General features: G+C 42.0%; 8 protein-coding genes and 1 pseudogene across 16 annotated transcripts; 6 read left to right on the top strand and 3 right to left on the bottom strand.

Annotated features, from left to right (window-relative positions):
- Nucleotides 1–22,168: 22,168 nt before the first annotated feature.
- Nucleotides 22,169–23,863, bottom strand: htr1ab (5-hydroxytryptamine (serotonin) receptor 1A b). The gene has a single exon (XM_014136231.2). The coding sequence runs from the start codon at nucleotides 23,742–23,744 to the stop codon at nucleotides 22,467–22,469; it is 1,278 nt and encodes a 425-aa protein (XP_013991706.2). The 5' UTR covers nucleotides 23,745–23,863; the 3' UTR covers nucleotides 22,169–22,466.
- A 540-nt stretch (nucleotides 23,864–24,403) lies between these two features.
- rnf180b (ring finger protein 180b) lies at nucleotides 24,404–30,526 on the top strand. The gene is made up of 7 exons (XM_014134734.2): nucleotides 24,404–24,506; nucleotides 25,237–25,342; nucleotides 26,697–26,795; nucleotides 26,913–27,761; nucleotides 29,005–29,218; nucleotides 29,364–29,489; nucleotides 29,785–30,526. The coding sequence occupies exons 2-7, from the start codon at nucleotides 25,262–25,264 to the stop codon at nucleotides 29,976–29,978; spliced, it is 1,563 nt and encodes a 520-aa protein (XP_013990209.1). The 5' UTR covers nucleotides 24,404–24,506; nucleotides 25,237–25,261; the 3' UTR covers nucleotides 29,979–30,526.
- A 929-nt stretch (nucleotides 30,527–31,455) lies between these two features.
- Nucleotides 31,456–35,644, top strand: rgs7bpb (regulator of G protein signaling 7 binding protein b). Its single transcript, XM_014134748.2, has 6 exons — nucleotides 31,456–32,596; nucleotides 33,111–33,283; nucleotides 34,018–34,148; nucleotides 34,300–34,444; nucleotides 34,657–34,727; nucleotides 34,828–35,644. The coding sequence occupies exons 1-6, from the start codon at nucleotides 32,447–32,449 to the stop codon at nucleotides 34,917–34,919; spliced, it is 762 nt and encodes a 253-aa protein (XP_013990223.1). The 5' UTR covers nucleotides 31,456–32,446; the 3' UTR covers nucleotides 34,920–35,644.
- Nucleotides 35,645–39,990: 4,346 nt separating this feature from the next.
- On the bottom strand, nucleotides 39,991–45,678 carry c7b (complement component 7b). Its single transcript, XM_014134762.2, has 17 exons — nucleotides 45,452–45,678; nucleotides 45,305–45,366; nucleotides 45,137–45,212; nucleotides 44,885–45,026; nucleotides 44,555–44,702; nucleotides 44,227–44,365; nucleotides 43,996–44,124; nucleotides 43,648–43,891; nucleotides 43,423–43,536; nucleotides 43,041–43,207; nucleotides 42,703–42,931; nucleotides 42,353–42,524; nucleotides 42,119–42,206; nucleotides 41,868–42,000; nucleotides 41,178–41,366; nucleotides 40,945–41,041; nucleotides 39,991–40,823 (listed from the first exon to the last, which is right to left on the bottom strand). Exons 1-17 carry the CDS (start codon nucleotides 45,455–45,457, stop codon nucleotides 40,520–40,522), a joined length of 2,439 nt encoding a protein of 812 aa, XP_013990237.1. The 5' UTR covers nucleotides 45,458–45,678; the 3' UTR covers nucleotides 39,991–40,519.
- Nucleotides 45,679–49,332: 3,654 nt separating this feature from the next.
- Nucleotides 49,333–75,193, top strand: ghrb (growth hormone receptor b). Of its 6 annotated transcripts, XM_045696416.1 has the most exons (11): nucleotides 49,333–49,608; nucleotides 61,556–61,648; nucleotides 61,982–62,074; nucleotides 63,080–63,129; nucleotides 66,414–66,555; nucleotides 66,770–66,936; nucleotides 67,614–67,792; nucleotides 72,749–72,893; nucleotides 73,008–73,098; nucleotides 73,214–73,283; nucleotides 73,453–75,193. In XM_045696416.1, the coding sequence occupies exons 5-11, from the start codon at nucleotides 66,461–66,463 to the stop codon at nucleotides 74,359–74,361; spliced, it is 1,656 nt and encodes a 551-aa protein (XP_045552372.1). In that variant the 5' UTR covers nucleotides 49,333–49,608; nucleotides 61,556–61,648; nucleotides 61,982–62,074; nucleotides 63,080–63,129; nucleotides 66,414–66,460; the 3' UTR covers nucleotides 74,362–75,193.
- Nucleotides 75,194–75,345: 152 nt separating this feature from the next.
- Nucleotides 75,346–79,055, top strand: ccdc152 (coiled-coil domain containing 152). 4 transcript variants are annotated; one of them, XM_014134783.2, is made up of 8 exons: nucleotides 75,346–75,560; nucleotides 75,882–75,987; nucleotides 76,445–76,513; nucleotides 76,648–76,712; nucleotides 76,855–76,990; nucleotides 77,335–77,431; nucleotides 77,757–77,852; nucleotides 78,015–79,055. In XM_014134783.2, exons 1-8 carry the CDS (start codon nucleotides 75,498–75,500, stop codon nucleotides 78,121–78,123), a joined length of 741 nt encoding a protein of 246 aa, XP_013990258.1. In that variant the 5' UTR covers nucleotides 75,346–75,497; the 3' UTR covers nucleotides 78,124–79,055. The 4 variants fall into 4 exon arrangements, with proteins under 4 accessions (XP_013990258.1, XP_013990248.1, XP_013990266.1 ...); XM_014134773.2 differs by having other exon boundaries at nucleotides 75,375–75,560; nucleotides 77,335–77,462; XM_014134779.2 differs by lacking the exon at nucleotides 75,346–75,560 and adding an exon at nucleotides 75,571–75,770 and having other exon boundaries at nucleotides 77,335–77,462.
- A 6,421-nt stretch (nucleotides 79,056–85,476) lies between these two features.
- On the top strand, nucleotides 85,477–87,116 carry LOC106566178 (serine/threonine-protein kinase NIM1-like; annotated as a pseudogene).
- Nucleotides 87,117–88,625: 1,509 nt separating this feature from the next.
- Nucleotides 88,626–90,200, bottom strand: gadd45gb.1 (growth arrest and DNA-damage-inducible, gamma b, tandem duplicate 1). Its single transcript, XM_014134805.2, has 3 exons — nucleotides 89,950–90,200; nucleotides 89,630–89,837; nucleotides 88,626–89,514 (listed from the first exon to the last, which is right to left on the bottom strand). The coding sequence occupies exons 1-3, from the start codon at nucleotides 90,090–90,092 to the stop codon at nucleotides 89,401–89,403; spliced, it is 465 nt and encodes a 154-aa protein (XP_013990280.1). The 5' UTR covers nucleotides 90,093–90,200; the 3' UTR covers nucleotides 88,626–89,400.
- A 3,350-nt stretch (nucleotides 90,201–93,550) lies between these two features.
- On the top strand, nucleotides 93,551–95,204 carry LOC106567216 (growth arrest and DNA damage-inducible protein GADD45 gamma). Its single transcript, XM_014136244.2, has 3 exons — nucleotides 93,551–93,791; nucleotides 93,921–94,128; nucleotides 94,244–95,204. The coding sequence occupies exons 1-3, from the start codon at nucleotides 93,691–93,693 to the stop codon at nucleotides 94,355–94,357; spliced, it is 423 nt and encodes a 140-aa protein (XP_013991719.1). The 5' UTR covers nucleotides 93,551–93,690; the 3' UTR covers nucleotides 94,358–95,204.
- The last annotated feature ends 26,692 nt before the right edge of the window (nucleotides 95,205–121,896 follow it).

Here is a 121,896-nt window from a genome sequence, read left to right as displayed (position 1 = left end):
ATATAAACATCAAGACTACCAATAAATACTCACTTTCATTTTACTCACCTTGTCCTGGTCTGCTTCTGGGTTCTGTCTTAGAATCGTGACATGTATGTCAAATTAAGCAACAGTCTCTTTGCTAAATATGAAAAACAAAAAGGCTTGTAATTGGCAAAACCAAATCAGGCCATTCTAGCTCAATAATTAAGTGGATGGCACATTAAAGAATTCAACCAAACATTGACATGTAGTTTCCTTGAAATGTGCACATAAAAGTAGCGTGTTTGTTTCAATGCAAAACAAAATAGGCTAAACACATTTTTACATCTTAGTCATTTAGCAGACGCTCTTATCCAGAGCGTCTTACAGTAGTGAATTCATACATTTCATACATTTTTTTCTCCATACTGGTCCCCCGTGGGAATCGAATCCACAACCCTGGGGTTGCAAACACCATGCTCTATCAACTGTGCCACACTGGACCACACAGGACACCAAAGGCTGTAGTAAAACTGAGTTTTGTAATATATGGTTTTAACAGGGCATTACACAGATAAATTAGAAAAGAACTCTATCAGGTATGAAGGTAAGACCCAGATGCAGACCACTTTGAATAAACAATAGTTTAATAATTCAACAGGGGCAGGTGATAGACAGGTCAAGGCAGGCAATGTGGTCAGTAAACCAGAGGTGGGGCAAAAATAGAGGTCGGCAGACAGGCTCAGGGGCAGGCGGGCTCGGAGTCAGGACAGGCAAGGGTCAAAAACCAGGAGGGCGAGAAAAGAGAGACTGGAAAAAGCAGGAGCTGAGACACAAAATGCTGGTTGACTCGAACAAACAAGACGAACTGGCAACAGACAAACGGAGAACACAGGTATAAATACACAGCGGATAATGGGGAAGATGGGCGACACCTGGAGGGGGATGGAGACAATCACAAAGACAGGTGAAACAGAACAGGGTGTGACAAACTCTTGTCTGGATGGCCTTTTCTGTAAAGGCAGGCCTATCATTTGTTTGTCCTCTGAATGTAGACTCCATCAGATAGGAGTTTCAGAAGGGAAATCTAATTTTCTATGTGTTGGCCCTGCTGTGCAGTTCTGAATGTGGCAGGTGTGATAGCCTTTTCCTATTTGATAGATTTTTCCACGTTTCCATCCACAGGTTTAATACGAGTAAAGTCATACCATATAAAAAAATGTAGACAACTGTGGTGGATACAGGAAGTTTAGGTACCATTTTATAAATGAAGACAGATCATTTGTTTGTTCAACATAGTTGAATATTTTTGTGTCTGTAAAATGTATATGCGAGAAATGGCAGTCTATCACGGATCCCCCCGGAGCTTTCATTTCGCACCCCTGGCCCCTATTCCCAGTGTTTAGTAATTGTATAAGTGTGTCCTTGGTCGACCATTGTCCTGTCACCGTAATTTGGGTGAAATAAAAAACACTATTACGCATTCCTGTGGCTGTCTCTCGAATCATTCATACCAGCGTGACACAGGCGAAATGTCTTTATGCGCACATATTGATATAATAATCATCATATCGAAGTAAACATGGAGTCACAAGATGACAAGTCACAAAACCATGCAGTTTATTAGGCTACAGGTGAAATAACTTCACACAGTGGTGAAAGTACAAGGTGATGAGCTTGATGCTCCTTTCCAATAAATGTTGAGGGTCTTATTCTGGTGACAGGATGATCAATGCTTGACTGCCGTAATATTCTCGCTCTTATCCATAGTAATCTCATTATGTATTGTAGATTAATTTACCCGCAGAGCCTACCCCTACTGTATCTGTGAGCTGTTGGCTCTTTCTTTCTTTCTTTCTTTCTTTCTTTCTTTCTTTCTTTCTTTCTTTCTTTCTTTCTTTCTTTCTTTCTTTCTTTCTTTCTTTCTTTCTTTCTCTGTCTCGGAGGACCTGAGCCCTAGGATCATGTCTCAGGACTACCTGGCCTGATGACTCCTTGCTGTCCCCAGTCCACCTGGCCGTGCTGCTGCTCCAGTTTCCACTGTTCTGCCTGCGGCTATGGAACCCTGACCTGTTCACGTACTACCTGTCCCGGACGTACTACCTGTCCCGGACGTACTACCTGTCCCGGACGTACTACCTGTCCCGGACGTACTACCTGTCCTAGACCTGCTGTTTTCAAGTCTCTAGAGACAGCAGGAACGGTAGAGATACTCTGAATGATCGGCTATGAAAAACCAACTGACATTTACTCCTGAGGTGCTGACCTGTTGCACCCTCGACAACCATTGTGATTATTATTATTTGACCCTGCTGGTCATCTATGAACATTTGAACATCTTGAACATGTTCTGTTATAATCTCCACCCGGCACAGCCAGAAGAGGACTGGCCACCCTTCATAGCCTGTTTTTTTCTAGGTTTCTTCCTAGGTTCTGGCCTTTCTAGGGAGTTTTTCCTAGCCACCGTGCTTCTACACCTGCGTTGCTTGCTGTTTGGGGTTTTAGGCTGGGTTTCTGTACAGCACTTTGTGACATCAGCTGATGTAAGAAGGGCTTTATAAATCAATTTGATTGATTGATTGATACATTTCTATCTTCAAAAAGTCAGTTTAGTGTAAATATACCACAGCAGGGGAAAATGTGCATATTTTATTCATGCATATTTTTTAATAATCGCATGAAAATCTATCACCAATTGGATGGAAACCTAATGTGGAGACCTGTTGCAGATCCAGTCTTTGAGCGCAAGCCCATTTTTTGTGTGTGTTGCACAATATTATTTCTTATGCTTACCCCCCAGGCTCCTCTTACCATTCTCCACTTGACTTGTCTCTGTCTCTCTGAGGAGCTTTTGACTTTCCTCACAATAACCACTACTGATAAGAGGCTTCATTATTTTTCATCCAGAGTGTGTAAATTAATTAAATACGTGGCATTAGTGTTGGCTTGAAGGGTCCACCAAACAAATAGATAATTACTTGTTACACTCAATGAAGGTCTCTGCTAAGCTATTAAGCTGTGTTTGTGAGTGTGTGACTGTGAGAGAGAGAGAGAGAGAGAGAGAGAGAGAGAGAGAGAGAGAGAGAGAGAGAGAGAGAGAGAGAGAGAGAGAGAGAGAGAGAGAGAGAGAGAGAGAGACTCGAGTGCTCTGACTACTCCACTCACACATTTCCTTAAAAAACCAAAGACTCCCAGTGACATCCTTTACCTGTTTCCTGTGTCCATGGCAACGTGGATTGTTGTCCAATCAACTGCTGGTGTTGTGTGGTGGGGAAATGCAGTGTTTCCTGCTTTTCCTATTGGCTTAACCCATTGGTGAAGGGTGGAATTCTTCATTTGTGTCCTGGAAAGCAACAGAGGGTTCTGACGGTCTATGGTGTATCTCTGGCCAGAACCTTCAATAAGAAGTCATTAACAAATGCCCTGCTAATCAAAGATTTTAACGCTGCACAGTGACTCCATTCAGCTGAATGTTATAGTTTTGTTTTCTCCTTTAAAGCAAGATTACAGATTTTCTGACCCTTCTAAGGAAGTACTGTATGTGGAATTAGACAGTTGACGCTCTGAATAAATTGGTCAGTTTTATGCAATGTATCCTTTTTTTATTTTGATATTTGAAATGCAGGCTTTTTCACGTAAGAATTGCTAAATCCAGTAATCCATTTTGATTGCATCATCTCTGTGTTTTAGAGCTTGAGATGAGATGAAGCCTTTACAGTGGTGCCTCTGTCCGTCACTACCAACAGCTCTTGAGTAACAGATAGTACACGATCCCCCCTACAGATCCCACCACTGCCTGTACCCAAAAACAGGCACCCTATCTTTGTGGACACCATCCAACCCTTACTGAGGGAGAAAGTTATCAGTAAGGAGAGCCAGCCCCAGTCTCTCCCCCAGACTTGTGGCTCTCGGTGTCCAGGCCAGAGCTTCTGGAGCCTGCATGTGAGAGTGGCCATGCTTCTGGTGACTGGGCCAGCCTCAGACTGAAGCTCTGATACTGCTCCTGCTCTACAGACTCCTTTAGCTGGAGCACAAGCTGAGGCTGGCACAGACCCGGCACGCATTGGAGTACAACCAGTTTCTACCATGCCACCACCTACACCATCAAGGACCCCAGGCTGCCCCAGATACTGCCCATGAGTGGAGATGCTACTGAGGTCACCCCTGTGGACAGCCCCTATTGTTGTCGACCTTCTATCACCTACACCATTCTCCCCACCAACCACTCTACCCCTCCCTCCACCCCCATCCACCCTCACCTGCCTCCCCCTCCTCTACTGCCTACACACCTCCTCTCGCTCTCTCCCTCTACCCCTGCCCATCATCCACACCACCTCACCAAGCCCTCACCTGTTGTGGGTTGCCAGCTCGGATGCAGACGTGTACTCTTGGATCGGAGCCTTCCGACCATCAAGGCTGTCCAGCCTCAGCCACTAACAAGTCATTGTTTGAACATTCCTCTCTCTGCTGTCTTCTCTGGGTATTCCATATTAAGAGCATTCCACTTTATGGCTGCTTCTATCGCTTCTGTGAGAATTCTTTGACCTTTTGAATGTTTTTAAAGACAGATTTGTGAGTTCACTGCTCTATTATCCACTCACTGTCGAGAGGCTTTGAGATTTAGTGTAGCTGAATTGCAATTGTCCATTTTCTGGTTAAATTTTGAATTCAAAATGGTTGCCCTAATCCATTTATTTTTGTTTTAAATTATGCTCTAAAAACATAACAAATTTATAGGTCTACCTTTACTTGTTCCTTCTGTGAACTTTCTTTATCCTCCCTCGTCTTAAGAGAGAGAGACATTTAAAAATATCTTAAAGATATGTGGGGTTTTAGTAACGGAATTTTAAGGCACAAGGCTATGTTTCTTAAACTTACAGAAGGCAGAAAAATTATCCAGAACTAAATATACAATCAGTTTCCAGTTTATTAGGTACACCCATCAAGTACCGGGTCGGACCTCCCTTAGCCTCCAGAACAACGTGAATTCTCCATGGCATGGAAACGTTGCTCATTTGGTATCACGGAACATAATGTAGCCTTCCCTGTAGCTCAGTTGGTAGAGCATGGTGTTTGCAATGCCAGGGTTGTGGGTTCGTTTCCCATGGGGGGCCAGTACAAAACAACAAAAATAATATATTAAATGAAATGTATACATTCACTACTGTAAGTCACTCTGGATAAGAGTGTCTGCTAAATGACAAAAAATGTGTGCTAGGAAACATTCCCCACACCATTACACCAGCCTGTACTGTTGACACCAGAAAGGATGGGGCCATGGACTCATGCTGCTTACACCAAATCCTGACTCTGCCATCAGCATGACACAACAGGAACCAGGATTTGTCAAACCAGGTGATATTTTCCACTCCTCAATTGTCCAGTGTTGGAGATCGCGTGCCAACTGGAGCCACTTCTTCTTGTTTTTAGCTGATAGGAGTGAAACCTGGTGTGGTCATCTGCTGCAATAGCCCATCCGTGACAAGGACAGATGTGTTGTGTGTTCCGAGATGCCGTTCTGCACACCACATTTGTACTGCACCATTATTTGCGTGTTTGTGGACCGCCTGTTAGCTTGCATGATTCTTGTCCCTCTGCTTCGACCTCTCATCAATGAGCTGTTTTCGCCCACAGGACTGCTGCTGACTGGATGTTTTTGTTTGTCGCACCATTCTCAGTAAACTCTAGACACTGTAGTTCGTGAAAATCTTAGTAGGCCGGCCGTTTCTGAGATAATGGAACAGTGGCAGGGCTTGCAAACCATTATAGACTACAAAGGGAAGCACAGCCGAGAGCTGCCCAGTGACACGAGGCTACCAGACGAGCTAAACTACTTCTATGCTCGCTTCGAGGCAAATAACACTGAAACATGCATGAGAGCACCAGCTGTTCTGGAAAACTGTGTGATCACGCTCTCTGCAGCCGATGTGAGTAAGACCTTTAAACAGGTCAACATTCACAAGGCCACAGGGCCAGACGGACTACCAGGATGTATACTGCGAGCATGCGCTGACCAACTGGCAAGTGTCTTCCATGACATTTTCCTCCTGTCCCTGTCCAAGTCCGTAATACCAACATGTTTTAAGCAGACCACCATAGTGCCTGTACCCAAGAACACTAAGGTAACCTGCCTAAATGACTACCGACCCTTAGCACTCATGTCTGTAGCCATGAAGTGCTTTGAAAGGCTGGTCATGGCTCACATCAACATCATCATCCCAGAAACCCTGGACCCACTCCAATTTGCGTACTGCCCCAACAGCTCCACAGATGATGCAATCTCTATTGCACTCCACATGGATAGGTAGATCATTCCATAAAAATTGAGCTCTATAGGAGAAAGCCCTGCCTCCAGCTGTTTGCTTAGAAATTCTAGGGACAATTAGGAGGCCTGCGTCTTGTGACCGTAGCGTACATGTAGGTATGTATGGCAGGACCAAATCGGAAAGATAGGTAGGAGCAAGCCCATTTAATGCTTTATAGGTTAGCAGTAAAACCTTGAAATCAGCCCTTGTCTTAACAGGAAGCCAGTGTAGGGAGGCTAGCACTGAAGTAATATGATCACATTTTTGGGGTTCTAGTCAAGATTCTAGCAGCCGTGTTTAGCACTAACTGAAGTTTATTTAGTGCTTTATCCGGGTAGCCGGAAAGTAGAGCATTGCAGTAGTCTAACTTAGAAGTGACAAAAGCATGGATTAATTTTTCTGCATAATTTTTGGACAGAAAATTTATAATTTTTGCAATGTTACGTAGATGGAAAAAATCTGTCCTTGAAACAGTCTTGATATGTTCGTCAAAAGAGAGATCAGGGTCCAGAGTAACGCCGAGGTCCTTCACAGTTTTATTTGAGACGACTGTATAACCATCAAGATTAATTGTCAGATTCAACAGAAGATCTCTTTGTTTCTTGGGACCTAGAACAAGCATCTCTGTTTTGTCCGAGTTTAAAAGTAGAACATTTGCAGCCATCCACTTCCTTATGTCTGAAACACAGGCTTCTAGCGAGGGCAATTTTGGGGCTTCACCATGTTTCATCGAAATGTACAGCTGTGTGTCATCCGCATAGCAGTGAAAGTTAACATTATGTTTCCGAATGACATCACCAAGAAGTAAAATATATAGTGAAAACAATAGTGGTCCTAAAACGGAACCTTGAGGAACACCGAAATTTACAGTTGATTTGTCAGAGGACAAATCATCCACAGAGACATATCTTTCTGACAGATAAGATCTAAACCAGGCCAGAAGTTGTCCATGTAGACCAATTTGAGTTTCCAATCTTTCCAAAAGAATGTGGTGATCGATGGTATCAAAAGCAGCACTAAGGTCTAGGAGCACGAGAACAGATGCAGAGCCTCGGTCTGACGCCATTAAAAGGTCATTTACCACCATCACAAGTGCAGCCTCAGTGCTATGATGGGGTCTAAAACCAGGCAGAGTTGTGCAGACTCAGGACAACTGAGCTATGGAGGAATACGCAGATTTAAAGAGGAGTCCGTAATTTGCTTTCTAATGATCATGATCTTTTCTTTAAAGAAGTTCATTAATTTATTACTGCTGAAGTGAAAGCCATCCTCTCTTGGGGAATGCTGCTTTTTAGTTAGCTTTGCGACAGTATCAAAAATAAATGTTGGATTGTTCTTACTTTCCTCAATTAAGTTGGAAAAATAATGCGAAACGTTGGAGTAAAAGACTGGTAAAAGAATAGAATGAAAATGTCTGTGAAAACACTTGCCAGCTGGTCTGCGCATGCTTTGAGAACGCACCCTGGTATTCCATCTGGCCCGGCGCCCTTGTGATTGTTAACCTGTTTAAACATTTTGCTCACATTAGCCACGGAGAGCGAGATCCCACAGTCGTCCGGAAACCGGTGCTATCACGCAAGGCACAGTGTTATATTCCTTGATGAGAGTATAAAAGTAATTTAGCTCGTTTGGGAGTTATGCATCGCTGAGCAACTCACGGCTCGGTTTCCCATTGTAATCCGTTATTGTCTGCAAGCCCTGCCACACATGACGAGCACCGGTGCCGGTGTAATAAGATTCCACCTTCCTCCTCCAGTATATTGTTCTTCTGCATGTTTGATATCTTGTCAAAGGTTGTAGCAGGCTTTCTTTTATGCGTCCATGTACAGTTGAAGTCGGAAGATTACATATACTAAGTTTGGAGTCATTAAAACTCATTTTTCAACCGCTCCACAAATTTCGTGTTAACAAACTATAGTTTTGGCTAGTCGGTTAGGACATCTACTGTGTGCATGAAACAAGTAATTTTTCCAACAATTGTTTACAGACAGATTATTTTACTTATAATTCACTGTATCACAATTTAAGTTTACATACACTAAGTTGATTGTGCCTTTAAACAGCTTGGAAAAATCCAGAAAATGATGTCATGGCTTTAGAAGCTTCTGATAGGCTAATTGACATAATTTGAGTCAATTGGAGGTGTACCTGTCGATGTATTTCAAGGCCTACCTTCAAACTCAGTGCCTCTTTGCTTGACATCATGGGAAAATCCAAAGAAATCAGACAAGACCTCACAAAAATAATGTAGACCTCCACAAGTCTGGTTCATCCTTGGGAGCAATTTCCAAACTCCTGAAGGTACTACGTTCATCAATAGTACGCAAGTATAAACACCATGGGACCACTCAGCTGTCATACAACTCAGGAAGGAGACGCGTTCTGTTTCCTAGAGATGAACGTACTTTGGTGCGAAAAGTGCAACTCAATCCCAGAACAACAGCAAAGGACCTTGTGAAGATGCTGGAGGAAACGAGTCCTATATCTACATAACCTGAAAGACCGCTCAGCAAGAAAGAAGCCACTGCTCCAAAACCACCATAAAAAAAGCCAGACTACGGTTTGCAACTGCACATGGGGACAAAGATCGTACTTTTTGGAGAAATGTCCTCTAGTCTGATGAAACAAAAATAGAACGGTTTGGCCATAATGACCGTTGTTATGTTTGGAGGAAAAAGGGGGAGGATTGCAAGCCGAAGAACACCATCCCAACCGTGAAGCACGGGGTGGCAGCATCATGTTGTGGGGGTGCTTTGCTGCAGGAGGGCCTGGGGATCTTCACAAAATAGATGGCATCATGAGGCAGGAAAATTTTGTGGATATATGGAAGCAACATCTGAAGACATCAGTCAGGAAGTTAAAGCTTGGTCGCAAAGGGGTCTTCCAAATGAACAATGACTCCCAGCATACTTCCAAAGTTGTTGCAAAATGGCTTAAGGACAACAAAGTCAAGGTATTGGAGTGGACATCACAAAGCCCTGACCTCAATCCCATAGAACATTTGTGGGCAGAACTGAAAAAGCGTGTGCGAGCAAGGAGGCCTACAAACCTGACTCAGTTGCACCAGCTCTGTCAGGAGGAATGGGCCAAAATTCACCCAACTTATTGTGGGAAGCTTGTGGAAGGCTACCCAAAATGTTTGACTCAAGTACAACAATTTTAAAGGCAATGCTACCAAATAGTAATTGAGTGTATGTAAACTTCTGACCCACTGGGAATATGATGAAATAAATAAATCATTCTCTCTACTATTATTCTGACATTTCACATTCTTAAAATAAAGTGGTGATCCTAACTGACATGGAATTTTTATTAGAATGAAATGTCAGGAATTGTGAAAAACTGAGTTTAAATGTATTTGGCTAAGGTGTATGTAAACATCTGACTTCAACTGTATTTGTCCCTTTCCTTGTGAGTGGTAGCTTTAGCATTTAGCCCAGCACATATATTTCCTGTATTCGAGGGTTTTTGGTTTGAAAGCGTTCTTATATTCACTGTGGGGACGACATTGTCTATGCACTTATTGATGAAGCCTGTGACTGTTGTGGTAAACTCCTCAATGCTATTTGATGAATCCCAGAACATATCCCAGTCTGTACTAGCAAAACAGTCTTGTAACCTCGCATCTGCTTCATCTGACCACTTCCGTATTGAGTGCATCACTGGTGCTTCCTGTTTGAGCTTTTGTTTGTAAATAGGAAGCAGGAGAATGGAGTCATGGTTAGATTTGCCGAAGGGATGGCGATGCAGGGTCTTGTATGCACATCTGTGGGTAGAATTAAAGTGGTCTAGAGTTTTTGCGCCCCTAGTGGCACAGGAAAGGTGTTTGTGTTTGTATTTGTATTCATTATGGATCCCCATTAGCTGCTGCCAAAGTAGCAGCTACTCTTCCTTGGGTCTAGCAATATTAAGGCAGTTTATACAATTTTAAAACATTACAATACATTCAGAGATTTCACAACACTTTGTGACCTCAGGCCCCTACTCCACCACTACCACATATCTACAGTACTAAATCCATGCGTATGTATAATGCGTATGTTATCGGTGTGTGTGTGTGTGTGTGTGTGTGTGTGTGTGTGTGTGTGTGTGTGTGTGTGTGTGTGTGCTAATGTTTGTGTTGCTTCACAGTCCCCGCTGTTCCATAAGGTGTTTTTTTTATCCGTTTCTTTTATCTAATTTTACTGCTTGCATCAGTTACTTGATGTGGAATAGAGTTCCATGTAGTCATGGCTCTATGTAGTACTGTGTGCCTCCCATAGTCTGTTCTGGACTTGGGGACTGTTAAGAGACCTCTTGTGGCATGTCTTGTGGGGTATGCATGGGTGTCCGAGCTGTATGCCAGACAGCTCGGTGCATTCAACATGTCAATACCTCTCATAAATAAAAGTAGTGATGAAGTCAATCTCTCCTCCACTTTCAGCCAGGAGAGATTGACATGCATATTATTAATATTACTTCTCTGTGTACATCCAAGGGCCAGCCGTTCTGCCCTGTTCTGAGCCAATTGCAATTTTCCTAAGTCCTTTTTTGTGACACCTGACCACACGACTGAATAGTAGTCAAGGTGCGACAAAACTAGGGCCTGTAGGACCTGCCTTGTTGATAGTGTTGTTAAGAAGAAAGAGCATCGCTTTATTGTAGACAGACTTCTCCCCATCTTGGCTACTACTGCATCAATATGTTTTGACCATGACAGTTTACAATCTAGTGTTACTCCAAGCAGTTTAGTCATCTCAACTTGCTCAATTTCCACATTATTTATTACAAGATTTAGTTGAGGTTTAGGGTTTAGTGAGTGTTTGGTTCCAAATACAATGCTTTAGGTTTTAGAAATATTTAGGGCTAACTTATTCCTTGCCACCCACTCTGAAACTAACTGCAGCTCTTTGTTGAGTGTCGCAGTCATGTCAGTCGCTGTAATAGCTGATGTGTATAGTGTTGAGTCATCCGCATACATAGAAACTCTGGCTTTCCTCAAAGTCAGTGGCATGTTGTTAGTAAAAGTTGAAAAAAGCAATTGGTAATGTTGGTAGAGGTGAGGTAGGAAGGTTTTAAGTCTCCCCAAGTTAAAATATCCGCCCTCCAGAAATGCTACCTCAGGGTGTGCGGTTTCTTATTTGTTTATGGCCCCATACAGTTGGCTGAGGGCCAGAGTGGTGTTGGCTTGGGGTGGAATGTAGACAGCCAGGATGATTACGGATGAGAACTATCTTGGTAGATTAAAGGGTCTGCAGTTTACCACGAGGTACTCTATATCAGGTGAACAAAAGCTCCATAAGGCACTGTTAACACTGATCCCAGAAGAAAGACACTCACTTAAATCCTGCAAGACATTTCACTCTGCACCTTATGTTAAAAAAAATACCCTGATTTATTTGACAACCTGGGTTCCCAAGGTGACAGGCTTTTCCATGGCTTGGGGACATATATGAGCACTTTAAGAGGAATTTCCTGGGAGACCGAATTAACTCAGACCTTTGCTGCTGCCATGCATTTCATTGCTGGAGTCACATTAATTAAGACTGTTGGATCTTTGTTCCAGAGGGTCTGCTGGAGGAGCTGAAATATTTAAGTGACCAAAAAAAGTCATTTAGAAAGGAGACGACAGAGCCAGAAACCATCTGGTTAGTCAGTGGGTGTGTCTATGTGCTTATGTGCTGGCATGTATTCCTAGTACAGTATGTGCTCAGCATTATCTGTAATGAGATACACAGCAATTTACCTTAATTACATTTGTTAAAAAAAAGGATTTGCGTATGTAGGTTCGTTGATGTTTTGATTAGGCTCTCTGACTGAATGATTATGGCAATTCAGTTGGTCCCTGCACTTACTATACTTTATACTAATTACCATACTGTAGCGTATCCTTAGTTTTAAGTTATAGTATGTACAGTCTGTACTAAAACTTAAATGAAAGGTAAGCTACAGATAGCTTACCCCCTCATGTATTGCAACACATGAAAGAGTGACAGTACGCCTTTCTTAATACCTGGGAGACATTGGGTTAGTGTTTGTACTCCACTGTATGTGGGCAGAATTCCCTCAGTGCTGTTCAAATGTGATCATCTTTTCAACTCTTCTTTTTCATCGAGAGGAACCAAGGCTTTTTCATCTTTCATCTGCTAGCCACAGGAGAGCCTCTCTGCTCTGCTTTCTGCTTAGATAATGACTGGAGCTCCACTAATTTGTGACACATCAGAGTTGATCTCCACCTCCCCTTATTCAAATACTCTTGAATTTCTGTTATTGTCTTGTGTTCTTGTAGAACGTTTTCACCTTATTGGTAAATATGCTGCCACTGTGGAGTCAGATTTGGACTAATTTGTGCTAGTTTGGTTTAAAACTTCTTAGGGCTAGGCCCCTTTTCCCCTCAATTTCCGCCTGAATGACATGCCCAACGTAAACTGCTTGTTGCTCAGGACCTGAAGCCAGGATATGCATATAATTGGTACCATTGGAAAGAAAACACGTTGAAGTTTGTATAAATGTTAAAATAATGTAGGAAAATATAAAACAATAGATAGGGTAGGAGAAGATCCAAAGAAGAACCAACCAGAATTTTTTTTGAGCGAGACCATCCTCTTAGAATGGCAAGTACAGTGCCTTGCGAAAGTATTCGGCCCCCTTGAACTTTTCGACCTTTTGCCACATTTCAGGCTTCAAACATAAAGATATAAAACTATAATTTTTTGTGAAGAATAAACAACAAGTGGGACACAATTATGAAGTGGAACGAAATTTATTGGATATTTCAAACTTTTTTAACAAATAAAAAACTGAAAAATTGGCCGTGCAAAATTATTCAGCCCCCTTAAGTTAATACTTTGTAGCGCCACCTTTTGCTGCTTGTTGTTGATTCTTCACAAAAAATTACAGTTTTATATCTTTATGTTTGAAGCCTGAAATGTGGCAAAAGGTCGAAAAGTTCAAGGGGGCCGAATACTTTCGCAAGGCACTGTATAAGGTCATATTGAAAATTAGCTCCCTGGATGCAATTCCTATGGCTTCCACAGGGTGTCAGCAGTCTGTGCAAGGTTTCAGGCTTGTAACTTCAAAAACGAATAAGAAATATCAGGGAAATTCGTGTTTGCGCACGCCATGAAGACAGGAAGCACCTGCTAAAATCGGTTTCCTATTGAACATACTTCTTTCCATAAGAAATATTATAGTTTGATTACATTTTAGGGTATCTGAAGAGTAAATAGAAACGTATTTTGACTTGTTGAAACAAAGTTTGGGGGTAGATTTTCTGATTCCTTTCTCTGCATGTTGAATGAGTGGATTACTAAACTCAATGGCGCCAACTAAACAGACTTTTTGGGATAAAATCCTTCTTTAAATCTAACAAAACGACACTACATGTTATAGCTGGGACCCTTTGGATGACAAATCAGAGGAAGATTTTCAAAAAGTAAGTGAATATTTAATCACTATTTGTGAATTTATGAAACCTGTGCCGGTGGAAAAATATTTTGATGTGGGGCGCCATCCTCAAACAATCGCATGGCATGTTTTCGCAGTAATAGCTACTGTAAATCAGACAGTGCAATTAGATTAACAAGAATTTAAGCTTTCAACCGATATATAAGACACTTATATGTACCTAAAAGTTTAATATCCCACATTTTTATGATTATTTATTTAAATTGCGTGCCCTCCAGTTTCACCGGAAGTTGTCCCACCAGCGGGACGCCTAGCCCTAAATTAACATCAAGCAATCTTTGTTTAGTGTCATATGGCGCACCACCTGTTGCCAACAGCTTAGATTAAAGTGTTTGTCTGTGTATTTCCCTTCATTACAGTTGGTCTTATTAGTTGGTTTATCCACATTGAGGAAATGTTTGCTTATGATTCAATGAGTCCAGACTGTATGTTTTGAACGGGAGGCACAGAATGTCACCGACTGACATACAGTGAGGGAAAAAAGTATTTGATCCCCTGCTGATTTTGTACGTTTGCACACTTACAAAGAAATGATCAGTCTATAATTTGAATGGTAGGCTTATTTGAACAGTGAGAGACAGAATAACAACAAAAAAATCCAGAAAAACGCATGTCAAAAATGTTATATATAAATTTGCATTTTAATGAGGGAAATAAGTATTTGACCCCCTCTCAATCAGAAAGATTTCTGGCTCCCAGGTGTCTTTTATACAGGTAACAAGGTGAGATTAGGAGCACAGGGAGTGCTCCTAATCTCAGTTTGTTACCTGTATAAAAGACACCTATCCACAGAAGCAATCAATCAGATTCCAAACTCTCCACCATGGCCAAGACCAAAGAGCTCTCCAAGGATGTCAGGGACAAGATTGTAGACCTACACAAGGCTGGAATGGGCTACAAGACCATCGCCAAGCAGCTTGGTGAGAAGGTGACAACAGTTGGTGCGATTATTCGCAAATGGAAGAAACACAAAAGAACTGTCAATCTCCCTCGGCCTGGGGCTCCATGCAAGATCTCACCTTGTGGAGTTGCAATGATCATGAGAACGGTGAGTAATCAGCCAAGAACTACACGGGAGGATCTTGTCAATGATCTCAAGGCAGCTGGGAACATAGTCACCAAGAAAACAATTGGTAACACACTACGCCGTGAAGGACTGAAATCCTGCAGCGCCCGCAAGGTCCCCCTTCTCAAGAAAGCACATATACATGCCCGTCTGAAGTTTGCCAATGAACATCTGAATGATTCAGAGGACAATTGGGTGAAAGTGTTGTGGTCAGATGAGACCAAAATGGAGCTCTTTGCATCAACTCAACTCGCCGTGTTTGGAGGAGGAGGAATGCTGCCTATGACCCCAAGAACACCATCCCCACCGTCAAACATGGAGGTGGAAACATTATGCTTTGGGGGTGTTTTTCTGCTAAAGGGACAGGACAACTTCACCACATCAAAGGGACGATGGACGGGGCCATGTAACGTCAAATCTTGGGTGAGAACCTCCTTCCCTCAGCCAGGGCATTGAAAATGGGTCGTGGATGGGTATTCCAGCATGACAATGACCCAAAACACACGGCCAAGGCAACAAAGGAGTGGCTCAAGAAGAAGCACATTAAGGTCCTGGAGTGGCCTAGCCAGTCTCCAGACCTTAATCCCATAGAAAATCTGTGGAGGGAGCTGAAGGTTCGAGTTGCCAAATGTCAGCCTCGAAACCTTAATGACTTGGAGAAGATCTGCAAAGAGGAGTGGGACAAAATCCCTCCTGAGATGTGTGCAAACCGGGTGGCCAACTACAAGAAACGTCTGACCTCTGTGATTGCCAACAAGGGTTTTGCCACCAAGTACAAAGTCATGTTTTGCAGAGAGGTCAAATACTTATTTCCCTCATTAAAATGCAAATCAATTTATAACATTTTTGACATGCGTTTTTCTGGATTGTTGTGTTGTTATTCTGTCTCTCACTGTTCATATAAACCTACCATTGAAATTATAGACTGATCATTTCTTTGTCAGTGGGCAAACGTACAAAATCAGCAGGGGATCAAATACTTTTTTCCCCCACTGTACTAGAGTCCTCTATAACAACAGCTTTAGGAGAATCTTTTATTTTATTAACTAGGCAAGTCAGTTAAGAACAAATTCTTATTTACAATGACAGTCTACACCGGCCAAACCCTAACGATGCTGGGCCAATGTGCGCCGTCCTATTGGACTCCCAATCACGGCCAGTTGTGATACAGCCTGGAATCGAACCAGGTTCTGTAGTGACACCTCTAGCACTGAGATGCAGTGCCTTAGCCCACTGCACCACTCAGGAGCCAACAACTGCACACGTATCCTTCCTTTATATCTCCATGTAATATAGGCTTAGCCATATCTGTATGTGTATTATATATATATATATATATATAGTCCATGAGCCAGACTATTAGTTTCTTATGAAAGGGCAAGGCCAGAGTTCAGGAAGTTAACTTGTTTGCAGTGGCAGGGTAAAATCACTGGGGAAGCTAAGCCAAGCCAGTAAAAAAGCCATTTTACACGGCACCATGATATAAAATAAGGCCGTGACAACAAAAAGACAACAATCACACAGTGGCAGAATAAATGTAACTACACATACAGTACATTTGATTCATCACAAAACTGGAGAGAAACTTATGTCCAGTGAAGTCCACAAAGTAAATATTGCATGTAACAAACAGTTATATTATGTGCAGTAAGGTCAAGCAAGTTAATATTTTCTACAGTTTACTAAACAACTAGTAATTTAGAACCAGAGAGTTACCACACAGTCAGCACAAACACAACAGGAGCACTGCCTCCACTATTCCAGCACCATTTAAACTTAAACATTTAAACATCATCAAATCAACAAGCCTATATATGCTTAGTTTAATGCACTGAAAACAAACTTAAAGATACCAAAAACAATTTATTCCAATCAATGTTGCTAAATATCATGTGGCTGTCAATGGTACTGATTTACGCGTGTGTCCGCAAGTAAAAAAAAGAACGTTGACTCACCTTACTTGTAGACTAGTTGAACGCCAATGCCATCCTCCTCTTTTTCATAGGAAAAAACAGTCTATGGCTCTGTCATACAGTATGCTTTTAGTTTTTGTTGTCATGGGTTACCTAGCTAAAATGCTTGCTAGCCTAACTTCCTTGCATGGGCAAAAATTAACCAGCTAAGTTAGCTAGCTAGTTAACATGAGCCTACTAGGCTACATCTAGGCTACATATTGAACTTCAATCGTCTCAGACCAGTGGCACAATATATACATTTATGGTTAGATTAGAATCGCCGTCATAATCATTGGCCTGTAAAGAGAATTAAGTCAAAACCACAAGTCTAAATCCACATCTCCATCCATGGCTTAGGAATGGGCCGATTAACAAAATATGCAGTGTGTTGGCACGTTACATATCCATCTGATAGAGAGATAGATAGATGGAGAGCCCACCTACAGGTATGTGCCCATCCATCTGTTCATCTTCTGTCCCCTCATTCTGCACCTGCACCTTTTTCCTTTCTCTCCACTCTTTTGTGCTTTCTCCTTTTGCCCACCCCTTTCACGTTGTCCCCACCTTATCGTCCCTTTCCCAGTACTCTTCGTTCTTATTTTCCCCCCTGGCTGGTTCACTTGCTCCCCATCCCTCATGTGGCTCAGAAGGAGAGATGGGAAGAGAAATGGAAAGAACAAGATGTGCACTTTGTTTGACCTCTTGTTCAACACCCACGGCTGGGAGATAGTGACTGTTTTGTGTGCTAATACAGTCATTTCTCTCATTTAATTCCTCCGTTTTTTAATGAGAGGACAAACAACTTGAGAATAGTTCTCAAAACCATACAATGCCAATGTGAATTATCTTAAGACCTGTATTGAAAATAAATCAAACACCCTTTTTCCACACGTGTTGTGTGTGTGTGTGTGTGTGTCCTCTTCTTCTCTTTCACTCTCTCTGATGTAATATATCTGTAGTCATCTTTAATCTTCCTGTCCCATTGTACTCTATAGATCACAGGTGAGTGGGAGCAGCCCCTGCAGAATGACAGCAACTGCCGAAGGTACAAACAGCAACACTACAAACAATGAGCCTCTGTTTGATGTCAAGCATTCATCTGGTTCCTGCTCCTACAAATTGTAGCACTTTTGTGGGCTGAGAGAGAGTGAGAGAGAGAGAGAGAGAGAGAGAGAGAGAGAGAGAGAGAGAGAGAGAGAGAGAGAGAGAGAGAGAGAGAGAGAGACGTTGTATCTCTCTTTTCCATCTATTCGTATGATGAGTAGCTCATGAGTGGTTAATTTCATCACATACTTATATGTTTTCATATACTGTAAAGAAAGGTGCTGTGTAAGGACTAGCAAGAAGAGAACAAAATGGAAACCAATTATTCCATGGGTTTATAGGTCTACTTGAAGGACTGTAAACTTAATGGTACTGACAGAAGAACACCAGGGGCTGTTCTTCACTTCCACAGAGGGAGCATGACTTTGCCACCAGTGCCCTCCTCATGTTCTCCAATCCACACAGTGATTTAGTGAGGAGTCCACTCTGTATCCACTCACAGACCCAACAAGTGGCTCAACTGGAGATTGCATAGGAATCTGAAGGGCAGCCTCATGATTAATTCTCCATCATGGTTCTGTCTGTGTGAAACGATCTCCCGGCTATTTACAACAGAAAGAGACCATTGTACAACCAACAAACACTGCTCTTTGTTGGAAAATAAGAGGAGAATGAGTGAGATGTGACATGTTGATGGATGGTTGTGGGGAGGAGTGGGCCTTGGATATGGTTATATGGCCAGGAGATTTTCGATTCTTCTGATCAGAGCAGGAACAATGTGGGCCCTCTGTTCCTCTTTATTCCTGTAATCTAGATGCCCTTTGATCAGATAATTGCCCCTCAGACCCGGAGTTTGAAGGCCCTGAGGGACGCTGTGGCAACGTGGCTCGCCGTCCTATGTTCCATTGAGTGGTCTTTAGTGGGCCCAGCTTGTGTGGGAAGGGGTGCTGTGTGCTGAAAGAAACAGGGTGACATGCTCCATGGGGCACACTGGTCAGTTTAAATAGGTGGTTGCTTACAAACTCAGCAAAAAAAGAAACGTCCTCTCACTGTCAACTGAGTTTATTTTCAGCAAACTTAACATGTGTAAATATTTGTATGAACATGACAAGAGTCAACAACTGAGACATAAACTGAACAAGTTCCACAGACATGTGACTAACAGAAATGGAATAATGTCTCCCTGAACAAGGGGGGGGGTCAAAATCGAAAGTAACAGTCAGTGTCTGGTGTGGCCACCAGCTGCATTAAGTACTGCAGTGCATCTCCTCCTCATGGACTGCACCAGATTTGCCAGTTCTTGCTGTGAGATGTTACCCCACTCTTCCACCAAGGCACCTGCAAGTTCTCTGACATTTCTGGGGGGAATGGCCCTAGCCCTCACCCTCCGATCCAACAGGTCCCAGACGTGCTCAATGGGATTGAGATCCAGGCTCTTCGGTGGCCATGGCAGAACACTGACATTCCTGTCTTGCAGGAAATCACACACAGAACGAGCAGTATGGCTGGTGGCATTGTCATGCTGGAGTGTCATGTCAGGATAAGCCTGCAGGAAGGGTACCATATGAGGGAGGAGAATGTCTTCCCTGTAACGCACAGCGTTGAGATTGCCTGCAATCACCACAAGCTCAGTACGATGATTCTGTGACACACCGCCTCAGACCATGATGGACCCTCCACCTCCAAATCGATCCCGCACCAGAGTACAGGCCTCGGTGTAACGCTCATTCCTTCCACGATTAACGCGAATCCGACCATCACCCCTGGTGAGCCAAAACCGCGACTCGTCAGTGAAGAGCACTTTTTGCCAGTCCTGTCTGGTCCAGCGACGGTGGGTTTGTGCCCAAAGGTAACGTTGTTGCTGGTGTGTCTGGTGAGGACCTGCCTTACAACAGGCCTACAAGCCCTCAGTCCAGACTCTCAGCCTATTGCGGACAGTCTAAGCACTGATGGAGGGATTGTTCGTTCCTGGTGTAACTCGGGCAGTTGTTGTTGCTATCCTGTACCTGTCCCGCAGGTGTGATGTTCAGATGTACCGATCCTGTGCAGGTGTTGTTACACGTGGTCTGCCACTGCGAGGATGATCAGCTGTCCATCCTGTCTCCCTGTAGCGCTGTCTTAGGCATCTCACAGTACGGACATTGCAATTTATTGCCCTGGCCACATCTGCAGTCCTCATGCCTCCTTGCAGCATGCCTAAGGCACGTTCACGCAGATGAGCAGGGACATTGGGCATCTTTCTTTTGGTGTTTTGTTCAGAGTCAGTAGAAAGGCCTCTTTAGTGTGCTAAGTTTTCATAACTGTGACCTTAATTGCCTAACGTCTGTAAGCTGTTAGTGTCTTAACGACCCCTTTATCTGAAGATTTGTGAAGTAATTTGGATATTTACGAATTATCTTTGAAATACAGGGTCCTGAAAAAGGAATGTTTCTTTTTTTGCTGAGTTTATATGTCCTGTTTCACTGTATGTACTACAAGTGGGTAACCTGTACAAGTGTAAGGTGTGAAATGTGTTTTTTGCATATCCCAACTCCCCCTGAGATGCTCTTAGAGAGTGGGGTCACGGCCATGGTGAAAGTTAGGTCTGTATATGGTAACAATACAGTTTCATATTTAAAGTAAAGATCGGACAGTCTTGGGCAGAGGCTGTTGCATGAGTGGATTCCTTCAGCCTCCGGAGATTTGCTGAAAGTCACACAGAGGGACATGTGTGTGTGTGTGTGTGTGTGTGTGTGTGTGTGTGTGTGTGTGTGTGTGTGTGTGTGTGTGTGTGTGTGTGTGTGTGTGTGTGTGTGTGTGTGTGTGTGTGTGTGTGTGTGTGTGTGTGTGTGTGTGTGTGTGTTTTGCAGAGAAAAGCCCTGCTCTGAGTTGAATTGGTCTCTACTACGCTGTGCAAATATTTCATCTTTGTTGCTAGGCTAATGCCCCACTACAGACTATGCAATGGCTCCCAGATGCAGAATGACTCAATCACTCAAGCTAGCATCTTGTTTTACAGCAGTGATCTGATCACAACCTACCCATTGCACCATACTAGATATTTTCTCTTGCTCTCTCTCCCCCTCATCATTTCTGTTTAGTGTATGCACACACTCTTTCTCTTTCTTTCTTTCTTTCTGTCTCTCTCTCTCGGACCGTGCAGGTGTAATAAATGAACATATTTTTACATTTACATTTTAGTCATTTAGCAGACGCTCTTATCCAGAGCGACTTACAGTAGTGAATGCATACATTTCATACATTTTTTTCCCCCGTACTGGGAACATCCCTGTTAGTGAGCATTTCTCATTTGCCAAGTTAATCCAGCCACCTGACACTTGTGACATATCAAGAAGCTGATTAAACCACATGATCATTACATAGGTGCACCTTGTGCTGGTGTCAATAAAAGGCCACTAAAATGTACAGTTGTCACAACACAGTGCCACCAATGTCTCAATTGGCATGCTGACTGCAGGAATTTACACCAGAGCTGTTGCCAAATAAGTTAATGTTCATTCCTCTACCATAAGCCGCCTCCAAAGTTGTTTGAAGAATTTGGCAGTACGTCCAACCGGCCTCACAACATGTAACCATGCCAGCCGAGGCCCGCCACATCCGACTTCTTCACCTACGGGATCGTCTGAGACCAGCCATCCGGACAGCTGATGAAACTGAGAAATACCTACCATATGTCCACCATTCATATTGGTGTGCACGCACACACACACACACACACACACACGCACACACACACACACACACACACACACACACACACACACACACACACACACACACACACACACACACACACACACACTTGCAAACACACACAGTATAGTAGAGGAGTGTCGCAGGCTTACTAGGCTATTGGTTTTTAAAGGTTGGTATTGTCGAGTTTTCAGCTTTGACTTGTTGTGACTTGTTTTGAATTCCTTTTTTAAAATCCCTTAGTGACATGCCTCAATTGCAAAATACAATTTGAAATTCCTGAAATTATTGAATCTAGTATAGACTAAAATCACAGGTCAGTGGTGGCTTTCAACATTACTCTTTCAAATGTTTCCTTATTTTCATATCTGACCATACAATTTTGAACATTAGAACATCTTTGTGTGTGTATGTGTGTGTAAGTAATTTGGTGCTATAACAGGTGATTTCTGTGAGTAACTCATCCACCAGTCTGTTGTGAAATAATATCTTCTTTGCTGGGGGCTGATTTGGGTATAATCCAAAACGCTATTATGGAAAAAAAAATTATGCTTATTCTTCCATAATACTTTCCCTTGCTGTTAGATTTAGATTTGCCTCAACACAAAGACTATTTATTCCTAAAATGCTATGGCAAATGGCCAAGAGATAATATGAATCTCCAATTATGCACACATATCAACACAGTAGTACAGAAGTTTCTGAAATAGGACATTGTTTATTGAACACTACAAAGCATTTCTGACATGTGCATGAGGGGTCCGCTTTAACATCCAGCAATCTTGTTTATAAAGTTTCATAAAACTCCTGATATAATAATACAAATGATTAATAATATAACAACACGTATAACAGTAATAATAATACAATTATTTTTATGAAACAACATTCCTATCAACTCTCCCACCTCTCAATACATTTATATTTCACTGAGTAATGGCACTGGAATGGAAGTCCGCAGTCAAACGTTTTAGACCATACAAGGATGATGTATGCTTATGTTTTGAAGTAGTGACATTTAATTATTTTCTTAAAAGCACTTTGGAAGTCCTTGTTGAAGTATGCGTAAATTATGGGATTCAGTAGGGAGTTGGAGTACCCGAGCCAGTTAATGACGTCCTCGAGCCACTTTGGCATTTGGCACGACTTGCAAAAGGGCATTACCAGGGCAACGATAAAGAAAGGCAACCAGCAAAATATAAAAGTGCCCATAATGATACCCAGGGTCTTTACAGTTTTGCGCTCTCTGGCCATGGCCATCTTTCTCTTTGCCTCCATGTTCTTATCGTGTCTGCTCTCAAAGAGCGGTTCGGAGTTGGGGGTGTTGGGGAGTGGCAGGTTGTTTTTCGAGTTGCTGTGAACCTCGATGATCTCCAGCGACTCGCCGTCCTCCGCGTGCTTGACCGCGCCGTTTACGCACAGGGTCGGTTTGGGCTTCACGCTCCTCTTCCAGCTTTTACTCGGATCCCCGTTGTTCCTCTTGTGGAAAAGAGTAGGGGACAGTCCCAGACAAGAATCAGACACTTTCTTTTTATCTGTTTTACGCACTGTTCTCCTGATTCTAAACCTGGCGGCTTTGAATATCCGTCCATATAAGACCAACATGAGTATCAAAGGAATGTAGAACGCGCCGAATGTTGAGTAGATTGTGTACCATGGGTCTCGACTAATAATGCATTGCTCGGGGTTTGCTATGTCCTCCGCCTTACTACTCGGCTGGGAACGCATGATCAACATGGGTGGAACAGAGATAGAGAACCCGACAAACCAAGTGACACTGATCAGAACCGCCGCTCTTCTGGGCGTCCTCTTCTTCATATACTCTATGGGTTCGGTAATGGCCCAGTACCTGTCCAAGGCGATGGCGCACAGGTGCAGAATGGATGATGTACAACATAACACATCTAAAGAGATAAAAATATCACACGGTACCTGTCCGAGAGCCCACCTGTTTAAGACTTGGTAAAGGGCCGCCATTGGCAACACCAGAACCGATACCATCAAGTCAGTCACGGCCAGAGACCCGATCAGATAGTTCCCTACATTCTGAAGATTTCTCTCCAAGGCGATAGCTGCAACCACACACGCGTTACCAAATATGGCACAGAGAATGAGCGCAGCCAGGAGAAAGGACGGGAAGATTTGGGAACTTAGTTTCACCTCCTCGGAATCAGCTGTGGAGGTTTCGTTTTGAAAATCTAATAGAAACCATGCGGCCGTCGAGTTGTTTCTTTCCTCCATGTTGATGAAAAAGGAAGCGTTCCTCAGGTACATTGTGTCATCTCCCGTGCCCAATAGAGCTCCAACCTTGGAGAGCGCATTGTGATCTACAGCTGGACTCTGCGCTGCGCGCTCAGCATTGTATACACTCTGTGCCGGTTGGTGACGACTGACGAGGGGGTTCATTTATACCAGTGATGGAAAAGACGTCAGTTGGCTGTGAGATTGAAAGAGAGATGTTCTGTCCGCACCAACAGTTGGACTCTCTGAGAGAGTGCGCGCAGTGAGATGCAGGTGCTATCATCCCTTTACCAACAGGATTTGATAGAGCACTAATAACAATGAATTGGCATAGACACACACACACACACACACACACACAGTCGTTTTCAACGTTTTTATTTGTATGATGTATTTATTATTCAATGTTTAGATATGAGCAATAGCCTCAATTATTCTAGAAAACCACAGCTGTAACGGAAACCATAGGGCTATGCCTGTCCTTTCTCAATTACGAAAATATTACAAACGAATCTGCCATTTTTGTTCTTGCTTAAAAATAAAGATATGGAATTTATTGAAGTTATTTCTCAGATCAGCACCATGGTCAGCGTACCCCGCTGTGACCAGGTCTGATGCTGCCACCTGGCGTAGACCTACATGGCAGAGTGGATTACTTGTGAAGTTTGGTGCGTCTGACCCTCCGTAACATAAATCAATGACGTCATTGTCCTCTAACTTTCGGACGAATTTTTCTTCTATTAAATTGTTAATTAATCGTTTCGAAGGGAACGCATAGGAATTTGGAAATCCCAGGTAGGATATGTTATTTTTTCATTATGGCAATTGTTTCAAAAGCCATCGTCATAAGCATTTGCATTTGTCAAAAAGAATGAACGGAAATGTTGAACTAGCGGCACACCGCCTCACGAGAGGAGAGGAGTTTAGTTTTTAGATTTTTGCTTGCTAGATTTAGCTCAGCTGGCATGGCTTGTTTTGTATTTCACGCTATTAATAATAATCATTTACATTTGGATGTTGCCTTTTTTGTTGTATTTTTTTATTTACGTAGTAAATAAAAGACTATCTAAATAAAGCCTAAATGTTTATTAGCTGTTATATCATGAATTTAGCGTGACGCTACTGTATAGGTATGGCCATGCACGGTTAGAGTAACTGCATCCATGAGCAAGGTTGAGTAGATAGGCCTACTGTCTCAATTATGACTCTTAGTTGAAATGTTGTCAGTTATGTTAAAATGTAGGCTATATACGAATAGAGGTACACATACAGTAAACTGTTTTCCAGCAGTTTTTCTGAATACTCAAGAGTCATCATCACATGGATCATATTGGGATTCAGCCTTATTTGGGTTCATCTTCTAACAGTGCTTCAGAAAAATTCCCATGAGCCTTATCACCTGTGCTGAATGTATATCACATGTTCTGGTATCCTCTCCATGAGAGGAAATACATGCTCCCTGCCTATTTGTCTGTGTGTTGGCATTTAGCCTACTGTGCCCTCTTTTTCATTGATTCTGTGGCAGATGAGAATAGCAGACATCGGTCTCCATGGACAACCCAGGGGCGGTGGCTATGCTCCGCTGCAGGAAGTGTCGTAAAGGCTTTGTAGACACAACATGCCTGCATCCGGTGAGTGACGGGGTTACTTTTACAGCTAGTATAGTGTATGTAAAGCACATAGGAAAGCATTCTAGCTCTGACTCCCAAGGCAATATTTAAGTGGCTGTCCATCAAGCATCTCATGCTGCGTTCGCACAGGCAGCCCAATTCTGATGTTTTCGACTAATTGGTATTTTGACCAATCACATCAGATCTTTTTCAGAGCTCATCTGAAGAAATCAAGAGAATTGGGCTGTCTGTCTAAACAAAGCCTCAGAGTAGGAATGCTGATCTAGGATAATTTCCCCCAGTCCATGTAATCTTATTTATTGTAATCTAAAAGGCAAAACTGATCCTAAATCACCACCCTTACTCTGAGACATTTCTTACACACAGCCCCTAAAGGTCAGTGACTGCAGTCCAAACAATCCTGTCATTCCCTCCTAAAGTTCATGAAGTCATGACCTCAGCTGGTGGAACCATATGGATCCATAGCTCACATTCTGATTCATGTAACTGTAACAGTGTTGCTTCCATCCTTCTCCTTGCCCCAACCAGGGTTGTAAAGAAGGGGTCGGCAACATATTTTATTTTTCCCCCAAAAGTTTTTAGAATAAAAAATGTATATGTAAAAAAAATACTTAAACCACCAGGAATTCAACTAAAAGTCTGTTCCCAAGTGTTCCCACAAATACAATATTCTCAATGGAATCAAGGTATGAAAGGATTGTTATTTTCAAATTCCATCTCTTTTTGCGTTTAGTTGTCAATATGCACTGTACAAGTTATCTTAATTATGTTCACCATCCTCTCTGACAAAAATTGGCCCATGGCTGAATCTAGTTTCCTACCCCTGATGTAAAGTCTCTCAGTGGTAGGGGAGAAAATGGAGCAGCACGTGGCTTTTTTAGCATTTTATTAGCATCCCCATTAGTCGCTGCTAACACAGCAGCTACTCTTCCTGGGGTCCACACAAAACATGACACATCAATAGACAATAACAACTCAAGGACATAACTACACACATTTCAAATAAGTATATACACTTTCATACACTTAGGCTACTGTACATCACTATAGACAACAACACATAGCTTTCGCAATGCACAGTGCTGCTTTTACCTAAACCACTTAAGACTCACTCATTCAACCAATTATACATTCACATTTACGCAGGCACATACATTTCACTATTCTGCTTATATGAAATAAACAAAACCGTGCATCAGACGGAGTTTCACCATAGGTCCTTCACTCCTGTTCAGTTCATAAAAGGAAAAGAGCAATGTTTCTTTAGTAGGGAGAGCCAGGCTGGTGTTATAACATATGGTTAGGAGTTGACCGGGTCTGTACTGGGTAAAGATGGGAGTTTATCTCCCTACAGATAGTGCCTGATGATGACACAACGGCAGCAGGTACATGCAGCGTCTGGCACATGAACGTTGATACACTGCCAGAGTGGATACTGACGTCAGTTCACCAGGTAAGGGTTTGTGTTTGTACAGGTGTGTACTAGTGTTTGATTTGCACTGTGTTCTTTTGGATACAAATTTGAGACAAGCCTATCAGTTCTTTCTGTTCTAATGTCCTCTTTCTGCAGGCCCAGTGGACAGTGGGGAAGCTGAACTGCGAGAACTGTGGTGCTCGCCTGGGTGGCTTCAACTTTCTCAACAACACCAAATGCCCCTGTGGTCAGGAGTCCACCGTGCACCTTAGCAAGAGTCGGGTCGACCAGGACCACAAACGCTACCTTCATGTGGTCAGACCGCAGACGACGAGAGGTAGGGGAGGACCGGGCTGCCTGAAGGGCGAGCCGGGGGGTTCTCACAGTGAGCAGGACAGGTCAGAGGTCAGGGAGGACTTTCTGGTTGGCTCACAGCTCTGCTGTACTTCTGTGTCCCGCCTTAACGCTGAGAGCCAACCAATCACAACACACCCAGATGCCTTTTTCCAGTTGGCTGACATCAGAGCCACCCAATCAGTTCCATTGAGCTCCCCCAGCATTGTTTCTCATACGAAGTCTGGTGCGAGGGGCAGGTTGGAACCCTCCTGTAGCTCTGGCTCCCAGACTGGCCCTGTAGAGGTGACTGAGGGAGAGGTGAAGACTGGGATAGAGCAGCTGCCCCATTCACCTGTTGTGTCCTACACCCCTCATCTATTTGCAACTAGTATTATTAGGTCACCTACCTGCCTATCACCTCTGACTAGAGAGGCCCCTGGTTCTCGTCTTCTCTCCCTGAGAGGGCCAGATGTCTCCCACATCCCTGGAGAGCAGGAGGGGGCCGTGGAGGAGGAGAGAAGGGGAACCCCCGCAGAGCTCCAGGCCCAGCTAGTAGCTAACAATGCTTCTCCAGCCCTACAAAGGTTCAGCAAGAGAGAGAAGAACCGGCTGAAGAGCCAGAGGAGGAAACAGAGGAAGAAAGAACGCTGGCTCCACTCCCAGGAACAGGTGAGAATTGGTCATGGCCTCAATTGAGATCGGGACGGTTATTTACAGGTAGAGAGAAAGAGACACTTGCTTTGGCAATGTTAACATATGTTTCCCATGCCAATAAAGCCATTGAATTGAATTGAGATAAGTGCCGGTAAGAAAGACATCTGGCTGTAACAGAAATGTCTAATGGAGTTATGCATGTAATGGTAAGTCAAACATTCATACAGTTTAGTTTGTCCAGTATTTTAGTTACATTGCATTTTTGTGAGATTATTCTTGACCATTTTGTTGAGCTGACAAGAAGACCACAGTGGAGTCCCTGTGGTTGTTATTCTGACACTGTTTACTACAAGCAGTTACATGTATGACACACATTTCAAAGTCCTTCACCTTACTTTGACTGTGTCTGGAAAGGGGGAAAGTTATATCTTGCCTTTGATAAGCTAAGCAAACACAAGCGCAGAAGATTAGTGAGGTGGGTGTTGCCTGCCAGGTGGGTGACTACATTTCCCTGTGTTGTCAGCAGTAGCAGAGAGATTGTTGGTTGACAGTGGCCAGTGTGGACCTACAGTGTATATGATGTGTATATGATTGAGAGACACTTACAGTACTGTGGAGTGTGGACTACAAGTACTACGCTTGTTCTAGTCTAGCTGACCGTAGAAAAGAACAACACCATGGCATTCTCTTGTGGATGTACCCAGATTAGAGGTTGATTTATGTGGTTTGATAAAGTTGGCTAATCTTGTGCCAAGATGAGTTTAATCGTTTTTGGTTGATAGCTTGTAAACTCAAGCCCTTCCACGAACCACTCTCGTCATGGTTACAGTCGGTCTCTGTGATATGGGAATCTGAATTGGGGTGACTAGTGGATGTCAAAAAGCCGTCCGTTCTGCCCAAACCATAGACTCTATAGCCTGTCAGTATTCTCTCACAATGACACTTGACGGGCTGATTTGGAGTGCTCTCATATCATATGTGAGCATCATGTGCAAAGTGAACAAAGAGATGTAAAAAGCAACAAATGGGCCAAATGTCCCCTCCCTTTCCGAAATTCAAAAGATGCAAGATGATGACAAATCAAAGTGCCAGAAACAAAGATCCTTGCTAGTTGTTGCATCCCACAGTCTGTTGACAGACGCTATGATACCATTTATGTTACGTGTGTCTGTCCACAAGAGATTAGTAGTGCAACTGTGATACTGTTGGATATTATTTTCCATATTGCCTCACTATTATTTTATCTTATTGTATATAGAGTGTGACAGGGCTGCTAACAGACAGTGAGGAGGTGGACAGAGAGGGCTACACTTGCGCCGTGTGCCTGGATGTCTACTTCAGTCCCTATAGCTGTCACCCCTGTGGCCACATCTTCTGTGAGCCCTGCCTCCGCACTCTGGCCAAGAACCGGCCGGCCAACACCCCCTGTCCCCTCTGCCGCACCCTCATCTCACACACACTCTTCCAGAAAGGTGAGCTACGGCATCAATTTAGGGTGCATACTCCTCCCAATGGTTCCGTTATTGATAACAAATAGCTGTTTTCTCCATAGCTGTAAATAGTAAGAAGCCCTTTGAGAGTTTTAACTAAATTTGTTTAATTGCCTTTTGGTTTCAGAGCTCAACCAGACAGCTAAGACTTTTTTCCCGAAGGTCTACCACTCACGGAAACACAACTTTCAAAAAGCCAACTGTGCTAAATGGCCTCTTCCCAACTGCCGAAAACGTTTCCGCATCTTTTGGGGTAAGGTATATTGTGGATGTGGATATATTGTGTGTTGTTTGCAGTAGATATCTGATCATCTGATCGTCTGTAACTCAGTTTGTCTTATTTTTGTGCGTACCTGTAAGCTCTTATGCAACAAACATGTTATAATTCTCATGTAACTAATGAGTTTCTCACAAAGTGAATGTCTCTTTTAGTTAACTAGCATGCCAGGCTTGAGCAGTCCTAAACAAAAACCCATTATTGTAAATGTGTACACTAGGGACTGTGTCTGCCTCCCTTTCTGACCCCAGTTTTCCTGTTTGTATCACAGGGTACCAGGGGCAGGTGGCTCCAGGGAGGTGGTGGCACTTTGCCCCAGCAGGCTTCGCCCTGGATGCCCTGGACCTGGCCGACATGCGCGGCTGGTTCTTCGATATTGACCTGGTCATCATCTACATCCACTCTCTCAACTGGATACTGGCCCTGCTGGTTCTTTGCTTTCTAGCATACTTCTTCTTGTCTTGAGTGCTGTTCGTGTGTTTAGCCAGTGATGGCTGACCTCTAGAAATGGTACAGCTGGGGTTCTGGATGATGTAGTATTGTGCCTAATAGTGCTTACTGCCAGGTAACTCACCTGTCACCTCCATATGTTAACTGGAATCATGAGCAGTCCTGAGTGGAACTGGAACTGTGAGGTGTTTTTTTGTTGCCGTTTTGGAGGTCATATATATATAGAAATACCAGTACTCACATGAAGTTGTGTAGATGGGATTATTTCATATTTTGTGAGAGTTTTACCCAAAATGTTTTCACTGTAAAGCAGCCAACAAGTGCTCAGCATATGTGGGAAGACTGTTGGAAAAGCATTCCAGGTGAAGCTGGTTGAGAGAATGCCAAGAGTGTGCAAAGCTGTCATCAAGGCAAAGGGTGGCTACTTTTAAATATATTTTGATTTGTTTAACACTTTTTTGGTTACTACGTGATTCCATATGTGTTATTTCATAGTTTTGATGTCTTCACTAGTATTCTACAATGTAGAAAATAGTAAAAATAAAGGAAAACCCTTTAATGAGTAGGTGTGTCCAAACTTTTGATTGATAATGTACATCTCATATAACTATAAACGTTTTATTCAATATGCACTACATGACCAAAAGTATGTGGACACCTGCTCGTCGAACATCTCATTCCAAAATCATGGGCATTAATATGGAGTTGCCCCCTTGCTGCTATAACAACTTCCACTCTTCTGGGAAGGCTTTCCACTAGATGTTGGAACATTGCGGTTGGGTCAAGGGCATTACTGAGGTCGGGCACTGATGTTGGGCGATTTAGGCTTGGCTCGCAGTCGGCATTCCAATGCATCCCAAAGGTGTTCTATGCGGTTGAGGTCATGGCTCTGTGCAGGCCACTCAAGTTCTTCCACACCTATCTCGACAAACCATTTCTGTATGAACCTCGCTTTGTGCACTGGGGCATTATCGTGCTGAAACAGGAAAGGGACTTCCCCAAAAGTTGGATGCACAGAATTGTCTGGAATATCATTGTATGCTGCAATGTTAAGATTTCCCTTCACTGGAACCAAGTTGCCTAGCCCAAACCATAAAAACCATCCTCAGGACCATTATTGCTTCACCAAACTTTACAGTTGGCACTGCATTGGGGCAGGTAGCGTTCTCCTGGCATCTGCCAAACCCAGATTTGTCAGAGGGACTGCCAGTAAAGTGTGATTCATCACTCCGGAGAACGAGTTTCCACAGCTCCAAAGTCCAATGGTGGAGAGCTTTACACCACTCCAGCCGACAATTAGCATTACGCATGGTGATCTTAGACTTGTGTGCGGCTGCTCAGCCATGGAAACCCATTTCATGAACAGTTCTTCTGCTGGAGTTGCTTCCAGAGGCAGTTTGGAACTCGGTAGTGAGTGTTGCAACCCAGGACAGATGATTTTTACGCGCTACACGCTTCAGCACTCGGCGGTCCCGTTCTGTGATCTTCTGTGGCCTACCACTTCATGGCTGAGCCCTTGTTGCTCCTAGACATTTCCACTTCACAATAACAGCACTTGACCGGGTCAGCTCTAGCAGGGCAGAAATTTGACAAACTGACTTGTTGGAAAGGTGGCATCTCTATGAGGCGCTACATTGAAAGACCCTGAGCTCTTCAGTAAGGCCATTCTGCTGTCGATGTTTGTCTATGGAGATTTTATACACCGATTTTATACACCTTTCAGCAACAGGTATGCGTGAAATAGCCGAATCCACTGATTTGAAGGGTGTCCACATACTTTTGTATATATAGTGTATTTTAGTACTGTTGCAATTTTGTGTGTTGCAGGGACTCATTGTAATATGTTGTCTTACCAGTGTGTCATTCAGTGTATTACCAATGATAGACATCTTATATACATTTTACAGAACAAATTGCCAAATCTCTGGTAAGTTATGTGTCAAATGTACAGTTTTCATTGGTTTGCAATTGTGGTGACAATAATACATTGGTTTGCTTGCAGCCAACAGTAGCCTGTATGTCTGTATTCTTCTGTATCTCACATCAGTCGGGAGGCAGTGATGTGCTTAAATTGATGAGATTTACTTTGAGCATTCATATTCCTGCTGGTCTTTGAATGTGCTGTTGCTCATGCCAGATACGAATAATATTTGGAGATATTTACGTTTATTCTCAATACTTTCCTGCGACAGACCCGCTTGCTTTGGAGTCGTCGACGCCTCAACAGTTAACGGGATGCCGTAGCAGTGACAAATGGTTGGCTCAGGCTCCCGGTGAATTCGCTTCTCAGGTGAAGGCACGACAGAAGACCGTTCAGCCGCAGTTGGCCTTCTGCTGGGGTGAAGGTGACTCGCTTCGCCGCTGAGGAGAGAGATGCAGAGAAGAAGCTGCGAGCCGTCCACTACTTGCTCTCGTCCTGCAAGCTGAACATACGAATATTATAGATAGGCTGTACGTGGGATTTTATCAGTGACTGTGTATGCATGTGTTCTGCACCGAACGGGCGCGTTAACCGCCCCAGATCCGCAGCGAACATTTTCCAGCTCGGCAAACCACCGCAGAGGGACCCCGAGCGCCGGGAGAGCACCGAGAGCGCGCGGAAAGCCCAGCGGGCGGTAGGCGACTGTAGGATGGTGAGATATGATCTATCGTGCATTAGTGGTAAAAGCAATGGAGTTATTTCTGCCGTACTAGTATAAGAGCAGACACTATCCTATATATATTTTACCCACAACAAATTAAAATGCGCAACGCTAGATATTCTAAATATAATTAACCAGAGACATTTTCTTACCAAGCTACATTTATCTGCCAACTAAGTCGTAGATGGGAGTCCAGGAGCTATAGAGAAATTCATTTAAGAATGTCCTTGAATGGTTTCTTAACGCTTTAAGGTGCGATAGACTAAATAATATATGTTGCACTCAGAAGGGCATGCCACAAGGATAGCTACTACAATATTACACCAATGTGTCACAATTAGTAGTTGTGTGTATATATGAATGTATATATATATATATATATATATGTGTGTGTCTTTATAGTGCGGTAGTGTTATTAAAGTTTAGGCCTATATTGGGCCCTTGAAAACCTATGGAGCTATGCATTTACTTGCTGAAAGGGGTTATTGTACATGTTGCTTCTCAGACTGTCCAAGAATTCAACACTCTAGTGGCGCTGTACCGAGAACAGGTCATCTCTATTGGAGAGATTTCTGCCGATTGTCCCTCTTTACGGGCCGTGCTGCACCGTACCAGGACCAAAGGATGCGCTATGGCCCAAGCTGCCCATCAGAACCTCACCGTGATATCTGGGTCTGGGTAAGGAATCTGCGTCTACGATATACGATAGGCTACAGTTTAATGAATGTGATCTGTTGACGTCTTCAATCGTCACTGGAGCTGTCCACGGTGCTAGTGTGTCAATCCAAGCCCTGCTATTCGACAGGATAATTAAATACAGTAGCAGGGTTGGGTTCAATTCCATTTCAATTCAGAAAGTAAACCAAATTCCAATTCCACATTTGACTAAAAACGAATAAAAAGGATTTAAATTTGAATTTCAATGTAGACTACTTCCTGAATTGACTTGAATTCAAATAAAATGCACCCCAAGCCTGTACAGTGGGCTACTTGGAATCTATGATACAGTTACTGGACGTGATATGTTGATGTCTTCAATTGCCCCTGGAGCTGTCCTTGTTGCTTAGTGTAATCTACTGATAAATGATCTGCTCTTCCCTTAGCCATTAAAGACCCATCACACCTCCAGTCTCTTTAGAGCAAGGATGGGCAATTAGCCCTGCGGCCCCCCTTTTGTTGGCCCATGGATTAATAAAATGTTACTTAGGGCCTTATCGACTGCATGTGTGGGTATGGATGTGGATATGCAGAACCTTAAGCCACTGTGGCCCCCCATGATGAGTTCAGATGTTTTGTGGTCCCCACCAAAGTTGCCCACCCCTGCTTTAGATCCAGGGGGATTCACGAAGGGCTAGAATAGGAGCCAGTGATAAGATTTGAAACTGTCCATTCTCCTACTGTATGTGTTGTAGGCCAGAGGATGGGGAGATCCACCCAGAGATCTGCCGGCTCTTCATCCAGCTGCAGTGCTGCCTGGAGATGTTCATCACGGAGATGCTCAAGTCCATGTGTCTATTGGGGGTACTGCAGCTCCACAGGAAAGGTGAAATACCAATCTCAACCAGCAGAGGGCAGGATAGTTCAGATAAATGTCAAGATGGAGACTAGTATGTCTACACAATGAAATAAGTAGCTACAATATGAAATACACGGCATCACAGGTTACCCAGTATTATATGTTGATCATATCCCAGGAAAGGATTCGTACCCGGAGCCCAGGCTGGACTTCAAGATGGATGAGAGCTCTGATGTACCCATCCTGGAGGAGCGCTCCTCCTCACCTGTGGACTACCAACATGAGTCCTGGCTGGTGTGCACCGATATTGAAAACATAGAGAGGTATAGTGTAATGCAATATGCTTACACACTCATGGTCTCTCATGGTCAACAGAAAGCCCAGGCCAGATAGTACTGTTTAAGCCATACATGAATAGGATTATCAACAGATTGGACATTACAAGTTATAGTAGACGTTCATGTTTCAGTTTGTGTGTAGGCTTCCTCTGTGACCATGTAAATGGATTTACCCACGATTCACCCTGTCTCCTCAGGGACATGCGAGAGATGAGAAACCTACTCAGCAAACTTAGGGAGACCATGCCTTTACCACTAAAAAACCAAGGTAAGTAGCATTTGTACTGTAAGAGTGTGTTAAATCATGAAAGATACACGAGATGGAAGGCACTGCACTGTACTCAGGTTCCTCTGTCTGTGTTGTCTAGATGACAGCAGTCTGCTGAATCTCACTCAATACCCACTAGTCAGGCAGAGGAAGAGGCGCTTCTCTGGGTTCTGCTGCCTGGTGTCTGGCTGAGTCAGTTGGGTCCTGCAGGCAGCAGCAAGGGCAGCACACCAACCCTACACAACACCTTACATGTTATTACTGCCATTTGGGGAAGGAACTTTCTGATCAGTCTGTCTTTATTTTGTAATATGATTATATGTATAAAAAGCTATTCAAATATAATGTTACAAACATGCATATTTTGCTATTATATTATTCAAGCTGTCTCTCTTTGTAGAAAAGGAGGACCCTTAGGTCTATAGACGAGCACAAACAGATGTGCCAAACTGATGCCATGAGAGATGCAGTATGTTGGTAGACAGCTTTGCCTAATCTTTGCCTTTAGACATCTTCCTCAGAATGTCATTATATTTCTTCACTGTGCAATGCTTCTTTTGCAGTCTTCCATGAAAAGGAAATCTGTCTCTAACTTACTTTTTCCATCACAAGGGCTTTGCAATGCTCCATATCAAAAACATTTCTCATTTAATGTAAATACAGTATATAAATGGTGGTAAATGTTTTGTATGAAACTTTCTTTGAATAATTTAACTATAGATTATCTAAAGATTGGATGTCTAAATCGTTTGCATTGATTTATTTTGATGTCTTGGCCGAAAGTGTACAGCATGAATATTGCTATTTGTACTGTGGTAGATGTGTAGTGTATAGATGTTGTGCTATAGATTGTTCTACGGCTGACAGGTATGTATAGGCCATTTTATAATGTGAATAAACTTTTTGTATTTAAAGAATCCTTTTTGTCTGGTTTATAGAGAGGCTCTGATCTGTTGTGTCTTGTTGGTTTCAGAGCCCACACATGATGTCCGCCTAAAGTATACTTCACATGAAGGAGATAAATGGACCTATTCTTTGTAGTTGTGGGTACTTGCAAAGCTATAAACTTCATCAATCACAACATGAAACTATTTTATATTTTATCAGTGTGACAGGAACTCAGTGTTCCACCCATGACCCCTCTCTTTCCACACTCAAGGGAGTGTCAGGGGTCAGAGTTGTAGAGACAACTTACAGCTGGTGAATATTACTGGAATCTGGAATTTCCAGACACTTCTTCCAGTAAGGGGACAGGATGGAAGGTTGCGAAAGGAGGGTTTGGAAGACTTGGGAACTTTGAACTTTGTGTTGTCATGGCTTACAGGCTGACTACACCGCTTGCGTTGTGTGCGTGCAAAATAAATTTAGAAATCTATGTTATTCAATTATTGTACCCACACTGCTCACGCGCGCCAACGAACGTCTGTTTTGCCAAGGGCTAAAATAGAATTCAGTTCTATTTGTGACGCAGATCGCGCAGCAAGTCCTGTCTCTCCCACCTCCTCATTGGTTTATAGAAGTAGGTACCCACGTGCCATCTCCTCATTGGTTATACCCACGTGGGTGACTGAAAGACGAACGAGGTCGGTGGCGGTAATGCACCTAATTTCTGAAAGTTGCCAATCGCAATATAAAGTCCAGAGAAGAAAAGGCCTGGAAGGAGGAGAGATGACTAGAAATGATTCGGTTGACCATTTTATGTGTGGATTAATTGTCGGAGTAGAGGACCTTGTGCATTTCAGGTAAAATAACAACTCAATGTTTATATCCCAGGACAAATTAGCTAGCAACAGCAAGCTATCTAAATAGGACAAATTAGCTAGCAAGTGCAAGCTAGCTAGCTAAATTGCCATAAATGTTTAATGTTTTTCGACCTGTCCCCAAATTAATGTAGTTGGTCTGTTTTGATATTTTAACCTGCGTGTCGTGATCGCTTTTGGTGTGGGGGGACAAAATAAATGTATGCATGATGGCGCACGCGTGAAGCCGGTTTGGGTTCCGTGTTAGAGTCTTCAGTCTTTTTTTGTCTTATCTATTAGGCTCGGGTTTGTGGCTGATGCAGGAAGGGGGTGTCCTCTTTGACAGACAAGTTAAATAACCAATCATTTGTGAGGGATATATGAAGTCATACCCGTAGACATACACTGCCGTTCAAAAGTTTGGGGTCACTTAGAAATGTCCTTGTTTTTGAAAGAGAAGCACATTTTTTTGTCCATTAAAATAACATCAAATTGATCAGAAATACAGTGTAGACATTGTCAATGTTGTAGAAAGAGGAGTGGGAGGCCCCAGTGCACAACTGCGCAAGAGGACAAGTACATTAGTGTCTAGGTTGATTAACAGACGCCTCACAAGTTCTCAACTGGCAGCTTCATTAAATGTGCTTTTCTTTCAAAAACAAGGACATTTCTAAGTGACCCCAAACTTTTGAACGGTAGTGTGTTTCCTTTTCCAGCGAATCACGTGGATCTGGGCCTGGTCGGGTGTCCGTAGTATATCCCTCGCGTCTGACTCATTGAACAAGAACTCCTCGTCCAATTTGAGGTGAGTAATCCCAGTTCTGATGTCCAGGAGCTCTTTTTTGTCCCAAGAGATGGTAGCAGCAACATATGTACAAAACAAGTTACGAACAACGCGAAAAAACAAACAAAATAGCATGGTTGGTTAAGAGCCGATAAGACGGCTTCCCTACCCTCTGGCGCAATCATTCCATCTGGAATTTCATTCCAACATACACTTAGTATTACTTTCTTAGCTACAGTATACATATCTTCCTGGCATATTACATAATTTATGCAGCAGCATACAAGACATTTTTGGACTCACCTTTTTGTGCTGTGCTCCCTTGAACAGGAAGGTGGCACGTGGCGGTCCTTCGTGGGCAAATTTCGTCTTTAAACTTTGTCATCAAAGTCTGTCTTTCTCTGGATTTATGTTGCTTTCAAGACAACTGGGAACTCCGAAAAAAACAGGGTCGAATCATGATGACGTCAGTGATCTTCAGGTCGTAGTTGTAGAAAGAGGCCCAAGTTCCCGATTGACAATTCCGAGTTTTCTTGAACTCACTGAAGTCAGACTTCCCAGTTCTGAGTTAACAGTTGTTTTGATTGTGGCAGAAATCATGCTGGATTTACAGCATGACCAACGTTGAATGTTTATCATTTTAAAATAGTTAAAGAGAACCTTAAACCGAGAATTGGGACAACACACCCACTCCACTAAATAGCAGGCTAGTAATTGCTTTGCAATGCTTGCAGTTAGCCACCGATTCCTTCCAAACCACTCATTGTTGAATTTGAGATTTCCAATTTGTTGTGTAATGCTTATGTCCAATGGCCGATGAGCACCGATCGGTTTTATCTGTAATTTCTCTTCATGTGACAAGGATTAAAAAGGATTTGCCAGTAGATTGTTGACTTGATTTATGATGACTGCTAGCTAATATTTTGAAAGTATGATGTTGACATGATCAATCCAATTAAATATACTGTAGATATAACGTGATTTGACTTAATTTTATCTGTGGCCAATGACTTTAAGCCTTCTTGGATTGGCACTTCTAATATAACTCTATGGCAGCACCCAAGGGGCTTGAATTTTCGAGCTCTACACCTAGATTTGGCAGTGACGTAGTGTCTCCATGAGTGACAGAACACTGAGCCAATCACGGCGCAACTAGAGAACATTATCAACCCCTACACTCCGTATTTTCCACTGGCTGCCCCACCACCACAGAAAGCACTGAGCTAGGCTGAAACACCTGCATTTTGGAGCTGCCTTACTCAAGAAAGCAAAAAAGAAACCATGTTTGTATAGAGGCTTTATTAACTCAATGATTTTAAAGTAGTGCGAGGTGGGCCACTCTGTGGGACTTGACTGCACTGACAAAGGCATGACACCGCCAGGGCGGGGCTTCTAACGCTGTTGCAAGAGTCTAACCTGGGAGCCTTCACTTCCCGATGACCTGCACTGCAAAATAGGTGGAGACTGTTCAAAGGGGCTTTGAAGAAACATTAGAGGATGTTGGTGTCCTTTTTAAGTCATCATATAGTTTATCGACAATTAAGTGAAGATCATATGATTGACAATAGGATTCAATTGCATAGTGACGTAATTGGATTTTTGTCCTGTCTGTGTGTCGGTCCAGATAAGTTGTTTGTTTCTAACACTCAATGTGGGGGAGGAGAGAGGCATGATAGTTCCAAATGTATTTGCGTGGGGTGAGAGACTTGCATGTGAGCACTTTCATTTATCAATCTTCGTTAAGTCATGAATAATGTAATATTAATGGATGGTTAAGAGCCTTTTAATGTTAGCTCTACTTGTATTGATCTATGGTTTCCATGTCTGTGTGTGCTCCACCTTTGTGTGTGTTGTGTGCATTGCAGCCCATACAAAAACGAGTTTGCATCTTCAATGTTGAAGTTGGCAGTGGTATGATGATGTCCTACTGTGGTTTCCACCCGGGTTGTTGCCATGGTGACCAGCTCTTCTCCATGAATGTAGGTCCATGTGACAAGGATGTGGTCAGCCTGGACTGGGCCAAGTTCAGTGCCACCATGTCTGCCAAGAGCTCAGTCCAGGAGCCCTGCAACTCTGACATCTGTTACGAGTGTAAGGGTTGCACCGGTAACTCTGACTGGCCACACATTCCCTCTATGTGTCAGATAGCACTTGACCACGTTCAGCTGAAATAACCTTATCTGAAAATAGTTTTAACTAGTTAAGATGCAATACAAATAATTATTTGTCAAAGATTAATTTGTTGATAGGATTTCAACATAGCAAAATAATTTCATATACATGTTGCTCTTACCCTTTGTCTTTGTGCACTCAGAGTCCAAACAATGTCTGTGTGAAGTTCCCCAGGACTGTCCTGAGGGAGAACACATGTTCTGTGTGAAGCTGCTAAAGACCCAGAACAAAAGGAGTATGACCCTGTGCTCCATGGCTGCCATCAAGTGTAGAAAGATGGTGTTTGAGATTCTCAATGAAGGCCTGTGTGAAGAGTCCACATATTCAGGTCCTGCTGTACCCATCCTCTTCCCATATTCTATCACTCTCTCCTTGTCCATAATACCATAGAGCACACACTACATTTAACTGTAAAGACTAACGTTCAGAAAGAGCACATTTTGTTCCGTTTCAGCTGCAGCTTGGTTCAACTTAATTTGCTAAAATGTAGTTTGTTGTTAACTTCTTTGCAGGTTATTTTGTACTGGTATTGTGACATTTAAAAAAAAATTCACTTAATGCAATCAACTCTATTGTGTCATAACGTAGCGTTTAATTGAAATTAACAAAAAAGTAACCTTTTTTGTCTAATGCTCTTTTATTTAAAACTTGCAACAATCCCAGTCATCTTTTAGACATATTTTCCAGACGTTGACATAACGTGCATTTCTGGTACTGAATGAAAGGTTATAATACATCTTATACGGACGTCAAAAATAAGTATTTTCCGGACATTGAAAATACGTACTATCCAGACATTGAAATCAGGTGCATTTTAGGTGCTGAATGAAAGATAAAATACATATTTTACGGAAGTTGACAAGGTGTCATTGAAAATATGTGTTTTTCATTCATTGATTCTATGGCCAAATTTCAACCAATAAAGAAAGTCCAAAAAAGTTATCTGAAGTCAAAAGCTTAGTGGCATAGTTCTCTCTATTACCATGTAGAGTAGAAAATGGATAGCTCTACCTTGATCTACACTTTATTAGAATATAAGGGACTACTCTCTTCTATGTAAAAAAAAAACATTACAATTAATGGTTAAGAATCATGTTTTAAAGTGCAGAACAGGCCTTGATGCTGACCACATCAAACTGCTCCCCCTGGCACCTCCGAGCCCCCACCTCACATTCTGACATTGTCACAGCAACAGCACTGTCTGGTAGTTTGACACAGAGCTGGACGGAGGTGTCAAAGCACTCCTCCTGGCAGGAAGTGAGCCCCTGATCCGACCAATCACAATCACTGTCCTTCACCAGCTTGAAGCTCCGCCCCAGACACTGCAGAGCTCCAAGTTGACACATGCCCAATTTACTTGTTCTGCCTGTGTGGAGAGTGGCACATAACTGCAAGGATGGCCTTTAAGAGAAAAATAATCAGATAAAAATATCTTGTTTATTTCCAGTTGGTTGTATATACTTAGTTGTATTACCCTGTCAAAAGTCAAGAAATGTGAAAAGACTGCAGTTGAAATACTCACTGGCATTGGTATGGAAGCTTACACACACACTGACTCTTTCCTGGTGTTTCCCATAATTTGCAGTTCAAGCCAAGTGGAGGGGTGGGGCCCTTTGGCACTGGCACACACAGAATAAACACATCAAAATGAATATTTAATGGAATGGGATGCCTCCTCATTTAATTTCAGAGCAAAGATGGTAAGAATTTGCTTTCTTGATTCCCATGTAGCAGTTCAATCTCTGGATCTCTTACCCTCTCTGCACCTTATGCTGTCTGGGGATGGAGACCACTGCAGACTGGAGCTGCAGACGATCTCTGCCATGCCCTCTCTCATCATCCCCACAGGACAGGACAGGGACACACTGTCCCCAATTTGATAGATCACTTTCCAAGGCGTGCCTGTGACATCATTCTCAAGGGACGGAACATCACATGTTGCACCTAGAATATAGTTTGAGCAAAGACAGTACAGTATGAAGATAGGCTAAAACTGCGTCTCCAATAGAAATCCCCGATCAAACTTGTTGGCAATGTCATGGCGACGTTGGCTAGCTAAGCTCATGCGTAGAAACTCGTAATTGGGTCTAACGGTTGTCTCGCTCAAGCTGTTTATGTGCAGTCTCTCAAATCAACGGCACGAAAATGAAAACGTGTCAGCTTGTCACTTTTACGAAGTCAGAGTAATAACATGTTCAACTACTTAAGACCTTGTCTCAAATCTAGGTTGTGCCTTTACATCCTGAGAAAATGAACATCTAAAGAAGAATTGTTCACTTCTCACTTCTCTCAACACTTCTCAAACCCCAAACCCAAGCCTGGTCTGCTTTGCAAGCGTTCCCGGGACGTCTTGTGATGTTGCGCCTCTGGGTTTAGAAACTCTGTGGTTTGAGTGAGTCAGATCCAACCTCAGTGTTTTAAAAAGTTAACCCTTTGAGTACCTACTCTTGCACTCCAATGGTCCTCTGGTCCAGCTGTTGTTGTCAGTGCACTCAGCCACAGTTTCTCCAGTGATGTAGTGGCCCTCTATGCAGGAGTACTCAATCTTACTGCCTACAAGGTATACATCTCTGGGGCTCTAGATACAAATACACATTGATGCTTTTTCACAACATACAGCAGACAAATTCACACACACTTCCTTGAAGGTTATTGAATTCTGCAATAGATAACAGGAATGGAAAGGTGACCATTACCAGGACAAAGCCATTCCTCAGAGCTGGCGGGGCTCTACATGCCTTCGGTGGACTTATAGAGAGACCAAAACACTGAGGCTCCATCATCCTGCAGATAAACACACAGTCAACCCCCATACTCTGAAGCAGATGTGGCAACTGGTCAAGTCTACTGAGGTTATTGTAACTGTAGCTACTGTGCTAATGTGTGCTTGTTGTACAAAGAGTATTTGGTGAGAGGTCAAGTTTCCTCACTGTAAATGTTGTAGGTCTGGCTCTTCACAGGAAGTATGTTCTGTGGGCAGCCCCACACAATGGAGGCCCCCTCGCCTGGGGGCAGGGTTAGTGCAGGTCCTAGACCTTGACATTTGACTTTGAGAACAAGATCCCCATGACGACCAGCAGCTCCAGCTCCCATGGATCACCCCTTATTAAAGACAGAGCCAAAATATCACATTTATAAGTCAATCATTATGGATAAATGCACAACATCATACATTGATCTGAAATCTTGCTGGCTCAGTGTCAGAGGCACGGGGCCTGTAGGAACAATACAGTGTCAGTGGACAAGTCAGTACAGGAAGTGAGCAATTTAGGTTGTTTACCTGGCTGCTCCCCTATAACAGTGCCACTTTCACAGGCAGGGCCCGAGGTACCAGGCCTGCAGACACATTTACACTCTGTGCCAGTCAGCAGGGGCTGCCCGTTGTTGTGGCAGGGCCGGCAGTGGCAGGGATGCTCCTCTTCAAGGTACTCCTCTGTAGCTCTCTTCAGATGGAGCTTCTTCAGCCCGGCACACTGCACCATCTTCACCAGCTCATACAGAGGCCGCAGCTACAATATGGATGGACATGATACAGTATAACATGATGGCATCCCAAAAAATATGATATAAATTGACTAAAAAGTTTATAGTTATATGAGATGTATGTGATTATGCTACCTTCATTTTGATGACCTGAGGGAAGTCCTTGACGGAGCGGGCCCACTTGTCATACATTTGTCCATTGGCCTCAGGGTTCTCCAGGTCCAGGACACTCAGGCCAGCTATGAAGGACGTGTCTCCACCGATGACATTGGTCTTAATAGGCAGCTTGTTGTTGTTATACTCTGCAGACAGGATCATGGTTGACAGAGGTGATTACATACAATGCATCTTTTATTGTCAATTCAGACCTATTCAATTCAGTACCTTTCTATTGTTAACATTTCAGACTAGTTGATATTTTCTACTACTGTGTTGTTTTTGATTCATTTTAGCACTCGTGGTGCATACCGTGTATATAAGGTTTCCTAAGGGTGACATAGAAACTTGTTGGACCTACCTTTAGAGGTTTTGAGAGAGTCCACCAGTTTCTCACATGTGGTTTTGACCTTTTTCCTGAACAAGCGGCGCTTCTTCTTCGTAACACACCGTTGGTACTCTGTATCTGTTGTGCCTTCAGTCAGAGAAAGAGGAAATCAAAAAGAATGTGCAATGTATTCAATGCAATGAATACCATATTTAACAGTTATGTGTCTCTATCTGGTGAGAAAGGGGTCCTACTCACTGGTCTCTTTGAGGGCCTCGTTGTCAAACTCCAGCAGGGCCTGGTACTGGCCCCCCAGGGCCCCCTCTGACAAGTAGTGGGTGCCATAGGTCTGCAGGAGGGAGCGGTAGGCTGGGTAACTGTACGTGGTTGGGAGGGAGGACAGCGCCTTCCAGAAGCCCTCAGCCAGAGTGACGTACTGGGGCACAGTGTTCTGGAACTGGGCTAGCTCCACCTGATTCTTTATGATCAGCAGCCTGTGAGACTGGCAGAAGAGAGGGACACACGCATATAAGACCTAACCATCATACTCTACAAACTCACGCAGGGCTATATTGTCATCAACCAGCTATAGTCTCAGTGAGTCACCTTGTCTTTGTTGAGCTCTGTGTGAAAAGTGCGGCGATCATGTCCCCATAAGGCGTTGTCCTGGATGTGCTTCATGTAGGACCAGGAGCTCTCATAGGCCTCATCGGTGAAGTCATTCTCAACCACCACCTAGGAAGAGATCTCACAGATTGTAGTTGTATTACTTCACCAGTAAGTTACTACCTGTTACTAAACCAAACCTGCAGTCTCATGTAGTATAGTATAGCTCACCTGGAAGGTGTACCTGAGGATACTCTGAGGCAATCTGTAGAAGGTCTTGTGGTCTCCACTGAAAACCTTCCTGCACTGCCCTCCGAAGCTTAGTGTGTTAATGACACCAGACCTGAACTTCCCTGTCAGCACATCATACCTACAGGGGACAATACAAACCTTAACTCAGATACCTATCTGCACATCTTCAACACTGGATTATCACATCAACATGCTGGGAAATACAGTATAGCCAATGCAAAGTGACCATTAAGAAAAACACAAGCAAAACTCATCACATCAAATTTACATGTCATATGATGTTAGTGGTAGAGGGGGGCGTGCCTACCCTTTGCCAGTTTGGTCAGAGTTGGGAGGAGTCTTGTCCAGGTCACACACATAGTGGCTGTTGTCAGCATCACAGTGTCTCTCGTCTGTCCCGCCCTCCTCACAGTCCTGGTCTCCGTTACATACCAGAGAGAGGCTCACACACTGTCCTAAGATACACATACATATGTTGTTGTTGTTGTTTATGAATCGTATATGCACATACATACACATCGGTCACCTGTATGAGATGAAAATACACATACTAAACAATACACTAATTCAGTACACAGTGCAGAAATAGACAAAAATTACTTATTTTTACTGGCTTCATGTGGATTTTAAAAAGTACCTGAGGAACAGCGGAACCTTTCTCCACAGCCTGTGTCCAAGGGACATCCTTTCTTGGGGACACACTCTTGACTCTGAGAAGCCGCCCCAGAGCATGGACTGCCCTGATACTGGGCAAACACCTCAACAGTCCGTGTGCGAACCTGTAAATATTCAGAAAGCATCATATTAATACATGCAAGTTTTTTTTTTTAAATCTTCCTTTCTTGAAGTCCATGCAATTAAGTGTGTGCGTGTGATTGACTGTGTGTACCTGTGTTTTTGTGCAGCCATCGCATTCAGACCATTCCCCATAAAGTCCCCATCTGCAGTTCACAGGACGCTCACAGCTAAGTGGACGGATAGAGACAATCATGTTCAGCTTTTACGTAGAATGGTAAATGTCAACGATGAATGAGACATTCAGGTTCTCAGTACATACCGAATGTGAGGGAGAAGGGAGAGTAACAGAGTCAAACAGGACAGAGTTACATCCAAGTTCAGCTAGGAGAAATAATGACATTCACATGGTCAGATAGAGTTATAGTAATCATCATTCATGTTGAGAGGATAAGTGAGAACTCCTTACCTTCATAATGCACACCACAGAGACAGACAGGTCTTTTCCTCTGGCCCAGCACAGTGAGCCCAGCTCATATAGCTAGTGAAGAGAGAGCTTACTCAACAGCACCCAGAGTTCAGGACATTCCACACTGGAGAAACACTCATGTTCTTTCCCCCAGCCAGACAACAATAAGGACCCATTTTCCCCTCCCTTGCTTGATGCGTAATTAATGGGGGCCCTGTAGCCCTGTGCCAGCAACAAACCTAATCAGTATATTTCTATCCATTTTTCCATGGGCTTTTATTCATTTCTAGTAAAAGTATTGGTGGTGTCAAGGTTTTTGTGATGGTATTAGGTAAAACTGCATGTACAATCATGAAATAAAAGTGTTTTTGTTCAAACAGCACCGGGACTTTGTTTCTGAGTTGGGAGGGAGTTGCGCAATCATTGTTTTTCCAGGATGAGTTTCTCTGCTCCACACAACTGGTGCAAATGTCACAAGCCTGTATTTACCCAAGATAGTAGAGCCAAATTGTATGAGTTTTTCTACTCCAGTTGCTCCCAAGCAAATGTATATGTAATGTATGACTGACTGTATGATATCAACCAGACACAATACAGCAGCTGACAGGGTTGTTATCATCCCATACTGAACAAAAATAATTGTATGTTTTTAGCTTTTGAGTTTCACATTTTACTGAAAAACTCAAGTACAGATTTTTATTGGAGGTAGTTAGAGGTGTCATTTTAAAATAAAAACAATCAGACATTAATAACATCAAATATACAGCTTTTGAATGACCACTCATTGCAGTGCAGTGTATTCTTCAACAGGCTGAATCTGTTGTAATCCATGGGCACATTGTAGCCCACTGACTCCCTGTTATCCTCTCTGCTGTCAACGGTCAATACCATCACCAAGCCTGCAGGCCCCGGCCATCTTAAACATACAGTATTTCTCTTTCACTAATGTATTCCTCTCTCCCAGAGTGATGTGGTGTGTACAGTACATGTCCTCAGTACATGTCCTCATATGTAACACTATGGCCATGTGGAATGTTAAAAGAAAGATTTTGTGCTGTGCAGAAATGGTTTTACAGTCACTGGGTTCAGATCTGCTGCATTGGTCTTAGATTTGGGGACACCTATCAAGATAAACACAAACAATGATCAACGAGTTATGCGTCATGCATTATAATGGAAGCACAGAACATTCAGTGTCGATATTATTTGTATGGATGAGTCAGCATGCTTATTTCATGATTCATCAGCTGAGATGAAGGATAGGCTTCTATGGTAGTCAAACTGACAGCAAAGTCTGTGCCAGTGCATACTCTGATGTCATCAGGAGTCAGTCCCTCCCATATCTCTATAAGATTGAGGTCGCTGGTCTTGTCAACATCATAAAACTGCCTGGGAGACAGAGGGTGACAGGGAAAGAGAGTGAGTGGCTCAGTGCATACAGGAAGAGGGGATTGACACTGCCTGCAGAAGTCAAGTTAAAGAAAGCTCACCTTTTCAGTGATCACCCTATTAACACTGTGCAGAGTACAACCCTCCAGGATTTTATGTTTGCCCCCCGTTGAGTGGAGGGAGAAAGGTTTTACTATAGTATTTAGAATAGGGTACACTACTACCATATAGTGTATTAGGTTAGGGACACTAGTATAGGGTAAAAGGTAATGTGTATGAAGTACCATAGGTACTTGTGTACCATAGCAGAATGTTCCATGGTCACCACCACTTTGGTTCATGCATTGGCCACTAGGTCCATAGGCCTTCCCATTCCCTTCACCATCTTTCCCTGTGGAAGGCAATGACGAGAGAGAATACATGTTTAAACATTTATTATACACACATGTAGTCCTACGATCGGCCAGCAGGGTCAAAGAGACACATGATCATACCAGGTTCATCCAGTTGGCCAGGTCCCCATATTCAGGGTTGGGTAAGTTACTTTTTAAATGTAATCCGTAATGTAATCACACATTTAGTCCACCAAGTAGTTTTTTAAGTTTAAGCAAAAAAAGTACAGCTAGGTGCAATAAACCTACATATCAGACATGGCATTGCAGTAGGCCTATTCTAAAGCTAGCCTACTGAGATGATTGAAGGCAGAAATTGCTGTTGTATTGCAGCAAGAGGACATGCTGTAGATGAGCATCAGACATCCTGTTTCTCTGAGGGGTAAACAGGTTTCCACCATAGCTGAAAAGGCACTCAACTGGGGCATTGGAGGACAGTGTAGTGTTGCACTTCAGAAAACATTTCCGAACTACAGGGAACGATTTCAAAGAGACCAAAGACTTGTCTTTTTTTTCCTTTTTTCTTTTATTATTATTAACCCATCCACCCTCTTCGGAGGACACATATCTTGTTTGTTTTTACAGCTTTTCTGCTACACATACATTTTACATTGAAATTTTACATTTACTTTTTTTGTACACATTTTGCATAGTCGCATTATACTGGCCTGCAAAGTGATGTGTAATTCCTATTGGAATCCAGCCAGACTTTTTTTAATCACCCACAACCTGCATTCAGAATGACTGCCAGGGTAGGGAAGACCATCTCATTAACGGATGCAATAACTCCATCACATTGGATTAGTTTAGAAAACTGTATGTTATTTATCTTTGTGTAGCATCATATTTATCAACCAATCAATGTGATATTACAGCAAAACAAGCAATTCTGAGAATCTACCTGCAATAAGGCATGCTGGGAAATATTCTATTTGGTTCTATGTAGAACCTTTCTTGCCTGCCAAAGAATCGTTCTCGCCTTCCAAAGAATCATCAAAGAACCTTTTCTTCAAAAAAGTGTTATTTGGATGTTAAAGGTTTTAGGTAGAACCCTTTGCCTTACAAAGAACCCTTGTCTACCAAAATGGGTTATTCTGATCCAAACGGTTCTTGGTAGAATCCTGTCCATCCACAAAGAACCGTTTTGGAACCCTTTTTTCTAAAAGTGTAAACAGTATATTTGACCTTTCAGCTTCCAGACAACCTAACAATGACAAATGTTTTGATGAAGAATGCAAAAACCTAAGAAAGAAATTGAGAAACCTATCCAAGCAAAAACAGAGACCGAGAAAACCTGTGCCTATGCCTTCAGCATGTCAGAAATCAACTCAATGGGATTGAAGAATCCATAGAATCTAACCACTTCTGGGAAAATTGGAACACACTAAACGAACAACTACACAAAGAGTTATCTATCCAAAATGGCTCTATAACAAAGAACAAACAGCATACACATAGACATGATCAATTACAAGTCTTAGAATCAGCAATTAAAGACAATATGAACCCACTGGATTCTCCACTTACATTGAATGAACTACAGGACAAAATACAAACTCTCCAACTCAGAAAGGCCTGTGGTGTTGATGGAATCCTAAATTAAATGATAAGTATTCACACCTCTTGACTTTTTCCAAATGTTGTTGTTACAGACAGAATTTTAAATTGATTGAATTGATATGTTGTGTCACTGGCATACACATAATATACCTCATAATGTCAAAGTGGAATTATGTTTTTAGACATTTAAAAAAAAAAAAATGTGAAAAGCTGAAATGTCTTGAGTCGATAGTATTCAACACCTTTGTTAAGGTAAGCCTAAATAAGTTCAGGAGTGAAAATGTGGTTAACAAGTCAAATAATAAGTTGCATAGACTCACTCTGTGTGCAATAATAGTGTTTAACATGATTAATCACCTGATGAAGCTATGACAAAGGTTTTTATTCACGTCTGAACTGTAGGCTATGTAATTTTGGTGATTAAATGTGTAAATAACTATTTGTCGTCGTGTATGTTATATCAAATATTTACCAGCAGGTGGCGCTTTCATGTTGGCTCTGGCAGCTTGAGCGCGCCTAGGATAGACGACCAGACATCCCCCACCATCCAAGGCAGGTCCACACTAAAAAAAGCAGCTGCCTGCCAGAGATTTTTAGAATCTCTGTTCAAGACAGAAAAAGCTATGTGTCTTGCTACAAGTTGCAACCTGTTCTCAACATTACATATGTCGAATATGGTCACGTTTAAATTGTGTTTTTCTTAAAAGCCATGAACGTTTTTGGTTGTGGTCTACCAAATGCAGTATTCCCGTCTTCAGCCGAGACGAGCGTTTCGCCTTTGAAGAAAACAACAGCGATTTACAACTTGCTGATACGGTGAGTAGTTTGCATAGATATTAAAACCAGGGTTAGGTAATATGCAGTATTTTGTTGTTCGAAGAAGTTTATTCAATCTAGTCTACTGCATTGCCCACTTTCGGTTAATTTGTGTGTGTATGGGGAGGTTTAATTGAAATATTTTAAAGATTTAAAGTCACTTTGTATATTTTAAAGTCTAAAACACGTGACTGTCCTCATACAAAATTAAGAATATGATGTTTGTTTATATCTTCTTCAACAATCTGTCTAAATGACAATGCTTCCTCAAATGTGTATGTATTAATGAAATAAGAAATGCCATCTTAAACATACTAAAATATACGAATACGTATACATTTAAACACTGGTAATCAAATACACACTTTGGACTGAAATAATTACTTTTCTACTGAAATGTCTTTTCCCCCTTTGAACAGATTTTACCATCTCCTTTAGTGTAGCTCAGTGGCGATTTTAGCATGTAAATCTTGGTGAGTCAACAACAACAAAAAAACATGGGGTGCATGCCAGCAAAGCCACTACACAACACTAAACAATACATTAATTGCAATATAACGGTGACAAACGGTGCCCACAAACTGTTAGGGCCTACATACAGTAAAGCTGTCCCAACAGCAGAGTCCCAACAGCAGTCCCAATACCTTAACACTGCTACACCTGGCTATCAGCAGAGCCTTGTCTGGCAGCGAAACAGTTAATTCAGCCTCTTACTGGCTGACTTGCTTAAACAAATGTGGTTTCTACTGACAATTGAGGTGTACAAACTATGTCATAAGGGGACAATGAGTGGATAAGAGGAAATCCGTAATTTCGATTAAGACATTAATGAGCGAGCCAGGACGGATGTAGTCAATATAACTATTTGTTCAGCACTTTTGAAATGTACAGCAACAGAATTCAGAACATGGGCTGTTCTTGCAGTGTTCTCCCTGTACACCAAGTCAGAACCGTTGGATAAATAAAGGGGGCATATGAAGCAGACAATGAAAGGTCTAACAATATTCGATGATTACATTTCTCAAAAACAGGTTATAGGCTACATGTGCACCACCAAGTCAGAACAGTAGGTGAAATTAAGAGGTGAAAATAGACCAAATTATTAGGGTGAGGCACATGCGCTACTAACAGCTTACTACACAACATACACTTAATATTACTTTCTTATTTACAGTATACATATCTCCCTGGCATATTACATCATTTATGCAGCAGCATACAAGACATTTTTGGACTCACCTTGTTGTGCTGCGCTCACTTGAACAGGAAGGTGGCTCGTGGCAGTCCTTCATGGGGAAATTTTGTCATCAAACTTGTCATCAAAGTCTGGCACTCTGGATTTATGGTGCTTTCAAGACAACTGGGAACTCGAAGAAAAAAAACGTTGAATCATGATGGCATCAGTGATCTTCAGGTCATAGCTCTAGAAAGAGGCCCAAGTTCCGAATTTACAATTCCGAGTTGGTGAAAGTTCAAAACGTATTTTCCCAGTTGTAGCTTGTTTTTCCCGAGTTCCCAGTTGTCTTGAACTAACTAAAGTCAGATTTTGCAGTTCCAAGTTCCGAGCACATATCATGCTTCATTGACAGCATGGCCAATGTTGAATGTTTATAATTTTAAACTAGGAAAAGAGACCCTTAATCTTAGATGTGGGACCACACAGCCACTCCACTGAACAGCAGGCTAATGATTGCTTTGCAATGCTTGCAGTTAGCCTCTGATTCCTTCCAAACTACATTGTTGAATTTGCGATTTCCAACTTGCTGTGTAATGTTTATGTCCAATGGCTGATGAGCACTGATACGTTTTATCTATAATTTCTCTTCAATATTTCTCTTCATATGACAAGGTTTAAAAAGGATTTGCCAGTAGATTGTTGACTTGATTCATGATGATGACTGCTAGCTAAGATTTTGAAAGTATGATGTTGACATGATCAATCCAATCAAAGCTACTGTAGATATAATGTGATTTGACGTCCTTTTATCTGTGGCTAATGATCTTGAGCATTCTTGGATGGGCACTTCTAATATAACTGTATGGCAGTACCCAAGAAACTTGAATTTTCTAGCTCTACCCTTAGACTTGACGGTGATGTAGTGTCCCCATGAGTGACAGAACACTGAGCCAATCATGGCACAACGCTCTGCTGGCTTGCCCCACAACAGATTTGTGCACCAATATTGCATTTTAAAAGCATGTTATATTAAATGAAGTGCCCTTTAATATAGAGCACATGGAGAATTAAATAAATCTTTAATATGAAGAAAGACTTGCAAAAGAAATGGCTAGAAATTTTTCACGTTTTTTTTGTAAAGCTTTCATTAAATTACCCCTCCCTATTGCACACAACAAGCTTCCATTCTCCCTGTCACAAGGGGATTCATTGATGATTTAAAATGATATCATCAACCCTGTTACGGTCAACCATGTTACTTTATTTGGCACCTAATAGGCACTTACTATCGTCATTTTTTCTATTTAACCTCTTGAGATGGGAAAGTGTGTTTTTTATGAAGTTGAACATGTGCTCTTTACGACAGAATGCTATAATTGGGTGAAATCAAACCTTTTTTTTTTTACCAAGTTACACTTTTCAAAAGCACTGAATTGGTGGAACGACCCGCCTATATTTTTCATAGAGAGGGGAAAATAACTGGAATGGGGCCCGGATGCAGGAGGGATTGATTTCATAAATGCTGGACACAACCCAGCCCAGAGTTGTTGACTGCAAAATGAATGTCATGTTCAGCAGTGGACTGTTGACTTTGTCAGGTTTCATAATGTGGCCGAACAGTCAAACTCAATTCCCCCCAGGAAAACCAGGAATAATGAACAAAGTGGACATCATTTTTTATAATTTTGTTTGAATTATTGTGTAATTTGTATAACTTAAACACTTGTATAAGAGATACTCCTCTGTTTATTTTTCACACTTACTATCAGGTGGAATGCGCAAGAATGTTTTGACCCCCCCACCCTTTTTATTTTTCGCAACTCATTTACTGTATATAGTGGGAGAGCAGTTCGGTGATTCTCACAAACGTGGTATTACTTTTGGTACATTTTTTAACAGACAAAGACAATTTTTATTTTATTTTGTAATGGATGAAATACCATCTCAAATTGTTTGTTAAATGAATAATCTTAACTGTTCAGATTGAATGATTATTACACATTTTCTATGACCATGCACAAGAAAATCTCATTACCGTAACACTAGTAAAGTAAAAAAATATATATAGCAATGGGAAAATGTTGCTCCTTTGTTTTAATTGCCTAAAATACAGGAGAGTTATTACAACAATATTGAATTAAAAAAAATATGACATTTTGATTTGAAGTATATTTTGATTTTAATAAGTTATCTCATTACTGTAATGTGTGGCATGTTCATAACCTAGATTTTGTTTATTATATGGGTCAAAGACGAGGCGTGTAAATTTGGTGTCCGAAGGCCATTCATTTAACATAAAAAGATAAATATGTATAAATATAATATTAAATCACTCAACTCTTACCCTTCTTTTGACCCAGAAATATTTGTGTTGGAAACTATTAAATTAAGGGAGTTATTGAGCTCTAAAGTGTCAAAATATCCTTCAGTGTAACTGTCCGGGTTAAAATTTGAATGAAAAAAGTGATTTTATAATGTAGAAATTCATCTTAAAAATATAAATGAACACCCATGGCATAATTGTGTTAGTGCTTGCAATAATATATAGAATAAGGGGTGACATACTGTATCTAAAAAATATTTAAAAACTTGAAGAACTTTTGTCTGGACTTTTGCGCTTCATCAATGTCATTCAGTATAACAAAGGTAAAAAGCAATTTTAAAGCATATCACATGATGGTAATCATGTGACAGTGTGTGACATCACAAAGAAGACCCATTGAAGACCCTCTATCAATGTGATGAGGTGAGTAAATCTCTGAAATATTTGATGATTTCACCTTTTCAACATTTAGTAACCTTTGTGACAAAAACGCATGTCCTTCAGTACAACACTGAATATGTTTAATGTTTTTTTTTTTTTTAAACTATATATTAAATATGAAAAGTAAGGATAATCTTTATAGGTCAAGGTCATTACTTTATATAGGTGGCCAAGGAACTGCCTGTTAAATATTTTTATGTATGAAATCCATCCTTTAGTATCATGCTTTTGTCCTTCAGCACAACAAAAGTTTCATGGTATACCACAATGTCACCCGTTATGCTGAATGACAGTAGCTTTGTTATCCCATGTTTTCACTAGTTTCACTAGTTACAACATCTAATCATGCAATTCATATTTACTTGTATGAATACGGAATATTATCATTTTAAATAATTCTATGGTATTTTAAGGTATTTCAAGGCATATTATCTTTATACTGTATATGTCGTTGTCTAATAAGAAGAGGGCTGCACGGCACAGACAAAAGATTAATGCAGATCCAGTTGCTAGGGAGGAAAGACTAGCCAGAAAAAAAGCAAGGTATTGTTTTCATGGTTTCATGCTACTGTCAGCAACAGAATAGGATGTAATAGAATATAAAGCTGGGTGGATAATACTTAACATTAAGTTGCACTTTTGCATTGTAGTTAATGTTTAATTGCACTGCAGTTAAGGTATAACTGATGGATTATATTAATTTATATAATATTACACACACACACAATTATGGATAAAAATTGGATTATGAATTATATTAGTTAATAGCTGCTTCACATTTGGGGCACTATATGAAAGATCGAGAATGTACAAGTTTGATTTGAAGTAGTTTGATGGGCATTTTATGTAGCTATTTTGTGTAGGTATCTTGAAATTGCCTTTGTGTACCTGCATTAAATAGACATTTACCAGTTACAGTGTAACAATGTATAATTACAACATTAACTATCATGTAATAATCATATAATAATGCAACTTAATGCAACGTAAAGTGTTGCTGCAGGCTGAAATTATAGTAAAGGGATTATTATTAACATTAGAAATGAAATAGTAACAAAACATGTTTGGGAGAGAGAAAGAGAGTTGATTTAACTTTTTAGCTTTGATTAAGTATTTTCATTGTATAGCCTACTATTAAAAGACTAGTAATAACATTTAATGGATGTGAATCCTATTCTGTGCCAGTGTCATAACTATTACATTTTCGTTTTTTAGCTATCAGAGAAGAAAGAAGGATGTCAACCTGATCATCCACCGATCCATACAATGACACAATCTGATACGGAAAAAAAGAGGGAAAATTTGAGATTAAATCATAGGAGGGGCCCGTGAAAAAAATCGAATAAATGAATGTGGTGATGAACTTAACTCCAGTATCCACTGAAGGAAACTCATTATTGTTATTGCTGAAGGAATCACATTTAATCAATATTTCTGGGCCTTAGTGATATGTGTCATTCAGGGTAACAAAATATTGTCATACAGTATAACACCAGTATTTTATATTAAAATACAATATCTTCGTTTTGTTGACTCAGAGAGACACAAACAAATTTCAAAGGAAGAAGTGAAAGATATTTTCATAGATTTTAGCATTTTTTTCAGTGTAAGGCAGGAAGTTTTTGTAAAAAACATTCAACAAATTTGGAGATGTACCCGTGACACATCAACTATGTGGTATTCAAAATAAAATAATGTCATTTGTTCTGGGTAGTTATATTTCTGCCAGTCTAAGCCTGAATATATAACCTTGTGAGTATGATAAATAGGCATAAAATGACATAAAAAAAACAGTGTTATACTGAATGACATTTTACTGGGGCACATTCATACGAATCACAATAAAAATGAATTATTGGCTTTATTATTGAATATAACTAATATAAAGGCATAGGTAACACTCCAATGAACATAAAAAAAGCTATTTAGGGAATTTTGGGGGAATTTAGGGAATTGCTGTTTTATTTTTTTCTACTTTGAAAACCTTATATGTCTTTGAACCATATACACTGCTCAAAAAAATAAAGGGAACACTAAAATAACATCCTAGATCTGAATGAATGAAATAATCTTATTAAATACTTTTTTCTTTACATAGTTGAATGTGCTGACAACAAAATCACACAAAATAATCAATGGAAATCCAATGTAGCAACCCATGGAGGTCTGGATTTGGAGTCACACTCAAAATTAAAGTGGAAAACCACACTACAGGCTGATCCAACTTTGATGTAATGTCCTTAAAACAAGTCAAAATGAGGCTCAGTAGTGTGTGTGGCCTCCACGTGCCTGTATGACCTCCCTACAACGCCTGGGCATGCTCCTGATGAGGTGACGGATGGTCTCCTGAGGGATCTCCTCCCAGACCTGGACTAAAGCATCCGCCAACTCCTGGACAGTCTGTGGTGCAACGTGGTGGATGGAGCGAGACATGATGTCCCAGATGTGCTCAATTGGATTCAGGTCTGGGGAATGGGCGGGCCAGTCCATAGCATCAATGCCTTCCTCTTGCAGGAACTGCTGACACACTCCAGCCACATGAGGTCTAGCATTGTCTTGCATTAGGAGGAACCCAGGGCCAACCGCACCAGCATATGGTCTCATAAGGGGTCTGAGGATCTCATCTCGGTACCTAATGGCAGTCAGGCTACCTCTGGCGAGCACATGGAGGGCTGTGCGGCCCCCCAAAGAAATGCCACCCCACACCATGACTAACCCACCACTAAACCATGGAGGTCTGGATTTGGAGTCACACTCAAAATTAAAGTGTGCGGCCCCCCAAAGAAATGCCACCCCACACCATGACTAACCCACCACTAAACCATGGAGGTCTGGATTTGGAGTCACACTCAAAATTAAAGTGGAAAACCACACTACAGGCTGATCCAACTTTGATGTAATGTCCTTAAAACAAGTCAAAATGAGGCTCAGTAGTGTGTGTGGCCTCCACGTGCCTGTATGACCTCCCTACAACGCCTGGGCATGCTCCTGATGAGGTGACGGATGGTCTCCTGAGGGATCTCCTCCCAGACCTGGACTAAAGCATCCGCCAACTCCTGGACAGTCTGTGGTGCAACGTGGTGGATGGAGCGAGACATGATGTCCCAGATGTGCTCAATTGGATTCAGGTCTGGGGAACGGGCGGGCCAGTCCATAGCATCAATGCCTTCCTCTTGCAGGAACTGCTGACACACTCCAGCCACATGAGGTCTAGCATTGTCTTGCATTAGGAGGAACCCAGGGCCAACCGCACCAGCATATGCTCTCATAAGGGGTCTGAGGATCTCATCTCGGTACCTAATGGCAGTCAGGCTACCTCTGGCGAGCACATGGAGGGCTGTGCGGCCCCCCAAAGAAATGCCACCCCACACCATGACTAACCCACCACTAAACCATGGAGGTCTGGATTTGGAGTCACACTCAAAATTAAAGTGTGCGGCCCCCCAAAGAAATGCCACCCCACACCATGACTAACCCACCACTAAACCATGGAGGTCTGGATTTGGAGTCACACTCAAAATTAAAGTGGAAAACCACACTACAGGCTGATCCAACTTTGATGTAATGTCCTTAAAACAAGTCAAAATGAGGCTCAGTAGTGTGTGTGGCCTCCACGTGCCTGTATGACCTCCCTACAACGCCTGGGCATGCTCCTGATGAGGTGACGGATGGTCTCCTGAGGGATCTCCTCCCAGACCTGGACTAAAGCATCCGCCAACTCCTGGACAGTCTGTGGTGCAACGTGGTGGATGGAGCGAGACATGATGTCCCAGATGTGCTCAATTGGATTCAGGTCTGGGGAATGGGCGGGCCAGTCCATAGCATCAATGCCTTCCTCTTGCAGGAACTGCTGACACACTCCAGCCACATGAGGTCTAGCATTGTCTTGCATTAGGAGGAACCCAGGGCCAACCGCACCAGCATATGGTCTCATAAGGGGTCTGAGGATCTCATCTCGGTACCTAATGGCAGTCAGGCTACCTCTGGCGAGCACATGGAGGGCTGTGCGGCCCCCCAAAGAAATGCCACCCCACACCATGACTAACCCACCACTAAACCATGGAGGTCTGGATTTGGAGTCACACTCAAAATTAAAGTGTGCGGCCCCCCAAAGAAATGCCACCCCACACCATGACTAACCCACCACTAAACCATGGAGGTCTGGATTTGGAGTCACACTCAAAATTAAAGTGGAAAACCACACTACAGGCTGATCCAACTTTGATGTAATGTCCTTAAAACAAGTCAAAATGAGGCTCAGTAGTGTGTGTGGCCTCCACGTGCCTGTATGACCTCCCTACAACGCCTGGGCATGCTCCTGATGAGGTGACGGATGGTCTCCTGAGGGATCTCCTCCCAGACCTGGACTAAAGCATCCGCCAACTCCTGGACAGTCTGTGGTGCAACGTGGTGGATGGAGCGAGACATGATGTCCCAGATGTGCTCAATTGGATTCAGGTCTGGGGAACGGGCGGGCCAGTCCATAGCATCAATGCCTTCCTCTTGCAGGAACTGCTGACACACTCCAGCCACATGAGGTCTAGCATTGTCTTGCATTAGGAGGAACCCAGGGCCAACCGCACCAGCATATGGTCTCATAAGGGGTCTGAGGATCTCATCTCGGTACCTAATGGCAGTCAGGCTACCTCTGGCGAGCACATGGAGGGCTGTGCGGCCCCCCAAAGAAATGCCACCCCACACCATGACTAACCCACCACTAAACCGGTCATGCTGGAGGATGTTGCAGGCAGCAGAACGTTCTCCACGGCGTCTCCAGACTCTGTCACGTCTGTCACATGTGCTCAGTGTGAACCTGCTTTCATCTGTGGAGAGCACAGGGCGCCAGTGGCGAATTTGCCAATCTTGGTGTTCTCTGGCAAATGCCAAACGTCCGGCACGGTGTTGGGCTGTAAGCACAACCCCCACCTGTGGACATCGGGCCCTCATACCACCCTTATGGAGTCTGTTTCTGACCGTTTGAGCAGGGCTCTGGCAGTGCTCCTCCTTGCACAAAGGCGGAGGTAGCGGTCCTGCAGCTGGGTTGTTGCCCTCCTACGGCCTCCTCCACGTCTCCTGATGTACTGGCCTGTCTCCTGGTAGCGCCTCCATGCTCTGGACACTACGCTGACAGACACAGCAAACCTTCTTGCCACAGCTCGCATTGATGTGCCATCGTGGATGAGCTGCACTACCTGAGCCACTTGTGTGGGTTGTAGACTCCGTCTCATGCTACCACTAGAGTGAAAGCACCGCCAGCATTCAAAAGTGACCAAAACATCAGCCAGGAAGCATAGGAACTGAGAAGTGGTCTGTGGTCACCACCTGCAGAACCACTCCTTTATTGGGGGTGTCGTGCTAATTGCCTATAATTTCCACCTGTTGTCTATTCCATTTGCACAACAGCATGTGACATTTATTGTCAATCAGTGTTGCTTCTGTCGTGTCTTTGGGGTACCATTAAACTGAAGACATGTTTATCAATTAACTCCCTGTAATTATTATCACGCGATAAAACTGATTAATCGTTTAATTGTAATTAACTAGGAGATCGGGGCACCAAGGAAAATATTCAGATTACAAAGCTATAATTTTCCTAATATAACTTTCCTATATTATAACATTATATATTATATTCTGTTATAGTATAGGCCGATTATCTTCTGGTTTAAATGGTGTATTTTACCTCACGTCCAGTCTCATTCCAAACGTCGTAAATTGTTATATCTGCACGAACCCAGTCTTTACTAAAATCATCCATACATCAATTGTCTTAAAATCATTTATTTACTATACAAACAGTAATTATCGTCACAAAGAATTGGTAGAGTAATGTGCCCTAGTGGGCTAAAACAGGCATGGCTGGTGTCTTGTTAACAATGGGTCATAAAGGGCAGCTGAGAAGGTACACAGAGTTCATTAATATTAACAATTGACAATTGAAGGCTCACTCATTCGGGAACAATTGCAATCAATATATATTTACGCTCAGTGTGTCGTCGGGATCCTTGTTGGAGCGTCGTTCGGTTGGAGAGTTTTGTCCGCGTTCTCTCTCTCTCTCTCTCTCTCTCTCTCTCTCTCTCTCTCTCTCTCTCTCTCTCTCTCTCTCTGTTAGAATGGATCTTTCAAAGCGACATTCATTAATGTCGTCATAGAATGGATGTTTCGTTGGTCTTCGCGTTCAATGATATAATTTACTTAGCTGCAGACTAATAATTAATATCAAAGACTTGTTCTTATTCTGTCGGTATCAATAGTCTAAAAGTTAACCACGTGGTATAGTTCACTTTCAGTAGAGTACTTGGATGGTCAAACCTATTGGCCAACTCGCAATGGAGTGGAGGCCGGGTCCTCAAGAAAGTAGATCAGGCTATGGTTTTATAGTGAACATGTCACATGACACCTGGTCCTGTCTGTGTCCCTGGGGGCGTGCCGATGACTGAGTTAAGCTTGGTACAGAAATATAATTCTATCACATTAACATCAGTACATAGCATCTCAATGTATTACAAATAGCTTTATCCCTATTAATACATTCTATACAACCATGTGTATGCAAGTCTCAAGGCTGAGGCTATTATATAAACCGTTTTATGGTAATATGGCTATATTGTCTCTTCTGAGTATCACAAAATTGTACCAAGCGGACCAGTTCGTAGCTGTATTCTTCACCAATCTTCCATACCTTCTCCAGAACACAAATCTCGCTTGGCTCCCCAATTCTGTGAGTTGGAAGAATTTCCTGTGTCTCTCTATGGGCCATGTGGCAAGAGATTCTCCTCTTAGAGTTTTTACAACCCTTTTACACGGGGCCTGGGTGGGGGAAGGTAGCTTGGGGGATGGTGCAAGGGGGGAGGGGGTCAACTGTCCTCCCTGTACTCAAAGAGGCCAACGTCATGACACTTCCTAAGTGGACAGTTTGATTTCACAGAAGTGTGATTGACTTGGAGTTACATTGTGTTGTTTAAGTGTTCCCTTTATTTTTTGAGCAGTGTATGTATATATATATATATATATAAGTGTCTTTTTCTTATTGGTGTCCGTTAGTAGTGGTTTCATTGCAACAATTCGACAATGAAGGCCTGATTCAAGCAGTCTCCTCTGAACAGTTGATGTTGAGATGTGTCTGTTACTAGAACTCTGTGAAGCATTTATTTGGGCTATAGTCTGAGGTGCAGTTAACTCTAATGAACTTATGCTGCTGAGGTAACTCTGGTTCTTCCTTTCCTGTGGCGGTCCCCATGAGAGCCAGTTTCATCATAGCTCTTGATGGTTTTTGAAGCTGCACTTGAAGAAACTTTCAAAGTTCTTGACATTTTCCGGATTGACTGACCTTCATGTCTTAAAGTAATGAGGGACTGTCATTTCTCTTTGCTTATTTGAGCCGTTCTTGCCATAATATGGACTTGGTCTTTTACCAAATAGAGCTATCTTCTGTATACCACCCCTACCTTGTCACAACACAACTGATTGGCTCAAACGCATTAAGAAGGAAAGAAATTCCACAAATGAACTTTTAACAAGGCACATCTATTAATTGAAATGCATTCCAAGTGACTACCTCATGAAGCTTGTTGTGAGAATGCCAAGAGTGTGCAAATCTGTCTTCAAGGCAAAGGGTAGCAACTTTGAAAAATCTCAAATATAAAATATATTTTGATTTGTTTAACACTTTTTTGGTTACTACATGATTCCATATGTGTTATTTCATAGTTTTGATGTCTTCACTCTTATTCTACTTTGTAAAACATCGTAAAAATGAAGAAAAACCCTTGAATAAGTGTCACGTCCTGACCAGTATAAGGGGTTATTTGTTATTGTAGTTTGGTCAGGACGTGGCAGGGGTGTGTTTGTTTAGAGTGTTTCGGGGTTTGTTGGGCTATGTTCTGTTTTAAGAGGGGTGTTTGTTTAGAGTGTTTCGGGGTTTGTTGGGTTGTGTTCCTTGTTTAGTGTTTGTTGCACCTGACAGGACTGTTTCGTTTTGTTCTTTTTTTTGTATACGTATTTAGTTGTTTCTCCTTCTTCAAAATAAAAAGAAGATGAGTATACATATTCCCGCTACGTTTTGGTCCACTCCATACGACAACCGTGACAATAAGTAGGTGTGTCCAAACTTTTGACTGGTATTGTATATATAATTTGATATCTGATTAATCTATTTGTATTACCTTTTTGTAGTTAATCAATCTAATTTGAAAAGTGATAACTAAAGTATCCTTAACTTGCATTGAAAAAGTGAATCATTCTTCTATAATTAAACATCTCTCCCTAATTTCCAGACTGGACTTATATAAGGGTATGGGAGTACAGATACGTTTAGTGGGTAGCGCACCCTACTTAATGGCAACAGGTCAGTTTTAGGGTTACGGTTCAGTGGAGTTGACACAGTGAAATAACTTATATAACTCAATAACTCTCCTGTCATGTTTGTCTAGGGTCGAACATCATGGCAACCTCCCACATTCTCTTCATCTGCCTCCTCCTCATCCTTGCAGTTTTATCGCAGGAGCCGCCCACCTCTAAACAAGGTACCTTTTGATCAATGATGAACCAGACCAAACTAGAAGGGCTTTCCTTTCACAGGACTATCAATACCGACCTAACATATTCCTAGAAGTCAAGTACTTCCTTTGCATGTAGAATTCCTACTAAGGACAGTATAGTATGTACACTATGTAGTGCAGGATGATATACTGTATGACACTATGGGTACACGTTATGGGTACATACCAGGGGGTATCATCACACTATGGGTACACACCAGGAGGTATCATCACACTATGGTTACACGTTATGGGTACACACCAGGGGGTATCATCACACTATGGGTACACGTTATGGGTACACACCAGGGGGTATCATCACACTATGGGTACATGTTATGGGTACACACCAGGGGGTATCATCACACTATGGGTACAGGTTATTGGTACACACCATGGGGGTATCATCACACTATGGGTACACACCAGGAGGTATCATCACACTTTAACTGCGTGGCACACATTTAAGTTAACTCTTAGAGGAATAGATCACTGATATACAATATGAATGATCTCATTACACACTCTGGTTTAAATGTTACATAAAAAATGAAATATAATGGTTATTTGTGAAAACTCTGTAATATGCTTTATGATAATGCAATGGCACTGTGTATTGTATTATACAGACTAATACAATCTCTTAGAACACGTGCTCTAAATAAGCATGCATGCATGGGCACATATCAAGTTCTTCCCAGGAACAGGATTTCCAGGAATTCTGGAGGGGGCAGTGTGGGAGCAGTGAGTGGTGCACTGAGGGAAACTGTTTAGTTATTCAGACTCCCCCTCTCAACAGATGCAGCGTTGTAATGTACAAAGTTTGAGTGCAGGAAGTTCTATTCCTAGGTGGTTCAGGCCTTTATGATGAAGTCACACTTCTCCTAAGTGTTTCTTCATGTTATGCAACGTTATACACGTTATATAACTCTTTAGAGCTGACGGATTGAATAGAAGCTTTCACTCTACCATAAGTCTCTTTTGTTTCAGATTTTTATGAGCTTTGGCAGTGGTGCTTTGACAGAGTTATTCTGTTTCCAGTAAGTGGTACTTTACACTCTGTCAGAATGGGTGAAAGGGTTTGAGCTCCCAGCAAAAAAATATACAACATTTTTTTTCCTGAGAATCAGCAGTACCCAGCCAAAAAGGTTACTGTCTGAGTGAAACAGATGGACATAGAACAGTGCAGGAGGAGGGGACACTGCCAGCTCACGTACACAGACAGAAAATACAAATTTTCAATGCTTCCCACGCTGGGGTAAACCAATTTTTTTCCTCACAGAGCTTTAAAGATGTTCAGTTGAAGGGGACAACCTTGGTTGCAGCTATTGCTTTAAAGTGTCTACTTAAGTAGCTACTATATATAACACCAGCTGTCCTTCACGTAAGCTTTTCTCTACCATAAGTGGGAAAATTTTTACTTTGCATATGTAATTGCTTTTTATTTCTGGAACAAACAGAATAGGTAAAGACTCGATGTACATTTATGTTAGGTACATATATATTTTTAAACACTATCTTGTGAATTACTCTCTGACAGTAGGACTGAAAAGTCAAAACATTCATCCTGACTTTAATCAAAGGGAAGGAGAAGGTTGTGTTTGTTCGGCTGCTGTGTAATAGGAGAGATGGAGGGAGGAAATGGGTGTTTTAATGCGCAGGGTGTTTTAATACACAAGTTGCTCCAAATGAGAAGAAACAACATCGAGAGGTTGGTAAGGCAATAGCACCATCCCTTTCATCTGTATAATTGTGTATGTGTATCTGACATACGTCAGTGACGCACATAGGAGAGAGAAAATAGTGAATTAGACTCTATAAAGCACGTGTCAAACTTCGTGTCAAAATTCCATGGAGGGCCGAGAGTCTGCGGGGTTTTCGCTCCTCCCTTGTACTTGGTTGATTAATTAAGGTCACTAATTAGTAAGCAACTCCCCTCACCTGGAGGGCTACATCAGGATTATGAAATGAAATTCAATGGAGGGACACATTTTTGGGGGGACCAATTGTTTGTTAAAATCAATTTGCGGGGGCCTCCCAAGTTGCGCAGCGGTCTAAGGCACTGCATCGCAGTGCTTTAGGCGTCACTACAGACCCGGGTTCGATCCCAGGCTGTGTCACAGCTGGCTGTGACTGGGAGACCCATTAGGTGGCGCACAATTCGCCCAGCGTCGTCCGGGTTAGGAGAGGGTTTGGCAGGCCGAGATTTCCTTGTCCCATCACACTCTAGCGACTCTTGTGGCGAGCCGGGCGCTTACACGGTCGCGAGGTGTATGGTGTTTCCTCCGACACATTGGTGTGGCTGGCTTCCGGGTTAAGCGGGCATTGTGTCAAGAAGCAGTGCGGCTTGGCTGGGTCGTGTTTCGGGGGACGCAGGGCTCTCGACCTTTGCCTCTCCCGAGTACGTACGGGAGTTGCAGCGATGGGACAAGACTGTAACTACCAATTGGATACCATGAAATTGGGGAGAAAAAAGGGGTAAAAGAAAATGTTATATTTAAAAAAATAATAGTAATAATGTCTTGGGGTTGGATTGAAGTGCCCAGTGGGTCAGAAACGGCCCACAGGCACGTTTCTGCTCTAGGCCCTTCATGGAATGAGTGACACCCCTGCTATAAATCATCCAGTGCTAGCGCTCATCATTATGTGTACTCTACAGAGAATTACTTTATGCATTTAGAAACCCCTTGATTAAAACACCCATTTCCTCCCTCCATTCCTCCTATTACACAGCAGCCAATCAAACACAACCCTCTATTTCCCTTTCATTAAAGTCATAATGAATGTTTTGAATTTTCAGTCCTAATGTGAGAGATGAGTAGGCTAATTTACGAGATAGTAGAGGACATTCTGTATCAGAAGTGGGGGACATTTTGTAAAAGAGTTCACCTTCCAGCGACTGGAACACTAGAACAACTGGAGTCCAAAATTATATTTTACCCTTGTTTTCTTGGAAAGGTCTGTTTGAAATTTGAGCTTCAACGTCCTGTTGGAGCCGGTGATATCTGCTGTGCACATGGTGTGGAAACAAATGACCTAAACTTGGCAGACACTAAGCAAACTGCACTTACTCACGTGCACATTCAAGAACATTCACAAGTACTCACATACACGTGCATATTTATATTCTGAAAATATTAAGTTAAAATGGGGAGTCTGGATGTAGACGATGTAGAGTCACAATTTGTGCACTGCACTGACCACACACACACACACACACACACACACCTGTCCTGAATTCTCATCAGTCACGGGAAACTTGAGCGTTGCCAAGTGTTGGATTGATTTTTCCTTTTCATTCCGAGGAAGTTCCTGGTAGAAAAGGATCTGGTAAACAAGTTATTTTTAACCTTTGGCCACCCTGATGAGCTGCTAACCAAGCCAGTGGTATGCATCACTCCTCAGAAGAGCCACACAGCTGTGAATCTCCCTAGGCGCCAGAGCCATTCTACCTGCTATTGTGCTGTCCCTCTCAGCGGTGTTGATGTGGCACATTATGGGAGATGGTACTAATTACTAAAGGACCTAAGTGCCTCTTCAGGGCTATGAACAAATAGTAGTGTTTACCTAAAGCTCCCCTCTCTCTGGGAACACATTCATATAATCATGTACTATAGTACAGCCAGACCAGGACAGCGCTCGCCTGATATGTCATATTGCTGTCATAAACAAGATAGGAATGATCATTTATCTTTCCTACAGCTTATTTATAGTGTCCTTTATTGACCCCTAGGAGCAGAAGGTAATAAGCATCATATTACAGCGTTTCAGGTGTAGTAGTAATTGGCTTCGGAGAAAATACTTCCAATTGCACTATTTTATTGCCAGCTGTCATTTTCCTGCAGATACAGCAGATCTCTGAACACTTACTATGAGTGTAGTTTTCATGCAGTGTACTGTGTAAGTGCAGTTCTGAGAACAGATTACGGCAGATGCAGTGTACAATGTAAGTGCAGTTCTGAGAACAGATGACGGCAAATGCAGTGTACCATGTAAGTGCAGTTCTGAGGACAGATGACGGCAGGGTTTTCCCCGAAATTCCTGTGGGCGGTAAAGTCTGGCTGACAGATTTAAAGAGGTATGCGGATACTTCCAGGAAAACGTAGCTGTCCGCCATGCGGCTACGCCACTCAGAGGAGTTATGTTACGCTCTGTTTGTCTTACACTTGAACACCAACTCAGCCCTGTAAATGGTCTCAGCAACAGGCATAGATAGGTAGACTAGACTGGGTGTGTGTTCATGTTTAAGTTTGAGTTTTGACTTTTTTGAAAGTCTATATAGAATGTGTGTGCTCACCTCTTTCTCTCTCTCCCTCCCTCTCAGCCCTCTCCCAGATCCGCCCCCAGATCACTGGCTGCGTCTCCCATGACATGAACACGTTCCGCTGCAGATGGAATGTCGGAGTATTCCAGAACCTCACAGAACCCAGAGACCTGCGGATATTCTACTACATTAATGATAAGAAGTGAGAGAAAAAATATTCCCTAAGTAAGGGAGAGATAAACATTCTGGGGCTGAAATTAAATTAATGAAATATTTGAGAGCCAAATAGTTTTTCTTCTGAAATAATTTGTAGTTCTTAACTGTATGTGAGTCTCTCCCTCTTATCTAAATGATGTCAGTCTTTCCTGCCATCAGCGCAGTATTAAAACCCCTATGTTGTCTCCCCATGCCTGCAGCATATCTCCCAAGGAGTGGGATGAATGTCCTCACTACGCTGACAGGACAGACGAGTGCTTCTTCAATGAAAGCTACACGAAGGTCTGGATGACCTATAGTGTCCAGCTCCGCTCTGGCGATCAGGACATTCTCTATGACGAGGTCATCTTCACTGTAGAAGACATCGGTTAGCCTGGCCCCCGTATTCCTAAACAACAGTCATTCCTCCATTCATAGCTACCTATAGCTACCCTACTACTCACCTGTTTGTCCTCTGTCTGCCTCCACACATCTCCCATATTTTAAACCCTAATCACTTTTTTTATCATTGGAAATTGAAATGTGGAAATACTGAATTTTATACACCCCTTCCCCCCAAAAAAACCCGTTCCACAGGAAGGTTGGCCCATGTTGACTCCAATGCTTCCCACAGTTGTGTCAAGTTGGCTGGATGTCCTTTGGGTGGTGGACCATTCTTGATACACACGGGAAACTGTTGAGCGTGAAAACTCAGCAGCATTGCCGCTCTTGACACACTCAAACCGGTGCGCCTGCCACCTACCATCAAACACACTTAAATATTTTGTCTTGCCCATTCACCCTCGGAATGGCACACATACACAATCATGTCTAAATTGTCTCAAGGCTGAAAAATTCCTTCTTTAACCTGTCTCCTGCCCTTCATCTACACTGATTGAAGTGGATTTAACAAGTGACATCAATAAGGGCTCCTAGCTTTCACCTGGATTCACCTGGTCAGTCTATGTCATGGAAAGATCAGGTGTTCTTAATGTTAACTACATTTTTTATGTGCCATTCAGCATTTCAAGTGGTGACCCTAATGTGGTTTTAAATGTGTTCCAGTGGAACCAGACCCTCCAATAGCGCTGAACTGGACCCTGCTGAATGTGGGTCTAACCGGGAGCCACTTTGATATCATGTTGAGCTGGGAACCGCCACACTCTGCAGACGTGTCGATGGGCTGGATGACGCTGCAGTACGAGGTGCAGTACCGCGAGGTCAACTCAACACTGTGGAGGACGGTGAGTCTACACACCCTAGAACAGGGGAAAACTCCTAGCCCTGGCCTTTATGCATAGGGCTGGGTTAGGAGTTCTTCCTGACTCTGTGATTAGACCAGGAAAACTCCTTGCACCACCTATACCCCTTCCATGAGGACTCTGTTTGACTCTTTCGGTCAGACTGTTGCAGATCATTGGGTCATTTCAGAATCTTTACATGGGCAATAAAGATTAAATTCCATGTTCCAGTGTTCATATAAACCTTTCTCTGGACATACAGTACCTACTGAGACTGTGCGGTCCAGATTATTTTGACCTGACTAAGGTTTACTGCATTTGTTTTTGCGTGTATTCCGTGATGCGTTTAGCTTATAACAGCTAGGAAACACCTCTAACCAAACAACAGTGCTAGGTGGCTGTACTACAGACACCGGCCATCGTCGTGGGAAAGACACATTTTGAAAAACCTTTGAAAAACAACTGGTTGCAGTAATGAGCCAACCTGGATACTAAGGAGATCCTGAGGGTAATCGACGATTACCAACAGCTTTACGCTATGGAGGAACAACATACTCCATCATGGAAAGATCCGACTACCTCACAAAAGAACTCTAACCCGACAAAAAAAAGAAAAACAGATTCATCTACAGACACGAACGATTGACTTACCATTGAAGTAGAGGCTAGTGTTCTGGCTGGAATCCATGCAACACTGGAAAAGTTGTGTGAGGAGGTATTAGGCCTGAGGGGGGGTTTGGAGTTTAGCCAGAGGGAAATTCTCACGCTCCAAGGAGAGAACAAGGCACTCACAGCCAAGGTAAAAATCCATGATTCTAAAAGGGATTGTCTACTCAGGGAAAACAGGGTGATGAAGGAGTCGCTGCTAGACATACAAAGTCGTAGAATACGTGATATTCTAATCTTTTCTGGGATTCCTGAGGACGCATCCAATAATCCAGAGGGCGCGATCAGAGAATTCATGCAATCCGCCTTGAAATTTCCTCTAGCGACTGTAAACAAGGTGGCTTTCCACCGAGTACACAGACTTGGCGCTCAAAGCGACAAGACCAAGGGTCCCTGACCAATCAGCGCAAAATTTGAACACTACCAGCAAAAGGAGCTGATCAAAAGCAGAGGAAGGGAGCTTAAAACCTGTTAGGGCTAGCGGAACGCCTCACCAATATCCAATAGTATAGCGTGGCGCGAAATACAAATACCTCAAAAATGCTATAACTTCAATTTCTCAAACATATGACTATTTTACACCATTTTAAAGACAAGACTCTCGTTAATCTAACCACATTGTCCGATTTCAAAAAGGCTTTACAGCGAAAGCAAAACATTAGATTATGTCAGGAGAGTACCTTGCCAAAAATAATCACACAGCCATTTTCAAAGCAAGCATATATGTCACAAAAACCAAAACCACAGCTAAATGCAGCACTAACCTTTGATGATCTTCATCAGATGACACTCCTAGGACATTATGTTATACAATACATGCATGTTTTGTTCAATCAAGTTCATATTTATATCAAAAACCAGCTTTTTACATTAGCATGTGATGTTCAGAACTAGCATACCCACCGCAAACTTCCGGTGAATTTACTAAATTACTCACAATAAACGTTGACAAAAAACATAACAATTATTTTCCTTTATGCAATCGCGGTGTCAGATTTTAAAATAGCTTTTCGGCGAAAGCACATTTTGCAATATTCTGAGTACATAGCCCGGCCATCATGGCTAGCTAATTTGACACCCACCAAGTTTGGCCCTCACCAAACTCAGATTTACTATAAGAAAAATTGGATTACCTTTGCTGTTCTTCGTCAGGATGCACTCCCAGGACTTCTACTTCAACAACAAATTTAGTTTTTGTTCCAAATAATCCATAGTTATATTAAAATACCTCCGTTTTGTTCGTGCGTTCAAGTCACTATCCGAAGGGTGACGCGCGAGCGCATTTAGTGACAAAAAATGTCAAAATATTCCATTACCGTACTTCGAAGCATGTCAAACGCTGTTTAAAATAAATTTTTATGCGATTTTTCTCGTAAAATAGCAATAATATTCCAACCGGGAGACGTTGTATTCATTCAAAGACTGAAAGAAAAAAATGGAGTCGTCTCGTGGACGCGCATCTCCAGTGTCATTGTTCCCTGCCTGACCACTCACAAAAACTCCTGCTGTTTTTCGCCCAGAGACTGCAGAGACGTCATTCCACTTTCTGTCGCCTTCCTAGAGCCAATGGAAGCCTTATAAAATGTCACGGTACAGCAGAGATGCTGTATTTTTGATAGAGATGGCACAGAAGGAGAACAAATTGTCAGACAGGGCACTTCCTGTATGGAATCTTCTCAGGTTTTGGCCTGCCATATGAGTTCTGTTATACTCACAGACACCATTCAAACAGTTTTAGAAACTTTAGAGTGTTTTCTATCCAAATCTACTAATTATATGCATATTCTAGTTTCTGGGCAGGAGTAGTAACCAGATTAAATTGGGTATGTTTTTTATCCGGCCGTGAAAATACTGCCCCCTATCCCAAACAGGTTAAAGGGACCAAATTCGGTCTCAATAACCAATTTCCACGTGAGATAAACAAACGTCGCAAAAGACTGTATCCTGTACAGAGGCAACAGAGAGAGAGGGGTAAGCGTGCATTTCTCATTGTGGACAAACTCTTTATAGATGGACAGCTATTCCGAGACAGCTCCATAACACCATGGCTGTACTAAATTCTACAGGGACTTCAGGTTACGAACAAAAGAAAGTATGGGAATGGTAAAAATATCTGAACAACTATAAAGTGGATATGAACACACACGTGCTCAATTACATGTTCACTTACACATATGGACTAATATATACTGTTAGGTTCTAATTCTCAGAGTAAAAAACTCAACGGACATTTATGAAAGCTTAACCAAGTTTATTATGCCCAGAGTATCAATACAGCTGCATTCAGACAAAAAAAAACATTTTCACACAAGCACTATTATTTCACCGTTCCTCATAGGCTGAGTCTCCTCCTAACCATCTGTACAAACATCGTTCTTTACTGCTAGGCAGGACACTAGTGATACGGGCCATAAAATTGTATTTCTCCCTTAAGGTGACTTGACCTGACGTCAACCCCCCTCCATCAGTAATCCATGGCTCTCTCCCCTTATCAATGCCTGCCACATGTAATCGCTTCCCTGCACTCAACACATTCCAAGCTTAATTGCACACATTATATACCTTCCTCCATTAACCATTAACTTCTGGTGTAGACCCTCTAAACCTCAGCACGCCATCAGTGACATGAATAAGTATATTTCCTATTCTCAGAACCCAACAATACACATACACACTTGCTCTCTCTCTCTCTTCTCACTCTCGCTTTCTCTCTTTTCTCTTCTCTCCCTCTCTCACCTCTCTCTATTGTCGAGAACTGTTCTATAATTGAATATGTTTCTTGTTTGTCTCTTTTCTGTGTCTTTGTCTACATGTTTATATATGTTTGCAACAAGCAAGGGGAAGATATCAGAATAGGGACATTGGGGAAAAATAACATATTGTACAGGATTGCATTACTATAGAGTGAAGCCGTCTCTATAGTAATACAAGGTCTCCTTCATGATCATGTGAAACGTCAATTGCTATGGAAATGCTGGGATGTGTTTTTCAATGATGTTAAAGGTAATTATGATGCAACTATGATGGTGATACAATATGGATTACAATTATCATCATGAATATTAAGTCTATACGCACTACATGGGATGGGCTTTAGGAAGCTGAGGGTTTGGATGTGGAATTGGAGAGAAGTGGGAGTGGAGTTGCTGGGCGGGAGATAGAATGATGGTCAAAGATAAAGTATAACAAGTATAAAAAATAAAGTCAAAATAAAACATAATAATAATAAAAAGTACGTTTGAATGACACTGAGGGGCAGTGTTTTTACAGCAAATGCCGGTTTGCCTGAGGCTGATGCCGTGCAGGTGTTTATACACATGCATATACATAAACTCTCATTCAAATGCACACATACACGGGGACACACATATGTAAATAGTGCCAGACATGCACTCAAACATATACAGTTGGCATTGCTGTTATGATTTTAGTTATCGTTGATGTCCTTTGTTTTTTTGCATTGTTGTTTTCTGTTTTATTTTGTCTTTTTCTTTTTTCTCATGAGTTCATTTTCTTGGTTGTTGGTACATTGGGGCATTCTTAGGGGGGCGGAATTCATTTTATTTTTTATTATTTTATTTTCTATTTTTTTATTAAAAAAATTAAATTAAATTATTGGGGGGGATGACTGTGGGAGGGTTCTCAGATGGTTGAGGGACAGCTATGGGGAACTGTGGGGGGATCTTGGAGGGTTTGCGTCCCCGTTTTGTTTGGGGGGGGCCTTGTGGGAGATCTGTCGACGTGCCCTTGAGCAAGGCATTGACCCTGGATGCTTCTGTGTGTCGCTCTGAATGGGAGTCTGTTGGATGACTGGTGTGGTGTAGTTGTTAAAACAAAATAAATAATAAATAAATAGATTTACTGCCTTATTTTAAGATCATTTCAGTGAATAATAAAATGACCTAATAATCAAAAGACTTATGCCTCCTCCCACATTGTAATTTCGAACAAACTGCCTCTTTCCAAGGGCAGTCTGCCCTCTCATTCTCCCTCTTTCACGTTAACTCCTTCCATGCAAGGGAACATGAATCTTGGGGGTAATTTACCAAGGTGACATACCAAGGCTCTATTGCTTTTAAGTTGATTCATGTCTTTATATGACATTATATATTTCTCAAGGTGACATATCCTCAGTTAAACTCTAAGTAGTGTGTCCCTTAAACCAAATCATTAAACCTGCAGGTGTAAGTTATGTTTCCTCCTATTGTTTACATTTTACATTTTACATTTTAGTGTGGGTGATATTTACTAACTAACTGGTGTGAAACCTCTCTGTTTTGACTGCAACCCTAGGTGGACCTTGAAAAGGGAATGCAGCGATCGCTATACGGGCTGCGCACCAACACAGATAATGAGGTCAGGGTGAGGTGCAAGACGCTAGCATCCCGTAACTTTGGGGAATTCAGCGACTCCATATTCATACACATCCCTACTAAAGGTACTACCGTATTGTTTTTAAATACTGTCATATAAAATGTTTGCTGTTATAATAATGCTGATGTCTCTGTTTTGAATCGTATTAATTGCTTTCTATATATTCATATGTGCTCAGAGTCGAGACTTCCAGTTACTGTCCTGCTTGTCTTTGCTGCTTTGGGTTTGGCAGTCATCCTAATGCTGGTAGTCTATTCCCAGCAACAGAAGTAAGAAACTCACTTTTACCTTTCACTTTGTCTTAAAATACCAAACCTCTTCATAAAAATGTGAAAGTCTAATGCTACATGTCTTTTAATAACGCTTCCGCTATCTTTCTTCAAGGTTGATGGTGATTCTCCTGCCTCCAATTCCTGGTCCCAAAATCAAAGGCATCGACCCAGAGCTTCTTAAGGTATATTAACTTAACACAATGAAAAATACCTAGAATTCTTTACTTGTACCATTAAAACCATTGCCACTAGAGTTTTATGGGAAGGCAATATGAATTACCAGCAAGGTTGTAATAAGTGTATGTTGCCCCTTTAAACTAACTCTGAGGTATTATCTGCCGTTTACCATAGAAAGGTAAGTTGGCTGAGCTGACCTCCATCCTGGGCGGCATCCCTGACTTGAGGCCAGAGCTGTACAGCGACGACCCCTGGGTGGAGTTCATCGAGCTGGACATGGAGGAGCCCAACAACAGGCTGACTGTGCTGGACACCCAGTGCTTGATGGACCACTGTGCCTCCTCAGACTGTCCCCCTATCACCATTGGCTTCAGGGATGATGACTCGGGCCGGGCCAGCTGCTGTGACCCTGATCTGCCTGACCCAGAGGCCTCCCCCTTCCACTCCCTCCTCTCCAACACCAGCTGCGCCCTGGAGCCCTCTTGCCTGGCCAGCACTAAGGCCAGCTCCCCAGTCCAGACCCCCACCACTGAGGATTCTCCCTGGGCCGCCCCTGGCAGGGAGGACCTCTACACCCAGGTGAATGAGGTGAGACTAACTGGTGAAGTGCTGCTGACACCTGAGGAGCAGAGGAAGGTGGAGGAGAATGCAGAGAAGGATGCGAAGGAAAAGGAGAAAGAAAAGAAGAGGAAAGAGTTTCAGCTGCTGGTGGTGAATGCTGATGTGGGAGGCTACACCTCAGAGTTAGATGCTGGGAAGTTGAGTGCCAGACTCCCCACTGGGAGAGCCAGCCAGCCTGCTTCAACGGAGGACAGTAGTCTTGTGCAGGGACAGCCCTTCGGGGAGTACCAGAGCCTGTACTTTGAGGCTGAAATGCCCCCCATTCCACCTGCCTCTCCTGTCTCCCCACTGCCCCCTGTCTCTGCCTACACCATGGTGGAGGGAGTAGACAGGCAGAACAGCCTCCTTCTGAAGCCTGGACCCACACCAGCACCCCAGACAGTTCTAACCAAGCTTCCCCTGCCCACACCTACACCAGAGGGGTACCTGACCCCTGACCTACTGGGCAACATTACACCATAACAGAGGTGTAGGGACTATGCCAGTCATTTGTGATTGGACACAGATCAGAGGGGGCATAGAAATTCAGTGCCTGAGTGACTAAACACAAAAGAGTAGGGTCCCAAATGTCATACCTACAAAAATGAGAGGGGGTCCCTGCCTGCCCCCCCTCTTCCCGTTCCTTCTCCCAACATGCAGCTGTAGACATTTTGAGGTTTGGTAAGATGGATGGTGAGTACAGGAGAGGGTTCTGTTCTTCAAGGTGCCACACCTGTCTGCAAAAACTTAAACAAAAACTTAGTGAACAAAGGAAATAGGGAAAGGACAAGAAGGAATTATGGTCTCTCACAAGAACTGGCCATATGAACCTCTTCACATATTATGAATGTGAAATAAAAATATATATTTTGAAGAACATCACCTACATGTGACTTTAAATGCCAGCACAAGGAAAAATACTTAACTTCGTGTTGTTGATAATGTTGTTTACAGTAATCCCAATAATTGGTCTTTACAACTATGAAAAGTATTTATAGATCTCAATATTGTGTCAAGAGGGAAGTATTTGGTGACCAAGTGGGAATCTACCATATGTGTTCTGCTGATTGACTGTGGCTTTTCAACAAGTCTAAAATAGTAGGTCATTGTGCTTACTGAATGTTTGCTGTTATTTTGCATATATAAAAAATGTGTGATTATTAAAACAAGAAAAAATAATTCTGCTTACTATGTTGTTACCACTTACAAAAAGGGGACTATCAAATGTCAGATTATCCTTCTGGAGATCTGTAAATGCTAATCGTTCTTTATTGTACAGCTATAATGTTACTCATAAACATCTTTCACATTTAAACTGTACTGAGTCCATTCATTTGTTATAGTACTAATAGTACTAAGTACTATAGTACTATAGTACTAATGCTTTTTATTGTTTCCATAGGACTACATTTGATTTTACAGCGTCAAGAAATAGCAACCGTTCGATTGGTGGACATCTTGAGCGCACGCGCGTGCAATACTGTACACGTGACACGTGCAGACAAGAGTTCCCGCTGTAGTTTAAAACAGATGTATAAACCGTTTTAATGTATATGGTATACACCTGCTAGGTAGCTAGCTATCTTAGCATATTGAAGAATAAAACACTGAACCAAGAGATGAAGAAATGTACAGTAGTAAATCTGGACAAGTTTATTGATGATTTCACTCATCTGGAACAGGTAACTTTAACATAAAGTAGGAGGACAGCTAGTACTTCAGGTAGGTAAGTTAACGTTAGCCCGCTAGCTAGCCAGTAACGAATCTATCTAGCTAGCTAACTAACTCTTAAAATAGCCTACTATGAGCAGGCAATGCTGAATTTGCCTTAAATTAATCCTGTCATGAAAGTGGCAGTAACAACAGTTCTCCCACTGCCTGAGGATTTCAATGTAAGTTATAGGGCCCTTTACTACCTTCATCAATTATTCATTAAATCTGTTTAAAAAGCCAGGGACATATTTATTCAGACCTTTTATCATTTATATTTATTTGTTTTAAAGAAAATTACAGAGCTCAAGGGTAAAAACAACATATTGGAGATCAAGTTGGATGAGACCAACAGAGTTCTGAAATTTTCTCAGACCAAAGAGAAGTGCTTGATTGAGGGTGAGGATTCTTATGCATTCAAACTCTTTTGTCTATGATCTCTAGCCAGCAGGTAGCCTAGCTTGTTAAGAGCGTTGGGCCAGTAACCTACTAGGTATAAAATCTGTCTGTGCCCTTGAGCAAGACACTTAACCATAATCGCTCTGCTAAATGACTGAAATGTTACAAAATAAATAAATGACATTTAAATTGATTTTACACTAGCCACGCATCTGAATTATGTTATCTTTAGTGATGGGTAGCACGTTGGTCTGGTTTGAAATGCCAACAAAGTGACCAATAGGAACTTTTACAAATGTCCAGTTCCAATCAAAAATGAAAATGTAAAGAATTGATCTTCTCAAGGTATGGTAAATAGGCCTAAAATTCTTATTTAAAAACTATATTTAAAGTGTGTCTCCCTCTAGTGGTCCTGTAATGTAACATTAGTCCACCTGATGACGTCATTGTCCCACAGAGAGAGATGGGATGTTGGGGACAGTGAATGGACTCCAGCAGACTCTACTGCAGCAGTGTGACCTCAGAGGTAATAATCTCCTCTGCAAGGCACTCTGGTCAACACATCTTTAGTGTACACTATTTATATTGTCTGAATCCAAGATGTAAACTGTTGTAATAAACGTATAATTCAATTGAAATAAACACCCTTTTATCTTACAGTGGAGAATGAAAAGTTGAAAAGCACTGTGTCAGATCTGAAAAGGCAGAGTGATAGGACAGTAGAGGTGAGGGCAGAATGATTGAATGAACTGAATCTGAACATTTCATTCTTGCACAGTAAAATAGTTTGGATTCAAAATTGACATAATAGAACAGAGAAACGGAATATGTTGCCATTGCTTCCCCCTTGTGGTTGGTTGTGGTCAGGAGCGGGAAGCTGAGATTCAGAGGCTGGTGGCAGAGATGAGAGCTGTGGGAGAGAGACATCAGAAGGAGTTGGAGTCTCTGAGAGAGCAGTGCAGGAGAGGGGTGGAGGGCACTCACAGAGAAACACAGAGCAAACGTAAGAACACATTACACAAACCCTTCCTTTGAGTGACTCTGGCAGTGATCATCATTCCTGCTCATAGAGCTGCAGTGTTGCAGGTTTGTATCCCAGATTAGTGCAACCTCACCTGATTCAATGTATCAACTGATCTTCAACACACCTAAAGCTGAAGCATGTGTCTCACTACTGAGCTGGGACAAAAACTTGCAGTATTTAAGCTCTGTAGTAGTATTGAGGATCACTGGACTGTGGCATTCCATCTCTGAAACAGAATGACCTACCACAAAATGTCACACATATATCAAAATATTACATATTTAGGGCCGCCTGTTTGTCTTATGTTGTGTTTTTGTATGCAGTTGAGGCGAAAGATGCAGAACTGAAAGAGGCCCTGGAGAGAAAGGAGTCAGATATGGCAGAGATGAGAAGGAGACTGAGGGACCAGGAGAGAGAGAGGCAAAGTGAAATATTAAAGTTACAAATGGAGGTATACAGACTGGCAACAGTGCTAAAGAATTATGTGTGTAACCTGTTTTTGATTGACAGATCAGCAGATATATATTTGTAACTGGTTTTATAGTAATAGGCAAAGCTGCTCTGTGTAAAGATGACTGCTATTTTAGTCATCTGATACATACTGTAGGTAGACCAGCTTGCAGTCACAGTGATTTACTTCTGTTTTTTACAGGCAGGATAGTGCAAAGGTACATGTGGTTTTGATTTGCTGCTTAGGGTAAAGATGTACATGACGTGAGTTTGATGGACAGATCAATCCTAACAGTTTGGTGCTAAGCTTGCCAGGGTGCAGAGTACCACACAGAGGATCCAGCAGCAGCCCCAGGGTTCAGGTCTTTTACCTCAGAACATCTTCAAACGGGTGAGGAGCCTCTGACCACATACTAAGCCAACACTTCACACAGAGATGCGAGCTTTAAGCAACCTGTGCCCCCTTGTGCACTCTTGTTTGTTGATGTTGCATGTGTTTATCCTGTGTTTCTGTATTGATGGCCTACCTGTGTGTTTGTTGGTGTGCTCCCAGAAGTTCCAGTTCCTTCAGGAGGAGAAGAACAGAGAGGTTGAGGCCCTGCGCCAGAGAATCAAGGAATTGGAGAAGCAGCACGCCAGCGGATTCAGTGACTCCCGTCTAAAGAGAAAGAAGATTTAGCATATTTAAAATATGCAGGAGTGAAATTCATCTACAGTAGTGCCTTTGTATTATTTTTGGTATAGTGTTCCTGGTGTTTGCTTGACTGCAGTCATGTTGGTTTGTGAAAATGTAATGAAGATATTTTCATGACAACAGTTTTGTGAGGGATAATTGTTTTACTCACTTTGTCTTCTACCTATATTTGAAAGTGAATTTGGAATTTGAATTTCATTTCACATAGAATGAGGATTAAGTGAATGAACAATTCTCATAAATCTGTGCATTACAACAAGCAACAATTTAATCAAATAATAGTTCTTTGCTGCAGAATAGTTTTTTCACTGCTGAATTCTGCAGTCTACATTTCCAACCCTATGCTCCTTCTGGTGATGTATGGAGAACCGGCATGTGTGTTTTAACATGGGTCCTCTACACATGTAAACAGCCTGTGTCTATTCAAGACCTTAATCCAATAAGCATAGATGAATGTCTGGCCGCCCCATGTACCAGTCATCCCCAGAGAGCGAGAGGAAACAAACTGTTCCTTTACTTAAGATACCTTCCCACAGGGGGCCAGTAGGAAAATAAATAATGAAATGAAATGTATGCATTCACTACTGTAAGTCGCTCTGGATAAGAGCGTCTGCTAAATGACTAAAATGTACTAAAAAAAAATGGTAGACTGACCCATTTAAACAATTAAGACGTGTTCCGCCCAGGCAATATCAATTAATGTGTCTTTATTGACCTCATTCATTTGGATCTCAAACAGTAGTTGGGTCATTCTACGAAATGAGGGCTTTTTCATAGTTTAAATAGAAATTGTGCACCAATATTGAATTTTAAATGCCTGTTATATTAATTGAAGTAACCTTTAATATAGACCACATGGAGAATTCCCATTTTTTTATATGAATAAAGACTTGCACCCTCTGTGACTTCTAGGAAAATTTTAAATCCACTTAATCCCAACATTTCTGCACATTTTCACCATCATTGTAAAGCCCTAGTTATTATGTTGCTTTGACAAAGTCATTTCTGAAGATTATTATTTATTTAATGTGATTGGTGATTCATTTACATCTGTCCCTCTATTTATGGTAAACACTGTTACGTGAACTGAACTCTTGTTTTAATGTGGTGAAACTTCCTTTTAAAATTTTTATTTTCAAAAGAAACATTGAACATCTAATAGTTCAACCATAGTGTAAAAGCAGGTGAGTTGGCGTTGCAGACGGATATATCTGTCCACTAATACAGGACTGTTAATGGTACAGTGAACTCACTACCTTTCGTGAAAAAAATATTTCGATTTTTCAGAGGGTGCTGCAGCACCCATACTTCCCATGGCTATGCACAGGGGCAGTACACCTGAAACCCAGGGGCTGCAGCTGGGCAACTTGTTAGATTTACTGTAATCTCTATATGTGGTGTGGTGTGCTGTGTCTGAAGGGAGCAGTCTAAGCTAATCTCCCTCTGGGAACATCCCCCTGTATCACAGTTGTCGTCAGGAATGGACCAAGGCGTAGCGGGTTGCGTGCTCAACATACTATTTATTAAATACGTGAACACGAAAAAACAAGAAAATACAGAAACACGACAGGAACAGTTTTGCAGGCTAACAAAACGCAGTGCAAAAACAACTACCCACAAAGACAAACACACCCCATTATATAGGACTCCCAATCAGAGGCAACTCAACACACCTGCCTTCAATTGGGAGTCCAACCCCAATTAACTATACATAGAAAAACAAACCTAACTAGACAAAAATGCAGCAATACAACCTAGAACATACATCCAAAACCCAGGAACACATAAATCAAACACCCCTCACAACACACAAAAACCACCACCATACAAAACAAACATCCCTCTGTAAGGTCCTAACCAAAATACTAAACCACTACTCCCTCTGCTGGTCAGGACGTGACACCCTGATCCTCACGTCTCTCGCTACAAACAAGAGGTAAACCTTGTCTGACACGGATGGAAGCCCTTTGGTTACATAGAACTGGTGTTCTCTAACCTACAGTCAAGGCCAAAGGGTCCAAAAATGCACATTCCTTCACCTTTCTAAAACCCTAGCGCAATGCACATACAGTACCAGTCAAAAGTTTGGACACACCTAATCATTCAAGGGTTTTTCTTTATTTTTACAATTTTCTACATTGTATAATAATTGTGAAGACATCAAACCTATGAAATAACATTGTGTAGTGCCCAAAAAAGTGTTAAGCAAATAAAAATATTTTAGATTCTTCAAAGTAGCCGCCCTTTGCCTTGATGACAGCTTTGCACAGTCTTGTCATTCGCTCAACCAGCTTCATGAGGAATGCTTTTACTACAGTCTTGAAGGAGTTCCCACATATGCTGAGCACTTGTTGGCTGCTTTTCCTTCACTCTGCGGTCCAACTCATCCCAAATCATCTCAATTGGGTTGAGGTCGGTGATTATGGAGGCCAGGTCATCTGATGCAGCACCATTACTCTCTTCATTGGTCAAATAGCCCTTGCACAGCCTAGTGGTGTGTTTTGGGTCATTGTCCTGTTGAAGAACAAATGATAGTCCCACTAAGCGCAAACCAGATGGGATGGCGTATTGCTGCAGAATGCTGTGGTAGCCACGCTAGTTAAGTGTGCCTTGAATTCTAAATAAATCACAGACAATGTCACCAGCAAAGCACCATCACACCTCCTCCTCCATGCTTCACGGTGGGAACCACACATGCGGAGATCATCCGTTCCCCACTCTTTGTCTCACAAAGACACTGCGGTTGGAACCAACATTTGGACTCATCAGACTAAAGGAAAGATTTCCACTGGTCTAATGTCCTTTGCTCGTGTTTCTTGTCCCAAGCAAGTCTCTTCTTGTTGGTGTCCGTTAGTGGTGGTTTCTTTGCTGCATTTCAACCATGAAGGCATGATTAACGCAGTCTTCTATGAACAGTTGATGTTGAGATGTGTCTGTTACTTGAACTCTGTGAAGCATTTATTTGGGCTGCAATCTGAGGTGCAGTTAACTCTAATTAACTTATCCTCTGCAGCAGAGGTAACTCTGGCTCTTCTTTTCCTGTGGCGTTCCTCATGAGAGCCAGTTTCATCATAGCGCCTAATGGTTTTTGCGACTGCACTTGAAGAAACTTTAAAAGTTCTTGAAATGTTCCGTATTGACTGACCTTCTTGTCTTAAAGTAATGATGGACTGTTGTTTCTCTTTGCTTATTTGAGCTGTTCTTGCCATAATATGGACTTGGTCTTTTACCAAATAGGGCTATCTTCTGTATACCACCCCTACCTTGTCACAACACAACTGATTGGCTCAAACGCATTAAAAAGAAAAGAAATTCCACAAATTCACTTTTAACAAGGCACCCCTGTTCATTGAAATGCATTCCAGGTGACTACCTCATGAAGCTGGATGAGAGAATGCCAAGACTGTGCAAAGCTGTCATCAAGGCAAAGGGTGGCAACTTTGAAGAATCTCAAATATATTTTGATTTGTTTAACACGTTTTTGGTTACTAAATCAAATCAAATGTATTTATATAGCCCTTCGTACATCAGCTGATATCTCAAAGTGCTGTACAGAAACCCAACCTAAAACCCCTAAAACCCCTAAAACCCCAAACAGCAAGCAATGCATGAAAAACTCCCTAGGAAAAACTCCCTAGAAAGGTCAAAAACCTAGGAAGAAACCTAGAGAGGAACCAGGCTATGAGGGGTGGCCAGTCCTCTTCTGGCTGTGCAGGGTGGATATTATAACAGAACATGGTCAAGATGTTAAAATGTTCATAAATGACCAGCATGGTCAAATAATAATAATCATAGTAGTTGTCGAGGGTGCAACAAGCACGTCCGGTGAACAGGTCAGGGTTCCATAGCCGCAGGCAGAACAGTTGAAACTGGAGCAGCAGCACGGCCAGGTGGACTGGGGACAGCAAGGAGTCATCATACCAGGTAGTCCTGAGGCATGGTCCTAGGGCTCAGGTCCTCCGAGAGAAAGACAGAAAGAGAGAAAGAGAGAATTAGAGAGAGCATATTTAAATTCACACAGGACACCGGATAAGACAAGAGAAATACTCCAGATGTAACAGACTGACCCTAGCCCCCGACACATAAACTACTGCAGCATAAATACTGGAGGCTGAGACAGGAGGGATCAGAAGACACTGTGGCCCCATCCGATGATACCCCGGACAGGGCCAAACAGGCAGGATATAACCCCACCCACTTTGCCAAAGCACAGCCCCCACACCACTAGAGGGATGTCTCCAACCACCAACTTACCGTCCTAAGACAAGGCCGAGTATAGCCCACAACGATCTCCGCCACGGCACAACCCAAGGGGGGCGCCAACCCAGACAGGAAGACCACGTCAGTGACTCAACCCACTCAAGTGACGCACCCCTCCAATGGACGGCATGGAAGAACACCAGTAAGCCAGTGACTCAGCCCCTGTAAAAGGGTTAGAGGCAGAGAATCCCAGTGGAAAGAGGGGAACCGGCAAGGCAGAGACAGCAAGGGCGGTTCGTTGCTCCAGCCTTTCCGTTCACCTTCACACTCCTGGGCCAGACTATACTTAATCATAGGACCTACTGAAGAGATAAGTCTTCAGTAAAGACTTAAAGGTTGAGACTGAGTCTGCGTCTCTCACATTGGTAGGCAGACCATTCCATAAAAATGGAGCTCTATAGGAGAAAGCCCTACCTCCAGCCGTTTGCTTAGAAATTCTAGGGACAATTAGGAGGCCTGCGTCTTGTGACCGTAGCGTACGTGTAGGTATGTACGGCAGGACCAAATCGGAAAGATAGGTAGGAGCAAGCCCATGTAATGCTTTGTAGGTTAGCAGTAAAATCTACTACATGATTCCATATGTGTTATTTCATAGTTTTGATGTCTTCACTATTTTTCTATAATGTAGAAAATATTAAAAATAAAGAAAAACCCTTGAATGAGTAGGTGTGTCCAAACTTTTGACTGGTACTGTATGCGTTATGATCCCTTCTACCCTTATGCTGCATGCTTTGTAGCCCTTCACATTAGCATCTTTAGGGGATTGAGATACATCTAAATAAAGTTTGGGGATTAGACTGCATGACACCAACTTGATTCCTATTCTGCAAGGGGAGGGGTGAGTAGACAGTGTCAGAGACAGGGGTGAGAACACTGCTATGAGTTCATTTAACTTTTACTCTGCAATTTGAATAGGATGATGCTTCACATGACCATAACCATGGGCACAGCTCAGAGCTGTGGAGACCACAGAGAATGGCAATAGACATATCCTGAGGCAGTTAGTGGAAATCTAAGGCTACAAGCTAAATGGAGTTAGATATTTGCATTTCAGGGTTGACCAGACATTGAGGAGGATTGGGGATCTTTTTTTCCATCTCCCGCTGGTTCCATAGAAAGGATTTGATCGATTTTACCATGACTTCTGAAGCGGCTGTGTAGGGATCCATAAATGCTGAGAGACTTGAAAATGGGATTAAATCCGAGCGACAGCTTTCAAACTTGGAAGGTGAGATATGCAAAAAGGTGTTCTCTCTTTTCAAGCTGGTATTATCATATAACTCATTGTAAAACACTGACTTCAAATCAAAGTTTATTTGTCACGTGCGCCGAATACAACAGGTGTACAGTCGTGGCCAAAGGTTTAGAGAATGTCACAAATATTAATTTCCACAAAGTTTGCTGCTTCAGTGTCTTTAGATATTTTTGTCAGATGTTACTATGGAATACTGAAGTATAATTACAAGCATTTCATAAGTGTCAAAGGCTTTTATTGACAACTACATGAAGTTGATGCAAGAGTCATTCTTTTCAGTGTTGACCCTTCTTTTTCAAGACCTCTGCAATCCGCCCTGGCATGTTGTCAATTAACTTCTGGGCCACATCCTGACTGATGGCACCCCATTCTTGCATAATCAATGCTTGGAGTTTGTCAGAATTTGTGGGTTTGTGTTTGTCCACCCGCCTCTTGAGGATTGACCACAAGCTCTCAAAGGGATTAAGGTCTGTGGAGTTTCCTGGCCATGGACCCAAAATATTGATGTTTTGTTCCCCGAGCCACTTAGTTATCACTTTTTCCTTATGGCAATGTGCTCCATCATGCTGGAAAAGACATTGTTCGTCACCAAACTGTTCCTGGATGGTTGCTCTCGGAGGATGTGTTGGTACCATTCTTTATTCATGGCTGTGTTCTTAGGCATAATTGTGAGTGAGCCCACTCCCTTGGCTGAGAAGCAACCCCACACATGAATGGTCTCAGGATGCTTTACTGTTGGCATGACACAGGACCGATTGCCCCAAACAATCGGAAAGGGGATTCATCAGAGAAAATGACTTTACCCCAGTCCTAATCAGTCCAATCCCTGTACCCTTCGCAGAATATCAGTCTGTCCCTGATGTTTTTCCTGGAGAGAAGTGGCTTCTTTGCTGCCCTTCTTGACACCAGGCCATCCTCCAAAAGTCTTTGCCTCACTGTGCATGCAGATGCACTCACACCTGCCTGCTGCCATTCCTGAGCAAGCTCTGTACTGGTGGTGCCCCTATCCTGCAGCTGAATCAACTTTAGGAGATGGTTCTGGCGCTTGCTGAACTTTCTTTGGCGCCCTGAAGCATTCTTCACAACAATTGAACCGCTCTCCTTGAAGTTCTTGATGATCCGATAAATGGTTGATTTAGGTGCAATCTTACTGGCAGCAATATCCTTGCCTGTGAAGCCCTTTTTGTGCAATGCAATGATGACGGCATGTTTTTCCTTGCAGGTAACCATGATTGACAGAGGAAGAACATTGATTCCAAGCACCACCCTCCTTTTGAAGCTTCCAGTCTGTCATTCGAACTCAATCAGCATGACAGAGTGATCTCCAGCCTTGTCCTCGTCAACACTAACACCTGTGTTAACAAGAGAATCACTGACATGATGTCTCCTGGTCCTTTTGTGGCAGGGCTGAAATGCAGTGGAAATGTTTTTTGGAGATTCAGTTCATTTGCATGGCAAAGAGGGACTTTGCAATTAATTGCAATTCATCTGATCACTCTTCATAACATTCTGGAGTATATCCAAATTGCCATCATGCAAACTGAGGCAGCAGACTTTGTGAAAATGAATATTTGTGTCATTCTCAAAACTTTTGGCCACGACTGTAGACCTTACAGTGAAATGCTTAAACTTAAACTTTCTTTGTAATACATCAAATGTTGATGCATTGCAACTATTATAATAGTATAATTCAGTTATGTCATCATACTATTGACTATTGGGTTCTCAAGGTGACTTGATACAGTATTATATTTCCTTTCCACAGTCTATTACCTGCCACGCCCTGAGCCCTGAGTAGCAGTAAGGATGCCAGGGGGCCAGTACCAGATGTCCTCCAGGAGGCCTTGCCCCAGCCTCTATAGCCTGTCAGTCAGCTCAGAAGGTGGGCAGGAGGGGGCCGACCCTCCCCAACACCTCACCCCCCTGGAAAGGCTCACCGAAATGTGTCAGGATGAGCGGACCATCAAGGAGCTGATCCTGGGCCGTAGAATTGGCTTCTACAAGGTCCGTGGTGAGATCGGATCTGGAACCTTTTCCCGCGTCAAAATGGCCTTCCACGTCCTCACCAAAGGTAAAGGTCACACTGCTGACCATACAGAACTTCATCAACAACTTATCATTGCAACTGGAATGTATCATCCATGTAATGATGATAACAGCAAAGCAATTCATTAGTGTGACTGTGAAACCACCACAGTAAAGCATGTTGAAACTGAACTGAGGATAACACCTGTCTCAAGTTATCCAACATCTGACTCCCTCCTTCTCACCCCCAGACAAGGTGGCCATCAAGGTGCTGGATAAGACGCGGCTGGATGTTCAGGTCCAGAGGCTACTCTCCGGGGAGATTTCCTGTATGGAGGCCGTGCAGCATGCCAATGTTGTGCGTCTTTACGAGGTGGTGGAGTCACACAGCTGCCTCTACCTGGTGATGGAGTACGCTGGGGGAGGGGACCTCCATACACACAATTTGCTCCGATGGTAGGCTGTCAGAAGCAGAGGCCAAGATCACCTTCGCACAAATCCTGTCCACCATCAAACACATGGTCAGTAGTATTCAATTTAATTCACATATAGGATCAGCAATATGATCACAGGTCTTAATAAAGTCCAGAACAGAATTAATATAAAATATATTTTTTCAGTCAATGTGAATAGTCAAATTATTTCATATAGTATGTCAATTGTTTGTGTTTGCAGCATGACAAAAACATTATCCCCGGGACCTGAAGGCAGAAAATGTTCTGTACACCTGTAATGGCTGTGTGAAGGTGGCTGACTTTGGCTTCAGCACCAAGGTCATCAACCACAGCGACACCCTGGACACCTTCTGTGGTTCTCCTCCTTACGCCACTCCTGAACTCTTCAGGGACGAGTGCTACGCAGGGCCACCAGTGGACGTGTGGGCCATGGCCGTCCTGCTCTTCTTCATGGTGACCGTGGGCACCATGCCCTTCCAGGCTGACACCATGGGCAAGCTGAGGCTCGCTGTTATAGATGGGGTCTAAACCCTCCCGCCCTGGGTACCAGGCCCGCGGCTGATTTGGGGCATCCTGAAGCCTGTGCCAGCGGATCGCTATGCGGTGGACCAGGGCTGTGACTGGCTGCTCCCTGTGGAGTACCCGTGGACAGTGGTGCCACCGGTCCTCCTCAACCCTCTGCGCCTGGCAGATGCAGAGCCTGGGGAGCTGGATGATGATGAGGAGAAGATCAGGGCCTCCCTGGAGGAGCTGGGTGTCAACATGGAACATATACGCAACAACCAGGGCAAGGGCAGCCGCAGCCCCATCACCGGACTTTACCGCATCCTATTACACCGCGCCCAGAAGAGGCGTGGCGCCGAGACTGTGCCTGTGATCAGAGGGTTGGTCCAGGACCCTAAGAAAGAGGGCCTCCTAGCCTACAGAGGTCTGATGCACTCCTCCAAGTTATGTGTCCTTCAGTAAGTGACCAGCCTGGACATGGGTCCTTATATAAGCCTGCTTTAATCCATTGAACATTCACTCAGCATCATACAGCCACAAATGTTCTATTGAACTTGAATATGGACATTTGTGGTAAAACACAGGTACTGAAACATTGGCCTGAAGGACTGATGTCTCTAACAGGTATTTGTGTTCTTTTGTTATATATTGTTTTTTATCAACTCAGCATTGCTTATTCTCTTTTTCTATGATCTACTATTATCTACTGTACACTGCTGTGTTATATTTATTATATTGCTGTTGCACTGTTGCTGAAGAGTTTGCAAGTAAAGAATTGCACTGTTTTGTTTACATCTACTGTGTCCTGTGCACATGACGAATAAGTTTTGATTTGAAGTAAGATTGTTATAATACAATAATATATGCCATTTAGCACACACTTTTATCCAAAGCGACTTACAGTCATGCGTGCATATATTTTTCACGTAAGCCTATGGGTTGTCCCGGGAATCGAACCCACTATCCTGGTGTTGCAAGATGGTGTGGGTAAGATATGAAATATGGGTATAAAAGTTCCTGATGAAATGAGCCCCATCAAAGTGAATTTAAAAAGCAACCTCATGTGATATGTATACTTTTATTCATAGCATAATAGACTGCATGAAATATGAAGAATGTGCTGAAAGAGTATTGGTTAAAGACACTCCTTGGTTGTTTGCTGAGATCATAGATAGTCTCTGAAATCCAGATTATTCTTTTTTTCATTGTGATTTTTTTGTTTAATCTGAGAGAAGATTGAATTTGCACAGGTGCTTGTCTCTCTATTATATTCGACCACCAAATTGAACTTCTACCATGGTGAATTTATTAATCCTTGAATACCTAAATATTTTCGAAATATAGTGCTATAAAGACCCAATTGACATTCATGCAGGCTTGTTTTGTTAATCTGAAACAGGTGGGTTTCAAATATAGGATAATGCCTATGCAATCAAATTTAGGGCTACTATTCAGCCTCTTTGTATGAAGTGCTTCCAAAAGCCAATGTCCTGCTCGAACCCATGTAAACAAAAGCCCACACCATCTGGCAGAGCAGCAGATGATAACCAGACCCCTATCCAAGCCCCCAAACCAGTCTAACCCGGCCCCCTTTGCACTCAAACTACCCTCGACTCCTCCTCCGTCCGACCCCCAACTGCAGAGAGCGGCAGATGGCGCGGCGTGGCTATGGAGACATCTGCCGGTCCAGTGACGTTATACAATAGACCCTCTGTGTGGACCGCTGGATGTGACAGCAGAGCGCGCGCAGCTATTGTGCGCCCGCTATACACATGCAGATCAGTCGAGAGGAGACGGATGGAATACACAATTTTACTGAAGGGATAACAGTGAGCAGATGATAGACTTTAGCGCTTGCTATGCAAATTTGCCCGAAACCTTTGTCAACCCAATAACCTCCCCACATTCTGCCCTCATACGTAGGCCTATCCTCCAAATTTAATAAAGAAATTGAAAACACATGACAAAAAATATAATATGCAGTTTTATTAGGTTATTGTTTTTTTTCATAACATTTCATAAGTTAACATTGAAAGAATTATAAATCAATGTCTTATTTTTAATTTTAAACATAATGAAATGTTCTTAAAGTATAAACAATGAGAACATTATAAGTTAATTTCTTGTTTTCTTTTTTTTGACAAAGATAATAAACACATTCTAAAGTGAAACCTTTAGAGCATTATGCCTAGAAGTTAATACTTATTCTTATCTTTTTAAAAGGCTATTATTTTTTGTCATGATTACATTTCTAAAGTGAAACCTTTAGAGAATTAAGACAATTCTGGAAAGTGGGAAACATTTCGCTGAATGCAACGGTTGTTATTGCTGCTCAGCAAGAAGACATTTTTTTTTAAGTCCCTTTTTAAGAACGTTTCTTCTTGGCACCGCTTCTTCTCCTACTGCGCGTGCTTCAACGTGCGACGTTTGCTCTTTGGACCACAAAATGCAGATCTCGCTTCTCCTTTCTCTCCAAACCTCATCCGCACAAAGAATGAGGGCCATTTTTGTTGCTCTCGTGGCATACCTGACCTCATTCACATAAAGAATGGAAGTCATCTTGGTATGGACGGGACAAGAGACAACGAATCGCGGGGGCCACTCGGGCCGGCCACGCGCTGCCTGGATCGGAATCCTCCTCAGGAGTATCCAGGGATGAGAAACAGTGTCATCCTGTAAAAGGATGAGTATTTCCTTATAGGTTGAAGGTTTACAGCATCTCAAGAGAGAAGAATCAAGTCCCAGATCAGCGCTCAAGAAGGGTGATCTCTGGAACCCAGTCGTTCAGACTGCGGCTCTCCTCACAGAACAGGTGCAGCTTCTCCAGAGCAGCATCCTCCCAAGAACCATCAACTGGGTTCTGTTGACAAACAAAAAGGGAAAGGAACATTAGTCACATGGACACAATGAGCAGTTCATAACATTCTATATTATTCAATGTTTGAATTAAATCATTGAGTTGTAATATAACATACCGTGATAAGACAGCAGTGGGCATCTTCAAGCTGGACAGTCTTGTCCCCAACAATCTCGGCCAGGCGCTGCATGTCGTTCACTCTGACGATGCTGATGTCGTTGTCAAAACAGAAAGACTGGATGAGGGTGAAGTGGATCTGGAGAGCAATGTCACACTCCCACTCCTCATCGGTGGCCAGAACGCAGAAAGACACGCTGTCTGGAACACTGCAAAGAAAAAATAGAAGCACCATAAGTATATGCAAAATTACTTCAAAATTATTAAAACACAGATAGAAATTATAAGTTTACATTAGCATTTCAAGAAACTCATACTTACACATTCATAACTTTAGCAGACTCGTAGACACCAACTGTCAGGCAGTCATTTTCTTTAGCAGAGAGCAAAACTTCCTCTAGTGCTTTGCCGGTGCACTGGGCACGCTCAGCGAACTTCTGGATCAGAACTTCCTCAAGAGTCATAATGATGCAGAATATTTCAAAAGGAACTTCGTAAGTGAGAGGTAGTGTAGTCGGAGGATAAATCCGAAAAGATTGGTGAGTCGGGACTGTGCTGCGTTTTAATACCCTTGGGCTCGTGGCCCCTGTAAATACACAGCGCTCTGATTGGTTGATCTGAATAGTGCATTGGTATGCTAATGTCATTGTCCCACTCTAGCTCATGGCAGATTGATAGGAGTCATTACGGCACGTCTTTTTCTGTGCAAGGCATGCTCTCCAACCGAAAATAAATAATGTTGCGTTACGTTCATATGCATTTAAAATATTTCGACTTTTCTGCATGTTTAACTAGAAAAAATAGAGATTTGGGCTGTCATATTTTGCATTGCAAGTTTACTTGAGTTTCTATTGTTTCAAATGCCGCACTGATGCCAATGGCCTCGAGAGATGCTTTAGGGGGATGCAATTGATAATTTATCAAATCAGACTATTCCCTACTGAAAATAAACATTCATAGAAGGGCAATTGAATAATCAAACTGCGTAAAGTGCTTAAAAGTGCCCGAATTGTCTCTAAGATTATGTAGGCTAAATTTCAGTTTTAGGTGAAGGTGTCCGAACACCAACAATAGCATAACATGGTTGAAAATAAAGTGTGCATAAAACGCACCATCCCCCCTTTGGAGAAGGCAGGTGGCAATCTGTAGAACCTGATCAAAAACGGCCACTATTGTGTCCGCAGAAACTCCTATTATCACGCTCTCCATACAAATGCAAATTACCGCGCGTGCCAGGACACTGTGTATGCCTCACAATATGCACTGCTGGCCTATACTGACCACGTGATCAACATCAGCGGTCCGAACTCTCTGCATGGTTTTATTTATTTACTTTTGACACATGGACCAATGAAGATCCATGCTTTTCCATAAAAGTAATTCTAAAAGTTGAGCAAGCCTATGCCCAAATCCAGATATCGCACACCTTATTAATTATCCTTTATTATAATATAACTGTCAACAGGTAGCCTAAGTTTAAAGAAACACATATACCTTACAGGCATATTTCAAGCCACTGCATTTGGATATGGGCACAGTTTGGCCCACTTTTATCCACTTTGGTGACATTTAAGGTGCGTAAAATAATCTAGAATTGGCTTGAGTAATTCTATAATTCTAGAGGGTCGGTGATTGACTCCGCTCCATTGTTTGATGGATAGCAGCGCAGCAGATGGAGGACCGCTATGAGAACACTCCCGTCACCCTGGCTGACCCCGACCCCGAGGCGCGCTGCTCCTGTTGTCCGCGAGTCTTTACGTTCACTGGACGAAAAAGTCTGTTGTCTGAGTTTTGATCTAATTTAAATGTGAATAAAGCGAGCTTATGGTCAAAAAAGAGGCCACGAGCCTAAATTGCAGCTCAGGGTTGAATCCTTCCGAAATGTTTGAAATAAAAACAAAAATATGCTGTTTTGATTAAACAAGGTTATTTTGCTACAAAACAAACTAATTGATTGTGGCAATCATTGCTTTATTATCAGGCAATAATTAGTTGAGAAGTTTAAATGGCTGATGCACGACAACAACCCATAGCTTGTATAGGTCAATGCGCAAAAGTTTACAAACATAACAGATTGGGTTCCTTGAATCAGAGTTTGATTCATCTGATAGCATCTCAAAGACTAGGCTCTTTTCTTGGAAGGATCAATTCAGCATGGCAACGGGGCAGGCGCGTGGAAGTCGATATGCAACGCATTGTTCTTGAAGTAGCACATCTGTCGGACGGGGTCCCCCTCCCCAGTAGCGCTTGACAGGTGTTCCTAGCTCAAGTCATGGCTTGCTCGGGCGAATGACATGCTGCACGTTGAGCCATGACTCAACACTTATTTGTGCAGACGCAAATTAGCCAAAACACACAACCAGACAAATCATACTTTCCATTAGCAAATAGCAAACAACGTTCAATTAATTTAGTAGTGGCTGACTGCTGGTAGCAATCAAGTTGGTTCTTAGTAGCCTATAATAAATAATCAAATGGGGCATGCAAGATTAAGTTGGGTTTGTAACTTGCACGTTGAAACACTGTGGTCACCATGTAGGATGCTTTGTGTATACAATGCAATAACATTATATAGGGGAAGCTGTGAGACTATATTACAATCTCCAAGCTATTGTGTTTGCCTCTGTGCTTTTTAAAATCAAATCATAATCAAATCAAATTGTATTGGTCCATACACATATTTATCAGATGTTATTGCTGTGTAGCGAAATGCTTGTGTTCCTAGCTCCAACAGTGCAGTAATATCTAACAATACACACTAATCTAAAAAAGAATGGAATTAAGAAATATATACATTTTAGGACACGCAATGTGGAGTCCCGAGTATAAATATATATAGCCTATATGTGATCTGATGTGTAGACATTGTGGACAGTATGTGGATAGAATATGTCTGTATAGCCTATCTGAAGAATATGCAGGACAGAACTGTATATGTACAGCAATAGTTGAATAGGATGTCCTTGACTAGAATACAGTAGGCCTATATACATCAGAAATGGGTAAAACAGTATGTAAACATTATTAAAGTGACCAGTGGTCCATTATTAAAGTGTATATGTATGCAGGACAGCAGGCTCTAAGGTGCAGGGTTGAGTAACCAGGTGGTAGCCGGCTAGTGACAGTGACTAAGTTTAGGACAGGGTACTGCGTGGAGGCCGGATAGCGGTGGCTATTTATCAGTCTGATTATCCATTTAGTAACGCGCTCTAACAATTTCTTATTCAGAGACAGACTTTTCATGTTGGCTATGCATAATAGCAGCAGCAAGTCATTGTCCATTATGCATTGCGGGTGCAGAATTATTTCTGCTTGTATCATGCAGCAGTAGTTTTCTTTGTTGACCCCTCACCTTCCCCCACAGACAGATGGGATCTTGTTGCTATGGAGAGAGATACAGGCATCTGCAGATGCCACGCGCCTGAAGTGAGCACTGCAAAGCAACGGCGCATGCCATAATCGGATGCAAATAGAAACGTTGGGCCAATTCTGTTCTCCAATAAATGCCTATTCAGTTATCTGGATATTAAAGTAAGTAACACAATAATATTTTGCGTCGTCCAGAAATCTTTCTGAGCTGATAAAGTTGATATATATACATATTCTATTTGAATCATGAAGGGAGCATCAGAAAAACTGAACAAATGTAGAAAGTAACGCTGATGCGATATCTTTATGTAGTTTGGAAGGCATTAGTGTTACACTTGGATATGGTTGTGGATTTTACAGTAGGTTAATAATCTCATCATTCAAACCGACCCTGCACGAGTCTGAATTAATTAATCCAGTACATCGGATAAAGGTCAGGGAGTTTCGTATTTGATCCATTCAATCGAAACTGCCCTGTCCTTTCTTCAATCGTTTTGTCTATAGACACGCGCCTGCTAGGGGGATCACTCGTGCATTGTCGCCCAGCAGCCAATCACAGAACGCGTGTGTGCCGGGGTCTTGCCTATAAATACTAGCTGTTTCTCACAAACAGCACAAACATACTGTACTTCTGTTTGATCCTCATCAACATCTTCTCAACTGAGCTCTACAAACTTAAACTCTTTCTTCAAGATGGAAGCTATTGGCAAATCTCTGAAGGAAGCTCTCAAGTCTGCCCAGTGTGAGGATTGCCTCACTGTTGGTGTCTATGAGAGTGCCAAAATAATGAATGAGTAAGTATTTTATCTACTAAATGTGTGCTTTATTTATAATTTTCTTGACATTTACTCATTTACTGACACAATTGTGTTATTTTATGATAATATTTATTAATGAAAGTACTTTTTTTTCTATCTCAACAGTGATCCAGACAGCGTGTCTTTTTGTGTCCTGGCCACCGATGAGGAGTGGGAGTGTGACATTGCTCTCCAGATCCACTTCACCCTCATCCAGTCTTTCTGTTTTGACAACGACATCAGCATCGTCAGAGTGAACGACATGCAGCGCCTGGCTGAGATTGTTGGGGACAAGACTGTCCAGCTTGAAGATGCCCACTGCTGTCTTATCACGGTTCGTTATATTACAACTCAATGATTTAATTCAAACATTGAATAATATAGAATGTTATGAACTGCTCATTGTGTCCATGTGACTAATGTTCCTTTCCCTTTTTGTTTGTCAACAGAACCCAGTTGATGGTTCTTGCGAGGATGCTGCTCTGGAGAAGCTGCACCTGTTCTGTGAGGAGAGCCGCAGTCTGAACGACTGGGTTCCAGAGATCACCCTTCTTGAGCGCTGATCTGGGACTTGATTCTTCTCTCTTGAGATGCTGTAAACCTTCAACCTATAAGGAAATACTCATCCTTTTACAGGATGACACTGTTTCTCATCCCTGGATACTCCTGAGGAGGATTCCGATCCAGGCAGCGCGTGGCCGGCCCGAGTGGCCCCCGCGATTCGTTGTCTCTTGTCCCGTCCATACCAAGATGACTTCCATTCTTTATGTGAATGAGGTCAGGTATGCCACGAGAGCAACAAAAATGGCCCTCATTCTTTGTGCGGATGAGGTTTGGAGAGAAAGGAGAAGCGAGATCTGCATCTTGTGGTCCACAGAGCAAACGTCGCACGTTGAAGCACGCGCAGTAGGAGAAGAAGCGGTGCCAAGAAGAAACGTTCTTAAAAAGGGTCTTTTTAAAATGTCTTCTTGCTGAGCAGGATAACACCGTTGCATTCAGCGATATACTTCCCACTTTCCAGAATTGTCTTAATTCTCTAAAGGTTTCACTTTAGATGATTTAAATATGACAAAAACAAAAAACAGAAAGAAAACATTTTTTTTTTTAACTTATAATACTCTAAAGGTTTAACTTTAGACCTTTAACATGAGATTTATAACAATTTTTATGAAATATTTTTTCAGTTATTATTATCTAAAATGTTACAATATTGAGCTCCTGATTATGTCAACAACTAAAAAGAAAGATATATTACATTTGTTGTTCTCTAAAATGTTTTACTGTTGAATTCTTGATTATGTCAAAAAATAAGAAAGAAGATACATGAATGAATACATTTGTTATTTTCTAAAGGTTTCGCTTTAGACATTTCTTGTATGACAAAATGATGAATAAAAAGTTGACTGTAAATCTTGGGTCTTGAATGTTCTATACATACTAGACACACATTTAAGTGTGGTAACAAATCAGTCTCCCGTCCAGCATTTGTAAATAAACATTAGCTCTTACACTCTGTTTGGTGCTCTTACCAGTACCCAACATGTGTACATCCCATAGGCCTGATGTACTGTGGTCTATCCTAATTGCCACCTATCATCATGGCCTGTCATAGCCATGTGTATGCAGTGTCGTTGTTTACAAACTACTGCCCCTGCAGGCCCATGTCTATTCTAACCTCTTGAAGCATCTACCTGTGAGAGGCATATCTGGCAGTGGTAGTATGTGTTTACAGCATCCCAGGTTCAGTTGAAGTGATCCCTATATGTTAGCCCTAACTTTCAGACCTCTCCTCCACCAACATACAGAGCTTCAGTGATGGGAAGTAGTGAACTACATGTTGTTCAACTAGGCGTTGAACTACCTTTGGCTGTAGCTTGGTGGTAGTTGAACTAAATTTAAATCTTGGTAGTGTTTTCAGTAGTTCATTACTCTGTGCCAATGTAGCGGTGTAGCTAACTACCGGAACTACCCTATACTTTTTTGGGGCAAAAATAACAGAAAATACCCGTAAAGTAGGCAAGATTTCCTTTCTTTTTCAGACTCAGACCTGCCTAATTCTCACTTGAAACAGTTTTTGTGTTTAATAAGCTAAATTACAGATTTTGTTACCATCTGACTCCAGAGTGAGCTGTTCTTGCATTTTGTAGTCTGACATTTCAGATTTAAATAAAAATGTTCACAAAGTAGTTTGGATTTAGTTAACTACTTTTACAAATTAACTTTAGTTAAGTAAACTATATGTTTGTTAAGGGTAGCTTTAGTGTAGCGTAACTTCTTCCAGTGTGAAGTAAACTAGATTTTCAGAGTAGCTTCCCCAACACTGAAGAGCTTGAGCCTGTGCCTTAAGACCCACCACCACACACAGCTTAGTAGCATATACAGTGTAGCAGTACAGGAGAACAATTGGAGTTTCTATCCACTAATCAAATGGCAGATGACCAGAGTGACTGATCATTAATACATTGATTATATATTGTCACTTGATGTCCTTAGCCACTTAAGAGTTGAGATATGGTTGAATACCTTAATCATTGTCTCATATGGTAATTAGGCACATCTATTTACATTGAATTCATCATCACATTTCCTGACAGTGTATAATGACGATGGTGCATAGCATTCACACCTACTTCCAATTGCATGTTGCAGCAGGATTATGATTATAGTTATTTTGGTGCTGTGAACTAGAGTTTGCACCTGATTCTAACTTCTATGGTCAAGGTGTGTTTAGGTGTTGTGCCTCTAATCAGTTCTGTGAGTACAGACTGCTGCATGTGGTAGCTTTCAATTTTGGGGAAGCTACTCTTGAAATAATGTTTACCAAGCTACCAATTTCTTAACGTTGGAAGTAATTTAGCCTATTAAACTCAAAAACTGTTTCAAGTGCGAATTAGGCAGGTCTGAGGCTGAAAAAGAAGATCTTGCCTACATTACGGGTATTTTCTGTTATTTTTGCTAAAAAAAAGTAGACTGTAGTTAGCTACACTGCTACATGGCAACAACTACTGAAAACACTATCAGGATTTCAGTTTAGTTCAACTACTACCAAATGTAATTACACGTAGTTCACTACTCCCCATCACTGGTAGATTTAGAGGCAGTGGTGTTGCTAAATGTCTGTTGAAGATTCACCCAGATCAAGGGTTCTACTTTTTTTCTGCTCTGCCTCATGAGTCTCCTGGTCACAGCTGTGATACTGCCTGGGATTGAACCCGGGGTTGTAGTGACGCTTCACATACTGTGATGCAGTGCTTTAGACCGCTGCGCCACTCAGGAGGCCAGGTTCTACTTTTGTACTGGAGTGTTGATGTGTGGTAGATATTATGTTTGGTTGTTATTAGCTGACTTATCTATTGAGTTCACTCCTGACCTATGTGTCAGTGTGCTGCCAAATGCCTGCACCACAAAAAGAGATGTGCAGTCCATGTGGTGTGTCTGCTTGAAACATTCAGTTGCCACTCTCAAATAAGGAACAAAATATCCTACGGGTGTTTTATGCAATAGTATAAGAGTGACTGAGTAGCTTACGGAAACACCTGAAGATGACATAGAATTACAAAACCACTCCGATATAGTCATTTCTCCATGCACAGGTTTGTATGTCACAGCTGAACAAAAGAAACAAGAAATATATTAAGCTTTTCACTGTGCTCTTTTGCTCCTGCCACACGCCATTCATGAATAGCTGTCTTTCATTGGAAGTTCAGAACATTCTGTGGCTTTTTGCTTTTGGAAACAAACTGTGTAGTCATTCTGACCCAGCATGCTTCATGTCATTCTTAAGCATTGTGCCTCTATGTAGTAGTCAACAGTTGCCCCAGCCCTCATGCCCCAACTCTGACCCTCCAGATCTGAATACCCCTCCTCCCCATCTCCTCCCACTTCAGTAGCACTCCTATCTGACCTCCAGATCTGTGCCCTGCACTGAGCTGCCAAATGCAGCCATCAAATCAGCCCCCCCAGAATGGTTTGTTTAATTAGTGGCCAAGCGCAGTGTGTGTCAGTGTGCAGCAGGCGCTATTGTTCCCTGTCAGACAGCGAGCGCCTGCAGACTACAAACCCAACCGAACCCCCCAAAACCTACTACCAATACCCCAAATCTGCCCGGCAATCAGACCACAAACACTGATTCCATCTGCTTCCCCGCATAATGAGACAGAAGAGAGGAGGAGAGAGGAAAGACGAGGAGAATAAAGAGGGGTAGGGCACTGTGCCTGGCACAAGCCAGCTCTCATTCATCCATTCAACCCCTCCCCCCATCTTTACCACTAACCCCCCCATTGAAGAAGCAATACAGAGGGTGTCCTTGCAGGAGAAAATCAGAACATAGCTGTAGTAGGAATAGTAGGCTGCTTTATCCACTTCTCTGCACTGAGAGAGAAATTGAAGCCCAATGCATTGTTAATAGCAATATCCCCATGAGGTTCATGCACTCATATGAAAGCATGTGCTCTGCAGCTATTCATCCCAACAGGGCTGGTGCTCTCTCCATCTTTCTATCTCTGCACTCCACAGCTGCTCTGATATGTGCAGTGTAAATGTGTGGAGGGGGGGTGGCAGAGGATACTTGAATTGCCCTGTGTCACAATATTTCATTATCTGTCCCCCTTCCACCCAACCCCGGTTGCCCCCCGTCTCCGCCCGTTTTACAAGGGCTCTGTTCCAACCACATGGCTCTTCTCAAGTGTCTCTCTCTCTTCATAGTGAGCTGAAGATGCCCCAGGAGCAGCAGATGGTGCTGAGGGAGGGGGATGTGACATCCTCCACTACCCCTAGTCTGCAGTACCAGTGAGTTTCTGTTTGGTTCTATTTTTAGGGACAGTCAATTAAATGATTCGATTGGAATGATTAAATGGTCAATGAATGACTACCTTTTTACTTGATAATCTTAATCCCATGGACTACAGCTCTCTCATTGCATGTGGTTGTGCATTACTCAGGGGCTCCCGAGTGGCGCAGCGGTCTAAGGTACTGCATCTCAGTGCATAGAGGCATCACTACAGTCCCTGGTTTGAATCCAGGCTGAATCACTTCCAGCTGTGATTGGGAGTCCCATAAGGCGGCGCACAACTGGCCCAGCGTTGCCGGGGTAGGCTGTCATTGTAAATAAGAATTTGTTCTTAAAACTGACTTGCCTAGTCAAATAAAGGTGAAAATGTTTTTTGCTTGCCTTGTGCATTCAGAGCATCACAACAAAGTGTTAACGTTGCATCCTCTTGCCAAGTTGTTCATCCTGATTTGAACGATGTGGGTAAAGCTTCCCATAGAATCCAAAGTGTGTTGGGGAAGTATCAAAGGAATAATCCTGTTTCTGAAGTGTTACCTTGGGACTCAATGTGTTTTTACTGCTATGGTAGTGGTTGTGATGAAACTAGTTGTGTCTGGAGGGATGTAAGGTTCAGCTGGCTTTTTCTGTAGTGATATGTTGTCCTCTAGTCTGCTGGTTATACTAATATCACTCATTACAAACCTGCTGCTGGGGTCAGAGGACCAGAGGTCAGGACCCTAACCAATAAACGTGTGCACACACAAGTACACACACACACTCTCGCACATGCGCATGTACACACACACGCACATACACACAGACACTTTTCCCCGCCTCCTCAGCTATTCATATGCAAATCACCAGTGGTTGGCTTTATCTCATATCCTCTTTGAATTCATGATTAATCTGCTAATTAATTTTCATATGTTTCACAACATAAAGATGTGCTAAATCCTATAATTATGTACTGTGAATAATACTGGTCAGCTCCATGACGGCATCACTATCATTTTTATAAAAACAATTTATCCTTATCTTGCTTGCCTGTGCTGGAAATTCTTCCTAATTTACTGGGTTGTACTGTATATCCAAACACCACTATCTCCCAGACAGAGCAGAATGGCAGCAGGTAGCAGGTGAATGCATTGGTTAAGTGAATATGTGTCTATGTTACAGTGTATTCAGTACCAATATCAGTGTAAGGGTGTGTTTGTTAGTGTGTGATGCCAGTGTGTGTGTTTATGTGGTGGGGTTTCTAGTTTGGTCATGTCTAGTGTTGTAACCATGGAGCCCAGTGCTGACACATGTTGTCAACTGTTGCCAAAACACGGCTCCTCAACCAGACAATCCTGAGGCAAGTCTGAAGCCCCCCACACACACGCGTGCGTGTGTGCGTGTGTGTGTGTGTGTGCAGTGTTGGGAGGGGAGGGGTCTGTAAGGATTTGCTGAGGAGGCTGGGCTTGCCAGCTGTGCTCTGAGTGCTGCCTGAGGGGCTCCTGGAGGGGAGGGGTTGGTCTTGGCCCACATTAGATGGCTAATGTGGTTGTAGCCCCCCCCAGCCACCACTCTTACACCCTCGTCAAAGGGTAGGGTGCGGAAGAGGGGCATTGCACAAAGGTGCATTGATACCCCCCTTTTGTTTCAGCTCTGAAAGAATGGTGAGGTCCAGGAGCAGCTGCCGCGGCTGCAGAGGAGATTTGAGACGGTCCTTTTCACAAACACAAAGTCTAGACCAGAGAGTGTGCAGGGTGGAGGGGTGCAGGGGAGGAGGAAGAGGGAGTAGAGTAGAGGGCGGGTGGGGGATTTATGTACAAAACGAAAGGCACACTTTGCCAGGACAATGTGGGCTCTCCATTGAAAGGAGAGAGGGAGAGCAGAGGGATGGGTGGAGCTGCTAGTATGGGTTGGGTTGGAAGAGAAAGAGCCTTTAAGGATGGTAGGCATTAAAGGGAGCCCATCAGTCACAGCACAAAGGATTCCCAGAGAACAGCCATATGGGAGCAGGCATCTCATCTGTTCAGGGATCACTATCACTAGTCTAGTAGAGGCAGGGCTTTACTAACCAACAGCAGCTCAGCCCCTGCACCCATCGCACTCCCCAACCATAACCAATACCACTGGTTCTGATTGGAAATGGATGAAGTGTTTCTCTGCTCTTAGTAAAGCTTCCCTTCAATTAGTCTGTATCATGTACCTTAAGTTGGTGATTCATTGTTTTAATTGCCTCCCTTAATTTGAGGTCTTGTAGTATTGTTAAAAAGTAATGAAAGTCAGTTGTAGTTTTTCCTCTTTTGTTATTTAAAGTGTTGTACCCCATGCAGATCTATATGATACAGTAGACAGTTCACTGTCCCTGAGCTTAGCGATAAATTAAATGCAAAATGTAGATACCTGTATTATTTACACTATTAGGAATACATTGAGGAATGACTTATCTGTTTTCTGAGTATATAAAGGTTGTTTTGTTTTCAGTATACTGCTCAAACAAACTCAATAATATCCAGGAGAATGTTGAAAACACAGTTCTATTTTCTAAATCAAATCAAATCACTCAGTGCACAATAAACGTAAACAAACTGGTCACGCGCTGTGAGTTCAGACTCAGAAAACGCACCACCATTCAGTGATTATACACCTGCCTTCCTGACTAGCTCTGAGATGTGTGTGATCTGCCATCTGGTGGAAAAAATCAGGTACTGCAGATGTTGCTATTGCCAAGTCCACTTTGCTGCTTCTCTCTTGTGTTGAATCAGAGAACTGTCATTGGCTACAACTGACTACAGGGCAAAGGCGCTGCCTAGTGGACAAAAACAATACCTACACTATAATTATATTACTGCTCAGCTAAACCGCTATACTGTGTTCATTGCATTTACACAGCTTCAGTTCGTTTACAGAACATTGCCGTCAAAATAAAATCGAAGCATTTTTATGCCATTCCATTAACCATGATTTATTTACATACATTTGACTGTACGTTTGTTTATGTGTAACTCTGTGTTTTTGTTTTTGTCGCACTGCTTTGCTTTATCTTGGCCAGGTCCCAGTTGTAAATGAGAACTTATTCTCAACTGGCCTACCTGGTTAAATAAAGGTTAAATAAAAAATAAAAAGAACATGTAAGCACCAATTATCATATTGTATATAGAGATGAGTCAGGGTCATTTCCATGTGACCCTGACACATTTGGTTATATCATGAGCTCAGAGATGGTAAGGAGAAGAAGAGTGATTTCTTATGTCAACAGCTCATCAGTAAGCTATAAAAATAAGTAAAGAGAGTCGCACACTATATAAATAAACTCCAAGTAATTTATTGTGTAAAACACCAACGTTTCGCCTTCACTGTGCCTTCTTCAGGGTAATGTCATGAATGTTTGAACCAGGTTATGTAGACAAACAGTGCAATTAGTGCAACCAATGACAATAGTGAGGGGTGTGTTATAATTATTAGGTTGATTAGAATTAATTGAGTGACACTGTTAAAAAGACAATAGTTTACAGCATATAGAATATATTAGGCTATTGTTATCATATGGAAACATAATTATATATTGTACACAACATACATTCTTTCATTTAATTTCACACATATATGTAATTGTTTCCAATTTCATAAAATTGTTGTTACATGTAATCTTCTGCTTCAACCATAATGCATAATAAGCATCATCAACAGGGGAAACATATTGGGTGTAATCTGATAAGCTGTAGAAATAATATTTTGTTCATAAAGAAGAGAGTAGAAAGAAGGATTGTTCATTAGAAGGACCTGAGATCAAAGTCAATATTCAGACCACTAGGGGTCAATGTTTTTAAATATCCAGGAGGCTTCCCTCTGTATTAGTAGGATCTCGATGTTACCGCCTCTCCTTGGTAAACATGCTCAATGCCTGTGTATTTGAGGGAGGAGATTGGATGGTTAGCTTCAACAAAGTGGGCTGCTACTGGATAGTCAGTGTTCTTCCACCTGATTGAGCTGCGGTGTTCAAATCATATCAAAGTTTATTTGTCACGTGTGCCGAATACAACAGGTGTGTAGACCTTACAGTGAAATGCTGAATACAACAGATGTAGTGTCGTCGTCCTGACCAGTAAAGGGGTTATTTGTTATTATAGTTTGGTCAGGACGTGGCAGGGGGTATTTGTTTTATATGGTTCGGGGTGTGTGTGTATGTAGAGGGGTGTTTGATTTATGTATTCCGGGATTTTGGTCATTGTTCTATGTTTGTATATTTCTATGTCTGTTCTAGGGTGTTTAGATCTGTGTTTAGGTAATTGGGATTGGGGCCTTCAATTGGAGGCAGCTGTCTATCGTTGCCTCTGATTGAAGGTCCTATAATTAGGGATGTGTTTGTCATGGGAATTGTGGGAGGTTGTTCTTTGCATAGCTGTGTGTTGTCCGCAAGACTGTTTGTTGTCCGGTCATTGTTTCCGTATTTTATTAAATAAACATGAGCATTCACGTACCCGCTGCACCTTGGTCCATTCACTACGACGACCGTTACATGTAGACCTTACAGTGAAATGCTTACATACAGGCTCTAACCAATAGTGCAAAAAAGGTATTAGGTGAACAATAGGTAAGTAAAGAAATAAAACAACAGTAAAAAGACAGTGAGAAACACTAGCGAGGCTATAAAAGTAGTGAGGATACATACAGACACCGGTTACTCAGGCTGATTGAGGTAGTATGTACATGTAGATATGGTTAAAGTGACTATGCATATATGATGAACAGAGAGTAGCAGTACCGTAAAAGAGGGGTTGGCAGATGGTGGGTGGCGGGACACAATGCAGATAGCCCGGTTAGCCAATGTGCGGGAGCACTGGTTGGTCGGGCCAATTGAGGTAGTATGTACATGAGTGTATAGTTAAAGTGACTATGCATATATGATAAACAGAGAGTAGCAGCAGCATAAAAGAGGAGTTGGGGGGGCACACAATGCAGATAGTCCAGGTAGTCCATTTGATTACCTGTTCAGGAGTCTTATGTCTTGGGGGTAAAAACTGTTGAGAAGCCTTTTTGTCCTAGATTTGGCACTCCGGTACCGCTTGCCGTGCGGTAGTAGAGAGAACAGTCTTTGACTGGGGTGGCTGGGGTCTTTGACAATTTTTAGGGCCTTCCTCGGACACCGCCTGGTGTAGAGGTCCTGGATGGCAGGCAGCTTAGCCCCAGTGATGTACTGGGCCGTACCCACTACCCTCTGTAGTGCCTTGCGGTCGGAGGCTGAGCAATTGCCATACCAGGCAGTGATACAACCAGTCAGGATGCTCTCGATGTTGCAGCTGTAGAACCTTTTGAGGATCTCAGGACCCATGCCAAATCTTTTTCGTTTCCTGAGGGGGAATAGGTGTTGTCGTGCCCTCTTCACGACTGTCTTGGTGTGTTTGGACCATTGTAGTTTGTTGGTGATGTGGACACCAAGGAACTTGAAGCTCTCAACGTGCCCACTACAGCCCCGTCGATGAGAATGGGGGCGTGCTCGGTCCTCATTTTCCTGCAGTCCACAATCATCTCCTTAGTCTTGGTTACGTTGAGGGAGAGGTTGTTATTCTGGCACCACCCAGCCAGGTCTCTGACCTCCTCCCTATAGGCTGTCTCGTCATTGTCGGTGATCAGGCCTACCACTGTTGTGTCGGATGCAAACTTAATGATGGTGTTGGAGTCGTGCCTGGCCATGCAGTCGTGGGTGAACAGGGAGTACAGGAGGGGACTGAGCATGCACCCCTGGGGGGCTCCAGTGTTGAGGATCAGTGCATTTGCATATTTAACATGTTGATAGAAATTTGGTAGAACTGATTTAAGTTTCCCTGCATTAAAGTCTCCGGCCACTAGGAGCGCCGCCTCTGGGTGAGTGGTTTCCTGTTTGCTTATTTCCTTATACAGCTGACTGAGTGCGGTCTTAGTGCCAGCATGTGGTGGTAAATAAACAGCCACGAAAAGTATAGCTGAAAACTTTCTAGGCAAGTAGTGTGGCCTGCAATTCATCACAATATACTCTACTTCAGGCGAGCAAAATCTAGAGACTTCCTTAGATTTCATGCACCAGCTGTTGTTTACAAATATGCACAGACCGCCCCCCCTCGTCTATCTTGCCGGTGCAGCGTATATCCCGCTATCTATGTCCATGTCGTCATTCAGCCACGATTCCGTGAAACATAGGATATTACAGTTTTTGATGTCCCGTTGGTAGGATATTAGTGATCTAATTTATTGTCCAATGATTGCACGTTGGCGAGTAATATTGATGGTAACAGCAGCTTTCCCACTCGCCTTCTGCGGGTCCTCACGAGGCATCCGGCTCTGTGTCCTCTGTACCTGCTTCTCTTAATCTTGCAAATAATGGGGATGTTGGCCCTGTCTGTTGTTTGGAGAATGTCCTGTGCGTCCTGCTTGTCGAAGAAAAAATCTTTGTCTAATCCGAGGTGAGTGATCGCTGTCCTGATATCCAGAAGCTCTTTTTTGCTGTAAGATACGGTTGCAGAAACATTATGTACAAAATAAGTTACAAATAACATGAAAAAAACACATAATAGAACAATTGGTAGAGCGCCCGTAAAACTGCTGCCAATTCTTCTTCATTTTATAATATGTGTTGTATTGTGTTGTTTTCGTTTGTCCTACGTAGGCTTCTCACATGAACAGGTGATGAGATAGATTACTCCCTTTGTCTAGCATGAGACAATACCCCGAACATGGATTTTTTTTACCTGTATGTGGGTGTCTGAAGAAGAATGTTTTTGTAGTGCTATTGCACTGTGCATATGAGCCACATTTGTAGTTCCCATTTGTAATGGGTGTCAAGAGTGTCTGAGTGGGCTCAGGGGGCAGGTCAGATCTCAGAAAGCTATCCCCAAGCAGCTCATCAGTAACATTAGACTGCCTGAAGGCACATTGGACAGGAAATGTCAGAACTGGACGCTTCCTGTGTCAAATGGACCGTCCACAGTGAGGAGGAGCGGATGGGTTTTCCACAATGTTGTTTACAGAGACAATACTACAGACCTGTGGTTTAGGCTCTGAGAGACTGACTATGTAACAAGAAGACAGAAGGCAAACCATGTAGCATAGTTGCTTGCTAGGATGAAAACTGAATCCCACAAAGGGCTAAAAGAAGTAAAGTTTGACTCTTCACCTGTGCCAAATACTCACGGCCATACTGCCTAACATCATGTCTTAAATAATTATGAATAGATCCACCATTGAGCACAAAAACAACACTTGTTACAGAATATTTTACATAGATATGTGGAAAAAATATATTTATACAGATTAGTCCAAGTCAGAGGAGAAATGTGATTGATGTGTTTGATGCCTGAATCCCACAAAGGGCTAGAAGAAGTAAAGTTTGACTCTTCACCTGTGCCAAATACTCACGGCCATACTGCCTAACAAGAAAGATGTAAATGTGGTTGACTAACTTTCCTATTATTTATCTGTCCACAATTCTTCTGAAGTCAGTCCAGGAGCGCATCTCTTTGAAAATGCATGTGTGCAGCTCAGACATAAATTAAAGCTTACATCACTGTGTTGGTATCATCACGAACATACCTCAAGTAAGTTTTTGGGGCAGTTCAAGGCATTCCAATGCTCTGACTATGATGGTATAGAAGAGAGAGAACCTCAGTAATTCATCACATTCCTCATCATTGCAGCGGGAGGAGAAGACGACCTGAGGTTGCTCTTAGGGGTGTTTCTGTGTCTGAACTGCATCACCATTAGATGGATTTATTTCACTCTGGGCTTATGTCCACCCCAGTTCCCACGCCAACACACGGCTCAGTAGCAACCCTCTCCTCGCTCACAGTCCCTCCGCTCCGGAGATAGACCCAATGGAAGTCATTTCAGAGAGAATTAACACAGGAGGCTAATACTTCCACAGAGCAAATTGGATTTCTGCGCTCGGCTGCCTCCAGAGTATCACTGTATTACAGCGGACCAAAGTCGCTCTCCTCCTGGTCAGAAAGTGGACACATGAGACTAGATCATGACATTTTACCACAATTTATCACCTACATGCTTAGAAAAAGGGTTCCAAAAGGGATCTTCGACTTTCCCCGTAGGAGAACCCTTTTTTGTTCCATGTAGAACCCTCTGTGGAAAGGGTTCTACATGGACCACTAAATAGTTCTACCTGGAACCAAAAGGGTTCCACCTGGAACCAAAAAGGGTTCTTCAAATGGTTCTCCTATGGGGTCAGCAAAATAACCCTTTTAGGTTCTAGATAATCGTTTTTTTCTAAGAGTGTAATGTACTAGCGGTCTCAGACTGTATCCAGTTTACAAGGTGTAGACTGGCCAAACCAGCCAATGGTCACTCTCTAGTCCCAGTCTACAGTATTGGCATTCTGATTTTGTTTAGTGGGAACTGAAGCCTCTGGCCTCATAACACTATGTGTGTGTGTGTGTGTGTGTGTGTGTGTGTGTGTGTGTGTGTGTGTGCGTGCGTGCGTGCGTGCGTGCGTGCGTGCGTGCGTGCGTGCGTGCGCGTGCGCTAACTCTGTAAATGATCCTCTGGGAAGTCATTTTTCCCGCCATTGTCATTCACTTCTATAATTCTCAAAATTCACGCATAATGAAATAAATTAGCCTTTATGCTAATTCCTTATGGCTCAATTATGTTAAAAGCCTGGTTTGACTGACAGACTTAATTACAGTCATAATGTTGGCTGAGATATTACCAGCAAATTACTCTGTAATGGATATGAAAGCCTGGTTCCCTCTAGATGAAGACAGGCTGGGATGAGTAAATACACTTTGATGTGTTTGCAGTGATGAGCTGCCTGTGCCCCAAAGCAGTGCTAGGACACCACAGAGGTCAGTGCTGAATGAACTAGCTGAAATAACTCAAACTAAGGATTTGATTTGATGTGCACAGAAAGACAAGGAAGATAATTTACCCTAAAATGTTTTTTCTGTGTTAGGTAATACTGAGTCATCAGACTAATCGTGTCCAGTCCCATATATCAACATATATAGTTTATTTGTTTACATATCATCCTACTTATGTAAAGGTCAAAATGTAGTACTTCCTGTACTTTCCAAGCCCTTTATAAGGTTTTCCCTTATAGGATAACAGTAACGTTACTACTAGTGTTAGTCCATTCACGAAGATGACAACACCATTTCATTTTTCTCTTTAATTCCATATAATTCCTCACGTCAAAAATGTAACTGATGTTACCCTATAGAATAACATGAATGTGACAACACCTATTTATAAAGTCTGTCTGGTTAAGTGCCTTCAGAATTTGTTGCAGTAAAGTGCCTTCTCCCTTCTCCATTGTAATATCTAGCATTGTTCTGTTAGTATACTGTGGTGTTCTTGGCATTGCATTGAGACCTATGATGAATGTATTCAAAACAAATGTAAAGTCATTGCATATTTTATGCTCCTCAGATGAATCACACAGTGATGGTCTGTTAGCATGATAGTGAAACACAACCCGTCATTTGCAGTGAGGAATGATGCTCAACACTGGTATTTGGACAACTGCAGGGGGTAATAAATTAATCCAGCGACACAAACACATTAGTTCAACTCTTTCATCACATTCTCAAACAAGGTAGCGTCCTCCTCTCCTGCGGTGTGGATGACAGTAAATACCAGTCTCTCTCTCTCCCTCTCTCTCTCCAGACCAACCACCCTACTTTCATTTTTGTCTTAAGTAACCTTCTGTCTTATGTAACCCTACCAAACGTGACGTATCTTACTAATTGAGTGTCTTGGATTTACATGTACTATGTTACATCTAGTCTATGAGACCAGGCTGGTCTCTCTAACAACTCATATACTATCCTTCTCCTCCTGAACAGGATATGAATCAACAGTCTCTACTGTGCTGCTGCCTCGCTCCTGATAACTCCGTCCAATTAGATCACACAGGGAACACACAGCCAAAAGCCAGCTCTTTTCTAAAGGTGACAAATATGACAATTACCTGCTGCTGCTGCTCGCGGCTTATTGGCTGATCCATCATGGCACTAACGTTAGGTGAAGACAAGGCATATTGGGAACACCTAGATGAATGCATCACTCTGTACTTCAATAAAGGTCTGTATACCTGTTTTATTGGAGAATTACCTTGGTTATACAATATAAAATCTGTTGTAAGTTGCCTTTATTATGTGCTTATGCCCCTGGCCCTCATAGGTGCAGGAGGTTATGATGCTAGCCGTTTAGAATTCTCTCTCTCTCTCTCTCTCTCTCTCTCTCTCTCTCTCTCTCTCTCTCTCTCTCTCTCTCTCTCTCTCTCAGAATGTGTACTGCATTCATCCAATGAGGGTTGGACATGTTGCTGCATGTGTGGAGTCCATGTGTGGTGTCAGAAAACCATCCATGGAAAATAAACCTCAAGTCCGGGTATGTTTTGATATGTGTGGGTGAGTACAGGAGGCGTAGGTAGAGAGAGATAGATGTATGCCAAAATATACATAGGGTGTTCAGTTACTTTAGTTAGTCTTATAGCAGCTAGTAAGATGATCAGAGGACTCCATTCCATTGAGAGGCCATTCTTAAGGCCAGATTCCATAACACACAAGTGAATGCGGAATATAAAACATCTCAATCTACAGAAAACTGAATCCTTAAAACATAATAGATTTGAAATGACATAGTTCCATAAATCACAAGAACCAAACAGAACTAAAAACACTCAAGAAACACAGAAGCCACAGCATATACACTCCTTCCTAGCCCTTTCCTGAAGTCAAATGACCTAGTGGCCTCATGGGTGGAATGTTCATATTTTTCATAATTTCATAATTATTAAACATAATTTTTTTAAACACGCCGAAAATCCTGTGATTCTATGTCAAACAGTTGTGTTATACATCGATCTTCTGTGATGTATATAAGGTGTAATATTGGGATGAAAATGTAATACATTTCAACTCTATATCTGACATGGTACAGGTGTCTTCTTTTTTGTAAGCCCATAACCATGTGTGTAAGGTATATACTTTTGTTTCAATGTAGATTAGTTTAAGACTACTAGAAACACTCTATGTGACCCTGATTTAGTCCACTGCAGTAAAAGGTTAATGAGCTGTGGGACAGAATAGCCGACTACGTATATGTGGTCCTCCCTACGCCCACAGCACTAAAACTCTTCTAACGTTTTTGTGGACTTTGATTCTTCTTGTCAGTCTGTTAACGGGATTAGAGAATCCAGGACAAACATGTTTATTGGTCTAGATTAGAGCACTGGCATGAGAAGGGGGGATTATTGTACTCTCTGAGCTCTAATATTCACCAAGGTTACACACAGACAGGTGTCACTGACCGTAGGCCCACAATATTTACATAATAAAAAAACAAACGAACATGGAACAGAACAATTACCAAGTCTGTAGCTCAAGACTTAACCAGGCTCAATCATACATGACATGGGACAGCACCTGCAGCCCAACTTCTCACCTATCTGGTTAGAACAGAATGACAGGGATTGAAATACTTTACCCATAATGCATTCAACCAATGGGAAGCCATTTCACATAATGATTAATTAACATCCAAAAAGTAATGAGTTACAATATAAACATCTTAAGATAATAAACATACATGTTACCATAAGCACACAGTTCAATGAAGGTGCTAAACGTATCCTCCCTGTGGGAATTGGCAACCTTTGCATTAGGCTACCCGCAACACAGGTTAAACCCTGCATTAATGACCCATCATTGTTAAGAACCCACCCACCACTGTTTGACACACCTCCCTAGGATGACGCATCAGGAACACCTCTCGTATAAAGGGGTTGTTTCACCAATTGAGTACTTTTTGGATATATATAACTTGTTAAAAAAAAAAAAAAGTGTTTCATTTCACTACATTTTTACATTCTGTCATAAAGAGCTCAAACTAAATTCATCCACTGCTCTATGTTCACTACATACTTCAGTCTGAGACTGCCATCGTTGAAGTCATTTGTAGCGGCGTCAAAATGAAGTGTGCATCATCAGCGATTGCATCATCTCTAACCAATCAGAGTATCAAAGCCAATGACACATTTTTTAAACGCCGATTTATTGACCTGTGTTCTGGCTCTGGTCCAACCCATCGGTTGCTGGGACCAATTAGAACGGTTAAAACGTGTTTGTGTTCCAGAAATTGTCAGGGATGTACTCCGTGGGCGTGGCGTAGCGTTTGGCTGGAGCAAGGAGTCTGGCTAGCCTGGCAAGGTGATGTACATCGGGGAGCTGATAAACTGGGCTAGTACAACTACAGGTAAGGAGTGAAGTTCAATTTGGAATATTTGAACTATCTTACCACATTTACACTTTATCAGAGTTAGTCTTTTCTGTATTTATCTGCATATACTTGGAGAGAGTGACTTTCCCTGTCATTGACTGTTTGATAAGACAATGAATGCATACAGACCTGTCGTTGGCCTCTATTAGGCTACTATGTAGTGACTGCATTGTATCAAGCAGTGATATCCCCTGTTGTAGGAGAGTAGCTCGATCGTGACATAGACTTTTTATTATTTAATTTCATATTGACATAATGACAAAAAATAAGTTGGCCACTTGTTTCTGGCAGCATATGAACCTCTATATCAACATATTTTTGTACCATACCGGACTCCTGCCAGATGAGCCCCTCTGACTCCTGCAAGATGGACCTTGACCTATGAGTAATATAACCTGTCACTCAAAAATCAAAGTAGACTAAAATGGATCATCATTAGTTCTTAATTCTGAGGTAACTCAAATAGATGAGGGTTAATCCTTTTGATTTGTTTACGTTCTGAATCCAGGAGACCACAGAGTTAGCTAAATCTGTGAATCATTCAGAAAAGGACTGATATCCATTCATATGAGTTGGGTATTGGATAAAGTAATGGATGAGCTAGAAATATGGCATGGATTTCTTTACCCACATGCACTGGGTGATTCATTCATCTGGTACATTGGCTGCATGGAGCCTGGGTGACATACCAAAACATTACACAGAGCTAGATGTTTATCGGGCGTCATTTTAGAATCATATGTTCCAGATTTAATTCAAACTCATTGGATCCATTTTTCTGAGAATGGATAATGAAAATGTTAAAAGTCATTTGTGACAGGATCAGTCAGATGCTGCAGTTTGCGAGGTCAGCCATAACTCAGACATTAAAGCACAGTAGGAAGGGATGTGCAAGAGGAGAAGAGACAGGAAATATTCTCCCATAGAGGAAATATCATTTATTTCTAAATGAAGAGAAATGTTTTGTCCTCCATTCACTCCTTATCTTCCTCATCATAATCTTTAATGTAAATTATATATTTTGTCATAATTACGATCATTATCATGCCCATTACTGTCATTATTACCCTCTTTATGGTCTTCACCATCTTTACCATCGTCATCGTCCTCCTCCAAAGTCTCCCTATAGGACACACAGAGTGTTGCAGTACATGGTAATGTTAAGGTAACTTACAGAATACATGGTTATGTTGCAGTAACTGACAGAATAATGGAAATGTAGGCTTGGCCCTAATCTATGTACTCCCTGTCACCTCTGGGTCTGCATGGCAAATGTCCCAGGAACATGTGGAAAACACAAAGGACAATGATTTAAGGACCAGTACACACTTCTTCCCTCTGAGGGCACAAATGTATCTCTCTCTCTCACACACAGTATCCAGATAACTGATTACTGGAATGTGTGATAGAATAATACTACTGCAGCCACGAATGGTATCTATTTGAAACGTCTTCCTTGAATAGAAGTCTAATGCCGTCTACAGTATGTAGTAGATGTAGTATGATCTCTGTGGTAACTTGTATCTATCTATCTGTACAGAGTGAACTCTAAGTTACTCTATGCAAAGGGTTTATCGTCTCTAGGAACTCTATCTTTTTACATTGGTCTCATCCTCCACACAAGCCTTTAGATGCCGTGACATCCTGTTGTGATTGGGCCTGGGTGATCAGGTTACTGTAAACTATCGTTTGATTGGTCAATGGTGGTTGCTTTTGGTTTGAAAGAGTTACACCTTCAAATGTAATAAATGCAATGAAATTCTTTTGTTGTCTATTCTCTTCTCTATCCTGCCCATTGAATAAGGTTGTATGGAAATCACAGGAGGCTGCTGAGGGGAGGACGGCTCATAATAATGGCTGGAACGGAGAGAATGGAATGGCATCAAACACATGGAAACCATGTGTTTGATGTATTTGATAGCATTCTGCTAATTCCACTCCAGCCATTACCACGAGCCTGTCCTCCCAAATTAAGGTGCCACCAACCTCCTGTGACTTAAGCTTTATGCCTTGTATGTGATTTCATTCATTTTGCTAAGTTATTAAATATCTGCTCCAAGAATAAATAAATATCTTCTTCAAAGTTATTAAATATCTGCTTCAAGAGATGGTCTGATGAATACATAACTGCCTAAACACGTTAGCCTACCTGGCTGAAAATTGAAAGGTGACTTCATCTTGTCCCTTTTAAAAAAATAACTTTTGGAGAGCCACCGTTTCCCAATGTTCTTGAACTTGGGATTTAATTTGAAGTCAATGTCATATATGTCAGAGAACTCAGCAATTAAAGTGATATAGTGCACCTGTTACCCACTCCACAACACATGATTAAATATCTGCCTTTAGTATTCCACTCTCAGACTAATTGTTGTTTGTCAACATCAACTCATTGCCTAATGTTTGCTTGCCTATTCTCAATGGAGTCAGATAAACATTTTAATAGGCTAATTGCATAGACCTCATAAGTTGCAAGTGAGGTACAGTACCAGTCAAAAGTTTGGACACACCTACTCATTCCAGGGTTTTTCTTTATTTTGATCAATTTTCTACATTGTAGAATAATAGTGGAGACATCAAAACTATGAAATAACACATATGGAATCATGTAGTAAGCTAAAAAGTGTTAAACAAATCAAAATATATTTTATATTTGAGATTCTTCAAAGTAGCCACCCTTTGCCTTGGTATGAGTTGGACGGCAGAGTGAAGGAAAAGCAGCCAACAAGTGCTCAGCATATGTGGGAACTCCTTCAAGATTGTTGGAAAAGCATTCCAGGTGAAGCTGGTTGAGAGAATGCCAAGAGTGTGCAAAGCTGTCATCAACTTTAACACTTTTTTGGTTACTACGTTTTGGTTACTACATTGAGGGATACAAAGTATATTGAAAGCAGGTGCTTCCACACAGGTGTGGTTCCTGAGTTAATTAAGCAATTAACATCCCATCATGCTTAGTTAGGGTCATGTATATTTTGACCGTTATTTTGGCTACCATGGCTATGCTCCAATAGGATGACAATGCCCCCATCAACAGGGCACGAGGGGTCACTGAATGGTTTGATGAGCATGAAAATTATGTCAACCATATGCCATGGAAGTCTCAGTCACCAGATCTCAACCCAATTGAACACTTGTGGGAGATTCTGGAGCGGCACCTAAGACAGAGTTTTTCACCACCATAAACAAAACACAAAATTATGGAATTTCATGTGGAGGAATGGTGTCACGTCCCTCCAGTAGATTTCCAGACACTTGTAGAATCTATGCCAAGGTGCATTGAAGCTGTTCTGGCCAGTGGTGGCCCTACGCCCTATTAAGACACTTTATGTTGGTATTTCCTTTATGTAGTCATTTACCTGTATGTTGAGAACAGTTCTTCCCAGAGAACATTATCAAACATCAAACACAGGCCCTAACAGCCATGCTAAGGCTACATAAATGTTTGTGGCCACAGTGGTGGAACTAGAGTTTTCTACATGGGGTGGCCAGGGGGGGCAAGGCTACTTCAGGGGGTCCATAGACCATGACAGAAAATGTGTGTGTAACCCTAACCTGGCATCTAAGGAGCATGAATGAATCCTATGATTGCTGATTAGAGGTAGAAGGTAGAATTCACTTAACCCGGAGTTCCTCAATGTGGCAGATAGTGTGGTCCAAAAGGGTTCTTTAACATACTATGAATAGTCAGTGTCTCTACCTCGGGAACTGCAACTCAATTTCTTTCTTTCTCGTTCGTTCGTTCGCTCTCTCTCTCTCTCACACACACACACACACACACACACACACACACACTGGAGAGACTTGGGTCACTCTGTTTTCATGAATATATAATCTGGGTCTATAAGTGTTGAACATCCAAAATATTTTCAGAAAATAAAGCTCAAGCACCAAGGAGATAAGATAGCATTTGTGTGCTACAAACATTGCATAGTTTATTTACAAAAAAAGACATTTAAAAGAAAATCACACCGCAATTTGACATACCAGGTATCAGGCAGAAATGGACTTGAAAAATATATTTTTTTGGTGTCCATCAATATTACAAACTTACAGTATCATATTTATGCTCATATATATTATGTTAACTTATAGCAAAGACAAGTTTTGAAATTGGCCTAATCAAGACAAAATGAAATCTGTGTGACCTGATACCCTTTGGATTTATCATTTTAGAATGTCAGTGTACTAGTTAGTATACAGTGCAGGTTTTAATCATGACCAGAGGGACCGCCTAAGTGCCAAACTATCCTAGGTAGATTTAAAACAGCATAATTATGCAGTTCTGGTGAGAACTAGCAAAATGTTTCACAAACTCATCCATGTTGAGGGAGCGTGCCCTTCTTGACTCAACACTGAGAATTCCGAAGTGACTTAACCTGTCATCAACCATTGTTGTCCTAAGGGGTTTTAATCATTTTTAAAGCCGAGAAGCTTCTCTCGCAAGAAGCACTGTGTAACAACAGAAATCTTACAAAGTCAAAATAGCTCATGGAAGACCTCTGTATAAGGTTCTAGAAACACAACAAAGTCAAGGAGAGTAGACGGTCTGTCCCTTCCACTTTTCACTCCCCTATCAAGAAGCCTCTTGGTTTGATGAACCTCATGTTTGAGGTCCTCTAAATCTGACTCAAAGGTCTGAGCAAAGGCAAACAGAGGCTCCTCATTCAAGAATGTTGTACTCTTTGGGTTGAGAGACTGGACCCCTTGCATTATCTCGCAATTCGTCTTTGAAAAAACGGCCCTGCTGCACAGCTGTGAGACTGTCAAGCACCTGATAAAAGATAGCTCTATGGAAGCTCTGACCATCACTTTGGTCACTATTTTTCGGTCCTACAGTGCTCATCATCAATGAGTTGTGAATTCTTAAGCTTGTTTTAGTCTGTCTTTTACACACTTTGTACACTTATTTTGCAGTGCTTTGCAATCTCTTCAACCTCTTTCCATATTTCTCCAAAGTAACCCTCACTTCTGTAGTCCTGTAATGTGTCTGTAAGGGCACCTACTAGATCCACAGCCCTTGCTAGGTCAAGAGAGCATGAATGGAACATGTCAGAAAGACATTTGGCATCACCAAGCACTTTACAAAAGGTAACCAAAAGCCCTATGAAATGTATATCTATCTGAGAAAGAAGGCCCCTTTCCTCCACTGATCTATCACCACTATTTTCAAGTGTGATATCCTGTAGCACTCTCAGAACTGCTGGAAGCCTGTCCCTCAGATTACGGCATGCCGTGTATCTGCATGCCCACCTTAAGTCTCTGTAAGTCTGTAGTTCCCTGGGCTGCTGTGGATACAGCTCTTTCTGAACTGCAAGCCACTTGAGATGAACGTACGAGCCAGATACAAAGTTCTAAAGCTTCTGCAGGAGAGCAAAAAAGTTAACTGCCTCAGGCACTGATTTTACAGCATCGACAAGAACCAAATTCAAACAATGTGCATTACAGTCCACATAAAATGCAAATCTTGTACTGTTTTTAATCCGTGCAGACACAGCAGAATGCTTTCCGCTCATGACGGCTGCACCGTCATAGCCTTGCCCCACAAGATTATTTCTGTAGTCCAGAACATGTTTTTCAAGGCAATCATTTATCATTTTGTTAGACCTGCTGTATCTAAGCTTTCAGCTGACAGAAAGTGTAAAAAGCTTTCATGGATGGCCCTGTGGAATAGCACCTCACAACTAAAGACATTAGTTCTTTTTTCTTTAAATCTTTGGTTTCATCTGCAATTACACAAAAAACTTCACATTCTTTTACTTGTCTTATTATTTCACTTTGTACCATCTCAGCTAAGCCCTCAAGAACTTCCTTCTGGATTTGGTGGCTCGTGCACTTAGCATTGCCACATGCAATCATCCTTTTCTATATGAATTGGTCATGCTTTGCTGTTTCTTCTAAGATTGTAAAAAAATTCCGCTTGTTGTGAGAGTCATCAGTCTCTCGATGACCTCTCTGCGCTTTATTTTGACTGGCAGTTAATAGGAGCACATCTGCAGTTGTTTAAATGTAAGTACAGTTTTCCTCCACTTTCTTTTTCCGGTCCTCATTTATGACATCTAACATTGATGAGTTGCTGTCAATAACCCTTTTATGCTGATTCTAAGCATACATAGCATTGATATGATGCTCTGCTTTCGAATGTGGCTTAAACCCAGAATATTTAAACAGCGCCTTTTTCCAGTTACAAAAACCTGACTGTGATGTGAAGGCAGATTCAGGTCTATTGGGCAGAGAAAAATGCCTACATGCGAAACAATAAGTTGAATCTTGACTTACAGAATATTCAGGCCATGAATTGTCCTTTTACCAGGAGCTCTATTCCTAGTACCATGCTGAGTTCTGGGAAATGTTTTCAAACATGGATGTTTTCAAAATTAGATCTTGAATGTCTGAAATACACGTTAAATAATGTGTCATATCTCTATGGAAATGTATAATTAAGGGATCCACAAGATTATATACTAACAGCTGCTAACTAAAATGTGTAGTTTAAAGTATAGGCCTGGCCTACCATTGGGTCCTTTTGGAACAGCATATCTGGTGCTTGATGCAGTTGGGAGGGGCTCGATGACATCTCCTGGCAGCTCTGGCTCAATGTCTTACTCAGAGCCAGAGGTCTCTGTGTCATCACTTGATACATTTATTACATTAAAATAGCACAAGAACCATTAGTGTATAATCACAATAAAATGCCACAGCCATCAAAACAAGAACACACATGAATCAACAACCAACATTTTAAAGTGAGGCTTAATCTGACATAATCATCTATTACAAGATGAAGCTAAACTTAAATTCTGAACTGGGCATGTGACTGACTGCCTGGTAGATGCTCTGACCTGGTGGTGGTAGACTGGGTCCTTGTGCAGTCTGACCACACTGACTCTGACTAGCCTCAGGTAGGGAGCTGCTCTGGGGTCCGGTGGTGATGCAAGGGCTGGTGTCTGTTTGCACCTGATCTGCCTGTTTGTGCTTCTTTAAAAATAAGTCTCTCCCTTTCTTTTCATGTTTAATTGACCCTATGCAAAAATAAGACAGTCTATAGTTACATCTAAGCATCCAATTACCCTCATTTTAGTCCAATCTCAATCTTAATTACAAATCCCCGTTATTATAACTGTACCGTAAAATGAACTACCATCCTAAATTACTAGTTAGATCATGGCTAGCCCTACTCTGCAGTAAGTAACTTAGCTAGCTATACATTTCTTCCCCCTTACGATAGCAAACATTTTATCTGCAAATTGTGGTAATCTTTTGAGTAACGTTAACAGATTGATAATAACAATTGTTTGATTTGAGTTCAAGAACGAAAATCTAACTGAGTTAATGGATTTCAAATTGCTGAATGTTAACTTGCTGAACACTGACAGCTGTAGCCTACTAGTTACCCCACATTAGCTAAACATTCGTATACTGTAACTTAACCTGTTTAGGATAGGGGGCAGTATTTTCACGGCCGGATAAAAAACGTACCCGATTTAATCTGGTTATTACTCCTGCCCAGAAACTAGAATATGCATATAATTATTTGATTTGGATAGAAAACACCCTAAAGTTGCTAAAACTGTTTGAATGGTGTCTGTGAGTATAACAGAACTCATATGGCAGGCCAAAACCTGAGAAGATACTATATGGGAAGTGTCCTGTCTGACCATTTCTTGTCCTTCTATAGCCTCTTTATCGAAAATACAGGATCTCTGCTGTAACGTGACATTTTCTAAGGCTCCCATAGGCTCTCAGAAGGCGCCAGATCGTGGAATGAGATCTCTGCAGTCCCTGGGCGAAAAACAGTAGGGGTTTTGGAAAGTGGTCGTTCTGAGAACAATGACACTGGCACGTGCATGCATGTGACGACTCCATTTTCTATTTTCAGTGTTTGAACGGATACAACGTCTCCCGGTTGGAATATTATCGCTATTTTATGAGAAAAATCACATAAACATGGATTTTAAACAGCGTTTGACATGCTTCGAAGTACGGTAATGGAATATTTTGACATTTTTGGTCACGATACACGCCGGCACGTCACCCTTCGGATAGTGTCTTGAACGCAAGAACAAAACGCAGCTATTTGGATATAACTATGGATTATTTGGAACCAAAACAACATTGGGTGTTGAAGTAGAAGTCCTGGGAGTGCATTCTGACGAAGAACAGCAAAGGTAATCCAATTTTTCTTATAGTAAATCTGAGTTTGGTGAGTGCCAAACTTGGTGGGTGTCAAAATAGCTAGCCATGATGGCCGGGCTATGTACGCAGAATATTGCAAAATGTGCTTTCACCGAAAAGCTATTTTAAAATCGGACACCGCGATTGCATAAAGGAGTTCTGTATCTATAATTCTTAAAATAATTGTTATGTTTTTTGTGAACGTTTATCGTGAGTAATTTGTAAATTCACCGGAAGTTTGTGGTGGGTATGCTAGTTCTGAACAAAACATGCTAATGTAAAAAGCTGGTTTTTGATATAAATATGAACTTGATTGAACAAAACATGCATGTATTGTATAACATAATGTCCTAGGAGTGTCATCTGATGAAGATCATCAAAGGTTAGTGCTGCATTAAGCTGTGGTTTTGGTTTTTGTGATATTATATGCTAGCTTGAAAAATGGGTGTGTGATTATTTCTGGCTGGGTACTCTCCTGACATAATCTAATGTTTTGCTTTCGTTGTAAAGCCTTTTTGAGATCGGACAATGTGGTTAGATAAAGGAGAGTCTTGTCTTTAAAATGGTGTAAAATAGTCATATGTTTGAAAAATTGAAGTTTTAGCATTTTTTAGGTATTTGTAATTCGCACCATGCACTCCCAGGACTTCTACTTAAATAACAAATGTTGTTTTGGTTCGAAATAATCCATAGTTATATTGAAATAGCTCCGTTTTGTTCATGTGTTCAGGTAACTATCCGAAGGGAGACGCGCCGGCGCGTTTCGTGACAAAAAAATTCCAAATATTCCATTACCGTACTTCGAAGCATGTCAAACGCTGTTTAAAATAAATGTTTATGCGATTTTTCTCATAAAATAGCAATAATATTCCAACCGGGAGACGTTGTATTCGTTCAAACACTGAAAGTAAAACATGGAGTCGTCTTGTGCACGCGCGCTCCAGTGTCATTGTTCCCAGAAGGACCACTCACAAAAACCCCTGCTGTTTTTCGCCCAGAGACTGGAGAGCTCTCATTCCACTTTCTGGCGCCTTCCTAGAGCCAATGGAAGCCTTAGAAAATGTCACGTTACAGCAGAGATGCTGTATTTTTGATAGAGATGCCCTAGTAGGAGAACAAATTGTCAGACAGGGCACTTCCTGTATAGAATCTTCTCAGGTTTTGGCCTGCCATATGAGTTCTGTTATACTCACAGACACCATTCAAACAGTTTTAGAAACTTTAGAGTGTTTTCTATCCAAATCTACTAATTATATGCATATTATAGTTTCTGGGCAGGAGTAGTAACCAGATTAAATCGAATACATTTTTTATCCGGCCGTGAAAATACTGCCCCCTATCCCTAACAGTTAGACACTGCACTGTATATGCGTGTATTACTAGCACATATGTAAACATAATCTTAGGCTAAATTGGGAACCGATCTCTCTTATTTGATTAACTGTCTGTTAATGGAGCCAAAGGTCTAACATTAACTTACACAGCAACTCAACTTTCGGAAAAGCTGTTCAGGAAACCTAAACCCGATGCTAAACCTTAAAACTTACTTCAAATATGATGCTTTCACCAATCGCGAAAAGAGCTGGTGGAGCTGTGGAAATATTCTCTTTTCTTCTTCTGTATGTTCTTCTTCTTCTGTATGTTCTTCTTCTTCTTCTGTATGTTCTTCTTCTTCTGTATGTTCTTCTTCTTCTTCTGTATGTTCTTCTTCTTCTGTATGTTCTTCTTCTTCTGTATGTTCTTCTTCTGTATGTTCTTCTTCTTCTGTATGTTCTTCTTCTTCTTCTGTATGTTCTTCTTCTTCTGTATGTTCTTCTTCTTCTTCTGTATGTTCTTCTTCTTCTGTATGTTCTTCTTCTGTATGTTCTTCTTCTTCTTCTGTATGTTCTTCTTCTTCTTCTGTATGTTCTTCTTCTTCTTCTGTATGTTCTTCTTCTTCTGTATGTTCTTCTTCTTCTTCTGTATGTTCTTCTTCTTCTGTATGTTCTTCTTCTTCTGTATGTTCTTCTTCTGTATGTTCTTCTTCTTCTGTATGTTCTTCTTCTTCTTCTGTATGTTCTTCTTCTTCTGTATGTTCTTCTTCTTCTTCTGTATGTTCTTCTTCTTCTGTATGTTCTTCTTCTGTATGTTCTTCTTCTTCTTCTGTATGTTCTTCTTCTTCTTCTGTATGTTCTTCTTCTGTATGTTCTTCTTCTTCTGTATGTTCTTCTTCTTCTGTATGTTCTTCTTCTTCTTCTGTATGTTCTTCTTCTGTATGTTCTTCTTCTTCTGTATGTTCTTCTTCTTCTTCTGTATGTTCTTCTTCTTCTGTATGTTCTTCTTCTTCTGTATGTTCTTCTTCTGTATGTTCTTCTTCTTCTGTATGTTCTTCTTCTTCTTCTGTATGTTCTTCTTCTTCTGTATGTTCTTCTTCTTCTTCTGTATGTTCTTCTTCTTCTGTATGTTCTTCTTCTTCTGTATGTTCTTCTTCTGTATGTTCTTCTTCTTCTGTATGTTCTTCTTCTTCTTCTGTTTGTTCTTCTTCTTCTGTATGTTCTTCTTCTTCTTCTGTATGTTCTTCTTCTTCTGTATGTTCTTCTTCTGTATGTTCTTCTTCTTCTTCTGTATGTTCTTCTTCTTCTGTATGTTCTTCTTCTGTATGTTCTTCTTCTTCTTCTGTATGTTCTTCTTCTTCTTCTGTATGTTCTTCTTCTGTATGTTCTTCTTCTTCTGTATGTTCTTCTTCTTCTGTATGTTCTTCTTCTTCTTCTGTATGTTCTTCTTCTGTATGTTCTTCTTCTTCTGTATGTTCTTCTTCTTCTTCTGTATGTTCTTCTTCTTCTGTATGTTCTTCTTCTTCTTCTGTATGTTCTTCTTCTGTATGTTCTTCTTCTTCTGTATGTTCTTCTTCTTCTTCTGTATGTTCTTCTT

This window comes from Salmo salar, chromosome ssa01 (assembly GCF_905237065.1).
Source record: "Salmo salar chromosome ssa01, Ssal_v3.1, whole genome shotgun sequence".
NCBI classification, from domain to species: Eukaryota; Metazoa; Chordata; class Actinopteri; order Salmoniformes; family Salmonidae; genus Salmo; species Salmo salar.
This window is presented reverse-complemented; position numbering and strand designations above follow the sequence as displayed.

Bases quoted from the DNA above. Each gene is read 5' to 3' on its own strand.
- ghrb (XM_014133894.2), top strand. From the start codon at position 61,993: ATGGCAACCTCCCACATTCTCTTCATCTGCCTCCTCCTCATCCTTGCA. The intron at 66,937-67,613 runs GTTAGCCTGGCC...AATGTGTTCCAG, and splicing joins CTTCACTGTAGAAGACATCG to TGGAACCAGACCCTCCAATA. The intron at 73,099-73,213 runs GTAAGAAACTCA...TCTTTCTTCAAG, and splicing joins GTCTATTCCCAGCAACAGAA to GTTGATGGTGATTCTCCTGC.
- rgs7bpb (XM_014134748.2), top strand. From the start codon at position 32,447: ATGTGTTCTGCACCGAACGGGCGCGTTAACCGCCCCAGATCCGCAGCG. The intron at 32,597-33,110 runs GTGAGATATGAT...GTTGCTTCTCAG, and splicing joins CGGTAGGCGACTGTAGGATG to ACTGTCCAAGAATTCAACAC. The intron at 34,728-34,827 runs GTAAGTAGCATT...TGTGTTGTCTAG, and splicing joins TTTACCACTAAAAAACCAAG to ATGACAGCAGTCTGCTGAAT.
- c7b (XM_014134762.2), bottom strand. The intron at 44,703-44,884 runs GTACTTTTTAAA...TGTGTATCTTAG, and splicing joins AAGGTTCCGCTGTTCCTCAG to GACAGTGTGTGAGCCTCTCT. The intron at 43,537-43,647 runs GTGAGTAGGACC...CTCTGACTGAAG, and splicing joins CGAGGCCCTCAAAGAGACCA to GCACAACAGATACAGAGTAC.
- LOC106567216 (XM_014136244.2), top strand. From the start codon at position 93,691: ATGGAAGCTATTGGCAAATCTCTGAAGGAAGCTCTCAAGTCTGCCCAG. The intron at 93,792-93,920 runs GTAAGTATTTTA...CTATCTCAACAG, and splicing joins AGTGCCAAAATAATGAATGA to TGATCCAGACAGCGTGTCTT. The intron at 94,129-94,243 runs GTTCGTTATATT...GTTTGTCAACAG, and splicing joins CCCACTGCTGTCTTATCACG to AACCCAGTTGATGGTTCTTG.
- gadd45gb.1 (XM_014134805.2), bottom strand. From the start codon at position 90,092: ATGACTCTTGAGGAAGTTCTGATCCAGAAGTTCGCTGAGCGTGCCCAG. The intron at 89,838-89,949 runs GTAAGTATGAGT...TTTTCTTTGCAG, and splicing joins TCTGCTAAAGTTATGAATGT to TGTTCCAGACAGCGTGTCTT. The intron at 89,515-89,629 runs GTATGTTATATT...GTTTGTCAACAG, and splicing joins CCCACTGCTGTCTTATCACG to AACCCAGTTGATGGTTCTTG.
- htr1ab (XM_014136231.2), bottom strand. From the start codon at position 23,744: ATGTACCTGAGGAACGCTTCCTTTTTCATCAACATGGAGGAAAGAAAC.
- rnf180b (XM_014134734.2), top strand. From the start codon at position 25,262: ATGGACAACCCAGGGGCGGTGGCTATGCTCCGCTGCAGGAAGTGTCGT. The intron at 25,343-26,696 runs GTGAGTGACGGG...ATCTCCCTACAG, and splicing joins ACACAACATGCCTGCATCCG to ATAGTGCCTGATGATGACAC. The intron at 27,762-29,004 runs GTGAGAATTGGT...TATTGTATATAG, and splicing joins GGCTCCACTCCCAGGAACAG to AGTGTGACAGGGCTGCTAAC.
- ccdc152 (XM_014134773.2), top strand. From the start codon at position 75,498: ATGAAGAAATGTACAGTAGTAAATCTGGACAAGTTTATTGATGATTTC. The intron at 75,561-75,881 runs GTAACTTTAACA...TTTGTTTTAAAG, and splicing joins ATTTCACTCATCTGGAACAG to AAAATTACAGAGCTCAAGGG. The intron at 76,991-77,334 runs GTAAGAACACAT...TTTTGTATGCAG, and splicing joins CAGAGAAACACAGAGCAAAC to TTGAGGCGAAAGATGCAGAA.